The sequence below is a fragment of the Chelonia mydas genome, chromosome 9, assembly GCF_015237465.2.
Source record: "Chelonia mydas isolate rCheMyd1 chromosome 9, rCheMyd1.pri.v2, whole genome shotgun sequence".
Lineage (NCBI taxonomy): Eukaryota > Metazoa > Chordata > Testudines > Cheloniidae > Chelonia > Chelonia mydas.
In genome coordinates, this window is record NC_057855.1 from 60,905,230 (window position 1) to 61,037,413 (window position 132,184).

At 46.7% G+C, this 132,184-nt stretch overlaps 3 protein-coding genes across 8 annotated transcripts; 1 reads left to right on the forward strand and 2 right to left on the reverse strand.

The window, feature by feature from the left end:
- Window positions 1-1,867: 1,867 nt before the first annotated feature.
- GLOD5 (glyoxalase domain containing 5) lies at window positions 1,868-12,579 on the reverse strand. Its single transcript, XM_037909044.2, has 4 exons — window positions 10,385-12,579; window positions 5,643-5,807; window positions 4,238-4,393; window positions 1,868-2,321 (listed from the first exon to the last, which is right to left on the reverse strand). The coding sequence occupies exons 2-4, from the start codon at window positions 5,784-5,786 to the stop codon at window positions 2,172-2,174; spliced, it is 450 nt and encodes a 149-aa protein (XP_037764972.1). The 5' UTR covers window positions 5,787-5,807; window positions 10,385-12,579; the 3' UTR covers window positions 1,868-2,171.
- Window positions 12,580-12,690: 111 nt separating this feature from the next.
- LOC102938923 (exocyst complex component 1) lies at window positions 12,691-71,716 on the reverse strand. Of its 3 annotated transcripts, none has more exons than XM_027826367.3 (18): window positions 71,605-71,716; window positions 66,338-66,467; window positions 63,724-63,854; window positions 57,449-57,608; window positions 55,376-55,569; window positions 48,638-48,865; window positions 47,474-47,606; window positions 45,681-45,790; window positions 42,706-42,855; window positions 40,838-40,931; window positions 26,157-26,275; window positions 24,627-24,737; window positions 24,283-24,356; window positions 20,644-20,884; window positions 19,621-19,804; window positions 18,236-18,435; window positions 15,037-15,231; window positions 12,691-14,414 (listed from the first exon to the last, which is right to left on the reverse strand). In XM_027826367.3, exons 2-18 carry the CDS (start codon window positions 66,459-66,461, stop codon window positions 14,259-14,261), a joined length of 2,604 nt encoding a protein of 867 aa, XP_027682168.2. In that variant the 5' UTR covers window positions 66,462-66,467; window positions 71,605-71,716; the 3' UTR covers window positions 12,691-14,258. The 3 variants fall into 3 exon arrangements, with proteins under 3 accessions (XP_027682168.2, XP_043378373.1, XP_043378374.1); XM_043522438.1 differs by having other exon boundaries at window positions 24,627-24,740; XM_043522439.1 differs by lacking the exons at window positions 66,338-66,467; window positions 71,605-71,716 and having other exon boundaries at window positions 24,627-24,740; window positions 57,449-57,628; window positions 63,724-63,809.
- Window positions 71,717-115,765: 44,049 nt separating this feature from the next.
- LOC102931701 (BTB/POZ domain-containing protein KCTD12) lies at window positions 115,766-125,727 on the forward strand. Of its 4 annotated transcripts, none has more exons than XM_027826372.3 (2): window positions 115,766-116,283; window positions 120,761-125,727. In XM_027826372.3, exon 2 carries the CDS (start codon window positions 120,785-120,787, stop codon window positions 121,661-121,663), a length of 879 nt encoding a protein of 292 aa, XP_027682173.2. In that variant the 5' UTR covers window positions 115,766-116,283; window positions 120,761-120,784; the 3' UTR covers window positions 121,664-125,727. The 4 variants fall into 4 exon arrangements, with proteins under 4 accessions (XP_027682173.2, XP_007064011.2, XP_027682172.2 ...); XM_007063949.4 differs by having other exon boundaries at window positions 116,206-116,404; XM_027826371.3 differs by having other exon boundaries at window positions 116,212-116,872.
- Window positions 125,728-132,184: the final 6,457 nt, after the last annotated feature.

Genomic DNA, 132,184 nt, shown 5'->3' on the forward strand with positions numbered 1-132,184 from the left:
TGAAACCTGGTCTCCCAACCAGGGCTGTCTGGCATGCGATCTCTGTACTGCCATGTGCCACTGTAAATCTCCTCCGGGGAGGGAGTCTCTTGCCTTGTGGGGATTTGAGCAGCAGGAAGCAATAGTTTCCTGTCTCAGGGACACTTTCCGTGCAGTCTCTCCCATCTGGAGGGAACAGATCGGAGATCCACCAAAGCATTTGATATACACAACCAAACAGCATTCAGTAATGGGATAGAGTTGAAAGAGTAACCAAGAGGAAAAGCTCCATATCCCAGGTCCATCCAGCCCATATCCTGAGCCATGCAGACCAGTTAAATGGGCCAGATCCTGCTTTGGAGCTACACCAAATTACACCAACAGAGGATCTGGCCGTATATAATTTCCTCTGATGGGCTGATTCTGGTCTCCAGCTAGCTCAGCAGCTATTGTCACTTTCAGAGTCCACATTAAGCAATGCTGCCATCTAGTGGTTGATTCATACTTGATTTTCCTATACTCTGGCCCTTATTATTAGGGACCTACTAAATTCATGGCCATGAAAACCAAGTCATGGACCGTGAAATCTGATCTCCCACCGTGAAATCTGGTCTTTTCTGTGCTTTTACCCTATACTATACAGATTTCACAGGGGAGACCAGCATTTCTCAGATTGGGGTCCTGACCCAAAAGGGAATTGCAGGGGAGTCACAAGGTTATTTTTTTGGAGGGAGGGGGAGTCATGGTATTGCCACCCTTACTTCTGCACTGCCTTCAGAGCTGGGTGGCTGGAGACCAGCGCCTGTTGGCCGGGTGCCCAGCTCTGAAGGCGGCGCCCCGCCAGCAGCTACACAGAAGTAAGGGTGGCAATACCATACCGTGCCACCCTTACTTCTGTGCTGCTGCCTTCAGAGCTGGGTGGGCGGAGAGTGGCGGCTGCTGACTGAAGGCCCAGCTCTGCAGGCAGCAGCGCAGAAGTACAGGTGGCAATACCATGCCATGTGATCCTTACTTCTGCGCTGCTCCTGGCGTGGCTCTGCCTTCAGAGCTGGGCTCCCGGCCAGCAGCTGCCGCTCTCCAGCTGCCCAGCTCTGAAGGCAGCGCCGCCGCCAGCAGCAGCGCAGAAGAAAGGGTAAAAGTACTGCAACACCCCCTACAATAACCTTGTGATCCCCCCCCCCCCCCACAACTCCTTTTTGGGTCAGGACCCCTACAATTACAACACCGTGAAATTTCAGATTGAAATAGCTGAAATCATGAAATTTATGATTTTTAAAATCCTATGGCCGTGAAACTGACCAAAATGGACCGTGACTTTGGTGGGGCCCTACTTATTATTAATGATTTGGGGGGAGGGATAGCTCAGTGGTTTGAGCATTGGCCTGCTAAACCCAGGATTGTGAGTTCAATCCTTGAGGGGGCCATTTAGGGATCTGGGGCAAAAAGTGGGGATTGGTCCTGCTTTGAGCAGGGGGTTGGACTAGATCACCTCCTGAGGTCCTTTCCAACCCTGATATTCTATGATTCTATGATTATTGCTTTATAAGTTGCATTCCATTAGTGCCTCAAAGCACCATTCATGGATCAGGACCCCACTGCACTAGGTGCTGTACAAACACAGAACAAAAAGATGGTCCCTGTCCCAGAGAATTTACCATCTAGGAAAACTTCTGTTGGTGGGAGAGACAGGCTGCCAAGCCACCCAGAGCTCTTCTTCAGGGCTGAGAAAGGTACTCCCAGCTTCACAGCAAAATGAACAGTGGAACAGATTGTTTAGTAGTTAGCACATATTGCAAGGGACCTTTCAAGATAGAGTGGCCCGTTAACACCTCTGCAATCATAGGACAGAGAGTGTGTGTGGGGGGGGTGGGGGTGGGGTGGGGTTAATGGGTAGCAGATTGTTGTAATAAGCCATAAATCCAGTGTTCAGTCCCTGATTTTTTAGTGTCTAGCAGAGTTATGAATTTAAGCTCCCATGTGTTGTGCAGGTTTCCTTTGAGGATGAGGCCTGGCATGTCCCACTATATCAGGAGCCTGGCAGAATGGACATGGACACAAGCTGATGTGTTCTCAGTTTGCAAACCCCACACCCCATCCTACAATACATTGCAAATGAACAAAGCAAAATCACGGCCTCCTCTGCTTGCCTCTAGTGTTGAGGGGGTTGGGGAGTGATGGAAAAAGGAGTGTGACTAATGCTTCACTCCGTGGACAGCCAAGTCAGTGCGGTAGTTGGAAACCTCAATCAGGTTTTCATCGGGGTCTCGGAAGTAGATGGATGTGATTGGCCCCGTGGCACCGGTTCTGGGCACTGGGCCTTCTTCAATAGTCACACCACAGGCCTGGAAGGAGAGGGAAGGTATGTTTGGTTTTCAGCATTAACAATGGTTTTCTAAGGGGCTTGCTCCCAGCCCTCCCTCCTTCCCCCCCACCCGTGCCCCAGGCAGCTGGTGGAGCCATTGTCCAAGCACCTCTCTGGCCCTGGTTGTTCTGATTTAACCGTGCTGCCGTGCACTTCCCAAGGAGGGGCAGGTGGTGAAGAGGGCCTAGAAAGGCTCTAGCTATGGCCAAGCAGGGCGCTAGCTGCTCTTGAGCCCTGTGATCCCAGCCCGTGGCACTCGATGGCTGCGCCTCCTGGCAGACAAACTGATCAGCATTCAGCGCTAGAAAGGGGAACAGGACACAACCAATAGATTCAGGGTCACTGGTGAGCTAAGCCAGGCTTTGACTCCAGGTCTCTACTAAGGCTATTATTGCATTAACCCCTTATTCTGCCAAGTCCCTGGGTTTATCTGTCCATGGGCATGGGGTGTGGGCGTAGGAAGCAGAGAGTCACACAGGTAATGAAAAAACAACGAGGAGGACTTGTGGCACCTTAGAGACTAACACATTTATTTGGGCATACGCTTTCGTGGGCTAAAACCCACTCCTCATTGTTTTTGCTGATACAGACTAACACAGCTACCACTCTGAAACCTGTCACCACACAGGTAATGAAATAGACCTTCAAGAAGACACAGGTATAACTGCCCCTCCCATACTGCTTAGATTAGATCCCATACTGGATTAGAGTAGGGTCTTGGATTTCCCAGGTGGGTGGCTGGGTGACAGATCTCATGCTGGATAGTAAGAAAATCTGAAATCTCCCTGTCTCCAGTTCCATATGGTGACTTCCTTGAGAACATCTAAATTCATCTCACTCATGTGCTCAAGCTCATGTGCTCTCTGCTCTGAGTGACTTCCATGGACTTTGGACCCCTAATGAAGAGAATCCCCTTGAGTTCAGTGGCAAATGCTCTGCAGACCTGCGCAACCGGCTAGGCCGTCAGTTGCCCCTGACAGTGATCCATACAGGACAGCACTGCTGATGTGACTCCTTGTTCCTTATGACTTCCTTGTGCTGTCGAGCAGAGAAGATAAAGAGACACACAACTGAGCTAGGTTGGACTGCAAAGCATTGTGGGTGGATGGGGCTGGACATATGGTGTATGGACAGAAGGAAGGGGCCAATTACATAGACTAGTAGGTGATGGGTTTGGTGTTCTGAAGGCAAGCGATAAACAACACTGGCCAGTGATATTTTGGCAGGTACTGGGTTCTTCTTTCCCAGGCCTGGGGGTTCTCTATGGCTCTGCCACCTTACCTCATCCCTGATCTGAAATACGCACCACTGTTGTAGTCCTGCCCTTAGTCTCCCTTCACCATAGCTCCGCGGATGCCCTTCAATCCTGTCTCACAGCTCCCCCAGCTATTCCAGTCCGGGGTTCCCCAGGCACGTCTCTGCTGCTGACCTGCAGCTCCATCTGCTATTCCAGGCCTGGGGTTCCCACGCACAGTTCTGATGATGCCCCTCAATCCTGCCCCATAGACCCTGCCCTGCCCCCAAACCTCCTGCTACCCCAGAGCTGAACCTGTTATACAGAGATTTTCAAATGTAACATGTTTCAAGTGTTATACAGAGATTGCAAATTTGAGGTTTTGTGATATAGAGCAGTACAAAGCCAGGAGATTCATGCTCACACACTGAACTCCAGGCGTCTGGTTCTCCTCTTCCTTACAACCCCATTGATCTGAGTGGAATTACTCCTGATTTACACTGCTGTAAGCACAAGCTGAATTGGGCACCAGCTCTCCAAGATGACAGGGAAGTTCGCTAACCCTTACCCTACCACACCCCTGGGTTTATTCATTCACATCAGGCCCATGGCAGCATCCCATGAGACATGTCGCCACTTGGGTGAAACACAGTTTGCCCAACCTTCAGGTGTCCCACTAGCTGGTCTAGCGAGGTGTCTGTGATCAGGCAGACGTCTATGGAACCAGGAACTGGTCTGTGAGCCTTGGGTTCAAACTCCTTCCCAGCCTCGTGGAGGTTAAACTTTTGGTTCCCAAAACGTAGTGCTTTCCGGTTGCCCTGTCACCAAGGGAAGGAGAGGATTAATGTACTGCCACACAGAGACCCGCCTCTGTGAACACCAGGATTGCAAGAAAAACCCTGGGCTGGGGAGCGAGCCACTTGTTCACAGCACCAGGGATACTGCTCTGAGAGAACAGGAAAAGTCTCCTTTGACGGGTAGGAGGAGTGTTCCGTTTCTGTACTCAATGTCACCCCCTTGTGGAAAGCAAGTGGAACTTCTGTTCCATAGCACAACAAGGGACACAGGAGTGAGATCTTAGCACTGCTATAGCTTTACAGACATGGGAGGAGAGGGAGAATTTCAAAGGCCCAAATGACAGTTTGGTGCCTAACTGCTGCTACACATGTCTTTGGAAATGTCACCCAGGAACTAACCAGCCCTCCCAGTGGCTCTGTGAGGTCAAGCTGGTTTTTAAAAAAAGTGAATTTAAACAAACAAACAAAAACGGATTTCAGTTTTTTGGTCCAAATTTGAAACTTTGCTGAAATGTCTAACTTCAAAGCACTGCAAGCTGCTCTAGAACTGGGAAATGGGCAGGGGGGAATACACGGGAGAAATTGTGTAATGGTGGATTTTATTTATTCATTATTTTATTTACTGCATTGTCCTAATAGGCTACTCAGACAAAGTTTTAAAACTCTGTGGGAATTTGTTATGTAAAATACGGTAGTTAATTTACTTCAAGATGTACCAATGAGAACAGATACACAGAGTCGCTGATGTACAGAGCCCTCACCTCCAATCACTGTACCACGTGGGTTCAGTTGCCCAGCTACTGTCCGGTCTAACTGAGCTCGGAAGTTAGTCAGGGTTTTTTTTTTTCAGTTGTGTACATCGCACTATAACTATCTCTGTATGTAACAGTGAAATATAGAGAGATGGCTAAAGACAGGTAGTGTTAAAGAAGAACACTCCAAATGTCAGTGAGCAGAAGGGTAGGGGTATGTGGGCAGCTGGTAGATGCAATAAGAAAAGTTTGGGAACCTCTGCTCTAGGGGCAGGTTCTTCCATTATTTCCTGCTGTAGGGTCTTCTGTACCTGCCTCTGACTCAGCTGCTGCTGACTTATGTCAGAGACAGGACACTCAGTCAGATGGGCCATGGGCTGACAGTTCCTACAATCCTCACTCTACAGATGGGGAAAATAGAGATGCCTTGCTCACAGTGACGCAATAAGTTAGTGGCAGAAGCAGGACTAGAACACAGGACTTTTCATATCCCAGCTCCGTCCTGCCCCTCAGATTACCTTGAAAGTGACCACTTCCATACCCAGGACTTTGGAATAAAAGCCTACGGTGTCTTCAATGTTCTTCACAGTCAGCACCAGATGATCCAGTCGCTGGATAAGACATGGAAGGGGGCCCTCGCGCTTCTCCTGCCAGGACATCATCTGAGAGCCAGCAACCAGAGACTAAAACCGAGTAGAAATAAGGTTAGTGAGATGCAGGGACAAGCTACCAGGTCATTTCCTAGTTGGGCTGGCTGGGGACATGGGGCTAATTAAATGGAAGCAGAAGCCAAAGTTGGTTTTCTTTCGGCCTGTGTGTGACACATGAAAAATATGTTCTCCTCCTTCAGATGTTTCCTCAAGACCCACCTGTCTTGTGATGCCCGATCCAAAGCCTACTGAAATTAATGAGAGACTTTCCATTGATGTCTATGGACTTTGAGTCAGTCCCTAGAAGAATCAGCCAGTGAGTGAGGGCTAGGAACATGGGCAGATGGGATGGCTGACACTTACCCTATCAACATATGATACAGTCATAAGGCAATCCTGCCTGGAGCACGCTCCTGAGGCAGGCCGTGGCACTACAACTGTGTCTGCCTCAGTTTCCCCTCTCAGCTAACCCAGTAACTTCACTTCAGGCTCTCTTGACACTGTAATACCCTCCTTTGGGTTAGTTTGTTATAAAAGCCTTGTGCAATGCAGTACATAACACAAATCCAAACCATATAGTCCATTTCTCACCCCAGTGCAAGCAGTCATGAAAGTTCAAGACGTCTCTTCCCTTGCCCCACATACCACCCCTGTTACCTGTCAGCTCTGTGTTCTTGGGGAACCAGGGCACAGTACCCAGCCTGTCTGACTCACAAAGGACCCGCCCCCCATCCCCAGCCTCTGCTTGAACCAAAACCGATCAGAAGAAAGACTTACAAAAAGCAATGAAAAGGCAGTGGGAGACACTCCTAAACCCCTGGGACAAGGGTGACAGGATGAAGAAAGCTCCCTTAGCCTCATTTGCATCGAAGATGGGTCAGGGAGGCATCTCCATTAGCATACAGAATGGAGAACAGAGATTCCAAGGCAAGAACCACACGGAACTCTGGGACCAGAAAAGCAGGGAAGCACTGCATGATGGGGGATCTCTGCTCCAGATGTTAATGAACCCACGCCTGCACATACCCAGCTCAGTAGTTATCAGATCAATTCTAGTAATAAATCCTTTATTGGTATCCAAAATCCTGAAGCTGCCTAATTGCATTGTGAGCTCCCTCGAAAGAACACCGCCCATAGCCAGGAATGATCAGTTCCTATTGTCTAGCTCAGTGGTTTTCAAACTTTTTTTCTGGCGACCCAGTTGAAGAAAATTGTTGATGCCTGTGACCCAACGGAGCTGAGGATGAGGGGTTAGGGTGTGGAAGGGGGCTCAGGGCTGGAGCAGGGGGCTGGGGTGTGGGAGGGGGTCAGGGCTCTGGGCTGGGGGTGTGGGCTCTGGGGTGGGACCGGGGATGAGGGGGTTGGGGTGCAGGAAGAGTGTGGAGTTGGTGCTCAGGGCGGGGGCAGTGCACAGAGCCCCGTGGTCCCCCTGCCTATGAGCTGGACCTGCTGCTGGCTGCTTCTGGGTAGGGACTACTAGTTTTGCTCCTGGTTTTACTACTAGTTTTTACTGGCCAGCTGCCAGGGTCCCTGGGTGCAGAGCAAGGTGACCCAGTGCCTTGCATTCCATGACCCAGTACTGGGTCGCGGCCTGAACTTTGAAAACCACTGGTCTAGCCTGAGCAAAACAACTTTGGTATACTCCCTTGAGCCATCAGTTTACCCATAAACAAACATAGTGTTCTCCCTTGAACCATTATTGTTTCCCTACAAAAACCCCTACTCACACGCAAGTAAGGGTTCTGATGCCTAGATCCAAACTCTGCATCAGTTCCGTTGGGACTTCATCTTCTCCTGACTGATTGTGCTGGGAGCTCTGCCTGTCTCCAGCACTCTGGACTCTCAGATACCACCACCACCTGGGAACCCCGACCAGTTCAAGCTTCACGGAGTGGTAAGAACCCAACTCTGTCTCTCTCTGCTTTTTTTCTACTCTAGGTATAGCTTTCTAACCCAGGCTTGTGTGATCAGTTATAGTGTTCTAAACCTGACTTTTGTAATAAAATTTAAGCTAGATTTAATATTGTAACTGTTTTGTTTGTTTGGCTCTCTTTGGATGGTTATTACCTGGCAATAAATAACTTTTATGGTTCAGCTGGTTGCTTTCCCTCCCTCTCCCTCTCTCTTTTGTGTTTTTGGCTTCCCCATTTACTCTGCAGCAACACTCCTCTTACCTAAGCTAAAGATCCCTATAGTGCCCAAAACTCCTGTGGGGTTTGCTCATCCAGTGGGTTACTTCCGGAACAATTGTAACATGAAAGTGGGGATAGGGACGTGCGGAACCTGGGACATAGGAGGGTGGCAGCTTGGAAGTGCCACTTGACCCAAGCTGCTGAGTTCAGGGGCATATAAGGGGTCAGCTTGGAAGTGCTGATTCACCCAGTCTGCTCAGACGCGCTCTGTTCATGTGTGTGTGTGTTCATCTGATTCTGGGGCTGGAGGAACCCAGCCCTGGGGAACCTAGGTCCTGCAGGATAGCTCCATTGGGAGGGGACTTGCAGAAGGGAGAAGTAGAGCTCTATATGAACACACAAGTGACACAAGCAGTACATTGATAGAATTACGGCACCTCCCCTCCCGAAGAGTAACCCTAATAAATAAGTGTACCCCAAAGTAACGGGCAAATCTGGTAACACCTCTCATTGCCTTCAACCATGCCTGGACTCTCTATTAGTCTTCTTCTGTCCTTCTGCCACCTCAGCCTTTCCAAGTGGACTGAAACTCTGCTCTTCCTACTGGGAACCCCCGGTGATACCCTGTCCCGCATATGACCCCCTGTACACCATGTTCACCACTTTTGTAAGGTTATGATCTATTTTGTACAAAGTATGCCTTCTGAGGTATCATTTGCAAACTAATAATCTGCTGAATATTACCATCCCATTGAAATGTGTGTAAAATCACTGCATGTAAAATTATGAGATTTCGCTATATGATTGTTACTGAAATATGTTGTAGTTCTTGGTAACGCTCACTAACTATTTTCTCAGAGACAAAGGCGCACTAGCACACCAGAGACAGGCCATTTACAAATGGGTTCTGAGCTCAAAAAGGTTGTGAACCACTGCCCTACAGCACAGGGCTCCTTATTACACTTAGAGAAAAACAGATTAACAGCAGATTTAAGTTACTTGACTCAGTAAAGCAAAATGTTTGTTTCTCCGGTGACTGGGAATGCATCTGAGTCAACCTGCAGAAGGAAAATAGCACTTCTGGGGATTTGAGAGGTTTTCATTTCATTTTCTGATTGATTTTACAGGAGATATTGAGGTCTTGTCTAGTGTGGAAGACTCTATGTGACACTGAAGAACCAGGAAGAGTATGATATAATACTCTTATATATAATACATTGATAAAATATAAGCGAAACCTCTTTAATCAAAAGGGGAAATAGATTTAATTCAAAATGCTGAACTCTTTGTGTTTATATCTGTTTAACTTGAACACTCAATTAACAGTCAGGAAAAAAGTGCTCTTTGTTAAAGGTTCAACACTTGAATTAAGTTCTGACACAAGTCATAATCCTCTTCTCTGAGGCCCTCAACTAGTCCCCCAGCAAAACCAACATGCAGTAGACACGACACTTCTGATTTTTCTAAGGTTAAAAAAAACAACAATGGGGGAAAGTAAACCCTCCCAACCCTTTCCATTACACAGTGACAAAAACACCACCAATAACCCCATAACCTTTTATCTGGGGCCAGCCATGAAATAAATAAATCAAGGCACTGAGACACAATAGGGGATGATGTAATTGCCATATGAACTATATTGATCATTTATGCAGTATGTGACTCTTTATACACACTCACTGAACTCCCGTTTTATAAGTACACTGGCATGTCTCAAGGTTATCCTGCACCATAGTAAAAGCCCTGGTAGCCCATCTATGCTAGCCCTCCCACTGGTGCAGCTCCAGCAGTGAGTAAGGTTAAGAAAAATGCTAGTATAGATAGGTTTCAGAGTAGCAGCCCTGTATAGCATAGATAAGGTTTCCAAGTCCTGCCCAGCCTGGCTTGAGCTGACTGTAAAACCTGGCCCAGATTCCCAGAGGGCAAACCTGGGCAAGTCTCCTCTTTGTTCATGTCAAAGTCACAGTCTGGGATCTGGAGGCGATATCCCGAGGCCACTAGAGTTACAAAGGCAGAAAGAATTTCCCAAATAACATACTCAAGACTTCAGAATTATCCAGATCTGTGGCTCTCCTGCTGTTCGCACCAATTACAGTGAAAAGCTGTGTGACACTGCCATTAAAAATTCACTGGCACTTCCTTGAGCTGGCGTTTGAAAATGCTGAACCAAACACCCTTTAGATTGAATGCAGTCTCTGCAAAGTCCCATGCATGCCTGTGGACCTGCGTATGTAGCACTCAGAATCCTGATACATTGGCTTTGCTTTCTGGTGTTTGCAAGAGCTGATTTTCAGTAGAGCAAGCACTCAGGATGTTTGCTGTCTGAAGACACAGCTTGTCTCTGCAATCTTCCCCCCAGCCCTAGCCTCAGAACCATTTGCAGAGTCACTGTCTGCGCCTCTAGAGTTAATATTTAAGTGTCTGCTCTCAGTAAATGAACATGAGTGAAATGTTGGTAGGGAAAAAAAGGCAGAGTACCTGTACGCAGTGAAGACAGGCAAGCTCAGCAAAACAGCCTGAAAGAACACTGTCCCCTCCAGCTAACCACTTCCTGGTCCCCAGAGCTGAGCTGTGCTGGGAGCAGAGTTCCCAAGAAAAAGAGATAGAGCGAGTAGAAATAAAAGCCCGACTCCTGAAAGCTGCTCCCTCCCCTCCGTGAAGACCTTGGTTTCTGTTCGGACAAAGCAGCTGACCGGGTTGGGGTCAAAGATCTCAGGCATTTCCCCAGCTTTATGTGTAACACACACTTGCTTCTAAAATAAAGAATACAGGCTCCCTGTGAAATAACACAGGCTACAGGGTGCTCCCGGAAAACAGAAACTGGGGCACACAGCTGCAGTTCTTGGGCTTACCCCAGCTGGGCAGGATGTGCCTGCCTGGGAATCACCAGGTGCATCCCACTCCTTCCCTGCCTCCAGGGGGCGCTCTGTGCCTCTGAGACAGGCAAAGGCCATATTGCCCCATCAGGCTGTGTGCACACTCAGTGCCCCCCGGGGACACTAGAGCATCAATGAGGTGGGAAGGAATTGCCTCATCCCTGCAATTATGCACAGTCAAGCAGGTTCATGGTGGTACTTGCTGATGTCCTGTCCACTGTAGAGTTCCACACGTTGTTCCCAGTGGCAGTGCTAAAAGGGCTTCAACAAAGCCTGAGCGAGTACTACTGAGTTTAGAGTTTCTGGGTGTGGCATCCATGTCCCCTGGATTTCAGGATCCCTCTCCAAGCAGCCACACTGGCTACCGATTAACCTGAGTAGAACCTCTAGACTTTTCTCCACTTTGTTCAAGATTCTCCACTCTCGGGCTCTGCCTTATCTGTGTGATTTGATCCATGCTGCTCTCCCTGCCCTCTGAGCTCATGGTTCATCACGGCGTAACTCCAGCTCCATGCCAATGATGTCAGTGGAGCTACCCCTGCCTAAAACTGGAGCGACAAACTCATGTGCCACGCCTGAGGTGCTATTCTCAACTTCTCAGCCCGTCAGTTCTCTGGGCTTCTCTTCGCTCACCCGAAGCTGGCAGAATGCGCTCCCATTTGACCTTCATGCCACTGACTCTGTTAGCCTTTTAAAGGTCAGACTTAAAACCCTGCATTTCCACCCAGTTACTGCTGGCCTCACATCCTGCACTTGTCATCTTCTTTGATAGTTTGGTTCTTCAGCACCTGTTACATGTGAAAGATGTTTTGTAAAACCAACAGAGAACAATATTATGAGCTGCTACATCCCTGCAGAAGATTTAGGGCTTGCTCATTAATAATGCATCTGATGAAGTGAGCTGTAGCTCACGAAAGCTTATGCTCAAATAAATTGGTTAGTCTCTAAGGTGCCACAAGTCCTCCTTTTCTTTTTACCTCCTAGACGATACTCTTATGACTAGGAGAGAGAACTTTTAAACCGGAGGAAAATGGTGAACTGCCTAGACCTTGCCTTTTCCTTTGACTGTAGAGTGCCTAGCACACATGTATAATAACCAGATTCACAGGGACTGGGTGATGCCAGTGACTGGTGCATTATCCCTTCATCCTTACAGAGCAGAATTCCAAGGTACTTATCTATTCCAATGCTTTGGAAGTGCCTGTCTAAACAGCTAAGCACCTTCTGAAAAGCACAACATTCAGATGCACCACTATCCAGGATGAACTTCCTACCTCCCACAAAGACCCCTCCTTCTACCCACTCGTATCTCGACAACCTAAGTCATCAAAGACAGTCTGGGAAAACAGCTAGGCCTGGCAATGTGCCCTGGAGCTCAGGAAATCTGGACTCTGTTGGATCAGGGCTGAAATCTAGCTGAAGGTGGAGGATGATTATGTGTATAGTTGTGTTAGCATTTTAGAGCTGTGTGGATACTGGTTCCTCTCACAACACCACCTTCCAGTTTGTCCCAAGAGGAAGTCTCAGCTTAGCAGAAGCTCAGGCCTGGAATAGAAAGGAGAGTGCTGCATGCCTGGATGAGGTGTAGCTGTTGGGAGGAAACTAGCATAACCCCTGCCCACGATATGCCAGGCTTTACAGCTGTCCTTTTCCGTCTTTGGGCCTGCTCCCTCTGAAGTCAATGGCAGAGCCCGCATGTCCTTCAATGGGGGAAAGAGCAGGTCTTTTTCAATCACCAAATTCATACAAAATTTGGTAGGGTTTTTAAAAAAGATTTTACTTTGTATTGAGCCAAGAGCTTCAGATTCATCCCAGTCCCCGTGCCATGAGGCAAAGCTGCCTGAGTTGACATCCCATACAACACAAGGTGACCACGCTGGGATACAAGAACAGGTCAAAGCAATGAGGCCAACATTGAAAGCCTTTTATTGTCTTGTGATACTGTCAATGGGCAGACAAGCTAAATTAGGTAAGAGTGGAAAGATCCCTGGGAAATTGCTCCAGGTTGCATAAGAGTTTTTGCCCCATCCTAGAAAATGAAACATTTATAACAACGTCACATAAAATAACTCTTATTTTTAAACTCTTTGTACAGCAGAATTGATAGATTAAGCAACATCTGAGATGGCTAACACCATGCATACAGGTGCGACGGAAAGCCCTTTATGTTGCAGTGTGTCATTCATAAGCATGGATCCAATTGTTTCAATGCAGCCAAAGGAAGAAACAAGAACCACCCCTTATGGCATGTCCAGCTGCTATTGGGCAAGCCTGTGGAAATTATCTTGGTGAGCAGAGAGATGGTTCATTTCAGACATATCAAAGAGAGAACGGGCTGCTCTGCTTTTGGACTCTGAGGCCTATCCGGGTGTCTCTGACCCCAGTTCTGCTTAGATCCTGACTGGGAGGAGGTGAGGAAACTTGAAAATAAATACAAATACTATAACTGCTACCAAAATGGCTACAGATACATCCAAAAGAAAGGGACAGGAGAGAAGTGAACCACCGTTTGCCTGCTGCTGCGGAAACCGAAGAGCTGGCCGGAAGCAGGAGAAAGGGACATGACTAGCACAGGCTCTGCTGCAGCTTTGAAGTGCCTGTGGAAACTGCAGACAGGAGGAGAATAGCCCATTCATACCAGAATTGTGGGAGACGCTGAGCTATGGAAAGGAAACAAACTTTGTGCTTTGTATAGACAGACCTAAACCAAAACCTCAAACCCAAACAACCATAAACATTAGGGGTGTTGGAAATCCAAACCCATATCCAGATTTTACAAATGATCCTTAGTTTTACAATGGGCTGCTCCAATCCCCTAGATCTGGACTCCCTGGCATTTTGGGGCATTTGAAATCTAGATCCAAATTGTTAACTGTGGATCCATCTCTAGTTTTATTTAAAACCGGGTATGTTGAATGCGGAAGAGAGATTAACCGGAATTAGTCAAAGTGGCCAAAAATTACATTCCCACTTGGACCCTCCTATAAATTCATAAATTCAGAGTTGCAAATATATCATGCTTCTCTCCCCCATCTGATCAATGCTGTGTAACTCAGCATAAAGAAGCTGAAGTGCGTGCTCAGAAAGGGTCTAATGAGCATGGGTTGCTCTATGATCGCTCACTCTGACAGGACGTTACAGAGCAGTGCTGTAGGAGGTGACAGCACTCACCTTGAGAGTCACAGAAACCCAGCAGTTTGGGTTTATTATCAGCTGTGCATGGCTCCACTGGGGGAAAAGGAATCCCAAAGCTTCCCTCTCAGGGAAGGCCAATTTTTAGGCTGATGACTGAGAAAGTTCCCCTTTAATTCAGTAGATCCCCATATTGGGTTAAACCTAGGCTGAGAACTCTTGTGCCAAATGTCAGTCCAGAATAAATTTTCACATGGTCATTTTGGCTCCTTGGCTGCCGATGGAGCTTTCTTGGCACCAGCCGGAGCTGTTGTCACCACGCGCCTAGCCAGCAAGGATTGCTTTCACATGCTAGACTGAGTGATGGTGATGAAATAGTTCAGCAAGTCCTCCATGGTGAAGTCCATTGTGATTCCTGACCCTGGGTAGCAGCGCTGGATCAGGTGCTCGAACTCTTGGTACTGCTGTATGAACTCCTGTTCCATGGCTCGCCAGACTACCTGCAGGTAAAACACTTGGAGTCAATAACCCCTCTTACTGGGAGCATCCTATCCTGCTCCCCTCAGGGGCTTGCTGCAGTGCAACGTAACCATGCACACCCACAGAGGCACATGTTCTTCACCGCCTGCTGCACAAGTGCAACCACCAGCCCAAGAGGAAGGGACATGCACGGGGCTGACCTCGGAGCTTCTAGGCTCACGTCCTCAAAGGCACTTAGGAACCCAACTCCCACTGAAATCAATGAATGTTGGGTGCTTAAATACCTTTGAGGATCTGGGCTCTAGGCCCCAGAACTTGCCTAGTAAGAGTTCCCTCTAAGGGAGCAGAGATAAAGGAATTCCCACTAATTTTCAGACTACTAAGAGAAGCAGGGAGCAGAGACAGGTCACTAGGAAGAGGGAGGAGAGAAATAAGAGAGGGTGGTTTGAGGAAAGAGAGAGAGAGGAGATGAAACAATGGGCATGAAGAGGGAGACAATGCAGTGGGAGTGATGGTCAGAGAGATGAAGCTAGGAGGTCCCCTTCCCTCTGCCATTTATTGTTGCCTGGCAAGCTTGGTCCCCAAAACATATGAAGCTACCACTGCATTGCACCCTGTGAGCGATGCCCAGGCCATATTTACCGGCAGGAGGTTTTCCTCGGGGGAGAGATACTTGTAAATCTTCCTGTAGAGAGCATCCAGAGCTCTCTTCACCTCCTTGCCAGGGTACTTTTCTATCACCTTCCGCAGCTCCTGCTTGCTGTATGCCAGCTGGAAACTCACTTCCTCTTCTTTCACTCCCTGAGCCACGCGGGCTTTCACCCCCTCGAAGAAATGCTGGGGAAGCAAAGGAGACAAATCATGCACCAGCTGTTCCACGGTGTGATTCTACTGAGCTCTTTTTTGGCTGACTCCAGAAGCCTTTTCTCCTGCCTCTTGCTGGGTTTTGACTGAGCAGATCTGACCGTTTGTGCAGAGCCAGAGTCTTTATGTTCTGCAGAGGAGGATGCCTTTAGCTCTCCGCACTCCATGCTCTGCAAGGAGATTGTTGTAGACATCTGCATCCTGTAGCAGCAACACTGATGCTACCTGATATTTGAAAAGCAACCTGTGGTTCTTTTTGCTCCACATACCTCATCAACTAAAAAGGTTCTGGCATCCAAATATAGCTGGTGGTTTTATACAGGCTGCATAACGCAGAACAGAACACAGGTGTCTCTTCTGCTGATCCAGGATACTGGCTCCACAGTGCTGGCAGTAGGAAAAACTAGCTCCTGGAGTTTGTCTCTATCATGGGGTGCATACAACCCCCCCGCCCCCGTTCCCGTAGCAGCCACACAGGGGTTAATAGGCAGCTACGGTTACTTTCCCGGCTGTGATTAAGTGGCTGACCAACCATAGCTGAGTTAAAAGGCTTCTCCTAGCAAGACCAGCCTTCCGGGGAGGGATACTCGAGGAATGGAGCTCCCAGGAGAAGGCACTTAGGGAGAGATGTCCTAGGTGCCTGGAGAAGGAGGAGGCCCAGCCTATGGGTGGCTGCATGCTGTTAGAGAGCCTGAGGGGACTCGGCATCAGCCTGAAGAAAGTGGCCCAGGGAAACAGCAGCGAGTCTATGGGAGCAGACCCTGGCTGCTTAATGCAAGGTCCCTGGACTGGAGGTGGGGGGCCTGAGTTCCCCTACTGACACTCAGAGAAGGGGAAGCAAAAGCCCTGACACAAAGGGGGACAAGGGCTATTGAGTCCATGGTGGGGCTGAAGGCTTGGGAAAGGGTCATTAGGCTTCTGCTTCATTGGCCGTGTTCTCCCGCTGGAAGGGGTGCGACTATAAGCAAGCTGGGCAGAGAGCAGAGACATGAAAAGGGGCAAATCACCCCAGGACTGGAGTGACCACTGACAGGGGGCGCTAGAGTAGAAGAGGTTGGTACACCATGCCCGGTCCTGAGGGGTGCATCAGCCGCTGAGTGGCTCCCCTGCTGTCCCATTGCTCCTACATCCCCCAGACTTTCAGTGACACTTGGGGCTTGTTCACACAAACACTTACTTGGTGGGAAGCTGGGGTGTAAATCTAACCCACACTAGCCTGCAGCACACCAAGCGGCTGTACACGAGGGAGCTGTTAGTGCATGGCAGCAGGGTCCACATGGATGGTTTGTTGCCCAGCACCCCAGCTTGATGTGAACGAAGCATTTGCATGGACAAGCTCTTATACCTTCTAAGTGAAAAGGGGACTAATGTTCCTAACTCAGCTAGTCACTTTTGAAAATTTTTACCCCATGTCAGTCAACTAAGCAGCTCATAACTGAAAAGTCACATGGGGAGCAGTTGTGGGCAGCAAAGCCGCTGCTCAGGATTCCTCTCCCTGAGCAGAGCACTGCTAATGGACACCACAAATGTCGTCACTTTCCCTGGCCACCAACAATGAAATTCCACTCTGCCCTCATCAATGGAAGACAAAACAATTAGCACGGGCAGTGAGTTGATTGAAGCTCTGGCTGGTGTCATAGCTGAGCAGATCTTCCAGGGGCAGGAGGCATTTGACAGCAAAGACCAGAAGCAAATCAAAACCAACAGGCATTTCAATTAAGTCCAGCTGGGTCTAGCTTTTATTAGACGTTATAGGCCAATGAGCAGGTGGGTGAGCATTAATCAGAACAGCAAGGGGTTAGTGGAGTGGTAAGGAACTATGGGAGAGAACTGAATGTCTGCTTGAGTGGAGCCATGCTTTTAGCTCAGTTAACAAATCAATCACTTGGGAACCCTGAAATTATGTTAGGAGGCTCTGCGCTAGCAGCCATCCAGAAAGAACTGGCATCAGCCAGCCACAGACATGCAGCCAAAAGAGAAAGCAGTGATAGAAATTTGTCCCTTCAGTTCAAAGCCAATTCAGGTGAGCTGCACAAGCCGTTCTGCTCGCTCACGTACAATAGTGAGGCTGTTACCCACCGATGCTAGCTAGAGAGGGCAGCGGTGCACAGACATGGTGAGTGTTAGTCTCACCAGAGTAATTCTGGCTTTGATCTCACAAACAGGGCAACCCCTTCCTGTTCTGTCCTCCAACTGTCTCTTGGATGGGGTGTGTGAATCCAATAGAGGGTTTAGTTGCAGAGTGTGTATCCTTGGCATTTTGGGAAGGGCTGTATTAATTTCTAGAGGTCAGAAGCTCTCCTGATCTAGGTCAGAAATTGAATTATCCCCCACAGGGAAAAAGGATCTCATTCAGCCAATGTTTGAGAAGCACTTTTGACATATAAAGCACAAGATTTGTGCTAATGGATATTAGATAGCAAGGGCTGCCTAGTATTGTATGGGGACAAATGAGGTAAGAGCAAAGTAAGGACTTGTCTACACAGCAGCAAAAGCTGCGTTCTCAACTCAGCTAACTCAGATTAAGATCATGGTGAAGACAGGGCAACTTGGGTTCAAGCCTATAGGACAGCCTGGGACTGAACTCAGGCAGCTGACCTGAGTTGCTGTGTCTTTACTGCTATTTTAACCAGAGAGAGCTAGCTCTGGTTAAAATGCTTTTTTTTCTTTTTGCAGTGTCAAAAGGGTGCTTCAGATTAGCCTTGGGACTTCCTGGGTCATGCCTGCTGGAGGTAGAATGGTTCAGTGGTTAGGGCACTAGCCTAGCACATGGGAGCCCTGGGTTCCAGTTGCTGCTCTACCACCGTGGGCAAGTCACTTAGCCTTTCTGCATCTTGGTTCCCCATCTGTAAAAAGGACTTAACAGGCACGGTGTGAGGATAAATCCATTAAAGACTGTGAGGTGCTCAGATAGGATAGTAAGGAGTGACCTATACATACTATAGACAGAGGAGGTTGTGGCTCATAATGTACTTACGTTGAGTTTCTCCAGTGGCTGTCCCAGGTACTTAATGACATATCTCTCCAGGTGTTCATGGTACCTTTGCTTGGCTTCCTTTCTCTTGCTTTCCAAGCAGTGGATCTTCTTTTGGCACAGAAAGCAGTGGATGTGGTGGAAGTTTTCCATCATGACCATGTCCGTATTGACCTTCAGGTTTGCTGAGGCCAGACTATTGACTAAAAAGAAAGGGAGAAAGCACATAGGCCTAGAGGGATCTTTTGATAATCAAGATGGGGAGGAAGGAAGGGGAGACACAAGGTGAAAAGACAGGGTGAGTTAAGCCCACCATGCACAAACCCAGAAGGGTCTTCCAGAGAGTCTAGGCAAGTCCTATCAGTCCAATCCACAGACTGCTTCCATCTTCCTAGCCCTAGAGTCTTGCCTATAGCTCATGCTTTGGAGCTAATGGCTCTTAGCCTGTCCCATCTGAATGGCTTGCTGGTTCCAATACCGGAGGGAGAATAACATCGTAATGTAAATAACGATTTCATGTAATGTATTTTTATTTCCTATCTCAGTAGCTTTATAATAAACACAGATGGTGCCCTGACGGGCCTGGTACTGACTGCATTAGTGAGGCGGATCATCCAGGATAATATGCAAAGAAGGCTACGCCCTCTGCATCAGGGAAAGGTGCTAATGTAGCTTTCCAGCTTTCAAAGTCTGGGCATCTCTGAGTGACCTACAACTCAATCTTCTGGGGCATGTGTGTGTGTGTGTGTGTGTGTGGAGGGGGGGCGGGGATTTCACTTCCACAGCACCCTGAGCCCCTGCCAGGCTCGGAAGCAAGAGACCAGCTTTGAAACCCACATTAGGATCTCTTGCATGGCAATGCAGAGTGCAACCTGCAAACTACCAATCTCCCCCTCTTTCTCTTGGCAATGTACAGCAGTGCTTTTTGGGGGGAGACCTTCTTTCTGACAACTTATTCCAGTGACTCTGCACCTCCTGAGACTTGTTAATATTGCTCCTGTGATCTCTCTGCTTCGGTGTATCTACAGCCAGGAAATGCATTCTCAGCCCTCAGCTGTACTGGGTTTGCACTTGGTGCAGCTCAGAAAGGAAGAGTGACTCTAGGCCACCCCTCTGGGACCCCAAACAAGCCCTTGCGTGTGGGTGTGTTTTTCTGTGCATAGTGCATATACATGCGTGGCTGCACTTTTGTGTGTGGGTGTGTGTGAGGGATTTCAGTGTTCCAACATGGATCAAGATCCACATTTCATGCTGGCCTCTCTGTGCCACTAACAGAACCAGAATCCCGATCCAAACACCCTGGGCTTTAAAAGAGGGGGTTTGAAATACTGCTCCAGATCTTGTGATTCAGGTCTGAGCGTACTCCACTGCTGGCTCTCTCTACTCACTGCTGCTGAAGACACTGCCCACCAGTTTGGCGTGAGCTTTGTCCAGCTCGCCTCTCCGCTGAGCCCATCTAAACACATCCTCTGAGAAATTCACGAACTCCTCAAAGCGGCTGACGAAAGGCAGGATCCCGCCTTTAGCCCTGCTAGGCACCTTCGCTTCCTCGATTTCTTTGCACAGGACACACTGGGAGCAATAGAATAAAACAGAACACTCTCAGACTTGGCCAGTCCCTGGCTCTGGGGTGGGCATGCCAAAGAGCCTGTCAGCAAGCAAACCCCATTAGAGCCTGCATGCCAGCATCACAGCTTGCTGAACCCTGTACTCGTAACCGACAGGAATGAATCAAGAATGATAAAATGGTCAATTTCAGTGCTCTTATTCATAGGCTTGCAGATTTTAAGGCCAGAAGGGACCACTGGGATCGTCTAGTCTGACCTCCTGCGTAGCATACGCCAACAAACTTCACTAGTATGCCTTCCTCCAGCCCAGAATGACAGCCCTCGAATCCGCTTGCCCCAGAACTGGTACCACATGGGCACTGGCAGGGCAAGCTTCCCCTCCAATGCCCCAGCACTGTGCCACTGAAGGACCACTTCTAAAGGAGAGGGGAGTTCGGTCTGCAGCTCACTTTCAGCCATGGCTAAAAGCACCGAGACAGGAAAGTTCCTAGCGATGCATTTTCAGCCACTGCTTTTAGGAATGTGCTGTTTGAAATCCCTTGGCCTCCCAGCCCTGTGTGAAAGTACGGCCTATGCAGTGTGCCCATACAAGTGGGGACATCCTTGTGTACGCACTAGCAATGAATGATGCAGGGAGATTTTAATTCTCACAAGAACTGAGGGCCACATCCACACAGGCATTGGCTTCACTGGGGGGTAGGGAGGCTGACTTCAATGGAGCCATGCTGGTTTACTCCAGCTAAGCATCAGGCCCAGAAGCTCTAATTATTTGCACAAAGGGTAAATGCTAACTTGGGGCTCCAGCGCTCCGAGGCGCATCTCTGCTTATGGATGGAGACTCACAATGCACTTGTTGAAGTTGTTCTTGGCCAGGAGCAGGACGTTGCTGAGGACCATGTTGAGGAAGGAGGAGGAGGAGGCTGTGGAAGAGCCCTGCATCTCAAACATGTAGTCATTCAGGGTAACCAGGACCTGCAGGCAGCTAAACTGTTGGACCTTATTGCAGGTATCTATAAATCCTCTCAGCTCTGGCTCCAGGGACCTGAAGATCTCAGACAGCAGCTGGGTGGGCTGCTCTTCTAGTCTAGAATAAGTGTCACAAACAGATAGGGGGTTGGGACAGAGCTGCTCAGGAAGTGGGCCAGCCAGAGAGGTATGGACAGGCTGACAGAAAGACACAGAAAGGTGAAGCTCAAACACAGCCTCTTCGGCCTCACAAACCGGGAGCTAAGAGTGCAGACACCAGATAAACACAAAGGCCCAGATCTCACAGGTACTGAGGTGCCTAATTCCCCTTCATTCCAATGGGAGTTAGGAGCCTAAATACCTTTTAAGGATTTGGGCCAAAGACCATTGGCAAGTCATGTACTACAGTTCTACACCATGGTATTAGTGATTTGTGTAAAGTGATAGCCCTACTGTGACCAGAGACATAACAATAACACTGCGATGGTCAAGGTTTGGATGCCCCAGTTCCCAGTGAAATGAATAGCTCTAGGAACACTTTTGACCCCCCAGTCCAGTGTCCTATCCTGTCCCAAGATACAATACTATCCGAATTCTTGCAGTTACTTTGATAATATATTTGCTCCTATTTCTGTGCTTTGTTTCCCCGTGTGAGCAGACTAGAAGCAGTGATAAAGAACCCTTTCACAAAATCACTCTGCTGAGTAAACACTGGGTACTAACCAGCACTGTCCTGAGTCCTGTGACACTAGCAGGCTAAGCACCCATGTAACATTACAGGCAATTGGACCCAAATTTTGTCCTATTCCACTCTCATTTACGCGGATGTAAGCCATGGGCGTGACTCCTGATTTTCCCCAGTGTAAATGTGATTTGAATACAAGCCAACATTTTTTTGTCCCATCGACTTCATTCATTCATTGTCCAACTGACTTCATGTACTGGACTGACTGAGGGCCAAATCTTACCCAGCTCTCTTCTTGTGATATTAGTTAGCAACAGTCCCCTATTTATCTGTCCTAGGTAGTTATAAGTTCACTGATACCATAGCATCTGAGCACTTCACAATCATTAATGTAGCTATCCTGAATACACCCTGTGCAGTAGGGCAGTGCCACTATCCCAACTTTATAACCAGGAACCGAGGCCCAAAGAGGATGAGTGACTTGCCCAAGGTCACACAGCAAGTCTGTGGCAGAACATTGTCTTGCCCATGTCTCCTGAGTCCCAAGCCAGTGCCCTGCCATTAGAGCATCCTTCCTCTGTTGGCGGGCACTGGACAGTACATGCCTTTGAATGACACAGTAGGTATGTCCATACTGTAAGGTTAGCCAGGTCTGTGGGACCCTGGCTTATGGACTTGGTGTTTCCAAGTCTACGCTTAAGAGTCCACACTGCATAGTAACCCTACAATTGCTGGACCAGGGTCTCTCAGCTGTGCTGATGTGTCCATACTGCACTAGGCAGATCTTCTGACTCTGGTTAGAAAATGCAGTTTTGTCAAAACATGGGATTGTGTTGATGGGAGAAAGTTGATTTCCTTTGTTTTGATAACATAAAAGAGTTTGTTTCTACTTTAGTGTTTTGATTCATTTTGTTTTGACTCTTACATGAGATGAACTATTGATATTTACTGATATACAGCACACATCTGGTTATCTGAACGCCCTGGAGGACAGCCAGAACTTTTGGATAACTGGAAGTGCTGTTGAGCTGCAGCATCACTGATGTGGAAATATGTAGACCAAAGGGTGTAAAGCTGATGTTGGCTTAATACTGTACTTGGTTTTTTTACTCTATAATAAATTACAAACTTTACTGAGTTTATTAAAACACCAAAATTGTATTAAAACCATTGTGGTCATAATTTAATTCTGATTTAGTCATAACTGTTCTGCCAAGCTGCTGCTGTTGCTGAAACAGGATTAGATCTCAGGATTAGGTCTACACTGGGGGGAGGGGAGGGGGGAATCGATCTAAGATATGCAACTTCAGCTACGAGAATAGCGTAGCTGAAGTCGACGTATCTTAGATCGACTTAGAATCACTTACTTCGCGTCCTCGCGGCGCGAGATTGACGGCCGCCGCTCCCCCGTCGACTCCACTTCTGCCTCGTGCCATGGAGGAGTTCCGGAGTCAACGGCAGAGCGATTGGGGATTGATTTATTGCGTCTACACTAGGCGCGATAAATTGATCCCCGATAGATCGATCACTACCCGCCAATCCGGCGGGTAGTGTAGACGTGGCCTCAGTAACTGCAGGTAGCTGCTATACAAAGTTGTTGATCAGCACTAACAGGTGCTAAGAGGCTAATTGAGAAGGTATGAGTGTATGATTAACTATAGTGCTACATGGGGGACACACTGTGGATTCAGATAATTAGGATTTTTGGATAAAGGGCATTTGATAAGTGGGAGTGTACTGTATTATATTTAATGTTATGTGTATTTGTATGTAATAGAGAGACAAGGTGATATCTTTTATTGGTCTAACTTCTGTTGGTGAAAGAGACAAGCTTTTGAGCTACACCGAGCTCTTCTTTTATTACAATGTTTTGACATAATGGGAATGAAACATTTGATCATTCCAAATACAATTATTTTTGGAATTTGTGTGGTAAATTTCAACTTTCGTTCCGATTCAGAATGAAAGCAAATTTCAAAGTGTCAATTTCCCATGGAAGAGAAATTCCATTTTCTAACCAGCTCTGCTCCCAGGTCACTGCCACAGAGGGGACAAAAATGATAGATCTACTTTGCATGTCCAAATACTGCACTAAGATGCAGGCTGTCTGTCTGTTATTTGTATTACAGTAGTACTTAGGAGCTCTAATCTCAAAGACTCATAAGCTTTAAGGCCAGAAAGGACCACCGTGACCATCTCCAGTCTGACCTCCTGCATATTACAGGCCACAGAACCTCATTGACCAATTGCTGTAATAGTCACATAACCTCTGGCTGAGGTACTGAAGTCCTCAAATCTTGATTTAAAGACTTCAAGTTACAGAGAATCCACCATTTACTCTAGTTCACACCTGCAAGTGACCCATGCCCCATGCCGCAGAGCAAGGTGAAAAACCCTAGGGTCTCTGCCACTCTGACCTGGGGGAAAATTCCTTCCTGACCCCAAATATGGTGATTGGTTAGACCCTGAGCATGCGGGCAAGACCCACCAGCCAGACACTTGGGAATGAATTCTCAGAACCCTCCCCATCTAGTGTCCCATAAGCAGCCATTGGCAATATATGCTAATAGCAGTCGTGGATGGGCCATATGCTATTGTAGGCAATCTCATCATACCATCCCCTCCATAAATTTATCATGGACTAGGAGACCATTGTGCTAGGTGCTGCAAAAATGCGTGCTGTTGGGGTGTATCTCCTGAAATGCCTGATGAAGGGTGGAGAGGTATGAAATCACCACAGTCATGAGACAAAACCCCCTTGTCATGTTCAGCCAATTCCTCAGACACAAACTCCCAGGGACACAAATGACAGATCACACTTATCCACGTACTCGGTCTTAGTCTTGGGACAATGAGACTTCTCAGGAAACGCTGCATCCTTTCCTCCCTTGCTTGCGGCAGGTAGCTGAAAGAAAGAATGGTGGGGGGAGGGAGAGTACCATTCCTCGAGAGACTTCCATTCTCCCACTTGGAGGGCAGAAGATAAATTTTGTGTGTCAACTCAGCAGAAGCAATAGTGCCTCACACTACAACTCCATATACAAGCTTAGGGACACAGTCACAGAGATGCTAAGTTAGATAAGAAATTGCTCAAGCATCAGGTTAATTTCAGCTCCTTGCTCCCAAAGGGTTAACTCTCTGATGGTAGGATCAATGGCTCACTTAGCTGACTTACCCCTGGCTCCTCTTGGTCTGCAGCATCCTGGCTCAGCATAAAGAATTTCTCAATAAACCTCTGCTCTGCAATGCACAGGGGTTGCAGCTCCCTCAACACCTGCTCCAGCATCTGCTTAGAAACAATCAGACACATTACACACACCATTAAATACCGTCTCCCACCTACCATGCCTCAGTCTTTCCTCCTGTCCTCAGAGCTTCAAGGTCACTACTCCCAGGCAACAGCAGGAGCATTTAGAGTATTGCTGTGCTAATTGCCACACTGTTTTGGCATTCCCAGATCTACTGTACATGAAGCCTTTTAATCTGGAGCAAGTTTTACTGCGGCTGGATCTGTACACATGGCCACTGTGGTACCCTGTTTGATCTCAGCAGCATGGAATAAATAAAACACTGTGGCCTGCTTCAGGCCAAGGAGGGTGTTCAGGAAAAAACACAGGCAAAGGTTTGGAGGCCCAAAATGCAGCAAGTTCTCCATGAGTCTGTGTGCCTGAGGGCCTGCCCCCATTTTACATCTCCAGTCTGGAACTGTGCTTCTCCCGGAGAGCTGGGTGAATAATGGATTTTTTCAGTTTGCTGGTAACTCTGAAAAGTTATAAAAGATTGTTTTAGGTTGAACTGAAAAGAGGGTTTTTTCTGAATTTTTGGTAAATTGGAAAAAAAATGGGGTTGAGTTAAATGTTTTCAGTTTTAAACATTTTTTAATTACAAAAAATAAAATTAAAGGAAACTTGGAAACGAAAAGTTCTTTTGAGCCAAAAAATTGAAATGTTTCATTCTGAAAATGTCAAAATGAAACATTCTGACTTTTTTGGGGGGAGAGGGGGATTTTTTAGGTTTTCTTTCTGACAAACAATTGGGTGAAACTAGCATGAAATTGGCAAAGTGTTTTGGTGCCATCAAATCTGTGCTTTTTGGCTGAAAATTTTTGCCCAGCTCTATTCTCAAGTGACTATGTTAGGTGACCTGATCAGGTCACTAGAGCTCTGTTCATGGCCCTGTCCCTCTTTAAGATGCCACACCCACTGCATGTTCTGATAGTAACTAGGAGGTGCTCTTGATTAATCCTCCTCTGTGCTGCCCCCAGACATGTATGCCATCATGCAGGAGCTCAGCTCAGAGCCCCGACTCTATCCTTCCACACACCTATGTTGGGAAATCCCCGCCTGAAATCTACATCTGGGTGTCACAATCAGAAAGCTCTCTCACAAATACAGAGCTAGGGTCGGAGAAGAAGCAGGTTGCCTCATTCTCTTTGTTCAGTTAAAAAAAAAAAAACCCTAAACAACCAAAAAAACCCTAAATTTGATTGTGTCCCCTCGAAGTAGACTCCATGTAGTGCCTAGGAGACAAGTGCTTGAAGTATGTGCTTAGGCAATCTGCGCCTGTTACAGGTAGAGAACAACTCTGCTTCATTAATTCATGGACAGAAGGGAGGAGAGGAACCAGTATTGGATTTCTGCATATTCCATAGCCACCTTTCTAAAACACAAGTCCCATCTTCTTCTATTAACTCTCAGTTCCTTACTTCGACAACATTTCCTCTGTCCAGTTCATCCTCTTCCCCTTCTCTGTTGTCAGCGAGACAGAGCCGAGGGTGCTGTCTGCTCCCACAGGGCACCTGCTTGTCTAGAACTTCTTGAAAACCTGGAACAGACATAACTTCTGAAGGCTTTTGTATTTACTTGTATCTCTTTGCTTCTCTCCATCTCCAAGCTGTGACACAGTAGCCATGGATGATCAACATGTCAACCATAGAGATGACCACCTATAGCTATTCATCCACTCACTCAGCCAATCAGGCACACATGATGGGAGGGTCTGGGTATTAGTTGAATTGAATCAGAGTACTATACGCAGTGGAACAGCCATATTAAAAAAGTCAAGGGGGACCAGGAGTGAGAATGCATAAGTCTTACTGCAACTTTGAAAGGGATGTAAACAAGGGAGTAAAAAGTTGAAGAAGGGATCTCCCGCCTATTCTGCACAAGGCTTTCACCTATGGTCATAAGCTTAACTCTCAGCTCTCATAGACCTAATCTGTTCTCTGACGTTACGGTTAGGTGATTTAGCCCTTCCCTGTTAAACCTGCTGCTTCCATATGGCCCAGTTGGCTTTAAGGAAGCCAGCCCTTACTGCCTGATTGACACAAGACACAGATTCCAGTGGACGTCCTATTGTGGTCTCATTTCTCTTTCTCTCTCCTGTTATCACCCTTCTCCTCTATTGCTCTCCTTCCAGTGCCACTTATCCCCTTGCTACTCAGCAGTAGTACGGATGTAAGAAAATCGGGAATGAGAAATCATGGATGCTATGAATCCTCCAGTTGGTATAAATCAGTAAAACCGGTTGAAAATTTTCCATCAGAACTTTTTTTGATGGAGAATAGGGTTTTAGATCAAACAACAATTTTCATGGAAAGTTACTGCTTTCCTCAATTTTTTCTGATCGACGTAAAACCAAAAATTTTCCTCTGAAAACTGAACATCTTTTCAGGTTTTGGCCCTAAGTTTACATTGTTTTGGCCATTTTGGGACAAAAAGTTGAAATTTTCTGCTGAAAATTTCAACAAAAAACCCAAACAAAAACCAGTTTGTTTTTACTGAAACTTTCTGCGTGAATAAACATGAACACTTTCCAGCCAGCCCTAAAAAATCAACCCAACTCCACTGATGTCAATAGTGCTATGCTGATTTATACCAGCTGAGGAGCTAGTTTTAAAAATCTGGGACACCTAGGGTAACCATCTCAGAGTCCTACTCTTTCTGCATACAGGATGGACCGTGTTTACTTTTGGCCACCTTTCTTTGGAAAAGATTTAGCTGAGGTTCTAAACGTTCAGAGAAGGACAACAAAGGTGATTAGAGATCTGGGCAAGTCTTGCTTATCTAGCTCTCTGTCTCAAGAAATAACAAAGAAACCCCAAACCCTATTATTTCAGTTTTGCAAAAATCACCAGAAGAATTTTCTAACACGACACAAAAGCTTCTCAACCAATCTCTGCATAAAGAGTATGATAAAGGAATGACATTTTACTTCATTAAAAAAAAAAAAAAAAGCAAGACAGGAAATTCAAACCTGGAAAAAAGAATGGCTAGAAGACTGAACTATTCAGTGATAGCTAAGTGAAAACTGTGCAGTTCCTTCTTTTAACCTTATTCCATAACATGAGAACAAAGGGATGCTTGAAATCAAAGGGCAGTACATTTAGAATTCTTTATGTAGCATGCAGTCAGCCCAAAGAATTCACTGCCCCAAGAGCCAGTTGAGACAAATAGATGGTGAGACATAGGGTGTGACTGGGAGATTGCTTTATCACCGCATCACTTATGGATGTGGAGTGGTAGGTGTGGGTTGCAGACTGATGCTGGGGTTTAGTCTTCTATCCATTCTTTTTTCCAGGCTTGAATTTCCGGTCTTGAAAAATTCTTGTTGCAATCCAAGGGAAATCAACACCCTCCTACTGAGGGCAGGGAAGAGCAAGGAAAATAAAGGAATAGGGAAAGTATAACCTAGCACTTCAGGCTCTCAATCATTTCATTGGGCGACTGCAGCCCTGCATTGCTGCCCCTGTATGGTGCTGTATTACATAGTGCAAGCATCCAGGCTTGCTCAAAAATGGGGACTCCCAGCTGTAAGCAGGAACTGCTGGCTTCTCCTGTGAATCCACAACACTTGGAGGGATTCTCCCTTTTGCGGGAATACAATACTTTCAATAAGAGATTACCCAGATCCACATCTCTGTAGCGCAGTGCACAGGAAACTTGGGGACACCACCTCTGCAGAGTGCAATCTGCTGTTACCGAAGGAATCTCAAAGGAGATCTGACAAAATATGGATGCCTTTGTGGGTTAATCCCTGTTGGGGGTGGGGAGGGGGGGAGTTCTGTCACACCTCCCTGGCCACCTTCTCTTCCTCAGTGTCAGATCACACCACATGAAGCCACTGATCTATTAGCATTGCACAAATGGCGAGCTACACTGGGAATGAGCAGCGCTGTACAGACTATAGCAACTCTGTGTTGAGAGGATTTCAGTATTTTGAAATCTGGTTTTGATCCCATTTGGGATGAAAACCAAACATTTCAAAATCCTGCCTGAAAGGGAACAAGGCCCTAGCTTTGGGGCAGTCCTCCTGGAGGCTGCCCCAGAGCCTCAGACCTTGGATACCCTGGGATCCAATGCTACCGAGAAGCCACAAGTCTTGGAGTCAGGATTCCCAAGGTTTCCAGGCTTCTGGCTCCTCATTAACCCATGAGGTGGGCTGCCAAGGAGCCAGACAGGCAAGCTGGCAGGAAGCCAGGCAGGTTTCCAATGGAATGCAACTGGGTTTCGTCAGAACTTTGTCAAAATCGAACGCTCTCCGCTAAACAGATCAATTTCACCGTATTCCAGAAAAAAAAAAAGTTCCATCAGTATTCTTCTGACTAGCTCTAAGTGATGAGGTTGGTTGACTTCTCCTGTGGTATCCATTATTGTCAGCCACTATTTGAGGCAGTATGTTCCTGATTTTCTGAGCCAAGCACAGGTTAGTAATGTAGAGATGCAGACATTGGGAGTAGTTTCTGAGCTCTGTAAGCAATTATACGGGAGCATGAGCTTGCATGAGACACGGCCCCCCTAATTTTTTTTCTCCCTTTTTGCTCCTGTAGCGTTTCCAAGATATCCTGGGTAAACCTGTGTAGAGAGCAACAGAGGGTGGAGTACGAGATGCACCCTCTTCAGAAGCAGATGGCTACAACAGGCAAAGAATTGGAAGCCAAGTTAGCCTTTTTTTTTCTAAAAATTCCCACCATCATTAACATGAGCTGAGTTCCAGCAATGCCAAGAGCCCTGCAGTAGATACGCTGCCAGTTCTCACTGCCATTTTAAGCATTGCACCAGCGAGAGCAGATTTTTTAAAAAATGTCCCGTAGTGCAGACAGGACTTTAGCAATATATGCCTGGAGACAGGAGAGACTGAACCACACTGATGTGTACAGCAATTATTCCAACAACAACTGGAGCATTCTGCTGTGCACCCCACTCAGCAGTCACTTTCAGCCGATAGATTTGCCCATGTTCACAATGAAGGTCTCTGGTGGAGCTGGAACAGAACAGATTCCCAGGCCAGTGCCTTAGCAATGAGGTCATCTTGCCTCAAGATGAGCTACACACACGTGAATGATTCCCTGCGGCCTCATGCCAGGTACAAAGCCCTCAAAGACTCCTGCTGTAACCACAATTGGTTTCCCAGAGTCTCTGTTTCCTGTCATTATTTTAATTACTAGCTTTTTATTACATGTATACAGCCATTGAAAAAGAGATTGTCGAACCGCTAAAAGGAAGTCACCGATATAAATTACAAAACCAGGATTATACAGCCCTGCTGTTACTCATAACCGATACCATCCTTTATTATTTTTAATGAGTCTCTTTTCATAAAGGACTTCTTAAATAATAAAGCTAACTCCTCACCCAACAGGTCTCTCCATTTTTAATAGCTGCAGTGCTGCTGGCAAAGACAAGCTTTGCTTTCTATTATTACCCCACAGCATTAAAAGCACTTGCTTGGAAACGGTGGTCTCTTTGCCTTCTGGACTGGTTTTGCTAATCCTTTTATTTAAATAAGTGCATTTGCCTTTCTTCAGGAAACTGAATCTGACCACAGCATCTAGTAAACCTCGGCTCGCGCTGTTTGCTGTCCCCATTGCTAATTCTCATGGCTCTCTGCCAGAATGTTCATCGCTTCTTTGCAGGATTTCTTCTTTGGATGAGAAAATGGGCCAAGTTTCCTCAGAAAATGCTGTGGCTGCATATTGGAGTCACTAAGAGGCAAGTTCTCTCTCCCTTTTAACTACATACTTTAGACAATGTGACTCAGGTGAGCCAAAGCAGAATCCCAGCTCTCCTGGACTGGCTGGTTGCAGAATCGCAGCTGATAAATCTAGCTCCTTCTTGGTGAGGCACAGAACAGCTTTAGAAAGTTTGCACTGGATTATGCAAGCTGCAGCAAGGTAAATTGGATCTGACCAGAATATTACCTCTCCACCTTACAGGTGACATTGGTGGAACACTCTTGCATAAACAAAATGGAGAGAGCTGTGCGGTCTGGCTTCTTGACAAAGGGGTGGTTACTGGGTCCCTGAGGTAAGGGGCACATGGCTAAAAGTACACCAGGATTTGGGCTTCTATTGCCAGATCTGCCACAGGCAAATCACAACTGGAGCCAGATTTTTCAAAAGACCTAAAACCCAAAGGGTAAATTAGCAAAATGCTTTCAGCTGGGTTTGTATTGGATGGACTGAAAAAACATTAAGAAACTATAATCCATCTATTTGAACATACATTGCATTAAGGTGACTGCCAATCAACTTTGATGACACCTGGCCAGAGGTATTAGCTTGTCCTTTGTTTTTAACAGGTTTACCCCCTCTTGCTGCCCAAGCGCCCTGTTTACTATGTAATATGTAAATTGAGGTAAACACACATTTCTTTGGTTAGGACAGAGTTGTTTAACAACTTCTGCATAGCCAGGGCTAGGTGGGTTTGAACATGTGCTAACATCATACAGGGGGAATTCATAACTTTACATATAATGTTGCTATGTACATTTTACCAAGATATTATTGGCCAGGGAATTATTAGTTTTCAAATGCTACCTCACAAGGCATATTTTGTACAAAGATTACAGTTCTGTGCAAGGTGTGACTGTAGGGGTGCATTCAGTCACAATATCCATCTGTGAAACGGGGAGAAATCCAGGCCTATCGTGGGCTGGCTGGCCCTTTAAGAGAAGCCAGGCTTAGCCCTGCCTGTGAAGATCAGCTGCCCTCCCAGCTGATCCTAACTGATGTGGGATCAGGTGGCCTTGAATAATGATGGGACCCAGCTGAAAGAGGGTTTGCACAAAAGGCTGAGAGTGCTCACTAGGTAACAAATGGCTTCAGGAGGAAGTTTGCACCCTGATGCAGGGGGCAATGGGGTAAAAGCAATCCCTGGAGGGGGTCTGAAAGAAGGCCAACCCATGGGTAAATGGCCTTGGAGGTAGACTGGAATTGAGGCTCTAGGCTTAGGGAAGAGATAAAGAAGAGATGGGGCCTAGGGTTCCTCCTTGCTGGGAAAAAGGTACTAGGGGAAGTTATGGAGGGAGCTAGTCCTGTGGTGGGCCCTCAAACAGGGGCAAGGCTCTAGGGGAAGCAGTGCTGTGGGTCAGTGTTCCCAAAGAGGAAGTGGGAGTTGGCCAAAACCCAGAGAGACTGAAAACTTAAGCCCATGGTGGGCTGAGGACAAGCCTTTCAGGGTAGAAGGTTCCTAGAAGCGTGGGATTGAAGAAGAGCCTAGGAGGGGAGAAAGGCTCTTATGAGTGACTAGCTTTGTGCTGGACACTGTTGATTTGGGATGTTGATACCCTGCAAGAGGTGAGGCTATAAGTGACCTGACTAGAGGGCTGAGACCTGAGAAGAGGTAGACCCTGCAGGACTGGAGCAATGCTCTGCAGGAGGTGCTAGATGAGGACAGCCCAGCCATGAGGGCATATGCCAATGGTGAGTCCGTTCTTATATGATACCCGTTGTCTGCCTTGTCTGTTTAGGGCAAGAACCATCTCTTACTATGTGTATGCATAACCCTAGTGCAATGGGGCTCTGATTTCACTTGGGGGGCCTGTGGGTGCTACTGGAATACAAATAATGAAGGTTTCAAATGTGGCATAGGTCAATTTGGATGTACAGTAACTCCAGGCATTGGGATGACAATATTATACCAAAAAGAAAAGGAGTAATTGTGGCACCTTAGAGACTAACCAATTTATTTGAGCATAAGCTTTCGTGAGCTACAGCTCACTTCATCGGATGCATTCAGTGGAAAATACAGTCATCTGATGACATGAACTGTAGCTCATGAAAGCTTATGCTCAAATAAATTGGTTAGTCTTTAAGGTGCCACAAGTACTCCTTTTCTTTTTGCGAATACAGACTAACACGGCTGCTACTCTGAAACCTGATAGTGTACCAGTGGCTGGCTTGTACATAGCACATGTAATTGTAAAAGGGGGATTGCACTGGAAGCCACAGCGACTTCGCTGACTGCGTTGGGATAACAGCCACTGAGGGTTTTTCCCTTCACAATTAAAAACATTCTGCAGCAGCCCAGACGGCCCAGTGGGGAGGTAAGAGGCATATGGAATACACAGGTTCTATTTTGTGTATGGGTGTGTTATGTTTGCCCAACCCATTCCCAGAGCAGGTGTGTGGAGACTGGGTAAAGCTTTCGATCCACACCTCAGTGCAGCAGAAACGAACTAGTGCTATGCTATATTATTGTGGTTCCAGTCCAGAGAGACTCGTGCACCTCACCGATTGCTCTACTGATCCTCAGTACCATGCTCATACCAATCTTGTGTCAATAAATTTTATGGCTCACTCCCACCTACACATCAGTGTCTGTTTTGACCAAAAAGTGACTTCTAGATACCCAGCTCATGGCAATGCTAATCCCTAAGGCACACAAGATGACTTCTTGAGGAAACTACAATCCATCGGTGATCTTCCTGAAAACACCATCCTGGCCACTATGTAGAAGCCCTCTACACCAACATTCCACACAAAGATGGACTACAAGCCATCAGGAACACTATCCCTGATAATGTTACGGCAAACCTGGTGGCTGAACTTTGTGACTTTGTCCTCACCCATAACTATTTCACATTTGGGGACAATGTATACCTTCAAATCAGCAGCACTGCTATGGGTACCCGCATGGCCCCACAGTATGCCAACATTTTTATGGCTGACTTAGAACAACGCTTCCTCAGCTCTCGTCCCCTAACGCCCCTACTCTACTTGCGCTATATTGATGACATCTTCATCATCTGGACCCACGGAAAAGAAGCCCTTGAGGAATTCCACCATGATTTCAACAATTTCCATCCCAACATCAACCTCAGCCTGGTCCAGTCCACACAAGAGATACACTTCCTGGACACTACAGTGCTAATAAATGATGGTCACATAAGCACCACCCTATACTGGAAACCTACTGACCGCTATTCCTACCTACATGCCTCCAGCTTTCACTCAGACCACACCACACAATCCGTTGTCTACAGCCAAGTTCTACGATACAACCGCATTTGCTCCAACCCCTCAGACAGAGACAAACACCTACAACATCTCTATCAAGCATTCTTACAACTACAATACCCACCTGCGGCAGTGAAGAAACAGATTGACAGAGCCAGAAGAGTACCCAGAAGGCACCTACTACAGGACAGGCCCAACAAAAAAAATAACAGAACGCCACTAGCCGTCACCTTCAGCCCCCACCTAAAACCTCTCCAACGCATTATCAAGGATCTACAACCTATCCTGAAGGACGGCCCATCACTCTCACAAATCTTGGGAGACAGGCCAGTCCTTGCCTACAGACAGCCCCCCAACCTGAAGCAAATACTCACCAGCAACCACACACCACATAACAGAACCACTAACCCAGGAACCTATTCTTGCAACAAAGCCCGTTGCCAACTGTGCCCACATATCTATTCAGGGGACACCATCATAGGGCCTACTCACATCAGCCACACTATCAGAGGCTCGTTCACCTCCACATCTACCAATGTGATATATGCCATCATGTGCCAGCAATGCCCCTCTGCCATGTACATTGGTCAAACTAGACAGTCTCTATGTAAAAGAATAAATGGACACAAATCAGATGTCAAGAATTATAACATTCATAAACCAGTCGGAGAACACTTCAATCTCTCTGGTCACTCGATTTCTGATCTAAAAGTGACTATTCTTCAACAAAAAAAGTCGAAAACAGACTCCAACGAGAGACTGTTGAATTGGAATTAATTTGCAAATTGGATACAATTAACTTAGGCTTGAATAGAGACTGGGAGTGGTTGAGTCATTATACTAAGTAAAACTATTTCCCCTTGTTTATTTCCCCCCCTCCCCCCACTGTTCCTCAGACGTTCTTGTTAACTCCTGGAAATTTGCTGGAATTGGCCCACCTTGATTATCACTTCAAAAGGTTTTCTCTCCCCCCCGCCCCCACTCTACTGCTGGTAATAGCTCATCTTAAATGATCACTTTCCTTACAATGTGTATTTTTTCATGGTCTGTGTGTATATAAATCTCCTCATTGTATTTTCCACTTTATGCATCTGATGAAGTGAGCTGTAGCTCACGAAAGCTTATGCTCAAATAAATTGGTTAGTCTCTAAGGTGCCACAAGTACTCCTTTTCTTTTTGCAAATACAGACTAACACGGCTGCTACTCTGAAAAGAATATCACACCAGATCAAACCAACAGTATAGCTAATCCAACAGCCCATCTCTGATAGTAGTCAGTAGCAGATGCTTCAGAGGAAGGTGTGAAACCTTCATGATAGACACTTTCTCCACCCATGGGTACATTACTGTGTGAGTCCCTTTATACTCTTGTCATTGACTCCCCCTTAAGAGGGAAGAGGCTAGGAGGCCCCCTTGCTGCAGGCCTGAGTGGAGGGCTGTGGGAAGCTGCACCCAGAAACAAGAGGGTTGACTCTGGAGGGACGTTTCCTGAGCAGAGGTAGGACCCACAGGCAGAGTGGACTGGGGGAGTGGAACACGGAGGGGAGCTGTCTTGCAGAAGACCTGACATGGGTGAGCAGAGTCATGGGAAAGAAGCAGCTTGGGTGACCCTCAGGTGGATGTCCTGGAGAATGGAAGCCTGGAATAGGGGTGAAAGAACTGGGAACAGACTTCAAACTGACTCGTGGTGGGTGGTCTGGAAATGATGCCCCTGGAGGAGGGCATGGAAATCTGCTGTGATTTGTACATGTTGTATTTTGGGGGTTGGGGGAGAATGGTTTTATCATGAGGATTCTGCAGCTTACTGTACATAAATAAACTATGCCTAGAGGTGGGTCTTCGAATTGGACACTGAAAGACTATATTCCTTTCTATGGGTGAATGAAGGGGAAACTGAGGCAGGCACACTGGTCATGATACAGCTGGCTGTAGGAGGGCACCCCAGGAAGGGGCATCCCTGCTACAATCCCTATGAATTTTTATCCTTCCTAGTGTAACTATAGATATTGCATACAAGTAGCACTGCCTTTCTTGAACCCTGCTTACTTCTTGCCCTCCATAATGTCTTGAGGCAATGAGATCCACAGATAACTGCATATTGTCTGAAATGGACTTCCTGTTCTGATTTCTAAATGTGTAGCCTTTCAATTTGTATTGAATGTCACCTTGCTCTTGTATTATGAGAGAGGGCAAATAGGAGTGTCTGACTTTCTCTATACTATTCGTTATTTTATATACCTCTATCCTGTCTCTCATTAGATATCTGTCAGCAGTTGTGGGCAGGTGCTTCTGTTCACTGTCTGGCACGCTCACCCTGTGACCCAAGAACCCCTTAATACCAACTGACAAGGGGGTGCAGATGGGTTACAGGACTCTCCTGATTCTGGATTGTACATGCTGGCTCACCAAAGAGGGTCATATGAGGTCTCAGTTGAAAGCCGGTGTCTCACTAGTCATCAATATCATTGTGAAAAGTATGTACAGGTACAGGTAAGGAGTTATGTATCTGTTCCAGAAAATTATGTTCTTAAGCATGTAATCGAAAAGCAGGTCACCAGATACGTCTTAGACCGGTTCCTGCAGACAGGAGTCAAGAAACATTTCTCTCTCTGTCCGGAAAGTAAATTAAGCATTGTAAGTTAACACAATGGATGCCCATTAACATTTGACTTCGTATGTAAAGAAACAGATGTGAAATCAACAGGAAAGGAAGATACAGGAACAAACAAGCCATGGGGAGATGGGGCATTAACCTGTCCATAGGTAAAGATGACAAACTCTGGGTGTATTTCTAGAAGACAAAGAAGACAGCCTGGCCCCCTTCACTGAGGAAGAAAAAGGACAGCACCTCTGCATTCATGAAAGTGGGGTCTCAACCAGATTTGCTTGAAAAAAATGCTAACGAGAACACTGGGTAAGATAAAACTTCTTTAGCCAGGAGGTTAACCTGCTAGTTAAATTTAGTCTCTGGAAAGTGCGTTTATAATTTTGTTTTACATGTAAGTGCTCCTTTTCAATATTCTTACTTTCTGTTACTTTGATAAACTTGTTCTTGTTTTCACTATAAATACATTTAAGTGCTGGTTCTGCGTTGAATCTTACAAGCTGGTGGGTACTGTTCCTTTGCCAGCCTGATAAGTCTGTTTGTTCAGTGATTAAGGTGCTGGATGGTGCAGGGAACACTCTGAGTACTTCGGGTTGGTGTGTGCCCACCACCCCTAACCTGTACACAGAGAGCAAGGTCTGCAGGGGCCTGGAAGGCAGTGCTTGTACTTCCATAGGCTGGTGGTTTCAGGGAGCTGATCCATGGCAAACATGCCTTCATGCTAATGGCAGGTCGTGGTGAGGTGTCTCTCAATTCTTGGTCCTGTTGGGGAGCACCACCACCTCCCTCCCCCCATAACGTTCCATGTAAATAGACTTGGTTGAAATTTTTTTGACAGCTTTTTCATTGAAAAATGGCTTTTCCAGGGCAATGACATTTTTTTCACAGGAACATTTCACAGTGATTGAAATGTTTTCACTTTCCAACACTGTTCTGGAACAAAACACCTGAACAAATTTCATTTCACCACTCCTTCTTACTCCTTCATTCCCAAAAATGGGGGTGGGGGGGATTAAAACTGGAAGCCAGGGGGAAGGGAGAGAAGGACTTCTGCTTCCTTTTTTACTCCCCCTCGTTAAACATTAAAAATAAGAAATGGGGAATGTCCTCCTCCTCCTCCTCCTAACAAAATAAACCAATACAAACATTTTCCATCATAAAACAAAAAATTTAAAAAAAATCTTTTATGAAACATACTTTTTTTTTTCAAAGTGGCTCTACATGTACATTTACAATGCTACTCTTCATGATTCCATAGACCCCATTCTATAGAAAGATCCCCATCTGTATGGCCCCTTATGTCTGCATGGGGTCCCGCTACAGGATCTGGCCTGGGTGTATCTTAGCTATTTCGGCAGTGCCTTTCACCTGGGTATATTCAGCAACGCAGTGCTCTAATGTGCTCTAACAACACTGGACTATTTATAAACATTAATTCTAGTCAGATTGTTAAAGTCATCATTCTATAAGGGCTAACATGCTGTACTGATGTAACCCGAAAAATGAATTTAAACAGCTATATTGAGTTCAGCAAGTAACTCTATAATCTCAACTTCCCCTTCCAGTTTTGCTGATCACATGAAATAGCTCCAGTCCTTGTTAGATCATCTGGCAGAGTTTGTACACATCTTGTACGTTACATGGGAGAGGGGATGCTAAGAGACTATGGGGAACTGGGGTGAGATGCTGTGCAGCTCCTCGAGGAGGCACAGCACAGAACCTGCAGTCTGCGGAGAGAGGGGGCTAAAGTGGTTTTAAACCACCTTTGAGTTTTGCTAATCCTGGGTTCCTCCAGGGCTGCAGACTCCTGGAATAATTTAGACAGTCCTTGGGGGCTAATTTACAGCAACTCCCCTAGGGTGCCCTATGGGTCAAAGAGCTGCCCAGAATCTCCTGTGTGTTGCGTGATGCAGCTGCACCCTGGACACCCCCTCTAAGGTGGGACTGGAGAGAGTGTCCTAGGAAAGCAGCTTTATGGCAGTCTTCCACAGGGCCTGTGCCAGAATCCGCCCTCTGCTGGTTATGAGGCTCTGGTGCACCATGCACTGCTCTGGGATTGGAGCAGGGTGAGGATCTCCCGACTGGAGACAAGTTACTGGTGTGCAGTGGAATAAGGAGGACAGCTCTCCAGCAATGGGAGGAGAAGGAGAGCCACTGAGGAGCTTGTGAGCTAACAGAGAACAGTAAGCACAAGGAGAGAGGAGGCTCTGAGACACAGGCTGCATGGGTAAGCCACCTTGTCTGCATTCGCACACGCAAGTGCTTTTCATAATCACTTCGCCAAAGCCTTTGGGATCAAAACACGGGTTATTCAGCTGAGCATAAAATGGGAAGAATTCATTCAGCTTTGGGGAACCAATCTGATGCAGCCATGGCAGGTGAAATAACTGAAGCCATGTGTTGCTAGGAAATGCCTGGAAAGATTCCTGCAATTCAAGACAGACCTGGCAAGGTGCAGGCAGTTACGTTTTGTAGACTGAAGGTGCCATGGACACAGATTTGGAAAACAGGGTAGAGGGTTGCTGCCTGCAGCTGGGACTTGTGGCAGGGAATCAAGAGGGTGGGAATGATCTAACAAAGCCAAGAACAATGTAGTTCTGCCAAGTCTTCCCAAATGAGTCCAATGTCAAATGGATGCTGTTTAAAGGGAATGGAAATATGGAAAGGAGACTGTGACTGCAGCAGAAGGAAAGTGGGGGTTAGTTGGAAGTGATGCTTTGGGGAAGAAAACCAAAACCCCAACGTGACTCAGGAACCAAGGATGTATAGAGAGGAAAGCAGGAGCACACCTGCATTCAGAAGGGATGATGGGATATTTGCCCACCCAAGGGAGCCAGAGGTGGGGATCTCACACCACAGGAGACCAGCAAAGGTAAACGTGGGTAGGCTGATGTCCAGCAGGCTGATCCAGCGGGAGTTCCACTAGCAGAGCCGTTGTGTTGGTGGTTTTAGCCACTGTTCTATCCCTTTGTCTCTGGGTGATGACGGCCACACCAGAGCGTGACTACACTAATGATCCTATCCAAAGAATACAACACTGACTAATCAGGAGCAAAAGGACACAGGTGGAATATTTTACAGTAAACACTAACCCTCAAGAGATGGAGAAAATCAAGGAGGAAGTGCTGGTTCACACGTTCGGTAGCGTGCTCTTACATAAATAGACAGTCCTTATTGCCGTTTGGCCCCTACAGACTCCATCACAGACCACGGGACAGAGAGGAAATGATGACTGGGAAGACGAGCACCCACCCATGGCCTGTATCAGTGATGTTAATGGAGAGGACCCTAGGAACAGCTGAGGAGTTTAAAACTATTGCGGTGACCTGATCCTAGATCCAGTTTACCTCCTGGTGTAATTTAGAGCATTCCCAGCCCCGCTGGCTATGGTCTTTAGGGATTGCTGGGATGCAGGGCATCCCAGCAATCCCTAACTTTTCCCCTGGGGGAATTCCCTTTACACCAGGGGCTGCAGGCTGGAAAGGGGCCACACTGGCTCTTTGCCAGCTATAGAGGGGCTTTTTGGCCCATCATTGTGAGAACAGTGCAAAGGACCTGGAGTGGGGCTCGGGAACGAATTATTCCTCCACCCTCAGACCATGCTGTGGGAGAAATGTTTTTCCTAATGCCTCAATGCATGTTGTAAAATATATGTAGACCAACAGATCTGACAGCCATGGAAAGTGCCTTTCATTCCACTTTAGCTCCATCGCAGCAGATTACTACTTACTATCTATGCCCCTGACAGCAATGGGAAACAGCATGGCTTAGCAGTCACTGAAACCATCAGACCGATATGAAGCACTGTGCAAACAACTTCCTCCCATTGCAGGGAGCAATTTATGACACAACACTCTTGGTTTCACCCAACGCTCCTTTCCACTCCTCCCCACACATTGTGGACTTGGATTTTTTTCCCCCCTTTTCTGATGGGGAAAATCTAAATGAAACACTTTGTTTTGGAGTCATTTTGATATTGATCTCTGCATCTGCCTGAGCTCTCCCATGCCTTAGGGACGCTGTAGTTTTTCGACCAGCTGTGTATTAAAGTCAATGCACTGTTCACCTAAGTAAAGTTATGCATCCATTTGTGTTTGCAGGGTTGGCAAATGTTAGCACACTTCAGGGGAAAACCAGTATCGCAGAATGTTTCTGGGCTTCACCTGCACTACCACACAAACAGGCAGCGTTGCCTCTCCGGCTCTCTGAGGCCTGCAGAAATGCCTATGCCTCCCCACAGCAGAGATTTATCTGTGAATTCCTTGAGGGGAAGCCACGAAGACCCCAAAGCTCAGAAGTGACTGAGCAGTACTGAATAAAACCTGCAGCAAATGGTGATACAATGCCCGCCTGGTGTAAATCAGCATAACTCCTCTACAGGCAATGGAGCTTTGCCAGTTTGCACAAGCTGAGGACTTGGCCCACCGACGAGAGGGGAAAACCCACTCAAGGAACTGATAGTTTTGGGAAGGGAGTGGAGGTACAATTCCTCTGTGGATCCCACTTACAAATCAATCCCCGTCCCGCAAACTGAATCACTTACATTCCTTTGTTTTTCCCAGCAACAGCATTCTGGCCAGCTCGAAAAAAGCTCTGATTTCCCTCTTGTAGAGTCTGCTAAGATTCCAGGCATAGACCTGGAAGAGGAAGGAATGGGTGGAAATGCCAGTGGATCTCTCTCCTGACTCTGTGTAGCTCCCCATCTCAATCACTACCCAGCCATTCTCAGCAGCCTCTACGCTGTGCCTGATACAAAGCCTACTGAAGTCAGTGGAAACATTCCTGTGGACCTGGATGGGTTTTGGAGCAGGCCTTTGGGAGAGCTGTGGAACTGATCATAAAAAGCTGGGAAGGGAAGAACCCAGCTGCTCAGCACTGAAGCCCATTCTAAAGTCGTGCCGTTCGCTAGCTTCAGCGAGCAAGGTTGTTGAATCGCAAAGACTCTGGCACCCAGACTATGCCACAGCAAGCACACTGTGCCGTGGACAATAGCATCGGCTTGGACTTTGATTTCCATGAGGGTGAGCTACAATGTCCCCTCTAATTTTTGACAGGCCGTGTGCGCAAAAAATTTCTTCTGTGCAAATTGTTGGGCTTTTGGGCAAATTTTTGTGTGCACGGTGTTTTGCCGTGTGCGCGGGGTTTAGGATCTGTGTGTGCACGCGCACATGCGCACAGCTTAGAGGGAACAGTGGCTCTACCCCTAAACATGAAAGCACAGCTTCCAGCATCCTTCCCGGCTTTTGTTTTCGGCAAACAAGACAGTCCCATGGTAAGCAGCACACTTGTCACTGAAGGACTATCTGCCTTCCAATTGCACACTTGGCTTTCACAAGCTATGTAGCCTCAGAGACGGACAGTACTTCGATAGGAAACCTCGAAAGCAGTGATACTCAGACCTCAGTGAATCAGGAGCCAAGTCAACCATCAACATTGCCCAAAAGAGCCACTGTAGTGTGAATTCATTGTTTTCATTTAATATAAATAAAATAAACTCATTCCTATATATATGCTTCTCACAGCAAAATGACTGACCAAGCATTCTATAACTGGTTAGTAACACAGTAAAAGCATCCTGATTGGTTAATAATGAAATTACGCAGTGTTTTAATACCATGTGCTGCAAAAAGCCGCAGGAGACACATTGAAGAGCCACTTGGGGCTCCCAAGCCTCAGTCTGAGGATCACTGCTCTAAAGGGGAGCAGCAGGGAGCAGTGCTGGTGATTTAGCAGGTGCTACTGTTCTTTTAGTCGGAGGAATGCCCCAGCATGGTATGAGGGGGTGCTGTCTTTCTGATCAGATGTAGATACTGGCCTTCATTGAATACTGAGGGGCCCCTGTGTGTTTGATACTCTCAGGGATTAAACCTCATCGGGCATTCTTTTATCCCACTCTGATGGTTGCTATGCTGCAGGGCTGGAACTCCGATCTGGGTTCAGTCCCTGGCTCTAACATAGATGCCTATGCAAATTTGGGTAGTTCACTGTAAAATGGGGATAACGCTACCTTTGCCTGTCTTGTCTACTTATGCTACAAGCGTCTCTAAGCAGAGATTGTCTGTCTGTTACTATGAATGTGCCCATGGCCTGGCATCATGAGGCTCTGATCTCAGCTGGGGAAATTCAGATAACGATGACTATTCTTGAATAGTGTCCTCATTCAGAAAACAGGGCATAGCTTTAAGCCAAAGCCCAAAAGACTTTACATAAAATACTGTTGTGAATAAAAGTGTTATTTTCATGGTTATTTCTTCATTTAATCTCTATATGGTCACGTCTATATTAAAAGACCACAGCTTAGATTGCCAACCCAATTAAAAACATCCCACTTAAGTGGAATAATGTAGGATTATTTATTGTTACCCCACCATGGCTGATGTTGCACTGGATATTTCAGCTGCGAGGCCGTACCTTTGGGAGGTCATTGAACAGGATCGGGTTGGCATTCTTCAGCCAGGCCATAAGTGGAGTGTAAGGTAGCAGGTCATCATGGTAGGGCCCATGGGTGGGTGAAATTAGCTTGCTAGCCAGCTGCATTCGAGTAGGAACTTGACCATTCCCCTGAAACAACAGAAAGAGCAAAGCCTAGCTCAATAAAATCATTCATATGCAGCACTTGGCAAATTTAAACGAATCTCTTCCAGATTGCTTGCGAAGCTCCAGTTCTGAACAGGGGTGCTGGAACAATTTGTATAGTGGGGGTGCTGAGAGCCATTGAACCAAGCTGTAAACCCTGAATATAATGGAAACTGCTTTAAGAGAAGGGGTGCGGCCATGCCCCTACTTCCAGAACCTATGGTTCTGAAAACATTTGAGAAGCAATAAGTTACTTAGGAGAGCAATGTTAAAAACCACTATGGCCATGTATCTACACTTACTGCTTCACCAGTATAGCTATGGTATGACAGCAGGGTGGATGCAGCTTATTGGTGCAAAGCTGGGCTATTCCCAGGATAGCTTATTCCATCACCACCACCCCTCAAGGAAATAAACTATTCTGGTATAGCCAGTATAGCTGCATCTACACTAGAGGCTTTTGCTGGCATAGTTATGTTGGTGAGGGATCACACCTCTTCACGCCACTGACCGACGTAGCTATGCTGGTAGAAGTCTGTACTGCAGATGTGACCTATGTTGCATCCAGTTGTAGGGGAACAGGGCTGAACAAAGTGATAAGCTGGGAATGTCTGGTCAATCTGCAGTGGGAAACTAAACAGAGAAGCCCCATTTGTGATGCTGGATCTTAGCGGGAGAAACAGAAAAGTTTGTTCATCTTAAATTCAGCGTCTACTTATGAGGACCCACATTGCGCAATCAGATCTGCGCAGGTACAAGGATCTGGATAGTGGACCTGACTGCAGGCCCAGGATAGCATAGTGCAGGCTACTTTAAGGCATTCTCTCAGGCTGCTAGGGAGACAAGTTGGGGGAGGAGAAGTTGAAGGGCAATTACAATCTCTGGCCCTCACCATTTCCAAAGGGAAGTTTAAAAGGGAGGGGAGAAAACAGGGCGTTGGCAAAGCAAGACGTCATTCAATAAAATAACCCTTAGTATTGACTCCAAGCATAAATCCTTGCGTTATGTGTGTGATTAGTCACACTCAGAATCTAGAAAACTAGATGTGGGCCATTTCGCAGTGAGCCATAGTTAACACAGCTATTTCCAACAGCACAGTAGAGCAGTGGTTCTCAAACAGGGTTACGTGCACCCCTAGGAGTACACAGAGCTCTTCCAGGGGTACATCAACTCACCTAGATGTTTGCCTACAACAGGCTACATAAAAAGCACTAGCAAAGTCAGTACACACTAAAATTTCTTACAGACAGTGACTTGTTTATACTGCTTCTGTATATTATACACTGAAATGTAAGTACCATATTTATATTCTTATTAATTTATTTTATAATTATATAGTGAAAATGAGAAAGTGAGAACATTTTCAATAATAATATGCTGTGACACTTTTGTATTTTTGTGTCAGATTTTGTATGCAAGTGGTTTTTAAGTGAGGTGAAACTTGGGGTATGCAAGACAAATTAGACTCCTGAAAGGGATATGGTAGTCTGGAAAAGTTGAGAGCCGCTGCAGTAGAGTACTTAGAATCTACTTTCTGCAGACAATAATATCCAGTCATGGGCCTGATGGAGTCTCATCTCAATATGGTCACAGCTGCGTGAGACCAGAATCAGGACCCAGGTCTGTTTCTGACAAACAATATTCAATAATGACGTGGCAAGGACTACTTTAGTCTTTCAATAGGCATGAGAAGGAGGAAACGTGACATAGATTTCTGTGCTCTTAGGAATGGAATTTGAGTCCCACTCCAGAGAGAAAGCCCTGAACGGAATGTCTATGCTCTCCTAGAACTGACCCCTTCTCCTTTACAAACCTCTGCTTTGTCCAGTCCCAGCCGAGTAGATCCTCTCCCGAATCTAATGTAGATGTTTAAAGGTGACTTTTTGAAGGGATTTGGGTTTGTGCTCCCCCCTCTTCATATATAAAGAAAGCGAGAAAGGTGTTGTTTTCCTTTCCCTGCCCTGCCAAAATAGGAGATTTCTGCTTATTTTTTAATCTAGCAATAGCAGGAGTCTCACACTTCAAACGAAGGTGCAAGTAATTGGAGACTTAAAGACATCCTTTCTCCGAAGCATTCATTAGGCTCCGAAGTTAAATGGTTGTGGACAAAAACGAAGCTATAAACAAGCTGATTAATATTCCTTCCTTTCTCAATTGCCGCAACCAGGGGCATGCACAAGGAGGGGCAAGCAGAGGCACGTGCCCCTCCCCCCCCAATAATCGGCCTGGGGCACAAAACTTCTCTGGCCCCAGAGAGCTCCTCCCAGGGCTGGGGTGGTGGGGACCAGCGAACTCCTCGGGGGTGGGGATGGGGGTGGGCACAGAATGTGTCTCTCCAAAAGGGGTCAAATTTAAATTCCTGCGCATACCTCTGGCCGCATCTTTCAGTCTCTTCCCTCTTGTGATGTAATCATTTCATTAGTTTCCAGTAAACGTAGAGTCCTACAAGCTAATTGGGACCTAAGTTTCTAATGTCTATAGGAAATCGGGGAGGGACAATCACTTCTTTAAAAAAAGTGTTATTCAGGGTTAAGCCTTTTTTAAATTTGACTGTTGCAAGACAGTGGCATGGGAGGACAGTTCTCCAGATCAGCAAATATGTGCAACACTGCCCCCCTGTAAAAGACTCAATCCAAAGAAGGTTTGTTTAGGTGTGTCTAAAAAAGGGCTGGGGAAGGCACCGGTGTCTTTTAACTCCTTCTGTGCCCGTTTTTAGGGTAGCACTTTCTATACCTCCAACATTGCTTTGCCAAAATAGTAATTCCTTTCAGTGTTTAACACATACCACGGCAAGCTTGGGGTTAACCTACCTGCAGTTCAAAGATGCTTGTAATATGGCTGATGAAACTGTTTTCAAAGTTCTGCTTCAGTGTTTCAAACATGATCAACTGTTCTGCTATGGCCTGCAGCTTCCGGTAACCTTGAGTTAAGGAGGAGAAGGCTGACATAACGAGAGACTGCACACGCAGCACTGTGCCCAAAGACACATCAGTCATGAAAGTGACAAATATGACAGGTCTCAGAGACGTGCAGTTTTGAAGAAATACTCTCATCCAAACCCAAAAGGAGTGAAATATTCACTGCAGCACTAAAATAAGGACAGCGCCTGAGTTTAAAAAAATATGCATTCAAAGTACACTGCTAGCTGTCCGTCTTCATGTGCAAATATCCAGTTTCTGTACGATGTGCTCACTGCCCTTTCCCTGCACAAATGAAGCATATCACTGCACCCATGGGGTTTTGAAATCAGACCCACAGTGTATTATTCTAAAGGAGCAAATAATTCCCCAACACTCATATAAATACAACTGGGCTGCCTCTTGGTTCTGTGTTAAAAACAAGCTTCTGTTAGCTCTTTTCCTAAATATAAGACCAGATAAGCAGTCAGCATATAGATGGCTCCTGGCTGCACACTGTTCCAATGTATTTAGGGAAAAGGGAGCTAAAGCTTAACTTAAGCTTGCTCTAGCAATGCTTTCCCCTACCCCGTAACATATACAGACAGAGAGGGGGCTGGCTAATTCTATGACCTGGAGGAGTAGAACCCTTTCCTTCTGATTTCTTTCTTCATGAATATGCACTGATGGGGCTGCCCTGGCAATCCCAAACTTTTCCCTGGTTGTGAAAACAGCAAGTTCAGGATGACAGACAACACCAGAGTGTGCTTGTAAGGTCTGTCGGAGGTTGATCCTGAAGGTCTTAGAGTAACCTCCAGCATGTCTCCTAGAAGAGCATTACCCCTTACACGTAGCTCCCCCAGCTAACATCCAGCATTGGTACCATCCACTGTCAGAAGGCAGGATACTGGGTTAGGTGGACCATGGGTCTGACCCAGTATGGCCGTGCTTATGTTCTTAACATGTACCCCCACCACGCTAACCACATTCAGCTCTCCATGGGCATCAGCCCTATACCACTGAAGATCCCAAACTGGCAGGTCAAGGCCAGTCAGGAGTGGAATACCACTGACTGGCAGCCCAAGTAAATGACTGAGAACAGAGCTCACTAAAGATGTGGGGAGATGAAATTTGGTGCAGAGAGAAAAGTTTGAGGTTTTGATTCCAGTCTAACACGGGTTTGTGTTGAAGTAAGAAAGCAGGATACGCATCCCTCACATCAGAAAATAAAGTGAAGTAATGTCCCATGAGTGCGTGGCACTTCAGATGGGACTGGAGGAGAACAGACAAGTCAAGTGAAGCCTGGGAGTGATGGAAAGGTCAGGTCAAACACAGAAGGTTCCTGCGCTGTAGCCAGTTTTATGTCTGAGAATGCTGAGGTCCGAGGAGGTGAAGTAACTTGAACAATGAGTCTGGGATCTCATACTCATTCCTTCCAGGATTTTGCTCCAGTTGAGTGTTAGAATTCAGGGCTTCCTTCTGTTTTAGAGCTTTGCCTCAGCCAACCGGCAGGTGAAGGGTTTGGGGCAGTCCCTGGAAATCCAGAAGGCCATGGTTCAGAGGAGCACCTGATGGCCCAGTGACACAGTGAGCCTATGCAAATGTTGGACAATACAGTGCTGTGCTCTGTGGGCAGCTCACGTAACTGTAAGCCAATGGGGCTGATTAGGCACAAAAGGTGGCGGTTAGCTTCTACTCCTACTCACCAGGCTGTATCTGAACGTTCATGCAGCTGGAGAGAGCTTCCGCTGCTGCAATGCAGGCCTTCACTTTGCTGGGGCTAGAGAGGTCGCCCCGGCTCAGAACCCGGCGGTGCGTCTCACTAAGGTCCAGGTTACTCTAATCAAAAACCCAAGAGAACTGATTTAATGCATGCTGCCTCCCTATCCCTCCTCCCCTCACCAGCATCCAAGCTTGGTGTCCTATACCCTGTGTGCACATATGAAGGATGGGCACTCTCACTGTTTTAAGTGGCACAGTGCTACATTAAACTGCCAGGCTGCATTCTCAGTCAAATGCATCGTGCTGCCATTTCCCCTTCAAAAATAATAGTGCACCATAAAAACAGCAGAATTCCCAAATGGGATCATGGCAAGGGAGAGCCTAGGGACCCAAATCACAGAGCAGGGCTCCACAGTGCTAGGGGCTGTACAAACACATAACACACAGACAGTCCCTGCTCCCAGGAGATTACAAGTTAGAGAGGATTGTTGGAGTCCATGAAGCCAGGGGCAACTATTTTAGCATCAGATTGCTGCCTCAGCAGCAGTGCAAAAACAGCATGCCAGTGTTCTTGTTTCCCATATGAGTGACCTATTTATAACAGGAGAGACAGCACAATCCTGGAAGCTGATTGGCTGGTGAGGAGATAAGAAGAATTTCAGGCAAACATGGTCCAGAAAAATCAAACATTTCTTTCCCTCCCCCTACCACAAATATGACCCTTGTTGATAGTATCTGCATCCTGTGCTGCAATGCAATTAAAGAGTTAATGCTTTAGCTGTCGCTATGCCCAGGCGTAGTGCTGAGGATCTATGTCATTGCTGATAAAGCACTGGTCTTTGTTGTGAACTCATGGGCCTCTCTGTGCTCCTTTCGGCTGCATGGTCAGCTAGCAGCGTGACACATCCAGCTGTCTGTGTTCTGTGAGACCCTCTGCTTCCAGCCATGTCACTTCTGCTGTACCTGGGCCACCCCCGTCATTTTAAATCTGAGCAGTGTGTCCATCACCGTAGTATGTAGGCCTCAAAGAACTGCCCTGCTCCCTCACTTCTAAGCCAGACAGGTTGGGAGCCTTGTGGAAGGCAGGTCTGGATCAGGCTCCCTAAGCCCAGTGGGCCATGCATCAGTCCCTCTGTGACTTCACCTACCGTGAGGAAGAGAATCTCGCTCATCAGCTTCTCATGGTTGGAGTCTATCTGGTGCAGCAAGGAGTTCCCCTGCTGGATGTGATCCATCTGCTGCTTCACGCTCCCCAGCAGCTCATCGTAAACCTGCAAGGTCTCCTCCACTTTGGCAACCTCTGCCAGGGCCTCGTCGATGGAGCCCATCAGCAGTGTCACCTGCTTCTCGGAAGAGATGATGGCCTGGAGATTGGTCTGTGAACAAGAGAAGCAGAGTGCTCTGGTACAGCACAATGCCAGTGCAGTGATGGGTGCTGTGGTTGGCTTACACTCACATACACACAGACACTTTGATCACTAGTGAGGATCAAACACAGGGACGTCTGCAAGAAAGCCACCAGGCCTCTGCCACTTGGGCCAAAACAGAACTCCTTTGGTGGCAATTGCTACAGCTTGTTAAAATGACTGGGGTCCACCCCTAGAGGTAGACATTGTCACACACTCTCTCTCTCGCTCTCTCTGCCAGTGTATCCTATTTACACCCAGCTAAAATAAAATGCCTTTGGATTACTGCCATAGCAGCAGAGGTTTCTGGAGACCATGCCATGCCATGGGGTTCTGCTGTGTGCCCTGCAAGGTTCTGAGGGTCCGACATGTCCACAGCACCAGCTCAGAATATGAAGGCAAGTGGCATGGCAGCTTCTGAACCACTCATGCAAACACAAGACCCTTCCCTAGATACAGCCTTTGAGGGCCTTGAAGTGATATTATGCCAGGGAAATGTTGCCCGCTGGGTGTGGGTGAAGCACATTCCTTGTGTATTCATACAGGATGCCAAGCTCCACGGCATTTTGTAGTAGCCACCTTCCTTCCCACTCTGAGGAATTTTCCTGCTGCCTTCAGTGGGGCTGCCGGAGGGAATCCAAGATGGCAGTTCATGGGTGGGGCTATCTCAATTTGTGTGCTGTGAGATTTCATGGGACCTGTGCCATCCAGGGATATGAAGTATCACAAAGTAGGTCCACTCCCATAATAATTTCAATCTGACACATTGTCTAAGGGTTACGTGCTGTCCCAACAGCACAGCCTGGATAACCAGGTCTTGCACTGGAGAGATCCATTGGATTGAGAGAGGAAGTGAACAGACCTTCCTCCTCAGGCAGGGGAGAGGTTCTGCTTCTGTATATTCAGTTTAAGGCCATATCCATCACACACACATGTGCTCTCAGCCTCACCCACCCCAAGACACACAAAGGGAAGGCTCTATGCTGCTTTCTCTCCAGCCTGTCCATGCCTCTGCTCCTTAATGCAGCTCCCCGGGCCCTCTGATTCCAGGCAGCTGCTGCAGAGTGCCCCACAGCCCCTGAGCTGGCTGCCACCCCAGAGAGATGGGGGAGAACAGGAGGCCCTGCAAGAGCCCCAGCCACTACCAGCCCAAGGAGAAAAAAGGAAATAGCAACTCCAGCAGAGTAGCTGGAACCGCCACAGCTACCTCCTCGAGTAGACTCCACAAAGAGCAGAAGAAAGAAGGGTGCTGTAGGGCTGGTGATGGCACCTGGTTTTCCTACAGGGATGGTGATGGCACCTGGTTTTCCTACAGGGCCATGGGTGCTCTGCTACTGCCTGCTCCTTGTGGGGGGGACACACTGGGGGCAGCAGTGATGACCGGCTCATTGCTCTGCTGGAGCTCTTGCTACCCTCCACTTCCCAAGGGTGAGTGTGGACTCCAGGGCACTACGTGACCCTATAGCCAGCTTTACCCATGGCCATAGTTCTCTGCATTCCCACAAAAGTGTCTGACCCAGGCCATCATGAGGAGGCACGCAAATTCCGAGCCAATAGCCACCACACACACGGCTTCCTATTCTGATGGTGGAATTAATGAAGTTAAATCATGCATGACGTGTACATATATATAAGAAAATGGGAGGCACTATTAGCCTCAGGAGGCCTTAGACATTTGCTTTGACAGGCCATGGAGCTATAATTGCTTGTTAATCATCACTGACAAGATCTGTTAGAGATTAACTGGTTTTGAAATGGTAATTATCGTAGCCACTGGTTGAAGCACCATGTTGGGTATCAAATAAGATAATCAATAGATACAGGCCTGGGAGGATTGAGGCTTCTGGCCTGTTGTTTTTCTCTTTTAAATGATTTTGTCTTTATTAATATTAAAATTAGATGGTGAGTTTTTTATTAAATAAAAAGCAACATCAACAGAAGCATCTGTGCCCCCACAGTAAACACAGGCAGTGCTTTGCAATCATGAAGGCCACAAAGGAAAGGGGACAGAGGTTCTGTAAATCAACAACAGGCCTGGCTTCCTAGAGAAGCTAGAAGGGGCTGTGTGATGGGGTGTTCACCCCACACCAGAAAGGAAGGGGTTAAAAGCAGCCTAGGGAAGCAGTGCAGGGAGCAGCCAATCACAGAGAGGCTGCACAGAGCAGCCAATCAGGGCCCAGCAGGCTGATGTAAAAAGGAGCTGCTGGGCAGAGCAGGGTCAGTTGCTTTAGGGAGCGTAAGGAGAGAGGATTGTGTTCCTAACAGCCTGTAGGAAGGTAGCACCTTGGACAGAGCAGGTGCTGGCTGGCTGCTGGGACTTGTGGATTGGAGGTCCTGAGAAGAGTGCAAAGAAGGTGCTGGGGCCCCTGGGGAAGTGGCCCAGGGAATTGAAGCAGTTCTGATGGAGAAGTTAAAGAGAGGCAGCAGGAGGCTTCTATAGCCAGGGTCCCTGGGCTGGGCCTGGAGTAGTGGGTGGGCCCAGGTCCCCTCTTCTCACCACTGGGGGAGTGGCTTGACAATAGAACTAGGAGATACTCCTCTCCCACCCCCCTGCAAAGGGGAAGACATGGATGGTGAAATGGCTGGAGGGCTGAGTCATGAAGAGGACACTGCTGTTCCTGGACTGAGGTGAGTCTGTAGGAGGAGAAAGAGCTGAGAGCGGCACTACCAGGAGAGGGCGTGCTGGCTGAGAAAGCTAATCTGTGTGATGGTGGGTAGGAAGTGCCACTCTGGTGAGGGAATTCTGTTACAAGCTGCCCTAGACCCAAAGGAGGTTAGTCTACAGAGCCTCACTGAAGGAAGACCTTATTGCTGCTCCCCTGAAGGGATGTGTTGGCTGCCACTTCCTGCAGCTCCCATTGGCTGGGAATGGCAAACCGCAGCCACTGAGACCTGCTGGGGGCTGTGTATGTGGATGATCAACGTCAGCAAAATGTCTCATGGCCCGCAATCAGATTACCTTGATGGGCTGCAGGTTGCCCACCACTGCCATAGGGGCACCATGCATACCTGTCTGTCCCACACATGGTGCCATTTTAGGAGAGGCATTGCTTGAAGCTGGTGGGCTTGGCCTCAGCCAAAAACAAAAAGACCCACAATGGAGCAGGGAAGATTCAGTGGAGCCCTAAAGAAAACAAAGACCTGAAAACTGGGCAAAGAGCCTGCCACTCGTCCCTTGAACTCTAATAAAGCCATGTATAAAGAGAAGAGAGGGCAAGCTTTCCTACAAGCGCCTGATGGGAGTGATGACAGACACCACTGAGCTTCTGCTTGGTCAACCTCCACCCCCCTACCAACGCTCAGAAGGAACTGAGTAGCATTTGGGGCTTTGTGTGTGGCTCCATGCAGGTTCTTATCTCAAAGACCCACAAAAACTAAGGCAGGCAACTTTTCCTCCCGCTCTGAAAGTTCTTGGAAGCTGCCAGATTACAAACCAGTGTAATTTCCCCATTGCTGCTCAGCTGCCTTTGTGTCTCAGATTTCCAGCCTCACTGCAGTGGCTCCAGGATACGCTCCACAAGATTCCAACTGACATTTTGTTTTTTATTAAGTGCTACTAAATTATAGCCATAAACCTCCAGCAAGCCTGTCACTGCTGTCCCTTCTGATTTTCTTATTAGGGCTTTTCAGAGCCTTGGGACTTTGCCTTTAGCAAAGCGGCACCAATCAAACTGGCAGAAGAACTGCTAGAAGGGACAGCTCTCTGGAGAAATATTGCTCAGGTAATGATAATAACTCTACTGCATGAGATGTCTCCGAGTTTCAGAAACGCATATGGATTTAAGAATGCCCTGGAAATCGGTGAATGAACTAGGGTATCAAGGTACGAACTGGTGCTCCAGGCCTCACAAATACAATGGCCACTGTCTCACTTGCCACAAAATTTTAGCAACATTTTGTTAATGTTTGCAAAGTGCTTCAAGATCCCTAGATGAAAGGTGCTCTAGAAGAACAGTGTTTTTGTTGTTATGCTGTAGGCAGTATATGAGCATATGCATGACTCAGTTGTACACAATAATATTAATACTTTTTGATAAATGCCACATTTATATTTATCAAAATAATAAGTGTTAATAATTATCAATGAATGGTCCTTTTAAAATAATGCACTTTGCAGCACCTTTCATTTCCAAGAACTTAACCAATATTTATTATGTACCCTTGGAAGATAGGTATTGCTATCCCTAATTTACTGATGGGGAAATTGAGGCACAGAGCAGTATGTGACTTGCCCAGGAGCACACAGATGTTGTTTGCTGTTAGAAACAGATCTCAGGAGTTCTGCTTCTCAGATCTAAGGACTACATACCAAAGTACAAAGAAGGCACGCTGGTATGAAGCGACATAGAAACACAGGTTCGGAATAGAGAAAACATAAAGAAACACAAAGCAAAATGGATTTAGGATTTTGTGGATTCTGATAAATCTTACATTATTTCTTCTATTGTTTTGTTTTTTGGTTTTTTACTTATCTAACTATAAAATCCAGTGGAACCAGAAATGTTGCTGTATTGTAAGTGCTCTAAACCAGTGGTTCTCAAAGCCGGTCTGCCGCTTGTTCAGGGAAAGCCCCTGGCAGGCCAGACCGGTTTGTTTACCTGCCGCGTCCGTAGGTTCGGCCAATCGCGGCTCCCACTGCCCGCAGTTCGCTGCTCCAAGCCAGTGGGGGCTGCAGGAAGCGGCGCTGGCCAAGGGACGTGCTGGCCGCCCTTCCCGCAGCCCCCATTGGCCTAGAGCGGCGAGCCGCGATCAGCTGAACCTGCGGACGTGGCAGGTAGACAAACCGGTCCGGCCCACGAGGGGCTTTCCCTGAACAAGCGGCAGACCGGCTTTGAGAACCGCTGCTCTAAACAAGCATCTCATCACGTTCCCTCCAGTACTTAGAGACATAAGATGTCTTCCAGGGAAATGTAATAAAATACAGGAACATTATATAAATGAAATAAAACACAGCAGCTTTTTCTTTTCCACATGCAGTGTCTCCTGTTATTTGAGCCTCTCGCCTGTCAATCATTCCCTTGCTCTTTCACATGCTACCTCATCCTCTCGCCTCCCCCTCAATTCCATTCTTTCCTGGTCCTCTCCTCCCAGCCTTCCCGCTCTCCATGTTTCTCAGGCCTTGTCCTCACTGGGTACTTACCTCAGGGAAGTTCACACATGCTAGCGCCCCCAAGGTAAAAATGGCACTTTTTTGAGCAGTGAAAACGAGGCCTTAAGAGTCCCCACCTCCTTCCCTTTCTTGTCCCAAAGAACTCCATCTCTCCTATGCTCTGTTCTTCAGTTTTACCCCCCCCCCATTGCCCCTCTGACATTGTAACCCCTCTCATAGTTTCTTTCCTCCCCTCTCCCCTTGCTGGGCTGTTGCTGTTGAATGCCTATTTCCCCCTCTTCCTTTGCCTCATTTCCCCCCCACCCCCCAATAGGGGCTGCTGAGTGTGCAGAGTGGGTCCCTTGTTCTTCTTTCCTTCTTGTGCCATCTACCTGCAGCCATGCTAGCTCTTCGCTCTCCTCCTTCACAGCCCTGGGAGCCCAATGGACAGGGAGACTTTGATTTCAGGGACGGTGCTAGCACCGCGGGCGGCAGTCTGGTTGCCTCTCTTCCAGGTACTCCAAACATACCAAAGGACCTGTATGCATGAGCTATCTCTATGGGCCTGGGAAATACATTCATCACCATGATGTCTCATGAAAACCATGGGTAACAGAAGCTGGTGGGTGCTGATCCCTGCCATGTATTAACCCTTTATAACTTGCCCCAAGTCATTTGACTGTTGCCTGGAAATACACCCCATTCCCCTGGCAGCACTGCCATGCGCTGGGGAAGCAATGTCTTTGAACTCTTTAGAGGAAGGGGAGAGGTATTTACTGAAGCAACACCCTCTGACAGCTGATCTCTGTGTCTACACTGCAGAAAATGGTGTTCTTAATTCAGGTTAGTTACCTTGTGCTGGGGTAGCAGTGCAAACACAGCAACTCAGCTGTCAACTCAGGTCAGGAGCTTGACTTCAAGCCTATATGTCAACTCAGGGTGCTAACCCATTAAAAGCTGAGTTGCCCTATCTTCACTGCTACTTTAACCCAAGATAGCTAGTGCAGGTTAGCTGATCTGAGTTAAGAGCACACTTTGTTTTGCAGCGTAGACACACTCTGTTACTTTGAGGGCAGCTTCCAACGGGGCCTATTTACCTGTTCTCTCACCCAGTGAAAGAGAGCCCTAGTGCAGTGCAAAGCACTGTTCAATTAAAGGCAGTGGCAACATTCCCACTGACTTCCGTGGGGCAAGCTTTTGGCCCTAAATTGCTGTGTGTCCTAATAATTGGCTTTTTAGCTCAAATAAAAGAGCCAGAGCTCTCTATGGGCCTCATCCAATTTGCAGTTAAGTCAACGGGATTCTTTCCCTTGACTTAGGTGGAGTTGGCCCAGGGCCTAAGCAAATACCCAAGATGAATATCAGAAAGCCGCAGCTGTCTTGCCCCTCACCTCATCCAGCACCTGGAGCTCTTTGCTCAAATTCTCTGCAAAGACCATGGAATTATTCACTATCAGCTCATTCTCCTCCATCAGCTTCAGCATGTCAACCGTTTCCTTCGGTGTCATCTCTTGGTAGGCACTGTGCTCGGCCTGGTCCCCAGCCTCTGTGGTGGCATTTCCAACCTCTTGTAGACTCTGTTTCCCTGCATACATGGGGGAGATTCATGGATGACCACAGCATTCTAGTTAATTTGTTGTATCAACCTTTCCTTTCTGCGGAGACTAATCAGTTCCAGTCACTCACAAGTGACATGGGTACAACACTCTTAGCCTACTTCCCAGGTGATATTTATTTATACTGGAAGAAAATCATGGCATGTCCTACTACCATTCGTCTCTGGGGAGGCAAGGATCAGGGCTGGGCTAGCAGGACACTGTTGCAGGTCAGGCCTAAGACATGTGGGCAAACTGGAGTCTGGTTGTGCCCCTGCCTGCTCCCACCCGAAGCAAGGGAAAGCCCACATGGTGATGAGGTATCTGCAGGGCACCTGCGGGATCTCAGAGATGACCCCACCACTCCAATATCCTCAGATACACTGACAAACACATCCAAGAGACAGATGAACCCCCATGTATCTCAATAGACGCACTGATTGGTAGCGTTCCCCCAATAGGTAGATGGCCTCTTTTTAAGCTGATGCTGTTCCCCCACCTCCATACCTTGCCCAGCCCAGATACAGCCGTTAGAGGCAAGATAAACTGTCCATTTTTCACTCCAGCCCAGCACTTTCTCCATGTGGCAACAGTCATGGGAATAAATTAGCCTGCTCTATAAATACTCTCTTAAGCCTGAACTCCCTGGATGAGTGATTCCTTCTTTCTCTGTCTGTGACTGTCTCTCACATTTCATGCAGCAGGCTCTCAGTCCTCAGCTTCCCCTTCCCTCTTCCCTGCTGTCACTGGGAATAAAATGAGCTTTGTCCCAATCTGACCTTTCCACCAAACTAACAAAGTGACACCAAGGGGAAGAAGGAGATCCCGCTAACTATCCACACCTATACAATTGCAGTGGCTTAGCAGCCAAAGTATATCCAATAGAGGCACATTTATCTGACTTCTGACCAACCAACAACCCTCATTAACTAAAGGACAGCCATAAAGGACATGTGCGTCTCTGGCAGCCAGGTCTACTGTGCAAGGGTCAGAGGGGAGGAAAGGAGAAAGCACGTGCTCATACTGCTGTAATTGTAACTAAAGGTCCTGCTTAGCTTCACTCTTGCTGGCCAAGACTAGCTCTGTTACACGGACTGTTTCTGTGGTCTGAATCTGATTTCTCAGGGTAAGGCCTGTCAGCTTGTGAACCCAGGACTGCAGAGCTGGCAGATAGCAAACACCGTCCAATAGCAGCTGAAACCAACTTGCACTCCACTATCCAGAACCTGCTGCCAGCACAGACCTCAGGAAGTCCCAACTGAAGGGGTCTGACAGGCAGCAGCCTGATAGCTCCTGATTGGCTCCCCATCCTGTATAAACCCACAGGGCATTCCAGGAAGTATCCAGGCAGCAGTGTAACTCTCCTGTAGCTACCATTCCTATTCCTGCCCTTGAACTCCTGCCTTGGACCTTGGCTTGATTCAGACCTTGCCTGAAATGTGACTCGGAGGTTGATCCAGATCCTTGGCATCAACCCCGGCCTGGAACTTGACTACAAACTCCTCTGCTACTCTAAGCCTTGGGTCTGATGCTGCTTGTGACTGCCCTTTTCAGGATCCTGACATTCCCTCTGTTCTTTTCATTACACCATGCATGCCTTAGATTGCTTTGAGGTGAAGTCATTGGGTATGCCCTTCAAGGAAAGGCAGCCTTTTGACAATCAGGGAGAAAATGGTACCTGTTCTGGAGCACAGTTGAGGCAATCCATTAGAAAATCCCTTCCCCCAGCCCCCAATACTGACTCCAGTCAGGAGGGTCACAAAAAATGCCAAGGTCCCACAAAGCGTGACAGAAATAAGGGACTGAAGCTTACAGGGATCAAGGCAGAGAAAGCCACTCTGCACAAGTGTGACAAGAAGCCATAATTACCTTCCAGTATGCAGGAGGGGATGCTAACAAATGCAATGCTGCTGGAGAGGTATCGGCGGTTCAGCTTCCACAAGCATCTGATAAAGGCATTCTTCTCATCAGCGCTGACAGCTGTCCACTTGTAAACCTTATCAAACTGCAACTCAAACTCCAGACATTCCTAGACACCAATTACAAGACCTGCAATTAATTACATTGGTGGCTATAAGGCATTTACTCTACGCTATGTGATACAATTTAACAAATGTGCTGAATACTGTAAAAGAGAAGACATCCCATGTAGCTAATGCAGCAGGCTCCAGTGTCAAACTGATTGCTTAGCTAACGGAGCATGGGATGAGCAATTTTGGAGGGCTGTAGCTCTGAGATTAGGATTTTTAATGCTACCACAAGGTCACATTGCAAATGAAGAGTCTGACATGGAGTTAATCTGAACTGAGTTCACTGATACAGAGGGTAACTTGATTTTAACAGTTCAATAGCGATGAATCATGTCTGCATCCATGCCACCTTGGGCGCTGATTGTGTCTGCTCTCATAAGCCAAGCTGTGTTGGGCGTGGCTAGCAAACAGAGGGGTGTTTGCTGAGGAAGATTCAGATGCTGCTGTAGGCCTTGGTGATTCAGCTTGCAGGTAGGGGATGTTGTGCCAGTGGAGGTGCTGCCCATTGACGCTAAGGTTCTGATATCTTGTGGAGTGGTAGTGTAGCCTAATGAATAGTCCTGTAGCCTAGGACTTAAAGGAGCTGCGTTCTGTTCCTTGCTTGGGTATTGAGTGATCCTGGCAAGTCAGTTCAGCTCTTTGTGTCTCATTTTTCCCATCTGTAAAATGGGGATAACATAAAGTGCTTTAAGATCTACAGCTGAGAAGAGCTAGACATTATTATGAACCAGATTTTCATCCTCATCTTGCTACCTCCCCTACTGTTTGTTACCCACTACTAGCTGTGTCATGTCAAATATTCTATGAGCATCAGTGGAGCTGCAGAGGCATATCTGTTGGACTAAGTTAGCTAGAAGTATTATTACCTTCCTGGCAGAATCAGTCCTCTGGTATATTTCATGCTCCTTTAGAGACTCAGGCCAGCTCTTGGCATGTGTTCATACAGTTTCTGGCTGGTAGTCAGATGCAATTTTTCCTTGAGGTACCCTTTTGTTGGGAGAGTTCCCCCTTTTATAGTACTTCATTTCCCATCAAAGGGCACCAGATGGGATCCAACAGGCATAGCCACATGACTTTGTGAATAATTATAAGCAACGTGCAGACAGTGAGAGTGTGGCAGATACAGGGATATTTTTGGAGAGTTGTGATTTTAGAACTATGCTTGGGGCAAAGCCCACAGAGTAAACACAGAATATATCTGTCCACTGAGGAAATACCCTTATTTGTCCTAACTCAGGCCTGAAATCTGAACCCTCTATTTCCCCAGCAGTTCAGATCATTGGAGAGAAGTTCCAAAAATGGTTTGCCCCATCCCTGTGCTTAACTCTCTCTGCCATGATGCTGCAGCATGTACAATTCTGTGGAGCATCCTGGAACATTCCTGACATTCTCTGCTTCATGCTAAGGAAAGGACACTCTGTGGAAATATGCAAGCACACTCCAGCAACAGTGAAAGGGTGAGGAGCAAGCCAACATCTCCTTTATGGGCATTTAATTTGGCTTGAACTTCTGCCGTGGTACTGAAAGAGAAGCAAATAGTGCAATATGGTCTTTATTTGCTCCGGTTCTTGTATATACTGACCCCCTCCTCTAGTCCAAAGCAGGGGAAAGCTCTAAAGGCAGTTTTTAAAAAACAAACCCTGCGATTTACCCCAGCTTCACTGGTTAGCAAGCTGAAAAAGGGAAGCCCTGGGTACCAGAGAAAAAAATGTCAGTTCCCCCTTGTAATGGGGTGGCTTGCCCCTTAATGGCTGGAGGGCCTAGGGCTAGCCAAGCCTGATTACTGAAGGAAGGCTAGGAACCCCCAAACTAATGGAAGAGAGACACTGAACTGAGGTTGGAGCCTGGAAGCCCAGGATATATCTGAGGACATTAAAGTGAACCCCAGGTAGGGAAATGTTTTAATTTCCTGTTGAGTGTGTTTGAGGAGCCCTGAAGAAGGGGAAAGCAGAGGCCACAAGAGGGTGCTTAGGTGGTGCCCAGCCCTGTTACACCCCGTTTTAGCCCTTCAATGACAATTAGAAAGAAGAACAGAAGAACTGCAAATCCATCACAGACCAGGGGTGCCTCTGGCTCCTGTCCCCGACTGTGTCTGAAGCCCTCCTTGTGGTATAGATGCAACAGGACTGCTCTGTAATCAACATAAAGGGGATACTTCACTGAGGCTGTTGCACACTGACAAGCCCTATGGTTATTTCTAGCTCCCAGGCTAACACAGCCTGTTCTGCCTACTGTCACCATCAGGGGTCTCCTGAAGTCCAGGCGTGGACTTCTCTCACTTCATTATAGGGCCAAGGCTGACTGCTTCTGGGGCATAACAGAGTGAGGGGATACCAAGTGATCAGCTTGGAATATTCCACTCAGCCCTGCGTCTTCCTCAGCCAGCTCATTAGCACTGCGCTGTCCCAGCTTCCGGAAAGTTTGGAGGCAGCATTTATTATTATTGATCCTAATAATAATAATAGGCTCAGACTTTATGATGATTTATTCAGTCTTATGACACTTTACAGGGTGCTTTCTAAACACCTGAAAGTGATACATCACGCACCCACGCTGCTTTATAGGCTCACTAGCAGTCTCTGGAACAGCTTGTAGCAGTGCCATCTGCGGGGAATGTACGACTGGCCTGGTTTATAGCACGCCTTATAAGGCGTTATTAAAGGAGGGGGCTACCCAGGAATCGTTTCATAAATATTAATACAGTTTTTCTCAAGGGAGCTGTAACTTAAAGTGCAGCCGAATCTGCAATGTCAGGGCTCTGACAGCACCAGGGGAGGGCAGGTTCCTCATGAAACACAAGCTCAGAGTACAGGAGCAGGCTGTGAGGTGAACGGGCTGAATGGATGGAGCATAAGCAGTGAACAATCCTTGCATCCTGCCTGGTATTTGACCATTCACTTTCATTCTGTAGCAGAGGGAGGTTTCTGTGTGTTTCTAGTGGTTGATTCACAACAGGTGATGGAGGGATCATTTCTGGGGACTTGGGCTTTTCTCCAGGGAAGGGTGGAATTGCAGTATCCTTCCTAGGGGCATGAGGGGGTGGACTTGCAGTATTTCTTTTTCATAAGGTTGGCCCATCAGCAGACCCAATAACAAAACTTTGACTGGTATAGCTGAAGGCGCAGTACCCAGCCCATATAAGCAGGGAAGCTACCCATGCTGATTCTCACAAGCCTGTCTCTGCATCCCACAAGCTGTCCTAACAGGACAATTCAAGTGTCCTGAATGGACTTATGGTGGGGTCTCTACCCTGCACAGATGGTGAAAGGGTTAATGTAGGTGTGAGAGGCCAATTAATCCACCTGGTTGCATCTGGAGGGTGGGCCAAGCCTAGTTATAGACGAAACCCAGCTGGGGAGGAGCTGGTTGGTGCTATGAAGAGAGGAAGTGTGGTACACAAGGAGGCTGCAGGGAGAAAGGGAAGGAACTCTGCAGTTTGTCTGTGGGTACTGAAGGTGGAGAGACTGGCGTGGTCAGGGAAGGGGCTCTGGGGGAAAGTTGGTCCTGGGAATTTCTCCTGAGTGGTGAGGTCTGGTGAGAGGCTGGGAGAGATGTGGAGCAGGCTCTGGTGATGGGTTTGGACAGTAGGACAGGATCTGGACTTCAGGGAGAGAGCTCTGGGAGGTGTTCAGCTGAGGAGGGGAAATGTAAGAGACATGAAAGAACAAGCTCCAGGAGGGCAGAAGTTGGGTTAAGTTTGTTCTGTTGGTTTGGAATTTTATGGGGGGGATTTCAGGGGAGAGCCCTGTGAGTTCTGGCCCTGGGAGAAGGGTGAACCTAGCGAGGCTGTGAGGAGAAGGCCTGCAAAAAGTCTTTGATAGGAAGAAGTCCAGAAGGCAGCAGTGAGGAGTCTGATAGAGCTGACCTTGGTTTCTGCTTATGGGGTCCCTGGACTGGAACCCAGTGTAGTACAAGGGCCTGGGGAAGGTGATGGGTGTCCCGGGGAAGGTGATGGCCATCCCCTGAGAAGGAGAGGACAACTGAGAGCCCTGAGCAAAGGGGACTAGGGACAGTGGGCCTCGAGTTGAGGGCTGAAGTCCAGATGGATGGATACATACTCCTATTTGTTGGCCTTTAGTACCTCTGAAGGGGAGAGACTTTCAAGTGACCTGGCTGGAGGGCTAAATAATGAGGAGAGGCAGATCAGCAGGGCTGGAGCTGCTGTTGGCATGGGGTGTGAGGTGAGGAGAGCCTGCTACATCACCCGGCCAGGAGGAATTGCAGTCTGGTGGTGGTGTGACTTTGTACAGTGATGCCCTGTCAGTATGTCAGCGTGGTGGTGTTGCATTTGTAAGGATGAAAGTTTGTCTCTAGCCAAGGTGACATCATGATGCAGACATATCCCGGCATATCAGTGCAGCCTTCTCATGAGATTATTACACCCTGCATAATAAATTCAAATGATAGGCAATGTCTACATTTCTGGGATGCAACATGTGGTGCTCAGTTTGCTGCCCATTTGCCCCAACGCCTGCTGCTATTGGAGCAAAATGTTTTAAATTTCTATTTTGATTCTTTCTTCAAGATTGTCATCACAGAAAAGCGTGGTCTATTTTGCTACTGGTATGTAACTGCTATGCCTTTGTTTTCTGTGTACTGTCCCTCTTAAATCTCCAAACACGGGGCTGTCTGCCAAGATAGGCAGCCATTTTTTGTCCAGGTCAGCGCAGACTGTTACAAAGGAGACACTATGTGCTCCCTTGTGGAGCCTCTACTTTTGTTCGTTCTTGTTTTGTTGTTCTCTTAAGCCCTGATTGGGCCTGGAAAGACTCCCACTGATTTAATGGAGAGTAGAATCCGGGCTGTCATCTAAATTAAAGATCAGGCTGGTGGAAAGTATCTGTGTGCTGTCTATGCATGGAGGAAAGTAACAAAATGAAATGTCAGTTCAGCTTGCAACCTTTGATCAAAACCTCCCTGCAAAGTTGGAAGTATTATTTTCTAAGCAAGTCCTAATGAGCAGGCTATGTTTCTCACTCTTTTTGGCGCCTGCAGGCATGTCTTTGAGACAGAATGGAAAACTATTTAGATGACTTCCTTTCATTTACTTCTATGTTTGTACAAACATGGGCTCATTGCCAAGGCCCCTGGCACAGTCCCATTAATAAAAAACTAATTATAACAAATTTAACATGCTGCCAACAACAGGCGGCAGAAATGAAATACCTCTTTCCAAGAGGTCTCTGCCAACTGCCATAATGTCACCGTTGAAGCACAAACTGACAGCAACCCAGCACCCACACTCTCCAAGAAACATCCTTACAATAAATACCCTCTGGTTAAGTATTAAATAGCTTAGACAGATGCCTGTAAATAACCTGCATCAGTGTGGGCAAACAGATGGGTCTTGCAATGGGTTCTGCAAACAGTGGGTGATCTCTCAAGTGGAGTTGAGGACCCAGTCCATCTCCAAAGTCTGTATGAAGACCGCTAGAAAAAACGCTTGAAAGCTCTCATTTGCCAGGAGGGTGCAGGCTATGTATGACTACGATGAGTGACTGTTGCACTGACAGAACCTGATTCAACTCCCATGTAAATCAGTGGATGCTCCTGTTGGCTCTGGTGGGAGCTGGATCAGACTCTGCCAATGCAACAGTCACTCATTGCTCAACCCGCTCTGAGTTCCATTCAACCTGCTACTGCTACTCTCGTCCCTCTACTTCTTTGTGTCAAGGAAGGAGGAGCATTTCCCTGCTTGCTACCTGCCTCCCCCACCTCCTAAACAGTCCTACCTCTATCCCAAAAGAGACATGAGAAAAGTCCAAGGCACTCCGGTAGGGTTGGTACATTGCCCGGGAATGGGCAGACCCAGGGCAAAACCTGCCCAAGGAAAGGAAAAGGCTGGCATGTTTCCTGCAGTGATTGTCTTCTCACAAGATTTTATTGAGCTCAAAGTTTGTTCCACCTTGTTTCGTTGTGGATTAAAAGCAATTTGGGTCCATTCTCTCATCCCCATCCCCTGCCTACACACACATGCATTCTTCTTACTGAAAACTAAGACCACGGCTAAGTACCTCTGGCTTCATATCCTCTGCCCATCCATTCCTCTCTCTGTTCACCATCATGTATTCTCTCATGCCCTTTACCCTGATAGGAAGCAGGGGTTAACAGTACCTGTTTGACATTCTTCCCATCTACTAGCTTCAGATCCTTTAAGGGCCACCTGTCAGTCATCTTGTATTGATCACCTCGATCCGCCTTCTTTACCTTCTCTAGGAACAACTGCATTGGCCTACAAGCAGCCACTGGATGGGAGAAGGCAGAAAAAACTGACGTTACTGCTGGCCTGAGACACACATTCAAAGTGCACAAGTACGTGTCTGACTGGCTGATATGTAGGGTTACAAACACTGTATTGACACTGCTTTTCCGTGAATGCTACCATATGGGATTTGGTCTCTTAGAACTACTTGAATGAATTTTCTGATTCAGAACCTAGGTTTCCCCCATCCTAGGTGAGTGCCCTAACCACTGGGCTGTTCTATCAGTTAGGTTCTCGCAACAGCACCAACAGGAGATTAGGCCATGGAGACTCCCTGTACTGGCAGTTAGGGCACTCTTCTCAGATGTATGAAACCCACATTCAAGTCCCTGCTCCATATCGGGGACTCAAACTCGCTTCTCCCACATCAGTCCCTAGCCACTGGGCTATTGGCTATTCTGGGGGATATGTGAGAGTGGGGTCTCTCTCTTATGTTTTTTCACACCGAGTTTTCGAAAGGTATGGTGTTCCATGCCTGTTTTTCACAAAATGGAATTCTTGTTTTCTGACCAGCCTAAAATGGGATTGAGTCACCCAGGAGACCAAATCTTATGGAAACTCAATCTGTCTTAAGCTCCTAAATCAACTAGATGCTACTGAAACTCTCTGTAGAGTAACAGAGAGACAGAATTGTGGTGTTCTTCAATACTGCACCTGTTATAAATTCTTTGCTCCAGACCGATCTTTAAATCAGGTTACATGTTGTCATGATCTTTACCAAAAAGTTGGCATGTAATATAGCATTGGAAAACTAATAACTCACTGATCATTAATATTGAGTAATGTATGCACAGGATGTGTACAAAGAGTTATATATGTGCGAGAATTATGTATGTTTGGCAAGCCATGCATAAGCCCAGTCTGCCCTAGATATAGGAATGCGTATTTGCTTGTCTGATCCTCCTGGTCATCTGGCAGAGACAATGAAGGTATATTTACATAAAAGGTAAATAAAGCCAGCAACCTGATGAGTGGGTGGGAGAGAGGGTCTGAACCTCAAATGATAAGCAGCCAAATGTTTACAATGTTACTGTATTATAAATGGGTATTGGGTAAGGTCTTTTATGTAAGCCTGTGGCACACTGGTGATCAATATTACTGTGAAATATCTGTATTAACACTACATGAGGAATTATGGATACTCCCTGATATTATACTTTAAAGTCTGACCAAGCATGGGCAGAAACAGGTTTTTTCCCTTACAGGAAGGCCATGATCTACCCATCTCGAATGTAAACTAAGCATTATGGAATCCAAACAATGGAAGCCGAAACAGAAAGCCGTTTTGGTATCCATCACTGGGGCACTCAAGGGGCCAGTGCTCTTGAAATCTCAGAATGTTGGGTCCATCAGCCAAGAGGGTTGAAGTCTCTGGTAACTGAATATAGGTGAGAACATGCTTAGGCAAAGATTGTAACTTGTTGAAATTAAGTATTAAGAGTATTCTTACTTTTGTCTGTCACCATTTCTGTCTTTACTCCTTATACTTGGTATCACTTAAACCTGTGATGTTGTTTAATAAACTTGTCTGTCCTTTACTATAAACCAGTTCAGTGCAGTGACTGAAGTAAGAGTTTGTCAAACCCCAGTTAAATTAATAAGCTGCTGTTGTCTCTTTAAAGGAGCAATGAACATAACTTTTGAGAGCATTCCAGGAGAGGGCTTGGCCTCTTCAGGGAGATGTCTCTGGGGAACTCGGGAGTTGGAATTCACTGTTTGTTACCCGCTAGGCAAGATTTGGTCAGGCAGAATCCTGAAGAGTTGGCTGGCATGGCAGACAAGCTGGTGTGTCAGGGAGTTGTCACACAGCTTAGCTGTAGCAAAATTCTCATTTGCTGAGGCTGAGAGGGGTAACAGTAACTCACAATTCTGGGAACCTCAGCGGATTTTCATATTGGCAGATGGTTTGGGGGAAATTTGGGACTGGGAGGGTGTTGGGGTCAGCCTGCAAAGAGTAACTGGGCAGTGGAAGCCAGGGTGTGGCCTGCATGCTTGTATGTTGGCAGGCATAGTCAGGGCTGTGAGCCACAGTAGCCCAGCATTTAAAGCTTCCAGGGTTGCAAGGCAGGTGATGACCCCTGACTGGTCTGGGTTGAATCCCAAAGTGTCACAATGAGACATTAATGGGAATAATAGTTACTAATATAGGGAGTAGCCCTGTAAATTGTTAGCCTTTCTATAGGTTGTTGGGAGATCTTTATGCAGCCAAAGCGAACCCCTGCCTTCTTCATCTCCAGCTCTTAACATGCTATGATGTGAAATCTTGTGATAAACACAAGTTCCCACCCTAAGGTCCAGGTACCTTTTGATTTTAATATTAAAAGTATCATATAAAAAAAGACAAGTACCTTCTCCAAAGCCAGGAAATTACCCACCAGAGATTAAATCAACAGTTCCTCCAAAATACCTGACCACATCACAACAGCCTTTTGTGTGCCATTTTCTCTGTGCTACCAAGGCACTTACCAACTACACAGAGGATGGAGTTCTTCCTCTTCTTTCCTGTTTTCCAGACATGGACAATTTCCAGCAGTCTCTCATTCTGGGGGTTAAACACATCCTTCTCCAGTAAGATCCAGGGAGAGGCCATGGTGGGCTGTGCACGAGACAGTAAGCAACAATAATTGTGCTCTTTCCCCTTACATTTGTCTGTCATCAGAACCTGGGTGACGGTCTCTTTGGCCTTCCACTCCCAGGGTATGAAAATAAATAGAGAAGTGCCCTGTCTGTTTGATGCACTTTGATAAATACGCATTATTACACAGACACTGTGATTCTATGGCTCTGAGTCTTCAGTGCCTTGCACCTTATGTTCAAAGCGAGTGCAAAGTAAGTTGTCATAGATTTTTTTTAGAGCCAACAGGGACAATTATGATCATGTAGTCAGACCTCCTGCACAACACAGACCAAAATAGCTTCAACAGTGATTCCTGCATCAAGTCCATAACTCCTGATTGTCTTTTCAAGAGACGTCCAGATCGGAGTGTTAGGCTATGGCTACACTTAAATGACACAGCTGCAGCGGTGTAGCAGTTCAGTGTAGACATGCACTCCAGCGATGGGAGGGGTTCTGCCATCACTGTAGTTAATCCACCTCCCCGATATAGCACTGTCTACAGCAGGGGTTAGGTTGGCATAGCTACAAGTCTCAGGGGTTTATCACACGCCTGAGAGATGTAGCGATGCAGATGTATGTTTTCAGTGTAGTGCAACCCTTAGTATTTCATACTCACTGTGACCTGGTGTAAATAACTCCCAAAAATTCAAAGCACTGGAGAGTCAGGCCTAGTATTTGAGAAGAATCTTAAATATTTTCCAGTTCTCAATATATTTCAAATACAGAGCAAGGAGCAAAGATTCACTAGCACAACATTTTAATGACTATCTCACATTAGTACAGGAATTTCAATTCCCAGGAATATCAAACTGTTTCAACTGTGAGCATGTCTCCCCTCATGCTGGTATAAATCAGAATTAAATCCATCAAAGTCAATGGAGTTACTCCAGTTTAAAACTTGCATAACAGTGACGACAATCAAGCCCCAGTGTGTATATAGTCATATAGGACTAGAAAGTGTTCTTAAATACAGCCCTAAGCAAGGGATGATGCATAAATTGCACCTACCCAGGCATAGTTCCAAGAGGCTTGGGGACTCAGGGATACAAACTTTTTGATTTTGAAAATTCCCACCATGTGACTAAGCTCACCAATCAAAACTAGCAGTATTGGGGGAGGGAACCCTGGAAAATCAAAATGCAAAGACCCAGAACAACCACCAGGTTACTGTTTTTCCCCATGTAAAGTTTCCTTTCAAAAGATAGGGGCTGTTTATTTGTTTTGTTTGGTTTTTAAATTAAAGTGACTTGGTTAAAAATTATTTTCCAACCTTTAATAAAAGCCCAAATGTTGATTTTTTTTAAAAAAATATTTAGTCAGAAATATTTGGTCTATTTTGTAGAGAGCCTGGTTCATGATTGGGACTCTTAGATGCGACCTTGGTACAAAATATTAGTTTTTATGAATGGCGTAATAAAGAACATTTACCATTACGCACATCATTTAAACACTAACAGCTGTGGACATCACCAGCTAAGGTTAACTGTAGAATTCCCAAACCCAACCTTAAAAAACGCACTGTGAATCTGCACACATGCAGGCTCTGGACATGTTTTTAAGCAGTAAATAAATGCTTCGGAAAGGCGTTTGGCAGCATAATGAAAGAAGAAGGTGGAGGGTGAGCAGAGGTGGAGTACAGGGGGAGATGTAGACTGGCAGCATGCCTCTGGGTTGTCCTAGATATTGGAGGGCCTTGGGAGCAATGGGGCAATGTGAGGACGTGGTCATCTTGGTCATTACCAGGAAGTGACCTTGGGATCACCAGAGCTAAGACCATGAAATTCTACAGTTTGACCTAAAAAGTGAGTATCCAGGCTGGGCATTGATAAGGCACAGAGGGGCGCAGGGAACACATACTGGGCAGTGGGGGCTACTTGGACAGCTGAAGGGCCCTGCTTTCCTACTTACTGCAGCCTTTACAAGCTTCTGGGGGTCGCCCCCTGTGCTGTCCACCTGACTGTTTTACCTCAGTGAGCCTAACTAGGCTCCTGGGGACTGACTGGGCCTCCAAGGCCCTTAGGGGTGGGGGAATGAAGCCAACACTCCCACCGAGGCCTATCTACACTGGATCTGTCCAGAGCTACCCTACGCTGGCTTAGCAAAACACCTCTGAAAGAGCTGCATCCAGCTGGCATTATGTGGCAATTTTGAAGTCCCAGATCAGGTGCCCATGGTTAAATACTCCCCCATTCCCCCAGACACAGCAGTCTCCCCCACAGGCCGTATTCTCCCCTCTGCTAATGTTCTGCCCCATTAATGCTATCGCTCCCTGCAGTCTAGCACTCCCCAATGCCCTCCCAACCCTCCTCCCCTCAACCCCTCAGTTCGCGCCCCCCACCCATAACCCCTCCAGGCCCCTTGCATACAAGCTGGGCAGTGCTCCTTGCTCAGCAGCTCCCTCCTGCTGCTGGGCGGGTGGCTGCTTCTCCTTCCCTCCTCTGCTGGCTGCTCTCCTCCTCGGCACCCTCCACAGGCCCCGCTGGGTCGGTGTTTGGGTGAAGGGGATTGGCTGGCAGGATCAGGAGGGGACAGAGTCTCAGCCACCACCACAACTCCTCTCCTCCAGTTCCCTCCACCACTGGATTAGTGGGTTCCTCTCCCTCAAGCCTGGGGGCTATTGCAGGTCTTCCAGGACCATAGAGAACAGGCAGGGCACTTGCCAAGAGAGTGAAATGGGCTTCTCTAGTCTCCCTCCCAGCATTATATGGCTCCAATCCACTGGAGGAAGGGTTCAGAAGGACCCTCTCCCGTAGGGGGAATTTTACACAGTAAATGCCCTGTGCAGAGACTGAGAGGCCCCCAGCCTGTGTGAGACACTGGGACTCTGAAAAATGGCTGCCACTGAGTATGGATGGGCTGAAAATCATGAGACACCGGTAGGGGATTTTAACATGCATGCAATTTTTGATTGATTAGCAAATAAACACTTGTAACTGGGTCACTTTCCAAACTTGCTGAGAAATATCTTCTCTAACACTATTTTAAGTATCCCAATGTGCCAACAAATCAGCTGCTCCAGTCAGAAATTAGAAAGGGTAAAAACAAGGGAGTAGAAAATCAAGTAAAAGTAGAAGCTTTAACTATGGAATCCTGGGTATTCCTCCCTGTTTCTGTATTTCTCTTCTTTTGATCTTTGATATTCGGAAAATGGGAGGGGGGATGTTTAAATTCTCCTCCCAATTACATTGCTACATGCCCCGTTGACATCCTCAGTTGTACCAGTCTAGCTGAAAGAGAGAAATTTTAATTTTTCATCTGCTACTGTTGATTGTGCACCTGAACATACTTCTCAGCACACAAAGGTCTAAATGTGAAACATAATGTGTGATCAAGTCTCAAAATAAAAATACATAGCTCTTATATAGCTGTTTTCATCAGTAGATCTCAAAGTATTTTACAAAGGATGTCAGGATCATTATCCCTTGAACTTGAATGCCTGGTATTAACTGAGGATATTGAGCTGGTTGAAAATCACAATTCCTATAACGTGGGAGGTGGTTTGTCCTGGCAGATGTAGTCCAGACAGCTAGCCCAGCCTAGGGTGACTAGATGTCCCGATTTTATAGGGAGTAGGGACAGTCCTGATATTTGGGGCTTTTTCTTTTATAGGTGTCTATTACCCCCAGCCCTGTCCTGATTTTTAACACTGGCTATCTGATCACCCTAGCCCAGCCCACAGACGAAGATGGGTGCATGACTACAGAGGCATGGCAGCAGCACAGGCCGACACAGATTAACATCAAACTGATCCAGAAACAAACATTTTGATTCAGGTTGACAAACCAGAATGTTTCGATGTGGGTTGCCCCAACTTGAAAGGAAATGTTTTGTTTCAATTTCCCTGATGGAACATTGAAAAATTTCAGAAAAAAATTGAAATTTTCTCCTGGAAAATTGCACTTATGGGTAAACTGCATTTTCTATCGAAAATATATTTTGTTGGAAAATTCCCGAGCAGCTGTACTCTCTAACTGCAGGTTCCTGGTTCTGTATTTCTAATATAAATACTGTTTGACAATAAAAGGGAGGGGATGCCAGTTAGTGACTGTATCATCATTTCGGCAACAGCCGATTGTGACTTTGTAAACAGTCTATCTATTTCAATAATAAGCTGCAAGGAACCCAGGAAGCAAAGATTGTGTTTGATGCAAATGTGTTAGTAATTAAGAACCAGAAAAGAAACCGTGTAAAAACAAAACCATTTTGAAGGAACAGCATTGATTTTAAAATAATGATTTTGAAAGTTTCCCATGAGACATCAGCAATTTCTTAATATAAATAGGGATTGTGCAGCTAAATCAAATAAATTAAACCCTTCATGTACATCTTACTTAGACAGTGATTAACCTTTCAGCACAACTGTTTATTTACACAGACTGGAATCACTCCCATGATTATTTAAACTTTTTTTCTGGTGCTGGAGCAAGAAAGAGATTTATCTTTACAATCATTCTACTGCCATCACTTTGAATGCAAATCGTCTAGCTAGGTTTTCTTTGCCTCCCCATTCCTGACGGCTTTTCAATCCTCTCCATTTCAGGCCTTGCTAATGATATTCACCTACAAAGAGACAGCCTTGAGACCAGACCATGTACACCTGCTATTTTGAACTCGTTAATACATAGAATTATAGAATATCAGGGTTGGAAGGGACCTCAGGAGGTCATCTAGTCCAACCCCCTTGCTCAAAGCAGGACCAATCCCCAATTTTTGGGCCCAGATCCCTAAATGGGCCCCTCAAGGATTGAGTTCACAACCCTGGGTTTAGCAGGCCAATGCTCAAACCACTGAGCTATCCCTCACCCCTCTATAATATGATCTAAGCAACCCCTTAAGGGAAGTGATTGAAAGTCAAGCTAATAAAGGGACCATCATCTCCTCTCTAACTTAATACAGAAAGCACAATATCTTCTCTGAATGTAACCAAAGAGCAATCTGTAACCTACCTATTTTAACCCCTTGTGTTCTAGAAAGAATCTGTAATATTTAAGGTTTCAGAGTAGCAGTATCTCATTGAAACCCCCCAGAGATTTGCACAAAAATCCAGATCACCAATCCAGAAAGGGTACAAACAGCAAGATAAACATTAGCAAGAGGAAGATCATTGAGACTTTACCAGCCGTATCTTGTTGAAGACAAATTGTGGGATTTCAGTCGCAGGAAGCTTTAGAACAGGAAACGGTACGTTTGCGAAATGAAAGCTTTAAGAACAAAACAGGAAGTCTGAAGAACCTGATGATGGTGCTGAAAGCAGCAGACTTGAGGTTGGGGCAGGAAATAGCTCATGCGAACATCCAGAGCGGAGAGCGGCACAAGACAGGTGTGGCTTAGAATAAGCAAAGTGTCAAAGCAGCCATAGATAAAATCAGTTGTTGGCAGGAGGCAAAATGGTGTGAAATTGGCTTTTCTTTTCTTTGTTTGAAAAGGTTTGAAGTTCTGAATGGAAGAGAGGTATGGTGTAAACAGCTCCCAACAGGACATTGCTTTTCTCCTCACCACATAAAGATGGCCATCAATTTCTTCTCCTATAAAAGGGTGATTTCAGGGCTGTTGTACTATAGACTTTGGAATGAGACAGAGTAATGATGGGATTGTGATAGACCCTGGTTCAGCAAAGCACATGAGCAGATGCTTATCTGTAAGCATGTGTTTTTCCCACTGAAGTCAGTGGGTTGGCAGACGTTTTGGCGTAGAAGGGGGTGTCGGTTTTGTGAGTGTCATTCTCATGGCGGAAAGGTTTTTCAAAGAGGAAGGTTTTGCAGCATTTCCTAAGGTTGGTCAGAGTCTGGATCAGCCTGAAATCTTCTGGAAGATTGTTCAACAGCCAGATCCCCTCAACAGAGAATGCTTTGCTCCAGCTCTCACGTGTTTTGGGCTTTGCATTGTCCCAGAGAAGCGCAGCTGTCATAGAGGTTCAGAGATTGAAATTTGGTCTTTCATGTAGCTGGGGCTTGAGCCTTTAACTGCTTTGGAGATTAGGACCAAGGCCTTAAACTGGCATCGAGAGCTGACTGGGAGCCAGGCGAGGGACTTAAGCCTGATGTTCTTGTGGTGAACCGAGCCATGGAGAAGGCGGCCAGCCACGTTCTATGCCAGCTGGGGTCTATGCCTCATCTGCACATTCAGCTTCAGAGACCGCAAATTACAATAGTCCAGCCTGGAGGTGACCAAATGCATAGATCACTGTAGCCAGGTCCTTGTCCATGAGGAAGGGAGGAAGTTTCCGAGAGAGCTGGAGGTTAAAGAAGGCGTTTTTAGATACTGATGCAACCTGGTCATCCAGGCTTAATTCGGAGTCCAACAGGACTCTGGAGACTTCACACCAGATCCTGTCCCAAGCTGTGACTGCGGCAAGGCCTTGAACAATTTTGGTGTTGGCTACCTCCTAAAGACAAGCTGAGCACCCTCAATTCCCATTGACTGCAACCGTGGTTAAAGGTGCATGTAGATCTCTTCAGGAGCAGGCTCCTAGTGCCCAGCAGCAATAGGGTGCCTACATATGCTCCAGGACATTTACTGCCTGTAACGTTTTCATCTGTGAAAGGTCTGACAGGCTGTTGCAGTTGCAACATGGATGACCCACAGGAGGTCACAGGAAAACACCCTGATGCCTTTTGAGGATGGAAACTGAATTCCAGCCCAAGTGAGCCTTTCAGGTCTAATTCTGTGGACACTGCAGAAGCCTATCCATTAGAATATCATTTAAATATATTGGTGGCAACCCTACCCCTGCCCACAAGAGAGTTCACAGTCAACAGAAATCTAAACTGGCAGGAAGAAAATAAATGATCATTGGAAAGGGGTGACTTTTAGTTAACCATTTCATTTCCCAAATGCTCACAGAATCAGGTCCCTTGAGAAGCCACATGAGCTGAGACTATGTCTTCCCACCTGCATCCATGTTAGGCTATGATCAGAACTGAATAGTGGGCTGGTGATCATGACTGCAAGGCTTCAGGGCATTAACCCAGTGGTGTCGTATCTGTTGGGTAATATACAGCCTGTGATTGGAGAAAGCAGAATCCACATTATTGTTGTGCTTGGTGCTTTGGAAAAACAACGTGTTTAGTTCATGGCACGAAGGACATGACAAGCACAGAGGTGTGTAATTGGATGGGGCAACCCATAATAGCAAAAAATATGCTAGCACTGCACAGCAGGAATCCATCAACGTGCTGTAATTTACTGGTAGATTGCAAGGAAACTACAGGTGGGCCTTCCATTCATGATTTAATATTTTTTTCTGTAAATCAGGGCTTCTTAACATCCTCTGTCTCAGGGAGAGCATTCTGCTCTCCCTGCCTGCATGCTTACAACTCCATTAACAGGAATGAGTGTTCCATACAGTCACATAAAGGGGAGAATAGGCCCCCCTAGTATAAACACAGTTAGGTAGGATAACTCACTCTGAACACAAGCACTGACTCCAATGGGATGGTGATGCTTTTTTGAAGCTCTATAATTTGTCTGGTATTAAAAGGAAAATACATGTAGTCTGAGCAATTGAAGAAAGAAGCAGCCAGCACAGAGAGCAATGGTTAATTCAGGCATTCGCTGTAGGAGCTAAAAGCTAGCTTCTGTTTAGTGCTGAGCAGTCAAACATGAGCCCAAAGCGAGATCTGGCCCCCTCGGCTATTTATCTGGGCCTCATGACAGATGTAGACGCTGTAGAATCTAAGCTTTTATTTTATACAGGAGTAAGATTTGAGCCCTTATTGTTGTGAAGAAAATCAACCAAATATAACCAACACACATTTCCCCGCCTGAGTCTGCTGATAGAAGGAAACAGCTGTTAGAGAGTTATGAACTAACCCAATTTATCTCAACAACAGCACCCTTAGACAGCGAGGGTCTGCAGCAACGAATGCCCATGGCATGTTATATGGCTTTATTCCAGCATTTAAAAGTTCCATGGGGTTATTACTAATCTGGTACAGACGCGTTATTTGCAGATGACCTTGTGGCCACCACCAGTCCATAGCTGGGCAATGTCCCCTCCTAGTCTCAAGTCTGATCTTCAGGGCATGATGTGCGGTGACTTTATCTCTAAGGCAAACTGTAGGACCAAAAAGTGCCACCTGGTGGTGATGGGTGATGACTTCAGTCCTCTCAAGGCCAGTTCTCAGTAATGTATCCCTATTACTGATAACATCAATCCATTTTATGCCTAGTAGTCACCGCTGGCAATGCATATGAAATGCCTCCAGCCTCCTGATGTCTTGTTTGAGCAACATTCATATTTCAGATTCATATAAGAGGATCAGAAGCACACAAGTTAGAGAAAATCCATACTTTTGTATATCATTTCACCTTGTTTTGGCTCCAGACCCTATGCAGGTCCTTCATTGCTGAGGCTGCTAAAGCAATTCTCCTTAGGATGTCTGGCTAGCTGTGCCCATGTGATGACAGTTTACTGGCTAGATAGATGAAATCATCCACAGCTTCCATGGTTTGTCTGGCAGCACAGAGGTCTTGTATCACAACTTTTGTGGCAAAACTCTGGATTTTTGTTTATACCCCCAAGAAATCCTTAGCCCAAGGGCAGCTGCCACATGCTGGAAGCTCTCTAGTGCATCTTTAAGGTTGTTTGCATTTTGACTGATGAGGACAACAACATCCACATAACCCAGTTTGGTACAAGAGGTTGAACCAACAGTTATACTCGTATTTGCAGAGATACGTTCAAGGAACCAATCCACTGAGTGGGAGAACAGGGCTGGGGCCAGGACACATCCCTGCTTCACCCTGTATCTAGTTTAAAACATGTGAAACTTATGGGTCCCCCATCGCACTGGTACACCTGAGTCAGTATGTAGATCCTTGAATTAACCTCAGGAGAATGTTGGGACTGCCAATGCCTTGTAGGGCCTTCCACGGGGCAGCTCTATCGACAGAATCAAAGGCTGCCTTTAGGTCTACATATGCTGCTCTCAAAGGGCAACTGAATTTGCAATGGATCTCAGATGAAGGGCAAGTAGAGTGTCCGTTCTAGATTGCCCAGCAGTGAAAACTGATAGCTCTGGGTGACAGCGTTTCACAAGAAGAGGCTGAAGCCAGGCGAGTAGGACAAGTGTAAAAACTTTTCCAGGAACAGATAACAGAATTATTGGCCTGTAGCTGCTGCACTCAGTGCATGGGCCTTTCCCCTTATAAAGTAGGATGATGATCTCTTCCTTCCACTCCATTCATACCTTCCTAACAATCTAAGCCCTGACAAAAAGTGCTGTACTGCAGCACTTATGGGTTCTGTGGTGCACCTGAGAAGTTCAGGTGCTATGCTCTTGGGTCCAGCATTATGCCTGCTTCACAGTTTCTTTATGTCAGATTGAATCTCTTCCAACATAGGTACATCTACATGGGTTTTGGGGTCAGGGACTGCAGCTACTACAACTAACGTGTCCAGATTTGGGCATGGAGTCACTTCAGGATGGTTAAGTGCAGTCTCACACTATTCTTTCCATCTTTGCAGGACGACTTCTTGGGTTGAGCATGTTTTACCATCAGCCTGTTTATCAGCATAAACCCCATGCAAAGTCCAGTTTTGCATCAAAGTGATTGAATAGCTTTGAGTGAAGGTTGTAATTTATTAGATCTTATTCCATCTTCTGCCAAGTTCTCAAAATAAGTGTCACGATCCACTTTTGCTCTTGTCCGAAAAATACCTTGTAAATGTTTACATTCAGTGCCACCATGGCGCAGTCTAGTCTCAGGTTTCATCTGCAGAATGTGAAATGTCTCATCAGATAACCCCAGGCATTACTTGTAGCATTGCAGTTTAGGCATCTATAGATCCTCAGATAACTGTGCTTATGGCTGTCCAAGCTGATTCTATGTCGATTTTTTTTTATGCACTGTGACAGAAGACGTGTTAGCAAGTGCTGAATCTTCACAGATGCAGTATGCCTTATGTGTAACTACAGGCACACTCTTCCGTGCAAATCTGGGGGCACAATTGCCATTTTAGCAACGAGGAGACGACGGTTAGTATTTGTTGGGTCATCTGCACCTCTGCAGATCTGATGTGACCTTCCTAAACTCTGATTCCAGACCAATATACGATCCACTTCCTTCTTCATCCAGCCATCGTTGAATTTCCAGAGTTCCCAATGGATATCAAAGTGCCTGAACCTACTGCCACTGATGGTAATGTTATGAAAAGCACAAAAAGACAGAAATTTCAGAGTTGTCATTTATTGTTCCAGAGCAGAATAGCCCAAGAAGAGCCTTAAAGCCATTTCTGGGACAACTTGGTGCTGCGTTCATATCTCCTAGTATAATAAAGTTTGTCTTGTGGCAGAACAGATTGTGTCACTGCTAGCTGCTAATAGACTTTATTTTTATTAGTGTCCAGCTTCCTCGGTAGGAGTGTAGGCTACAATGACGGACAGCTGCCGATGGCAATGCATCAGCCTGGCATATCAGAAATAGGGTGCCATATTGTGAGTGATTTATTAAAGAATGCATGGGAGATGAGTGCCACCCTGCTTACATGGCTGGTTCCTCCCGATTATAGTAGAATTGTGTGCTCTACAGAATGTTGACCATTTTTCATAAGTCTCACCTCAATTGTCCCAGCAACTGCAACATTGTATCTTTTCAGACTAATGAAACCTGGTACCCACCCTCATTTAGGGTTAGTATATTCCCGATGGCAAATCTGGTGAATTTTCTCAAATCAATCGTGGATGCCATAGGCATTGTGGAGCCATTCAGGCCTGAAATGTGGACCATATTTTATCAGATGCCCCTTGATTCACTCTATGTCCTTTCGCAAATGGCCAAATAAACAAAGGGAAGACATAGACATGGTCTTAACGGTACCCTGAAATATTTATTTATTTATGTATGTCCATATTGACACTGTATACAGCAGGAGCTTTGCAAACTAAACATTCCAGCCAAGAGTCTCAGAAGCATCTACCCAGCTCAAGACTAGGAATCTGTAGTGCTGTTTCCCTCCCTCCCCCCTTCCCAAAAGGGATCATGCAGAGATCTTTTCGCTACAAGTCCCAGCAGAGAATTAAAACTGTGTAGTGTTTTTCTGCAGGCATCCATAGTCAACGGTTGGCGGCAAATCTTATTTTAGGCACTTGCAGAGTCCCCACCCTGCTAGTATCTCAGCATTTATCCTTACATCACCTCTGTGAGATAGGGACAATGCTATCCCCATTTTACAGGAGGGGAGTTCAGGCAAAGCAAAAGTGACTTGCCTGAAATCACACAGGAAGTCTCTTGCACAGGAAGGAATTGAAGTTTGGTCTCCTAATTTCCAGGCTGGCATCCTAACCATTGGGCAATCCTGCCTCTCTTCATAAGAGTATTATGCTGGGAAGAGAATGCATGGCTGTCATTCTGCTTCTTTTCCTCTTTTACTAAAAGTTCTCAGGAAGTTGCAGCAGGAGAGGGCCAGAGTTATTCTAGTTGCCTCCGCTTGCCCTCACCAGATGGGATTTTCAGGTCTGTTGGCCCTGAGCCAGCCTTTGTCCTTCTCATCCTTCATTTGCCTTGGCAGATCCTTCACCCAGACTGGAACCCCCAGGCCCTGTTGCTGGGCTTGGTAAAAGATGAATCCTTGCATTTTTCTAGGAAAGTCCCCTCAGGACCTATGACATCCCAGATCCAGTCACAGAGACTGCCAATGGTGCCGAAATGTGTGCTTGGCAAAGAGGGAGAGGGTTGGGATGTTCACAAATGACGACTGACATGAGACCATCAAATTTGGGCCCTGTGCTATGATTTGAAGCACTCAGGACACCCACTTGGGAGCATCAGTGGCAATCAAACCCCTACATTTCTGCTTCAGATGTACTTTGCTGTTTGTCCCTGAAGGGAAGTGATTCACAACTGCCAGAGTGAGCCAATAGGGGCCCTGGGGCCTTCTTCTCCTCCGCTTTGCACCATGTGGTAGTCTTCCTGGCTGTGCAAAGCTAGTGCAGATTGCTAACTGCTTGGAATTCCTTTCTCCCTCACCCCACCGATAGCTTTGCTCACCTACTCTGCACTCCCCATACAGCATGTGGTGGTAAAGAATCAGGTCCAGTTACCCCACAGTCAGACTTTGGACCCCCACCACTGCTGGCTGGAGCTATAACATGTGCAGTTTGTCCTTGCCCAGTGTGGAGTGGTAAATGGCTTAGTTGGATTTTCCTAGTGACTAAAGGAAGGAGTAACAGCAACAGGTTATGACAAGCAAGGCACACACAGGGAGAGGTACCTTGGCTTCCTCTTCCTTAGGATTTTGCCTGCTTACTTTCAGGAAGGGATCGCTGCTCTTGCAGAAGGGTAAAGTAGTGGCCCTGCTCTGTGCTGAAGGTCTTTTCTGCACTGTGTAACACATTTGGGAGGTTTCTCCTCAGGAAACCCCTCGGTCCACCATCATCGCCTCCCCGCCTTTGGGCTGGGCTGCATCCGCTTTCTTCTCGCCTCTGCTCTCAAGGTGCCTGCTGACTGCCTCATGTCTGTATCCTGGCAGCTAATCTCTCAGCTGGTCTAGGACTCAAGGGCCAGGTCCTCAGTTGCATTGAGTTTACCTTTCCACTCTCCTGATCATGAGCTGGGTGGAGACCCCCTGCATAATTTAGAGCATCCTAAAGGCTGCTGTGAATTATGCAAGCTGTAGAGGTGTCCCATAGGACCTGCTGCACAGCCTGAGGAATAGGGAGAACACTGTGCTCTCAGAACCCTGCTTGACCCTCCCCTGCCCCCTAGGTGGAGATGGGGGCACTCAGTGGCATAGAACTGACTATGCTGGCTCCATTGTAAGCAAAGATGCCCCTCTCTCAGGAGGAATTCCCATTTTCCTTTCAGCGCAGCTCTCCAGCAGCTCTGCGGTGTGGAGAGCAGTGCAAATGTGGCCCAGGCCGGAGTCTAGCCCCATGTGGTTATGTGATGACTTGTCAAAGGCTTTGCTGAGATCTAGTGTCTAGATTCCTTATGAGGATTTCCCTTGTCAATTGCCTCCTTGACCCCTTCATTCACAAAAGGAGATTAGGCTGGACTGGACTGGCATGATTTATTTTTGGTCCAGCTTTCCTAGCTCCCGCTTAACACCGCTGTCTCTTCATCCCACTCCATCAATCTATCCCTGAGAGGCTCCATCATATTACCTGGCACTGAACTTAGTTCAGATGGCTTACAGTGTCTGACTCACACCTTTTCCTCTTCATAAAGTCAGGGACACACAAACCTGACACTAGTGTCAGGGCCCAATCCTGTAAGCTGCTTAGCGCTCCCATCTCCCACTGATGTCTACGGGAGGTGAAAGAGTTCAGCAGGTGTTGAGAAAATGCTCCATCAGCTTCCTTGGAATTCTAGGCATGAATTATCCAGGCACAGTGACAGGGTTGTGAAGCCGCTTGCTACCACCTGCCCTTAGCTCAAAGGAATCTTGTCTGTGCTTGCTGTGGATCAGCTCCCTGAAACCACCAGCCTCTGGCAACACAAGCCCTGTCTTCCAGGCCTCCACAGGCCCAGCTCTCTCTGTATAGGTTAGCAATAGGCACACGCCAACCCACTGTCCTCTGAGCATCCCTCTGGAGTGTCCAGCCCCTGATCCACTGGACCCTCACAGAATTGGCAGATCCTCTGCTCCCAAAGGAACAGTGCATCCCAGCTTACCAGTTACACCTTACATCACAGTTCTGCTTAACACACAGCACTTCAATATAATAAAAAACAGAAGTTTATTTAACAAAGAGCAGAGATTTGAGAAGCAAGTAGAAAGAATGAGAACACATGGTTACATATAAAAACACAATGCACTTTCTGGAGCCTAAGCTTACCTAACAAGCCACTCCCTTGTCTCATAAAGGTTAGCTCACCCAAAGGTTCTCTCCGAGTATCAAACACCTAAACCGGCTGTGATCCTCCATTCATAAGACAAGCCATCTGGCAACTTGTCCTCTCAGTGCAGGATAACTGGGTGTACTTCTGCACCCCCAGATATAGTACCAATCATCCATTGTCTTCCCTTGTAAACAGGATAACTCCCCACTGCTTGGTTTTTCCAGTCTAGAATCTTCCCTGTAGATGCTGCGATTGCTTGATTAGCATTTTGCTCAGACTGTAAATATATGTTCATTGTGAAGTTCAACTGACAAATTGGAGGATTGGGCCAAAAGAAATCTGATGAGGTTCAACAAGGACAAGTGCAGAGTCCTGCACTTAGGATGGAAGAATCCCATGCACCGCTACAGACTAGGGACCAAGCAACTAGGCAGCAGTTCTGCAGAAAAGGACCAAGGGGTTACAGTGGACGAGAAGCTGGATATGAGTCAACAGTGTGCCCTTGTTGCCAAGAAGGCTAAAGGCATGTGGGGCTGTATAAGTAGGAGCATTGCCAGCAGATCGAGGGATGTGATCATTCCCCTCTATTCGACACTGGTGAGGCCTCATCTGGAGTACTGTGTCCAGTTTTGGGCCCCACACTACAAGAAGGATGTGGAAAAATTGGAAAGCGTCCAGCGGAGGGCAACAAAAATGATTAGGGGACTGGAACGCATGACTTATGAGGAGAGGCTGAGGGAACTGGGATTATTTAGTCTGCAGAAGAGAAGGATGAGGGGGGATTTGATAGCTGCTTTTTACTAGGTGAAAGGGGGTTCCAAAGAAGATGGATCTAGACTGTTCTCAGTGGTACCAAATGACAGAACGAGGAGTAATGGTCTCAAGTTGCAGTGTGGGAGGTTTAAGTTGGATATTAGGAAAAACTTTTTCACTGGGAGGGTGGTGAAGCACTGGAATGGATTACCTAGGGAGGTGGTGGAATCACCTAGGGAGGTGGTGGAATCTCCTTCCTTAGAGGTTTTTAAGGCCAGGCTTGACAAAGCCCTGGCTGGGATGATTTAATTGGGGATTGGTCCTGCTTTGAGCAGGGGGTTGGACTAGATGACCTCCTGAGGTCCCTTCCAACCCTGATATTCTATGATTCTATGGAATATTGCGTCCAGTTCTGAGCAATGCAATTCAGGAAAAAGGTGGACAAATTGGAGAAAGTCCAGAGGAGAGCAACAAAATTGATGAAGGGGCTAGAAAACATGACCTATGAGGAAATATTGAAAAAATTGGGTTTGTTCAGACTGGAGAAGAAAAAACTGAGGGGAATCATGCTATCAGTCTTCAAGTATGTAAAAGGTTGTTATAAAAAGGAGGGTGATAAATTGTTCTCCTTAATCACTGAGGATGGGACAAGAAGCAATGGGCTTAAGTTGCGGCAAAGGAGACTCAGGTTAGACATTAGGAAAAAATTCCTAACTGTCAGGGTAGTTCAGCACTGGAACAAATTACCTAGGGAGGTTGTGTTTAGGAACAGGTTACACAAAACACCTGTCAGGGATGGTCTAGGTAATATTTAGTCCTGCGTCAGTGCAGGGGACTGGACTAGATGACCTATCAAGGTCCCTTCAATCCTACATTTCTATAATTTTAAGTATACAATACTCAATCTATATATAGCCAGAAAGGTAGATAAGCATCTCCTACCTGAAAGAAACCTGTTTATCACCTTTTGATGACGGCCCCAACTCACAGACCGTAGGAATATAATTTTCAGTATAGATACATAACTTCTCACATAGTAACCATACACACATTTCACAGGGATTATGATGATCAGTAAAGCTTTCAGTAGAGACCTTACATGACACCCTTTGGTGAGCTAGTATGTAGCTACTAATCCCCGGGACACATTTATCTAGAGACACAATGTTAGTTTGGGTCCAGTGCACAACCAAATTGCTCCAGCTTTGGGGTGGTATAACATCACTGAAATCAATGGCATAAAACTGGAGTCAAGTGGTGAATCAGACCCACAGCTAGTACTGATCGGGCCAGATACTCAATTGAGGTAAGTTGCCACAGCTCCACTGAAGTTCACCCCCTTGCTGAAATCAGTGGAGTTACACCAGTTTACACCAGCTCAGGCTCTGACCTGTTGTCTTAGTTATGTTACCAGCAGTCACAAACACTTTGTTCCCATGGGAATACCTTTGAGAAAACTTCACTAAGCTTCTCTGCTAGTCTAATGTCCTCAGTTAATGGTTCTGTTTTCAATAATCCATCAGCAACATGACCTCTCTGTCCCCACCTGCCTCCCTTTGCTTTCTCCCCAACTGCTTGCTCAGCAGTTTAAGAATCAGGTAGGGAATATTTTGATTCCCACAAATCCAATAGGAGTAACTCAGCTGTTCATCATCCCAAGATAGATCCACTGAGTAGCATGAAGTAGTAGTGTGGGATCTTTCAGGTCAAAGCTGAGTGAATAATTTATTTGATGACTTCCCCTTTTTTTGTGTTTCACAGATTGGCCATAAACAGACCATAAAAATCTCCAACATATTCATCATTTGAGATACATTTTTATTTTCTTCAGCAGATTCTCGGCCTTTGGCTTAATCATGGAAATGTTTGCTGCAAGTATCCACAGCTTGCACTGTATTGGCTGGTTATATAAAACATATTCCCTGATTGGATGTGCAATTTAAGTGATCAACAATGAGGAAAACTGTGAATATTTCCTGAGCACCATCCATCCCATGCACTGTATGAGGCCAGTAGACTGGGGCTAAAAATAGTATGGGAACATGTAATCAAAGACCTCATTAAAATGCATACTCACAAGGGGCTGCATTAAGGTTGCACAGACAACCTGAAATCTGGCATCTCCTGGCTTTTCAGTGCATGACTTGCCAATTTAAGTAAATTCTTCTAATTTAGTTTTGTTGTATGGAATAAAACTAATGAATGAAAGATTCTGTTGCACTTTTTGTCAAAGGACGGCCTTGCTTCAGGCTCCTTGGCCACAGTAATGTAGAAAGGCAGTAGGGTCTGGCCTGGGAGCCAGGAGCAGGGCCGACTTTAGGCACCAGGTAGGGTGGCGCTGCTAAAGGGGCGGCACTCCAGCTGTTCTTGGGACGGCACTCCAGCAGCAGCCCTGGCGATTCGGCGGCAGCACCTCTCGTGGCGGCAATTCAGCGGCAACTCTTCTGGTTCGGGTCTCGCCAGCGGCAGCAATTCGGTGGCAGCTCCCTCTGATGTTCCTGTTCTCTCTGGCGGCTGCGTATTGGGCAGGTTTTTTTTTTTGTTTGTTTGTTTTTTTGCGCTGCTTGAGGTGGCAAAAAATGTAGAGCCGGCCCTGGCCAGGAGAGCTGTATTCTGTTCCCAGCTTTACCGTGGATTTTCTGCATGACCATGGGCAAATCTCTTCACCTGTTAACGCCTCTACTTCCTCTCCCCTCCCTTTGTCTGCCTTGTCTACTTAGATTGTAAACTCTTGAGGGCAGGGATTGTGTCTTATTATGTGCACATACAACATCTAACACACTAAAGATGGCTGATTTCAGCTGCTGCCTCTAGGTGCTACTGTAATTCAAATAAAAATAGTCACTCAGATCCTCAAAGATATTTAGATGCCTAACTCCCACTGATAACTCCTGGGAGCTAGGAGCCTACATACCTTTAAGGATCTGGGCCAATATCCGTACTGTGTGCCACTTGGCCACTGCCCTGTACCCCAGAAATGGCTGGTGGTGCGTTGAGTACCATTCATAGACAGACACATCTGTGTATGTCCATCCATCTCTTCCTGAGCTCTAGGATGGAAAGTGCTATTTAAATGTAAAATATCGCTATTAATAAAACAGTATGTCTTGGTTGTTTTCACCTCCCCTGCTCTCTCCTTACATTTTTGCTGGTTTGATGATTCTCTTACATGCCCTAGATAACTCATTTAACGTCCTCTTCCCTGCTCCTTCCTCTTTCCTGCTCTTTCATTTTTTATAAAGACTCCTTTTCGTTCTGCTAACATGCTCTTAATCTCTCTGGTAAATCAGGGAGACTCTTTGTCTTTAGCTCTATTTGCTTTCTTGAACAAAGACATAAATCTGCTCCCTGTGCTGAGACAAGACCAAGTTGAATATACTCCTGAATATTGCTGCAACCCACCATAATGCGAGGCTTGGAATAAGTTGTATCTAAAGATCTATGCATATGCCATCTCCATTTTCTAGGACAAGACTGAATAAAGGAAGTAAAAGGCCAGGATGTTCCCCGTCAGCTCCACATTCTCAGGCACTGGTGAGTAAATCATTGTGCCGATAGCTCTTGGGTAAAATCTTGACCAAAGCCCACTGATGCTGATCCACAGACACTGCAATCAACAGAAACACTCACATCGACTTCAGTGGGCAGTGGGCAATGGTTACCATTGATGCTGGTATATTTCTGAGCTTAACACCTGGTCCAAAGCCCATTGAATAGGAGTCTTTCCATTGACCCATTGATCAGGAGTTAACATCATAAATATACCCATATCAGTGGTATCCACCATAGCAGCACACTAAGGAAGTGTGGGACTGCAATCTACTGGAGTGGGAAATCAGGCAATGAACTACCTTCCCTTCAGGTCTTGCTGCCTGAGGGAGTGGGAGTCTGGCATGAAGATTTCTCCATCTATCTCCTCTGGGCTCACTGCTGGAGAGGTAGGTGGGGTTGGCCTGTGGTAGCAGAGCTTGAATGGGCAGCAGGCTCCCCAAAATGGCAGACCTCCAACAGCCACTAGCTGTGACTGTGGTCAAGGATGACCCTTCGGTTGCGCTGTGAACCTCTGTGGGGGTGCCATGCCTTGGTACTGTGATTCTTCATGTGGCATAATTCCACAGGAGAAGAGGTTAAAAAGAAGAGAGCTGTCCAGTTGAATTTAGGGCAGTTTTTACTTAGCTGGAAAGGAGGAATGGTAGTAGAGATATCACAGAGATTTATGAAACAAAGAATGGCTTAGAGGAGGCCGTTCAGGCTGTGATATATCGCATAAAGTCTCTATAAGTTATTTCTTTCTAGGCGTTTCAGTGGTGCTCATAACTGCTGTACGAGAACAAAAGGGCACTCCCTGAAATGAACAGGCAAAATATTTAGAAGGCAGAAAACAAAACTTAGTTTTAGGCAACATATAATTATCCTGTGGAACTCATTGCCTAAGTGTATTATTGGGTCAAATGGCTCAGTAACTTTCCAAAGTAGGTACAGGAATTTATAAGAATAATACAGCAGTAAAGGAATTATTTCCCAATCCTGCAAAGACTTATGCATGTGTTTAGCTCTATGCACTGTGTCCAGTCCTACTGAATTCAGTGGAACTACTCACAGTGTCTGAAGTTAAGAATGTGAGTCATTCTGTGTAGGATCAGGGCCTTAGACTGTAAGCTAACACAACTGGGGCTGGCTCCTAACGTACAGCATCCACTGTGCAGTACCTCTTCAGTGTAAACAGTGGTCCAGCCTTGCAAAATCTGAGCATTCTGGGAAAGAGTGGTGAAGAAGGGAGACTAAGCTAAATGGACCAGTGTTCTGTTCTGTGGTGGAAATTCTTACGCTATGTATTTTGTCCAAGTCTTTTCATAACATTTTACTTTATAGAATTGCTTGAGCTAAAAGATTTCACTATAGAATCTTCAGACAGGAAGGGCCCTAATAGGTCAGCCCCTGACCCCTTGCATCTGAGCACATAGTTTCTACATACTACGGGAGGGGGCAATATAAGCAGATGATAGATAGTAATTATTATTATTTGCAATGTAGTAGGATCTAGAGGCCCCAGCTGAGATCAGGGCCCCGCTGTGCTCGGCATTGCACGTGCACCTAGTGAAAGAGAGTCCCTGCTCCAAAGAGCTTGCAATCTAAATAGACAAGACAGATAGAAGGTTGGAGAAAGTCAATATTGTTATCCCAGTTTTACAGGTGGGGCACTGAAGCACAAAGTGGTTGCATTTTTAGTGCCACGTTTGACGTCTTTGGGATGCGTCCTTCATGTTCCTCCGGTATTTACACCTTATCTATTGTATTCCCTTCACTTCTGCAGAAACGCCTGGGGGTCTGCAATCGCTTGATGTGATCTGGAAGTTTCTTGAAGTGTTTTGTACAGTGACCAAACCCTCCAGGCCTGAACACCCCAAAACTTAGGGAAAGTTTAGATCCAAATGTGATGGCTGGATCTTATCTCTATGTTGGTTGGAACCTAAATCTGGGATCTAAGCACCCCGATCTCTGGGAAAAATTCAAATCTGTCTTATGCCCATTTCCTGTTTGGTACCTTCCAGAGCTCAGCCAGCCCACCCTACCGTCTCCAGTAAGCTCCTACTTCTTTCTGAGGCATCTGCTCTGAAGACGAAACCCTGTCTCCCGCCGGTGGCGCCTTAGTCTGGTATCTGGCTATCCCTGCATGGGGGCATTCCACAGATAGAACAAGAACGGACTATCATGGCTGAGGCCCACCCTCTGTGGGAGTAGAAATTTGTCCTGACTTTGCTCTGGTACCTTTCAGAAAACATTTGCTCTTCTGTGGGGCACCACTTATCTTCTCCCCAGATCCCCTCCACCACAACTCTTTCAATTCATTGAGCCACTGGGTACTGACAAGACAAAGTAAACAAGCTGATGGAAGAGACAATGTGTGCTCCTGTTTGTTGCTAAAGCTTCAGCGGGAGATGCCAGCAATAAGCATGTGGCCCAGTTATACTGGATCCCTGCTCACCTGCAGGTGTGTTGTGAAATATGAGGCTCAAACACCAAGGGCCTTTAATCACCCACAAGTGCAGGTCCATGGTATAAGGCTCGTTAGCTTCCAGACGGATGGCAGTGAAGCCCATCCCTTTTACCATCAGCTGAGGATCAGGCCCAGCGTGACTGTGATGACTTCCACCACATGGCACTCAGCTCACTCATCAGCCACTCAGAGCACTTCCTTTATCTCTCCCCGAGTGTAAGGGCTGGCTCAGGTCTGCGCCTTATTGTTGTGGCTGATATACATTTCAAAGCAGCGAGCACACAGCTGGAGGCTCACTTACCGGCTGCAGCTCAAAGCTTGAAAAGTCTCATGTTCGACTTGCCAGCAGAGCAAAAATGAGATTTAAAGTGAGTGATGGTGGGGAAAAAAATATCGCCTGCTGGGATGTCACTTCTCTGGCTCTTCATCACCCAGTGTTAATAGCTTAATTAAACGGTTCGCTATCAATGGTGTGAAAGGTAACAATCTGGGTTGGCTGCTGCAGTGGAGATGGATGTTAGAGGCGGTCAGCTTTGCTTCAGGCACCTAGTGCCCTATGGTACCTGTTACTGTAATACCTGAGGCATCTCACAATCATTACTGCATTCACCATCACAACACCCCAGGAGGCTGTTATCCCTGTTTTGCAAATCAGGAACCACATTACTTGCTTGAGGTCACATGGGGAGTCTGTTGCAAAGCAAGGACTTGGACTTGGATCTCTTGTGACCCAAGCTAGCAGCCTGCCCACGGAGCTGTGCTTCCCTGCTGCTCAGCACCTTAGCACTCATCTGACTGTGCCAGGTTCTTATTGCTTAAGGGCCAGTACTTTACAATGTGAGTTGATATAGATTTCAACCGGACAACTCATACAGTAAGGTACTAATTAACAGGAATAAGGGGGGCAGAATCTAGCCCCATATGGTTATTCTGCTTCAGAGATGCTAAGCACAACTACTGAGCCCTCTGCTTCCACTAGAGGGTGCTGGACAACTTTCTTTGGAAATCCCAGTAGGCTCCATCTGCAATGTCTTTAATAATCCTTGGTTCCAATCCCTTGCAAGCCCTCTCTGTCGTCCTTTCACTCCTGATTTATCTCCATCGCAGGGAGCTCTGCATCTCTGCCCTGGAATGCTGCTGACAGCAGAACAAATCTCACCCTTCATATTTTATGGCTCCACAAAAGCTTTATCAAACAACTGTGAATAATAAACCAGGTTATGGGGAGCTGGGGTCTGGGTTCGCAGCCACCCATGGGCTGTACATGCACTTTCCTCCTGGCTCAGTAGGTCTGCTGTAGCACAGTGTGTACCAAGAAATTTATTCCCTCCTTACGGATGCCAGTAGGCTGCTGTATAAAATGATGAGGGGTCCATGTTAAGTGGTTGAGGGTATTTTGGGGATGTGTAGGTTCCTGAGCAGTTTTTTCCTGCATTCTCAACATCTACCCATGTTTGTAGGACCCCTATAAAAACCCAAAGTGTGAGCCCCCTGTACTTGTTCTGCAGCAGAAGAAACACTTTCCCCGAGCTCGGTGAAAGCTGATGGACGATCAAGGGAGGCAAGTGAAAAGAGTCAGGTCAGTTTCAACTCCATTAGAAACACTGGGACAGATTCTGCCAGTGTTACTTGCACTCACTCGTACCTTACTCCCATGAGCAGTGGGCTGCAATTACAGAGCAGGGTGCATCTTGGTGTTAGGAAGCACGGCAGAATCTGGCCCATAGCATGGAGAAGGTGGGAACTGATGTTTGATGAAAGCAGAGACGATAGCATTGTTGGGGGAAAATGCCAGTTGCAGGTTTCCCAAAGACCGCCAGGCGACTAGTGACCAACAGCTATTACTGTCTGAGGGTTCTTGTAAGGTCTGTGTGAAATGGGTATGGGGATCTGTCCAGCTTCCAGCTGCAAGCTGTTCACATCGCATCAGCTCTTACCCAGTTTGTGCTACCTGGCAGCCTCCATCAGAGAGGCCTAGAGAAGGGCCTACCCTTCTCCCCTACAGGATGGCTATGGTTTTAGGCAGAGCTGAGCCGAAAATGATTCTTGTGTCCCATGAAAGTTTTTGAGATTTAATTTTTTTCCCAGTTTTGGATCAGAATGAAACCAAGCACTCACCTGGGATGTGTGGGACACACGGGTTCAAGTTCCTGTTCCGGCTAATTTAGAACAGGTCTCAAACATGGGTCCCCTATATCCCAGCTGGCTGCCCTAAGTACTGGAGTTAAGCTCTCTCGCTCTCTCTGACCAGAAATTACATTCTGGACCCAAGAGACCTGCACAGTGAAAATGTTGTCAAAACGGATACATTTCTGGGCAAATTTTCAGTTTTGATTAATCGGCATTTGGTTTAATAATTTTCCAGTGAAAAACCATTACATTAAAAACTTCCCAACTGCTGTAGAGTACAGCACTGTTTTATATCAGGGCTCGACTGCCTCACTTTAATTAAAAACATACCACTAAAAAACCCCTGGTAGTTGAGTGACTCCCGACTTCTTTAGTCCTATGATCTTCACTCTGATCTTCACTGGCTGATGAACCTTTCCATGCTGCCATTCAAAAACCCACCCAAAAGGCTCTCTACAGGCAGCCAAACCTATCGTGTTTGATAGGGCATTCCGAGTGCTGCCGACGTGTCCAGCTGACGGGCCTGTTATGCAGTTCTCCATCCACTGACAGTTGCCACGTTCCTTTCCTACTCTTCACTGAGATGTATTTGTCACTGAGATAACTGTGGAACTTGGCCTGCAAGCTCTGGCCATTTCTACATTGCCTCTCATGAAAAATGCTGCGACAGATTTTGCTGGCAGTTCTCCATTGACTCCAATAGGAGTTCCATGTGGGTAGCTGAGAACAAAATTTAGACCAACGTGTCTCATTTACCATCAGAGGAATTTTCTGCTCTTCATCCTGTTTCTTTCACGGTCAGAGAAATTCTAACCGCCTGAGAATTTCCTTCCTATCCTTTCCCATCACTATAAATCAGGTCCTATCAAACTTTACCCAGTTTAGAACCATAGTGACCACTTGCTGGAAGCCCAAGGGCCCTCCCTCCTAGCATGATATGAGCAGACTGCAGCTGCTGTCACATTTACAATGGCAATGCAACTCAGAGACTACAGATCCCAACATGCAAAGCTCCAAACTGACCTGGCCACTTTAGTCAAGATGTAGCATTGTTTGTTGGCACTGTAGTGTCTGTGGACTGCACTACAAAATGACTCAACTTCCTGGAGATCTTCATGCCTTGAACATTTTTGATAAGAATGCTGTGGCTTGGCTTGACTGGATTGCACATGCCATAATAAGGGGAGGGATAGCTCAGTGGTTTGAGCATTGGCCTGCTAAACCCAGGGTTGTGAGTTCAATCCTTGAGGGGGCCATTTCGGGATCTGGGGCAAAAATTGGGGATTGGTCCTGCTTTGAGCAGGGGGTTGGACTAAATGACCTCCTGAGGTCCCTTCCAACCCTGATATTCTATGATAGTATTACCATATTAAGGATGATGGCAGCAGTGGAGTGAATTTAGGGTTGCCACCTGTGAGGTACAAAAAACAGGACATCTAGGATGATCCAGAGCTCATAAAACTGGATAGATGGCAGTGTGCACTGGGCACCCTTACAGATTTCGAGAACAGCTATGTCAATAAAGGAATGATCCTGGCAAAACCTGGACAGGTGGCAACCTTAGCTGAATGGTGTAATCCCATGGACTGCATTGGAACTGCAGGTCATAGTGTGAACACCTCTGCATTCCTGATTATTCCCTTTCACAGGGATTCCATCGTATTCGTGCTGCCTATTAGAAATGATGTTGTTATTATTTACTTGTACGTGATAGCTCCTAGGTGCCCGTGTCATGGACCAGCGACCCAGTGCGCTAGGCGTGGTACAAACACAGTATCTACAGCATAGCAGCAGCACTAAAAGAGAAAACATGCCTTAAAACCGGTGCAACAGAAAAATTAGCTTTATTGCTCACCATTTACATGAACTATTTAGTATTTCAGCCATAAACTTTTTCTTCTGCTCGTTAAACTGGTATTAAAGTTGGACAGAAACTGGTTCACAGTTGCTGATATTAGGCCCAAGCACGGCCAGGGCGTAATAAATTGTAACTTTGCAGCAAGATGCTGCTCTGTCCTTGATTTTCAGCTTGTCGTAAGCACTGCTGTTGGTGCCACGCTTGCCAGGTCTTGATTGGCAGAGAAAAGTAACAGTGATGAGAAAAGAGGTAATAAAGGGACCAAGCATTTGGGGGAAGGATAGTCTGGTGGATGAAGTACTGGAGTGAGAGTCAGGCATTTTGGATTCAGTTCCTGTCTCTGTTACAGACTCACAGTATGACCTTGTCTCCTTGTACCTCACTTTCCTAGTTGTGAAATAGGAATAAGAATTATGACTTGTCTTTTTATCTTGTAAACTCTTCAGAGTAAGGATTAATTCTGTGAGTGCAGAGCCTAGTACCATGGGGCCTTGATGTAATCTGGAACCTCTGACTGCTACTGGAATATAAACAATGAGGAAAAATGAGGGTATGGCAGATAAATAAGAAAAGGACAGGAGTGTACATCCAGATGTCTTGTTCAAATGTGTCAAAGAGTGATTGCACTGGTCACCTTAAGTTTCCTCTGCAATTTTAGCTAAATACAGCACTCTTTTCCATTTTCTGGCATAACTGGGGTGTTGCGGGCTTTAACGACTGCTGTGTTCTGCCCCAGCAGCAGATGCATTTCCGTGGCGAGTGATGCAGGTCTATGTGTATCTTCCTAAACTCACAGGAGTGTTGTGAGTAAGGCTGGCTAGAAAATAAGAATTCTGCTTCACACAAAAATTCAAAGTTTCAGCATTTGGTTTCATTTTGCATCTGTCTGAAACAAAAAACTGTTGAAATTTTTCATGAAGTACAAAAGAGGGATAGAGCCCCACCCCAAAATAACCAAGAGTGGGCTGGGCACTCTCCTGGGATGTGGCAAAGCCAGATTCTTGAGAAACCATACCCACCATCCTGCTGGCTATTCTGGATGTAGCTTTCTCTCTGTGTCTCCCCAGAAATTCCATCCTAAACCCGAGAAACCTTCCTGAGGAAAGTTGCATCGAAATGGTTATATTCCCTTGAAAAGTTTCAGTTTTGATGAATTGATATTTTCCACAGAAAAACTCCCGACCAGCTCTGATAGTGAAGCTTAATTAATTACAGTTTGCAAAGCACTGTCAGAACCTCAGCTGGAAGGAGAAAAGTATTAATTATTAATAAAATGATCTGCGTTTCCTTATCTTACAGAAGCAGAGTGGCCTCTTCAGAGGCCGCATGCCCCAGTGGGTAGGACACCGGGCTGGGAGTCAGGACTCCTGGGTTCTCTACCGCTGACTCAGTGGGTGCCATTTTGCCTCTGTGTTGATACTGACCTGCTTTTGGAAAGGCGCTTTGATATCTTTGGATGGAAAATGCTAAATATTTTTATTATCAGTGGCAGATTTTCAGAGCAGTCAGTGCTAGGGTGTTGGTTGCCTAGCATTACCGTGGCACCATTTCTTGTAATAATCTAAACTAAACACATGGCAGGACTGACAGCTGAACATTTCAAATGGATAATATGAGGGCAAAGTCTGAGTCACGCATATCAGCAGTAGCATTACCACCACTTTACACTCTCTGTGGTAACACAGAGCCACAAGGAACTGGCCATTAGGAGCATGGGAAGAAATGTCTTCATACTCGTTTGGAAAGGATTGCTTTGTTTTCTCTAAATCATAATTAAAACATTATAACTTTGAAAACATTATAAAATGGCATTTTGAGAAACCGATTTGGGGATTGCTTGTTTTGGTTAATATTTGGATGGGGGAAAGCATGAAAACAACGACCTGGCAAGAAAAAATTGGTTCCTCTGTGCAATACTGCAAGATGGTTTGCTTTGTAGAAAACGAGAATCCTGGATTCACACCATAAGATTAAATGGAGGCTTAACTCCTAGCCCTAGTTAAGAGGCAGTGCGCAGTTGTGCCGTACAAAAAGAAGTCTCGGGAAGGGGTTGGGAGCCTCGCTTTCTTCCCTGCTTGCTTCCAGGATGGAAGGGCACATATGTGACTATAACCCTTATCTCTTAATGGAACACACCTCACAGGGTAGAAATAGAAGCATGAATAAAATGCCACAAAGACAGCCTAGAGCTTTTCCTGTATGCACACTGAACCCCAGCGGGTGGCTCTTAGCAGTTCCCCTGGGACACACAGTGCCTCACAGGATTGGGCTCACGTAGGTGAGCAGAGCAAAGCTGATTATATCTGAGATCACTTTTGGGAACAAGTCTTGTTGGAGGTTGGCCATGATCTTGATATCATTATCTCCTCGTACACACAGCACGAGCATAATTGTACTATGATGGATTGTGTTTTAAATGTAGGATTAAGTTTATCTTTTGTGTTGACCTTAATGATGTTCTATAAATAGGTTACTATTGTGGCAGGCCATGGGGGTGACAGGAATTTGTTACTGTGCTACAAGTGTGATTATATCTTCAGTGCTGAAACTGAACACAATAGACTGCCAGAGTGCACATTGTCTAGTAGATAAAATGTGGGAGTTGGGGATCCTGTTTCTGCCCTGACTCTAACTTGCTCTGTGACCTTGGGAGAGCCACATAAAAAGACAATGTTAAGTATATTAAAAATATGGATCCAGATTGTCAGCTGCTATAAATTGACTTCAGATGAAGTCATGCTGATTTACGCTGTCTGAGGATGTGTCTTCATATTTGTGACTAACAAGTGTCCTCATCTCTGCGAACTCCACAGTATTAAAAATATGAATCCTAATTTTACTATTGACCTTTCATGCTCCTTGTATTTCTCTCAGCTTGCATAAAGGAAATAGGCTAGCCATTTTCTAATCAATTTCACTTTCCAACCCTGGCTCACTGGGGCTGATCAAATATTTTAGATCAAAATTTATTTTTCAATGAAAAACTAGGTTTTTTGACCAAATGGACATTTTTGTGGAAAGTGCCTGCATTCCTTGAAGCTTTTTTTTAATCAGAGAAAAGAAACCCCCAAACCAAAATGCTTTTGTCTGAAAACAAAACAACAACAACAACAAAAGTTGAGGTTTTGGATGTTTTGGGCTGAACATTTTCAGTTTGGGGTGACAAAAAATAATTAAAAAATGTATTTCGGCTAACGGTTGCAAACCCCATTTTCTGCCCAAAGAATTGCAGGGTTTGGGGTAGGCAATATTTATTCAGTTTAAAATCTGTGTCCAGTAGATTTTTTTTTTAATTCCAAAGCTTGATTTCAGCACTTCAGGTTCAATGCTACAAGCTCTTTTCAATGTGGAGCCCCACTGGCTTCACCTTGCAGGATCAGGGCTTCAAGGCTGGGGTCAAACTTGACTTGGCAAATGTTCTTTTCATCTCTCCAGGTGGCTGTTCCGACTTCTGTGCAATGAGGATAATAATATTTACTTGCCTCATCGAAGGGCTGTGAGGATGAACGATTTAGAATCAGTAAAGTGCTTCGGGATCACCACCTGTAGGGGAGTGAAGTAAATTATTATAGTAAAAGAAGAAGAGGAGAAAATCTGAGTTTAAATGGCTGATGAGTCCTTTCCTCTTTACACTATATGAGGAAGCCACAGGGGAACAGCTGACTCCTGAACAGTCATTGTCACAACCCAGACCCATTCTCTGCAAGGACACCAGTCTGTTGTGATGGGATCCAGCTGCTGAATCCCATATGCTGTTAAGTCCTGAGGGTCCTGATGGAGACTGGTCACTGTTCCTAATGTTGGGTCTCTCAAGTGCACTTCCGGATGAGACACTGTGTTTGACTTCCTTCTTGGGCAGTGGGAGTTTGCAGTCCTGCCACCTAGATCCTGAAATCAATGCCTTAGCTTCCTGAGACACCCAGTTGCTTAGACACTTTCTTCCCAGAGACCACCTGGCTGTGGGAGCTCTGGGTTCCTAATTATACCTTTCCGGGACAACAGGACAGTAAAGCAAGGAAACAGAGGCAGAGCAAAGGGATTTCTTAACCACAAACCCATTACTTTTAAACAGCACAAGAGACATAGAGATGGATGGGAAACAACAAACAGTCCTAAATGCATCCCTGGTGCATTCCTGAATGCATCCTGGTCTGATCTCACCACACCGATGAGTCCCGGGTTTGGTCTGAGTCCTTCGGCCAGACAGCTCTTCTGGCCTTCTTGGCCTGGCCATCTTGCTGCTAGTGATGGGATGGCCCCTTGATTAGAGAGGCAGCCTACTTTTAAAAAAGTCTCTGTCACCTTTCTTGCCTGTGTGCTTTCACTGGGGAATTGCCAGGCGCCAACCCCTCCCTGGTGTTCTGAGTAGAAAGTTGTTTAAAACAATGGCCCCTAACGGCCGCAAATCTCTTGTTCCACTAGAGTATAAGCATTCAATGCTGATGGCCATCGATGGCTCTATCACAGCTTCCCGGACATAAGCTTTACACTAGGTGTAACATCCCAGCCTCCAGATGGATACTCTAATCCACTATAAAGGTCACAATCATAAATGGGGTTTTCAGAAAATGATGTGAAATTCCTAACTTGACACAGACATATCCCCAAAGAGTCATAGCTTGTGTATTTAATGTGTGAGGCCTACCTACATGCACACGGCTGCTCAGAATGGTTTCTGGGGGCTTCTAAGGCTATATCTACACTACACGGGCTACAGCTGCAGTGTTGCAGCTATGCTGCTATAGTGTAGATGCTTGCTACTGCAACTGAAGGAGTTTTTTTCATTTGTGCAGTAAATCCATGTCTTTCCCCCCCAGGGAGAATTCTTCCATCAGTCTAGTGGTGTATAAACTAGGGCTTAGGTTGGCTTAACTACATCTGAATTTTTCACACCCCTGAACGACATAGATTGACCCAAGTTTTAGGTACAGGCCAGACCTTAGACACAGAACTCAGTGGGCAGTAGCAGAGGGCTCACCAGGTTTTACCCTATTCCTATATCCTACAGTGGCTAACCCCTAGGATAGGGAGAATAGACTCCAGTTCAAATAATTGCATGTTTAGTTTCATTTTGGGTTTCACACCTACAAGTTATGGTGATTGGAGCCCTATCTGGTAGAAAGACAGATAGATAGCTCTAATCTTACCTGAAAACTCTTTGAGGCAAGAATTGTCTTTTTGTTGTATGCTTGTACCGTGCCTAGAACAGTGGAACTTGGACCTGTAGACACTATTGTAATCTAAATAATGAATCATAATCATCATCTATCAATCTAATACATACAGCTCATTATTCTGTCCTATCCCTAACTAATCTATCAGTTAGCTAGATAGATAAACAATCAGATTAGAGAACTAATTCGAGAGAGAGTAGATCACTAGAGTGAGGGTTAGAGAGCGAGTCCCATTCTGCCCTCATTTGAGGGTTGAGCTGGATATTCACCTATTCCCTCTACTGTTGCATGGTGGGGGGTAAAGCAACAATGGCAGCAGAATGGAAATTGGAATAAGCCCATCGTGAACTATTGCCTGGGAGACCCATAGTAATCACAACAGGGTTCTCTGCCTGTGATTTTTGGCGTAAGTGAGATTAATATGTGTATGGTGGAAATTGCAAATGTCTGACTGAAGTGCACACACTGCAGAAATCTTTCCTCATCAGAAGGGGAGGGCTTTAAACACAGCCATGAATATGCATCCCCAGTGAGGGGTCTTCCTGCACATGAGTGAGATCTGGCAGAACAATAGGAACCTGAAAGGACTTGGTCATATTTTTGGGTAGGTAAGATAACCTCCCCGGCTTCTCCCTCCTTCCCCCGAGTTATATACATTACATGGACTCGGCAATGATTGCTGAGATTCCTTAAAGCCAGGAGGTGGGTTGGAATTCACACAAAGGCTTCAGAGCCCAGGCGTATGTAAACAGTGCATTGTAATACACTGCAGCTGGCAAATAACAATGGAAGCTGCAGCAAACCATAGAACTTGATCCTGCTCCACTGAAGTCAATGAGCTTTGCTATTGACTTTAATGGGTGTGGTAGGATCGGGCCCACGGAGAAGACTCTGAAGGTACATTCCCTGGCTAGGAAGCTGCTGAGCACTCAGACCCAGTGATCAGAGTGTTTAGAGGGTAGAACTTTGTTCTCTCTGGTGCAGATGGACACAGTGCTTGGGTTAGAGTTGGGGCAAACAATTTATTAAGGCTGGAATTTTCAGAGGGAGCCCAGATTCTCCAAAGGGGTCAGCTCCTACCTTGGCACCTAAAGTCATAGAGGTCAAGGCCAGAAGGGGCCATTTTGCTCATCTCGTCCGACTTCCTGCATAGCACAGGCGAGAGAGCCCCACCCAATAATTCCCTATCCCTTCTGTTGCACCTGGAGCAGAGCTTTTAGCACACACTGTTTTTGTACCATTATAACTATGCCTGTTGTTGTTTACCAACATGGTTATACGGTACAAGCCCCAGTGTAGATGCAGTTAAACTGGTACAACGGTGCCTTATACTGGTATCGTTTATTACCCTTCAGCTCTACTGCTGTAAAGCAGTGTTGACTAGTGGCTAGAGCACTGAACTGGGATCAGGAGAGCAGGGTTCTATGCCACTCGCCTGCGGGTGACCATCAGCAAGTTGCTTCTCTGTGCCTCAGTTTCCCTAACTGTCAAATAGAGGTAATGATACTGACTCCCTTGGTAAGGTGCTTTTAGCTCTATGGATAAAAAGTGCTGTATGAGAGCTAGCTATTGTTGTTATACCTGTGTGATGGAGTCTATACCTCACACAGCCAAATGAAGAGTTAGTCGGAGCCTGAGAGCAATTAGTGCACCTGAATGCACCTGGAGGGTGGCCCAGCCCCAGCTGAGGATGAGGCACATCTGGGGAGGAGCTGGGTATCTGAATTAAGAATAAGTCCAGCTGTGAAGAACAGGGGGTGGTGACTAATAAAGGAAGGCGTTCAGGGCTGTAGAGGGGAGGCAGGAGGCTAGTATGCATTGGGGTCCTTTCTGGAGAAGAGAGCTCCAGCAATGGGCCAGCAGAGACACTGGGAACTCATAGGGATGGAGCAAACTCCTGAGGTGAACCTGCATGAAAGGTCAAGGCCCAGGGAAATAGGATCAGAGGTTGGGTTTCTGCAGTAAAGAGACATAGACACAGAGACAGAGCCTGGAAGAGGCAGACAAGAGCCTGACCTCTAGGGAGAAAGCTCTGGGAAGCATTGATTGGTATGAGAGCAGGAAAGAACTCTGCAAGGCCCGGGAAGGAGTGAAGAGCCTGCAGAGAGGTAAGCCCAGGAAAGGGGAAAAGGGCCTAGAGCCTGGCCAAGGTAGGAAGTGGTCAAGGGAGGCAATTAACAGTCTGAGGGAGCAGATCTTAACTGCTTGCTTCAGGGTCCCTGGGCTAGAACCCAGAGTAGGGGGAAGGTCTGGGTTCCCCTTGAAGCCATGAAGGAAAGTGGGGTGAAATCCCCTGAGATGAGCAGTGTAAGGATCATTGCACCTAGAGCTGGGCTGAAGACCTGCTGTAAGGTCTCTGGACTATTGTTCTGTGAGAGTCTCTGTTACCAGAGGGGATGGGTCATGAGACCACCACACAGTCACAGTGTCTGTCAGCAGGGGACTCCAGGGGAAGAGCACAAGCCATGCCCAGCCATGAGGGGTACAGGTCGGTGAGTCATTCCTCTATACCCAGTGCAATTGCATCTGCAGGACACCTTTAATTACACTGACACAGCTCTTATGTGCAGACAAACCCTTAGGCTCATAGAGTTTAAGGCTAGAAAAGACCATTGTGATCATCTTATCTACAAGTAGTCAGAACTCCTAGAGTTCAGCAGGTTGGGTTCACACTGGATACCGACGTCCCCTCTGGCTACTAGTCATAATGGGAGCTGCTCTGTACTATAAAGTTTTCAAAATGAGGCCCTTATAAGTTTTTAAAACCTGGCTGTGCTTGTGGATGTTGAGCACTGGAAATTGAAGCCCTGCATGAATTCAGCTCCTTGGTTTGTTTGTGAAGTAACAGAGAATAGACTTTGCTGTTTAGTAGAGCTGGTTGTAACAGATAAATGATTCTTTGTCATGGGGGGGATTAGGATTTTTCCCTCCAATTTTGGTTGAAACCCTGAACTCCTCTCCCTAACTGATGCATCAAGTCTTGCTATCGTGGCATGTGATTGGTCACCTAAGTCACATGGTATTTCTCCTTGATTGATTGCCTTTTACTTGAGGTATGAAGCTGCTTGGGAACTCCACCACTCTTCTCACTCCTCACTCTCTTGATATGTCGCATGAGATTCTCTACAGAGGTTCAAGTCAGAGACATTTAGGGTATGTCTACACTACCTGCCGGATCGGTGGGTAGTGATCGATCTATCGGGGGTTGATTTATCACATCTAGTATAGATGCGACAAAATCGATCCCCGATCGCTCTGCTGTAGACTCCGGTACTCCACCACTGTGAGAGGCGGAAGCGGGGTCAACGGGGGAGCGGCGGCAGTCAACTCCGTGCTGTGAGGATGTGAGGTAAGTCAATCTAAGATACGTCGACTTCAGCTACGCTATTCTCGTAGCTGAAGTTGCATATCTTAGATCGATTCCTCCCCACCCAGTGTAGACCAGGGCTAGGAACTGTACAGTCCCTTTGGAGGTGGGGGTAACACTCAAACCTTTAGTAAACACTCATATGATGGAGGGGCTGGCATGCATAGATGTCCTACCCCGAGTCCCCAAGGCTAGAGCATGGTGGAAAATTTACCAGTCAGCTTTGCAGAACAGTCAGCTTTAAATGGGCCATGCATTGGGCTTGACAATTCTAACCCACTTTGCATGGGAACCGTTACTCTGCAGTCTGGCTGTTTTGCCAAGCCAGATGGCCTTTCACAGATGGCCCAGTGCCAGGAGACAGAGTATACCTGGATTTCAGCTCATTGAGGTTCTCACTAAAACCAGGGTTATTCTCGACATGCGTTTATATTTAGTGCCTTTTATTTTTATATTGTCTTCCTGTTCCATGCCGTAACTATGGGCCTGGTGTTATATCTTCTACATACATCCTCTCCATATGAAGATATAAGCAATAGGGGTAACTTTATGACCCAGTCTGTTTCCAGCTCACTGTGGAGCATGTCCTGGGCAAAGTGTTTGTTTTTACAGAGCCAATTGTTTCCCAACATGAGATGAACACTGCAGTAAGGCAGGGGACAATGGCTACAACCTGAGAACTAAAATCTGTCCACAGTTGTACCCATGCGACCTACCCTGAAGTCTGGGGCTTTGCATAGGTGTTACTACGGGACAAACTTGGGCTTGAGTTTTCAGTAAGGTGCAGCCGTTCGCTGAAGGTGATCATAGTTGCTACAGGAAAGAGAATGAATCGTCAGTGGCATCTGATACCAGTCAGTTCTGTGTTCTTGGGGAACAGGGCACAGTATCCAGCCTGCCATGAACGACACCCCCCACACCCCCCCCGCAACCTCTGCTTGAACCAAAACCAATCAGAGAAAAGACTTGCAGAGAGCAGTGAAAGGCAGTGGGAGACACACCTAGACCCTTCCTGACAAGGGTAATAGGATTAAGGCAACTCCCCAAGCCTCATCTGCATCAAAGATGGGACAGGGAGGCATCTCCATTAGCATACAGAATGGAGAACAAAGATTCCAAGGCAAGAACCGCACTGAACTCTGGGACCAGAAAAGCAGGGAAACACTGCATCCTGGGGATCTCTGCTCCAGATGTTAATGAACCTACACCTGCACGCACCCAGCTCAGCAGTTATCAGACCAATTCTAGTAATGAATCCTTGTTTGATATCCAAAATACTGAAGCTGCCTCATTGCATTGTGAGCTCCCTCCAAGGAACACAGCCCAAAGCCGGGAATGATCAGCTCCCATGTCTAGCCTGAACAAAACAACTTTGGTATTCTCCCTTGTTTACACATAAAAAATCTAGTGTTCTCCTTTGAACCATTGTTGTTTCTCTACAAAAACCCCTATGTATGTTCAAGTAAGTGTTCTGATGCATGGATCCAAACTCTACATCAGTTCCACTGGGACTTCATCTTCTCCTCACTGATCGTGCTGGGCGCTCTGCCTGTCTCCAGCACTCAGGACCCTGAGCTACCACCATTACCTGGGAACCCCAACCAGTTCAAGCTTCATGGAGCGGTGAGATCCTCCCTCCCCCTTTTCTTTTCTACCTCAGGTACAACTTTCTAACCCTGACTTGTTTGATCAGGTATAGTTTTCTATATATACTTTCGTAACCTTTAATAATGTAACTGTTATGTTTGTTTAGGCTCTCCTTGTGTACTTATCATTATTATTCAATAAATAACTTTTATGGTTAAGCTGGTTGCTTCTCTGTCTCTCTCTCTTTGAACTTTACTATTTTATGTTTTTAGCTTCCCCATTTACTCTGCAGCAACACTCCTCTTACCTAAGCTAAAGATCCCTGTAGCGTCCAAAACTCCTATGGGGCTTGCTCATCAAGTGGGTTACTACCAGAACAATTGTAACGTGAAAGTGGGGATAGGGACGTGCTGAACTTGTGACATACGAGGGTGGCAGCTTGAATGTGCTGCTTGACCCAGTCCACTGAGTCCAGGGGCACATAAGGGTGGCAGCCTGGAAGTGCTCTTCGACCCAGCCTGCTCAGGCTTACTCTGTTCTGGTGCGGTACCTGTGGCACATAAGGGTGGCAGCTTGAAAGTGCTGCCTGGCCCAGCCTATTGAGCCCAGGGGCATATAAGGGGTCAGCTTGAAAGTGCTGATTGATCCGGTCCACTCAGACTTGCTCTGTGTGTGTGTGTATGTGTGTGTTCATCCGGTTCTGGGGTAGGAGGAACCCAGCCCTAGGGAACCTAGGTCCTGCAGGATAGCTCCATTGGGAGGGGACTTGCAGAAGGGAGAAGTAGAGCTCCATATGAAAACACAAGTAACACAAGCAGTACATTGATAGAATTACAGACCTCCTCCCGCCCCCCCAGAAGAGTAACCCTAATAAATGAGCATAGCCCAAAGTAACGGGCAAATCTGGTAACATATCCCACCGGCTTAAACTAGTGTTGCCTTGCCACTGTACTGTTTGTCACAAGATGTTCCCATTTTGACCAAGCCACAGCTGTCCCTTGAACACTGCACCAGACTGAGAACACTAAACACACCCTGAAATATCTCCAAGGGTGATACCACATGGCTGCACCCTCAGGTTGTGTTGTGATTGCATTTGGTGCCATGGTGCAGTGGCATTGTGTTCCCACATCATAAGGTTTCAGTGGGATGACACAGCATCAAGAGAACATCAGAGACAAGTCATACAATAATGTTGCCAGAGGGGAAGAATACTTAGAAAGTGGCCATCCGGTTCCTGACACCATCTGGTGATGTGAGATCAGCAGATGCACATGTTCTTGTTACTGTTAACCAGTATTGAAGCAAGATGGATATTGACGTTCGGTCTCTGACGCAAGGTTTCCAGAGTCAGCGGTGTCACTAATGATGTCTGTTTCAGTAAGCTGGAAGGGGTGCAAAACGAGCATAACTCTCAGGAATACTCTAGAGATGATACTGAAGCAAAATCTATAGCCTGGAGAACCCCCAAACTTTGGGCACATAGAAGAGAGGAATTTGAAATCTGGATCCCAGTTTGTGGCTATGGCCTGTTGCTATATTCCAGACACAGTTTGCTGGAGTTAGAATAGAGCTTTCAGAGTGACAAGCTGGGAAAAGATACACCAGGTGCAGCCTTCTCTGATTCTATGTCCGAAATCACCCAGGCCCTGGAGTGGATACTTGGGTAGCGGTAAGGATTGTATAGCGCTAACCTGTTTGAGCACTTGGCAGACTAACTGGCAGGCATGTTAAGAATGAGAAAGATTAAATATATAAGTAAATAATTGAACCGCACACCCATTGCTTCATGCCATTGGGTAGCCTCTAGATTTATACAACGTGTGCCAGGCCTGCAAGGTGGAGATTGGGATCTCACAGGCTTGGGTCAAATGCATGTGGCTGGTAACATCCTTCTGCTCCTGTAGCCTGGAAAATTACCGTCCTAGCCAAGCTGCCGGGGGTTAATTACATTTTTACAAAAGCTGAATGTTCCACGCTGCTCATTTGACCACAGTACATCCTTAAAAAGATGGAAGAAGAGCAGGCAGATGTTACTGGTCAAAAGATAGACTGAATACACACACTTTTCTCTTTTATTTAACTCCACATGCGCACTGTCTGTGTGTGTGACACTAACCAGCAACAGGTGGGGCTACAGGATACTACCTATCTGGTAGGTGCAAGGTCAAAGAGTGAGATTGAAAGCCTGGCTCCATTGAAGTCAGTTGGGGTTAGGGGGAAGGGCGTTGTCATTGACAGCAGTGGGATTTGACTCCCAAGTGCCTATAACCAAGCAATAAGCTCAGTATGGTTTCATCATCCAGAATCTGTAGGCTGTCTAACAGTAACTTTGAGAGGTGAGAACTCTCCCATCGCATAGGAATCTCAATGGGGTGTTAACTCTGAAACGTAATGATGGGACTTTAAATGTCAGCATTAACTACTTCATTGCTAATCATAGTGAGGATGGTGGGAGAAAAGCTGGTGAATGGGAGATGCTGGAAGGAAAGACATGCAAAGGCAAGAAAGGAGGACAGAAGCGGACACAAAAGAGGGAGAGAAACAGAGAAAGGAGGAGAGGGAGGAAGAGAAACAGAGGTTCTAAAGGGGAACAGATTTTCCCATTGAGTGATGCTGGATGCAATAAGATACTTAACAAATAATGCTAATAACTAAACATTTGGTTACAACGTAAAGACCAAATTCCATCTTCGATCTTTATCCAAATCTTGTCAGTGAGCAATTGCAGCTGTACTGTAGATTAAGGGGGATTAGAGTCCTACATTGACATCCAGCCCATGAATTTTAATTAAAAATGGAATTTTAACCTCTCCGTGAAATGCGTTTGACACTCTGGTCTAGACTGCGGTTGGACCATCAGTTACTTCCTTATATAAATATTCCACACAACACATTGCTACTTCTTATGTCTATTTAATAGATTGCTGTATGCGTAATGCCAATGTCCCCAGGGTCAGAAATCAGCAGCAGGGCTTGAACTTTCAACATCTGGATCTTAATTCTCGACTGCCTGAGTTAAAATATCTGGTTCTTTTAGCCACAGCGAAAAGGTGGGGCTACAGGATACTACCTATCTGGGTACATTGGGAGGTGCAAGGTCAAAGAATGAGATTGAAAGCCTGGCTCCACTGAAGGCAATTGTGGGGGAGGGTGTTGTCATTGACAGCAGTGGGATTCTTCACCCTCTGTGTGGCTGAGTGACCGCTAGAGGCAGACAGAGCATCACACCAAGTGGTGAGAGTTTACAGATAGAAAAAATTTGTCACTTCTATCTCTTTGACTGTCATTGCAACACAATATGTGACAATGTCATAATGATCACCCACTGATCAAGGAGGACTTAATACCACTTTGCATTAGGTTCCTGAACAAGCTGACTGGACCATATGGTTGGTTGGGACCCATGGTGACATCCCATAACATCTGCTATACAAGGAATGCCACTAGGTAGGAGAGGGTAAGGCACCAAAATATAAGTTAGAATTGTTAAAGAAGGCTGGGAAAGAATATTCCACTGAAAATTTAAACTTTTTGGCCAAAAAACATTTTCCACAGATTTTAGCAACCAAAAAAAATCAGCTGAAAAACTGAAAAACGTAATGAGAAATTAAGGAAAACTTGAGGAAATAGACCCTTTCTGTGGAAAAATTTTCATTTACTCAAAAAACCTTTTTTTTTTTTTTTTTTAAAGAGTGGAACTGTTTTAATGTTCCTTGAGGATCTCAAAGGGCCTTGTCTCTGCAGTGCTCAGATACGACGGTGATGGGATACTACAGAAAATCCTAATAGGGACACATGGGGCTATAGTGTGTTACCAGAATATACATATTTACTACGAAGTATCTCTTCTCCTGCAAGGCCGGTCAGCATTGTTATCCTCATTTTACAGATGGGGAGAAGGAGGCAGAGTGGCTAAGTGGCTTGTTGTGACGTTCCCCTGGTGTTATCTGGAGCAGTGATCTGCTAGATCACTCCAATTCTTGACTCAGGAAGCCAGCCTTACCCTCATAGACTCATAGAATCATAGAATAACAGAGTTGGAAGGGACCTCTGGAGGCCATCTAGTCCAACCCCCTGCCCAGAGCGGGACCAATCCCAACTAAATCATCCCAGCCAGGGCTTTGTCAAGCCTGACCTTAAAAACTTCTAAGGAAGGGGATTCCACCACCTCCCTAGGTAACGCATTCCAGTGTTTCACCACCCTCCTAGTGAAAAAGTTTTTCCTAATATCCAACCTAAACCTCCCTCACTGCAACTTGAGACCATTACTCCTTGTCCTGTCATCTGCTATCATTGAGAATATTCTAGATCCATCCTCTTTGGATCCACCTTTCAGGTAGTTAAAAGCAGCTATCAAATCCCCCCTCATTCTTCTCTTCCGTAGACTAAACAATCCCAGTTCCCTCAGCCTCTCCTCATAACTCATGTGTTCCAGTCCCCTAATCATTTTTGTTGCCCTTCGCTGGACTCTCTCCAATTTGTCCACATCCTTCTTGTAGTGTGGGGCCCAAAACTGGACACAGTACTCCAGATGAGGCCTCACCAATGTCGAATAGAGGGGAACGATCACATCCCTCGATCTGCTGACCCTGCTCTGCTGTGAGAACCCCCACTCCTGGGTTGTTCATGCACAGACTCTGGCATTCTAAGATGCTTGGATTGTGCAACCAAATGACACTAGCCAATAACTCCGGTCCTAGATGCAACCCTAGGAACATCCGTCTTGCAGTGTCCAGTTATGCCCGCTGGACACTGCAAGCTTATATGACTTTGTCAATTTAACAAAGAAATTGATATGTACCAGGCTTGTTATCCCAAGTGGAGTCTCTGACGTGCTTCAAACCAAATGCACTGCTTCAGATAGAATAAACAAACAAATTTATTAACCATAAAAGATAGATTTTAAGTGATTATAAGTCAAAGCACAAGAAGTCAGATTTGGTCAAATGAAATAAAAGCAAAATGCATTCTAAGCTGATCTTAATACGTTCAGTGCTCTTACAAACTTAGATGCTTCTCACCACAGGCTGGCTGGTTGCCCTTCAGCCAGGCCCTTCCCTTTGATCAGCGCTTCAGTCACTTGGTGGTGATGTCTGTAGATGGAGGTGGAAGAGAGAGGACAAGCATGGCAAACATCTCTCCCTTTTATCATGTTCTTTCTTCCCTCTTGGCTTTGCCCCCTCTCCCCCCTTCAGGGTCAGGTGCACATTACCTTATCATAGTCCCAAACTGGCCCAGGGAAGGGGGGTGACTCACTCGAGAGTCCAACAGATCCTTTGTTGCTGCCTAGGCCAGTGTCCTTTGTTCCTGTGAGGCTGGGCTCGGTTTGTCCCATACATGCCCTGATGAGGTGTGAACTGCCCCTTTGATCCTGGAGAGTTTTGCCTGGGCTTGTTTTAAGCCATGAGGACACATTTTCAGCCTCATAACTATATACATGAAATTACAACCTATAACATATTATAAGGATGAACATGGGGGGGCAGGGTATTCCCCGAGGTACAGAGTGTCACACTTGGCCCAAGGCAGAGTTGGAAATAGAATTCAGGAAGCTATGCTGATCCTTTGCAGCTGACCACATTCTCATGGAACAACAGAGTGGATTTGTTTTTAAACCACTGCCCCCAAAACACCCACAAATTAGGTCCATTCCATCCTTCTCGTGGGGCTCTTGTGACTCTCCCCCTGTTTGTGGCTGATGATGTCATCATAACTCACAGATGGAATTGTGTTCTTAGTACGTACAATTCTGGAAGTGGCTTATTTGGGCTAGTCTACAGTTGCTTAGTAAAATCTCCTGGGCCGCCTTTTCTGAGGCTCCAGATCCCCTTTTCCTTTCTCAAAGGTCACCATCATTTTCCTCCTCCCAGGAGATTATATTTTTGCTGTGTGGAGAAAGGCCAGTCCTGGGATGGAGGTTTTCACTGCGGCTCATTGACATATTTCCCCCAGTTCAAGACTTAGTAACGATGCTGACGACTAATATCGGGGTCAGAGCAGCATATTGTGCTCTCGTCTGCACCCAAAGCTAATGGAGTTTCTCTGTGTTTACACCGCTGTAGTTGGGAGCAGAGTTTGGCCTAAGAATTTTGAAGGGCAGAACTTTCAGTAAGATTAAGGCAGACAGGTTCTTGGGGACAGAATGAGGCTAATTCAGCTGACAACCAATGGGAGATGAAAGTGCTTTCTATTATTCATCTTTAGCCCTGGTCCGGGGAGATGGGGGCTGGGTTTTATCGCCCATGAGCTGACAGAGATGCAATAGCAGCCTGGCAACAGAGGTTGACATGCTTGGTGCAACAACAGTGAGGGTCAATTTTTGAATAACACTGGCTTGAGCCACAAGCGTAGAGCAGGCTGGGGCAGAGTAAAACTTCCCCCCGGGTCTGCTGATGCATCTCAGTCCTGACCTGCAGGGCTTCCACCTGCCTCCCTCCCTGCTCTGCTATTCCAGTCCTCAACCCCTACCCAACTCTGCCAGTGTACCTCAGACCTGGCCTACAACACCCCCTGCCCTTCCATTCTTGGTCTCCCATAGTGCTCTGCTGATGCACCTCAATCCCCACTTGCAACACCCCAGCTATTCCAGCCCTGGGCTCCCCACACAGCTCTGCTCAGGCACCTCACAGACATTAAGACCATAAGGGACCATCATGATCATCTAGTCTGATCTTCTGAACATCGCAGGCCGCAGAACCTCAACCACTCGCTCCTGTAAAAGGCCCATAACCTCTGGCTGAGTTACTGAAGTTCTCAAATCATGACTTAAAGACTTCAAATTACAAAGAAACCGCCTTTTACACTAGTTTAAACCTGCAAGTGAGCGGTGCCCCACACTGCACCCCCAGTATAGAATGTGGGTTTCACACAGCTGACAGGCTGCTCTCTGGGAAGGCCCCTGGCCACTGGAATGCACTTTCCCCTTAGGTTGCCAGACCCCTGATTTGTTAGCCTTCTAGCTTTTCCCCTCAGGCATTTAGGGAGGGAGTGGGATGAGGGTTGCATGGGGTTATCTACTGGCATGGGATAATTATATTGTGGGGCTGTGCCTGATGATACTTGTACGAGGGATTGTCAGTGGATTTAAATGGTCAAATGGGATTTTTTCCCCACTGACTCAGTCCCTTCCTCCATGCCAGCAGCAGTACAGCCCCCTCCCTAAGGAGGAAATGCCACTGTGCCAGCAGGGGATGCTCTTTTTCCTCAGACTGCACCCTTCCTTCCCCCACATTCATTCTGACCAGAAGGATCCCAGAGCACAGGAATCAGTTTGCCCATCTCTAAAATGCAGCCACTTCAGGAGAGGAATGCAGCAACACTGCACAGAAATGTTGTACGGGAAGTGAAGAATACCCTTGTCATGCTCACGACCTCAGGGAAGACTGTCACAAAGCAGGGCAGAGACCCCAAAATGCCTGTATGTTCTATCATTAGATTTTACCAACCCAGTAACAATGTGAACTCCTAAAGCACTGTAACTTCCTTACCATGGACTCCCAGACAGTCCCCTTGGGCACTCCAGTCTATTTTGCCATCCAGGCAAGCTGGACTTAGTGATAGTTGGTTGCTATATACCAAAGATCACAACATTTTCAAGTTGCTCCCAGTCCCAAAGGACCAGTCACGTACCCCAGATCAATTTGTACCTTAGATCTCACACCAAAGACAACACTTGTAGCCAATCCTATAGTAAACTAACTAAAGATTTATTAACTAGGAAAAAGAAATGAGAGCGTTATTACAAGGTTAAAGCAAGCACACATATATATACAAATGAGTTACAGTCTATGTATGGTTTTAAAAAGTGATAGAGTTGTAGTTATCTGCCAGCTCTGAATGTCTTTAGAGCTAAGCCAGGTTGACCCTGGGGATCACTGCTTCTGTTTCATAGCTCTGGCTCTGTGAGAGTCCAAACAGCAAAAGAGATGAGAAAATTTCTTGTCAGCTATTTCTATTTCCTTGCCCTTTTGCACGTAGCCTCTTAAATATTACCTTATAGCAGGGGATAAAGAAATGATAAGGAAGATTAATGCATGCAGCATCTTACAAGCATTTCATAAAGTCCAAATGCTAAATGTTGTTAAAAGTCCAATACCCATCTTAGCCACACTAACACACAGTTGACACAGACTGGTTTCCAGCAATGAGTTTGTCAGTGCTCGGCTGAGGCCTAAAGCCTTGGCAAGAGCTGGCACCTGGTCTGTCAGTGTCACAACCCTCTCTTACCAAACTCTCCCCAACGCTCACTCTCCATTATAGAGAAGGCTCTGTCTGCCTCTAGCAGTCACTCTCCATTTCTCCATTAAAGAGAAGCAGACATTCCTGGGTGTGCCTCGAATGGGCCCTGCCTGTGTGGAAGGACATATTGCCCACCCCCACCCGCCCAATGCCTGCTGGAAAATTCCCGTTAGCGCAAAGGGCAGCTGGAACAAGCCCTGAGTTTCTGGTCTGTGCATGCATGTTTTGTCCAGGACATTTCCTTTTCTGAGGACCTCCCCTGGCGCGAGCCCTGGGAGTGGAATCCATGTCAGCCAGGTACCTCTGATCCACACCTGTATATTGAAATACTTGTTGCTTTGTGGATGATGCAAGACCTCAAACTAGCCCTCTCCGCAGACTTGCCTGTCCTTCCCATCAGATCAAACCAGTAGTGATTGATGGCCAGGAGCACCCCTTGCCAGCTGGCAGTGACAGGAAACAGGCCTCTTTAATGGCATTCCTTTTACGTATGGGTGTAAACTTTATTTTTACACCCAGGGAGCCTTCTGGGACCACAGTTTGTATTTTATCATGGAGATGTTAATGCAAAAGCATAACTTCATCCTACCCCTGTTATCTGGCTCCCTATAAGTAGGGCCCTACCAAATTCACAGCCATGAAAAATACATCATGGACCATGAAATCTGGTCTCCCTCTGTGAAATCTGGTCTTTTGTGTGCTTTTACTCTACACTATACAGATTTCACAGGGGAGATCAGTGTTTCTCAAATTGGGGGTCCTGCCCAAAAGGAAATTGCAGGGGGGTCACAAGGTTATTTTAAGGGGAGGGGTCACGGTATTGCCACCCTTACTTCTGCGCTGCCTTCAGAACTCAGTGGCCAGAGAGCGGCGACTGTTGGCCAGGCGCCCAGCTCGGAAGGCAGCGCCCCATCAGCAGCAGTGCAGAAGTAAGGGTGGCAATACCATACCATGCCACCCTTACTTCTGCGCTGCTCCCTTCAGAGCTGGGTGGCTGGCGAGTGGTAGCAGCTGACTGAGGGCCCAGCTGTGCAGGCAGCAGCACAGAAGGGGGGCAATTGGGGGGAAGGGATAGCTCAGTGGTTTGAGCATTGGCCTGCTAAACCCAAGGTTGTGAGTTCAATCCTTGAGGGGGCCATTTTGCCATCTGGGGCAAAAATTGGGGATTGGTCCTGCTTTGAGCAGGGGGTTGGACTAGATGACCTGCTGAGGTCCCTTCCAACCCTGATATGCCATGATTCTATACCATACCATCCTTACTTCTATGCTACTGCTGGCGGTGGCTGTGCCTTCAGAGCTGGGCTCCCAGCCCGCAGCCGCCACTCTCCAGCTGCCCAGCTCTGAAGGCAGCGCCGCTGCCAGCAGCAGCGCAGAACTAAGGGTAGCAGTACCACAACCTCCCCTACAATAACCTTGTGACCCCCCCCCCACACACACACAACTCCTTTTTGGTTCAGAACCCCTACAGTTAGAACACCATGAAATTTCAGATTTAAATAGCTGAAATAATGAAATTTACTATTTTTTAAATCCTATGACTATGAAAATTGACCGTGAATGTGGTGGTATCCTACCTATAAGTCTCCTCAGATTGCGCTCAGGTTTGTATGGAGCCCCACTGCAGTCCTGACTCCTCGTACAAGTTTCCCCCATACATGGCTGCTGAGGTGGGAGTGACTGCAGGCCGTGTGATGCAGAGGGATTTGAACTGACAGCTCCGTGTCCTTGGCATATGTACAAATCCCTAACGAATAAGCCTTGCTCTATATGCTCAGTAGATCTCTAATGGTGTGTGATGGAGGGTGAGGGAGACTGAGCAGGTATTGATGCCAGACCAGAGGAGACATGAATCAGGAAGGAGGTCAATTTGAAGGGCTGAGTTACTGCTAGCTTAGACCCAGATCCTCAAAGGTGCTTAGACTCCTAACTTCCGTCTGGGTCTGGAGCTTGGCTGAGCTCAAAGCCATGAGCAAGGGGAGATGCATAAGCAGCATCACCCCAGGAGTAGATTTAGGAGAGATTGTGTTTCAGCAACAAGGCACATCCCCTCTATCCTTCCTCCTTGCTGGGCAAGGGGATTGTAATGTGATGCTGGCCACGGGAGCAGAGCCAAAGCTCTCCCCTCTCTTTGCTCCCCCTTGCCCAGCTCTCCAGGGGTACAGTAATGGTTATGAACCTGCACCCACTCCCAAAGTCCTGGTATCTGCCTCAGGGGTTATTGGGGGGAGGGTTCTCACCCCTTACTTCTGTGCCCAGCGTGTAGTCCAGGTCCCAATCTACAGCTGGTTGAAATTTTTGAATGAAAAGCTCTTTCAAGGCAAAATGGCTTTTTAAAAAATGGATTATTTTGCAAAAAAAATGGTCAGAAACGTGATTTTTGTGTGTGAGTGTGAAAAACGTTGTGGTCTTTTGGGGGATTTAAAAAAAAAAAGTCAATGGCCATTTCCAGAACATCTTGTATACTATTTTCAGTACAAACTTTGTTGTTGTTTTTTAAAATTCATGAATAATTTGCGGAAAACTATATGGGCCTGCTTCTCTGAAAACTCAGAGTTTTTTCTCCAAAAAGAATCATTTCTTATTTTTTGACCAGCTCTGTCATAATCTAATTTATAGAAGGAAAGCCTGGTTTATTGGCTCGCAAGATCCTGGATCCAACAAAATTGAAGACAGTGCAGAGAAAAGCCACAAAATCTATTCAAGAGCTGTAGATAGTACCTTATAGTGAGATGTTTAAGGCGTTTGATTTGGTTAGTTTATCAACAAGAAGATCAAGAGTGTACAAGTACCTTCATGGGGGGGAAATACTAGGTGGTAAAGGGCTCTTTAATTTAGCAGAGAAAGGCAGAAAAAGAACCAGTGGCTGGAAGTTAAAGCCAGACAAAGTCAAATTAGAAATAAGACATTTTTAACAGTAAGGGTGATTAACCACTGGAGCAAACTGCCAGGAGAAGAAGTAGATTCTCCATCACTTGGCATCTTCAAGTCAAGGCCAGAGGCCTTAATACAGGGGTAACTGGGTGAAATTCCATGATCTGTTATGCAGGAGGTCACATTAGATCACCCAATGGTCCCTTCTGGACTTAAAAATCTATGAATGTAGAAGCCAGGGACATTAACTTTATGTGACCTCAGACAAGTCACTTCCCATCTCTATGCCTCAGCTTCCCCTTCAGTAAAATGAGCTTAATGTAGTTCTCTTTAGAGTCATGGTCTTGAGGAAGCCAGCAGCTTCTCACCCCCCGCTTCCCGCTTTTGTCGTTTAGGCAGCTGTGTGCCAAGGCCTGTGTCCCATACAAACAGGATTTGGCCTTGGTCTGATAGCCAACTTATACTAATCAGTTTACATTAGGATCTGTGAAAAGAGAGAATTCCATTTCTTGACAGCGCTCTAATGCTCCAGCACTTTTGTCTTCAAAGTCCTAGGATTTACCACATGCCTTGCAGTGGCACCCTTGACCTAGATGTGAGGAGGATTGTTACTGATGGAGTCAGTTGATGTCGTACAGGCCTGTGCCATCTGTCAGGAGTAGCTTGGGGCTGGAGTGATTTGAGAAGGATCACTGGAGAGTTGGATGTGTTGGGAACATTCAGAAACTGAGTGACTTTACATGCCCCAGTTGTGAGGAGAAGTATCCAGTTATCTGAATGGGAATGAGTATGAAGCAGGAGATACTAGAGAGGCCAACACTTTGGAACAGTCAAAGAGACCATGGGTAAAATTTTCCAAAGCGCTTAAGTGTCTTTCATAGAGGCCAGAAGGAACCACTGTGATCATCAGATCTGATGTCCTGTAAAACACAGGCCAGAGAACTTCCCCAAAATAATTCCCAGAGCAGATCTTTTACAAAAATACCCAGTCTTGATTTAAAAATTGTCCGAGATGGAGACTCTACTATGTGCCTTGGTAAGTTGTTCCAATGGTTAATTACTCTCACTCTTAAAAATGTACACCCTATTTCCAGTCTGAATTTGTCTAGCTTCAACTTCCAGCCATTGGATTGTGTTAGACCATTCTTTGCTGGATTGAAGAGCTCATTATAAAATATTGTTCCCCAAGTAGGTATTTATAGACTGTAATCCAGTCACCCCTTACCCTTCTCTTCCTTAAATTAAACAGATTGAGCTCTTTGAGTCTATCCCGATAAGGAATGCTTTCTAATCCTCTAATCGTTCTTGTAGTTCTTCTCTGAACCAGTTTATCAACATTCTCTTCAAATGATGGGCATCCGCACTGGACACAGGATTCCAGCAGGGGTCACACCAGCACCAAGCCTAAATACTATTTTCAAAAGTGGCTTAAGCACTTAGAAGCCTACGGTGCTTTTGAAAATGTTGAGCTATATTCCAAAGAATCCATCCCAGGCTTTACATCAGGCTCCATCCATGCTGGGCGGAACTTTAGGAGTTTAGTTCATGCTATGTGAATACCCATGTTGCGCAGATGTGATCAGTAAAGCTGAGAAATTACTGTACTTGAACACTGAGTCTGCCGAGTCTCGGGGTATTAAGGAGAGTGATCACTTTAGATAAGCTGTGGCCAACAGGAGAGTGGGTTTTTGGGGGGGGTGGGGAGAAAACCTGGGTTTATGCTGGAAATGGCCCACCTTGATTATCATACACATTGTAAGGAGAGTGATCACTTTAGATAAGCTATTACCAGCAGGAGAGTGGGGTGGGGGGAGAGAAAACCTTTTGTAGTGGTAAACACCCATTTTTTCATGGTTTGTGTGTATAAAAACATCTTTTGTATTTTCCACAGTATGCATCCAATGAAGTGAGCTGTAGCTCACGAAAGCTTATGCTCAAATAAATTGGTTAGTCTCTAAGGTGCCACAAGTATTCCTTTTCTTTTTGTGAATACAGACTAATACGGCTGTTACTCTGAAACCTGGTATTAATTCAGGCAGCTCCCACTAATCTGGGGCTATAAATAACACTGCTGACTGACATCCCCATGGTCCTGGAAATCCATGAAAAGTGAAGAAACAAACTATGCTGATACGGACCAATGCAACCCCAATCTGCCAGCCAATTTTACTGTTAAAGCTGTCTCATTCTGTGGGTTCTCCCCACCTAGCAACATTGTGTTTGCTGTTCAGTGCCAGAGTCATTGCTTCTGAGCAGCCTTTAATTTGTGATGGCAAGGCTGACACTCTTAATATTGCTATGGTCTGATTTCTTAGAAACAGCCAGAGACCCCATTAATGGCATTGCTCATTCCCTGAACACATGCACACAGCACAGCTACTGGCACTGGAGTGTATCTTCCCAGGGGGAAATTGCATATGGTGGAGAAACTTACTGCACATCTGACCAAAATTACGGCCAGGAAATGGGCAAAACCAGAACTGCAGACCTGCCCAATTCAGAGTTTTGGTGCTTTAGAGAAAGTAGAAACTGGATCCCAAGCTGTTGCAAAATCTGATTGATGAAGAAGCCTTTGCCAAACCAAAAGCCTAACCCAGGCTCTCTGCTCTGTCTCCAGTTATTATTATGTGGCTGGGTTGATGTGATCTGTATTTACAGAAAATGAGAAACACAAATACGAGAGCTGTTTTGGCATTTTTCAAATTTTAAAAGATTTTTTTTAATCAGGAAATTTTTAATGACTTTCTCATGATTCCCCCCTGGCTTTTGACAAAAACCTTGAAAATTCAGCTAAAAAATAGCTTTATTCTTTGCAAGTCACCCGCTTCCCCCACATTATTTTACCAGGTCTAACAAATATGCCACTGTAATAACTACAGGCCTAATTCTTTCACACCAGGATTGGTATTAGATGCCTGTGGGAAATAGACTCTAACTGCAGCCCCAAAAATGTTCTCTTGTGGAATTCAATAAAGACAATAGACATCAGTTGCTGAGTTGAGGTGTTTATTTAATTGGCACAGGCTGAGGTGATTCGAACACGGATAGAGAGTGAAGAGACTTTGCTTCTGCCTCTGTGTCTCTGTCTAACCTTGGGCAAATCATTTCATCGCTGTGTCTTGGTTTCTCTACCAGTGTAATGGGGACAGTGATATCTACTGCACAAGGTAGCTTGAGTTTAGGGTGCTCAGCCATTCTCATGATTGGGCCAACATTTTCTGGGCCTCAGTTTCCTCATCTGGGCAAGGGGCAAAAGAATACCCACCTTTGTAAGGGGCTTTGAAATCTTCAGATGCTAGGCCCTGTATAGGTGCCGAACATCCTGCAGAGCAGCCCAGCTCTTAGCCTGGAATAATTTAAATGCAGCTAACTCCACAGCCTGGGGCTATGTGCAGCATAATAGGGTTGGGCGTTTTCAGCCAAGCTGGGAAGCTGATTGGTTGTGCGTCCCTGAGTGCTCTCAGAAACTGGGCCAGTGCATTCTATTCCCATGTCCCGCAGACTCGCCGTATGTGCGCAAAATATTTTAATGTAACATGACAAGTAAATGGAAATCTTCCACCTGGAGAGACTTACCGCCAGAAACACCTCTGCCTTTCTTCTCTTGCCAACAGCACGTCCCCTGGGACAGATGTGGGGTGCCTGAAAAACCTCATCTGCCCTGAATGGGGACTGTATTCCCCTGGGTTGCCTGGTGAGGGCTAGAGTGTAACCACTGTAGCTAGAGCTGTCCTATTGTGTATTGTCCTGCTACACGAAATTGCTCGGTAATAGAAAATCCTGCATCCTAAAGGGTCTGCTGGAATCCAGTGGCCCTGCATCGTCCAAGCGCCAAGAGTTTGTCCATCCCAGTTCCTGCGGGAAATAAAAGTAGCGAAGAGAGTGAATAACACTGCACGTGCTGCCCTTCCTCCCACTCTCTCTAGCTGTACAGGATGCAGCTCTTGCAATATGCTGGCAGGGAGTGAAGCGAGTGAGTGTGTCGTAAAAGGGGAGGAGAAGGGTTCGCTCAGCTTCCCAGCAATAAAAAGGTAAGCAGTGTGTGAGAGAGAGCAGGACAGGGAAGAAGAGAGGCTTGGAGCAGGGGAGGGCAGCCACAATACAGAGGCGCTAGGAGGGCATCCTGCACTGGCTACAGTGAAAGATTAAAAGGTAACTGATCTCCTAATCTCTCTGCCTTCCCTTTTGAGTGCATTGCTTCCCTAATGCTAAGTAGCTGCTGCAGTCAGAGAGGAAGGCGCTCGCTGGTTTCATTTCGAGGACAGCTTGCCAGTGGATGTTGATGTACAGCACCCCCAGGGGCTGGCGATTTGAAAGTGGCAGGTTGCCCTTTCCTCTGGCACGCCGATTTTGTGTGCGCGTGGGTGGCTTTCCTCTTGTCTCTCTCGCCTGGGAATGGATGGTCATTTTTTGGAGGGCAGACCAAGGCTGCTGTTTTAGGCTCGCTTGAGGGACCTGCTGGCAAGGAAGGATTGTCTGTCCCCGGAGGAATGAAAGCCACATAACGGGAGAAACACCAAAGAGCCCGAAGACATTGTCATTGCTTCTGCCCTTTGCCTCCTTTGCCAGCTTTGTCTGGGTCCTTGGCCACTGTCGCTTTGAACGGGAGCAGCTGGAAAGGTGGGGATCAAGTTCTATATTGTCATTTGTAATGCATGACCGTCTCTCTATCCCAAGCTTAATTTGTAATGAAAGAGGTGCCAGGCTCAAGCAATTAGGTGCCGGGGCTCATGCAATTTTTTTACTTTCATAACTGACGCAGCAAGCCCAGAGGTGCCGGGGCTATGAACTGCCAAGCCCAGAGGGGCCAGGGTTCTGAACTGCCGAGCCCAGAGCTGTCTGGGCTATGAACTGCCAGGCTCAGAGGTGCCGGGGCTATGAACTGCCAAGCCCAGAGCTGTCCGGGCTATGAACTGCCAGGCTCAGAGGTGCCGGGGCTATGAACTGCCAAGCCCAGAGGGGCCAGGGTTCTGAACTGCCGAGCCCAGAGCTGTCCGGGCTATGAACTGCCAGGCTCAGAGGTGCCGGGGCTCTGACCTGCCAAGCCCAGAGCTGTCCGGGCTATGAACTGCCATTAAGCCCAAAGGTGCTGGGGCTCAGCCCTGGCGAGCCCCGGCACAAACAAAGCACTTTATCTATCTAGGTATCTGTCCCACAAATAGAGGGAGAGTGTTGCTTTAGCACGGAATCGCTCCCCAATTAGCCTAATTGGTCATTTGTAAGCCGCCTGATCGCCTTAAAAATACTTATTAAATAATTGAAAGGCCTGGCAGCCAGCCGCTTTATAAAAAGACCCCGAGCTGGGACCGCACGTCCTCGCTAATCAGGGTCTTTCACACTCCACGGCACCGAAGTTACTTTGCATCAGTGTAAAGGGCAACGTTCCGCCAACGAGCAGAGCCCGGTTGCCAGAAGCAGCGTTGTCCCAACTTCTCCGGGGCATCACCTCCTCTGCTGCCCTTGGGGCAGGCGAGCGTGGGGCTCAGGACAGGGTCGCCTGGACGGGGCTGAGTTGCAGCCAGCCTCACCGGAGCAGGGATCTTAGCAGCAGTCTTTGAAGCGGGTGGTTATTACTCGTTATGTCTGTATTGCTGCTGGCCGGCCCCGGAGCAGCGGGCCTGATCCTGCTCAGGAGAAGATTTTGCTGTTGAGTTGAGTGGGAGCAGGATAGGGCCCAGGGCCGAGTGTTTGGAAGTGTTCTCATGGGGGAAGGGAAAGATGCCATAGATTCCAGCAGTGCACGCGTTCCTATCCGGAGATGTGTGCATTGCACAAACTGGTAAAGGCATTAACTAATGCTCTCCTCCCTCCCTCCCTGGCAAAAAGAGGGACTGGAGTGACCTGGCCGGGGCGAGAAGCCTGCCGGTGGAGTTTCTGATTAGGCTGGAAGGCAGCTGTTAAAGGGAATTCTCACTTGTGGCTAAAGGAGCTTTTTTTTTTTTTAACCCTTCCCCTGTTTTCCAGACATCTCGATCCTGGAATGGGGCTGCGATGCTCTGGATTTTGTACTTGGCTGGCAGCTTCTAACTGAAAAGCATTCTCTTAAGGCTTGCTCCTAAACCCCTTGAAGTCAGTGGGGGCCAAACCCTCATCTGGTGTCAATCAGTGCAGCGCCATTGAGTTCAGGGAGCTTGGGATCCAACTGTTACAGTGTGGTTGCAATCAGTGAAGTGACTCTAAAAAGGGCCACACTCTGCTTTCTATCACAGCCGTGTTAATGCGGAGGAGCTCCATTGCCTCTCTAGTGTACGGGATTTACACGGGGCTGAGAGCAGGATTCGGCCCCTAAAGTCTCTGTAACTTCCATAGCAAATGTGCTCACTTTACAGATCAGAAGCGTGTTATTTTGGCATGCCCTTGCTGCAAGCTCCAGCTGTGCGGTAGGAATCCGGCTGTGCTCCTTCTGCCGGTGCTGCCATCGCCTGTAATAAAGAGTCTGTAATTGGCACTCTGCTGGCAGGGTTTGTTTTTGTTGCTGAATGAAACGCGAGGCAGACGCCTGCTTACTCTCTCGTAACTCCATCGGCTGTGCGGGGCTAAGAGGAGTAACTTGGTGGTGTTAGTAAAGTCAGCCGCTGTCACTCAAAGTCACAAGGGGCGCAGATCTGGAAAGTAAAAGGCGGCCAGTTGTTTTTACCTGGTCCCCTTTCTCACCGTAGCTAGGTGTCATTGCAGAGGTCCCCTTACCCATTGGAGAGCAGGCTAGGGGCTGTGGCTCTGGGCTCTGCACTCTGAAGGAGCCAAAGGAACTTGAAACAATTTTTTGGCATAATTTTGTTAGAAAACAATTAGAGGTGGAGCATGCTGCCAATCTCAGAGTTTGATTTGGATTCCCAAAGGGAGGGGGTCCAGAGAGCTAAGGGTTTGCTTTGGATCATTTCAGAGAGGGGGGATCCAGCTGTCTATTGCGTTATGATCCTTTTGCAGCACTCTTGGGGACATTCAGACAGCAGAATCAGCCACTGGGGATTATACCCAACACAGGGTAATTCCATGGGTGCCATAAGGCCAGAGTGACAGCTCTATGTCACACCCCCTTGCAGCACCTGTAGTTGGGCGTGTGGGTAAGGGCAAGGCACTGCTAGAGTGCTGCTGATCTATGGCTATTCTTGACTGCCACAATGGCTCTTTCGGACTTATGAGCAGCCTGCCATTGGTTAGAGCATCCCTGAAGCTGCTCTTAATTTACCCCAGGGCCTGGGCAGAGCCTAAGGCCAGTCCCAGAATATAGAGAGGCACAAAGGTTGTGCTCCCCACAAGCTCAAGTAATGAGCATAGTTCAGGCATAGTTCAGCCAGAACTGATCATCAGATCTCTAAGGTCTGTTAGTAAAGTTCAGTCTAGACTTAGATTTCAAACACCCCCTCTCCCCCCCCCCCCACCACTGAACGTTCCAGGATATTTGGATGCTGGGTTTTGGTGCCAGGACCTTTTTAAAAAGTCATCCAGTTTGATATGGAAACCCACTTAAACCTTTACAGCTTTAGCATGTTCTGGGCTTTAGAATGTGTTTAGATTCCTAAGGCTAAATTCAGAGCTGGGGGGAGTCAGTGCTCCAGGAACTTCAGTGGAGTTGTACCATCTTCTACCCAGTCTGAATTTGGTCATCATGTCTCCATCACACCCTCTTTGTGCCCAGAGCAGAAGAAGGAGTCCAAAAGGACTGGCTATTTCTATGAGTCCAAGAAACATCAGCAGCAGTTACACTGCCTGGGATAAATATCTGCGAGGAACACCACCAGCCCTCCTGCGCTAGGGCGCAAATCAACCACTCACTGCCTGGAGTTGTGTGGAACCCTACCCCATGGGTATAGTATTGCCCCCTTATGGGTGTTTTACGGCTTCCTCTGAAGCAGCTGGTATTTTTCACCTCCCGGTGCTGAGCCAGATGGGCCATAGATCAGATGCAGTGTGTGGCAACTCCTATTGTTCCTGTTATTTAAACAATACAGAATTTAATTGACTAATGTCAGCAAAAATGCTAAACTTCCCACCCATGGAGTAAACTGCAGTAACCCTCCAGGTAACAGCTGGAGGAACTAGATGGACTTAAAAAGAAAAGGAGTACTTGTGGCACCTTAGAGACTAACCAATTTATTTGAGCATGAGCTTTCGTGAGCTACAGAATATGTCCTGAAGGTCAACAGGTTGGGCCCCCTAACCTGTCAGACCATGGAAGGGAAGCCAAGTCTAGAGACCAGGATACCCTCAGTAATGATGTCCCACCTATCGTGCCCTAGATGCTGTGATCCAGGGACTGTAGTAAATTGCCCCGCTGACCTCAGGGTCCCAGAGGCAAAGGGAAGAGAGGTGGAGTCTCAGGCATCCAGGACCTTAAGCATGTTCCTGATCCTGCAGTGCTTAATCATCTGAGGTACCCCATTGAAGTATCTCAGCTGGGTGAGGTCTGCAGGCCCAGCCCCATGCAGGCCTTGGTGTTGATAAGAGAACTGTGTTGCATTGCCTGGTGAGTTTAACATCACTGTGGACTGTTGCTTGCTTTTGCAGGTGGGAAGGAGGAGGTGGCTCACCATGGCCTTGGTGGACAATGCGAGCTGTTCCAAACCCAGCGATGAATTCCCTTTCCCAGAGATCATTGAGCTTAATGTGGGTGGGCAGGTCTACATCACACGCCACCTCACCTTGGTCAGTGTGCCTGGCTCGCTGCTCTGGGAAATGTTCACCCAGAAGAACATCCACTCCTTGGCCCGGGACAGCAAGGGCCGCTTCTTCGTGGACCGGGATGGTTTCCTCTTCCGCTACATCCTGGATTACATGAGGGACCAGCAGCTGGTGCTGCCTGATCACTTCCCGGAGAGGAACCGCCTGCAGCGGGAAGCCGAGTACTTCAAGCTACCAGAGCTGGTCAAGATGCTGTCTCCAAAGCTCAGCAAGCAGAACTCCATCGGGGATGACCCGTGCCAAAGTGACCCAGAGGAGCTGTCGCCCAATGCGGACATGGCCCGCAACCTTGCCTCTGCCAGCGCCGCCCTGACTAATGCCCCTGGGGGCTCCTTTGCCTCCAGCGGGGGCGGTGCTGGCCCAGACATCCGAAGGTCAGGCTTCATCACCATCGGCTACCGGGGCACCTACACCCTGGGCAGAGACAGTCAGACAGATGCCAAGTTCCGCAGGGTGGCGCGGATCATGGTGTGCGGCAAGACCTCGCTCGCCAAAGAAGTCTTTGGGGACACCTTGAACGAGAGCAGGGACCCTGACCGGCCCCCGGAGAGATACACCTCCAGGTACTACCTCAAATTCACCTTCCTAGAGCAAGCCTTTGACAAACTGGCCAACGCCGGCTTCCACATGGTGGCATGCAACTCCACGGGCACCTGCGCCTTTGCCCATGACCAGACAGACGACAAGATCTGGACCTCTTACACCGAATATGTTTTCTACCGTGAGTGACACTTACCAAAAAACAAACACCAAATGCCAACTCTCCCTCCCCACCTGCTGTGCTGGCTGTTTTCTGTAGAACTTAGACATCAGACCCTTGAACCTTGGTATTTTTCCTCCTTCCTTTACATTTGTTTTTCCAAGTCGAACCCTCTCTGACTTCCTCCTGTACTGATTACTGAATAACACCAACCCCCTTCTCTCCAACTTCCAACAGTAGCTCCTAACCCTCCCTGGATCCTGGACTTGGCTGTTCTTGTACGGGGTGGAGGGGGACAAATATCTTTGTGTTGGGGGCAAACTGCTCGGGGATTTTTGCTGCTGGATAAGCTCACCAGAGTTAACGAGTGAAGAGATGCTGAGCAGAGCTGCAGCCAGGTTGTAATCAGAACCGATTCCCAGCCTCACAATGTGTATACCCAGGGAACGTGCTGTGTATGCTATACCTGATTTGCTGGGTGACTCGTGCAAGGGGAATACCAGTTCCATGTTATGGCTGGTAGAGGGAGCAAAGGGGAAAGAGATCCTGATACTGTAGATATATTGCCAATAGCCTATGTAAGCAGCTTAGCATTTAGACTGCCAGTGCTTGGAAAGGTTAGAGAGACAGAGACATGCCACACATGTTTGCAGCTCTGGATTCAAAACATTTACGCTATCCTAACTGAGATGCTTCTTGATTCTTTGATATGGGCTAATAGAGAGAGACACACGCTCCTGTGTATATACCTGGGGTAGGACAGGGGTGGGGGGAAGACCTATCTAGTATTTTCACACAACAGGGTGTATAATAGACCTTTAGGACAGTTTGATATCAGTGTCAAATTTACTTTCATCGTTCTGTCACTTAGAGTAGGAAGAAGGTAATCAGACTCCAGGAGGACCGGCTTTGATTGCTACAGGGAATGACATTCTGGTTTGCCCACAGCTACGACTATATATTTATAGATTAAAGAGAATCTTAGCTAAAAAGGAGGGGGAAAAAAATCTTTGCCACTTCATTAGCAACCTCTCGCTAGGTCTCTTTCTAATTGTGGCGCTCCACTCTCTGTTCACGGGCCTGAGGCTGGCTGGCTGCTGCTTTACCATGCCTGGGCCACATGTAATAAAGGAACAAAAAAGACCTGCTTTTGTGTTAATGGGCTGAGGTGAAAGGCAAAAAAGCTGGTGCCCCTTTTTGACTGAAAGCACATGGAGCCGGAAATGATTCGTGTCTAGAGTGCAAGGATCTTAGAGTAAAAGAATCAGCCACGCAAAAGGCATTTGATGGGGGGAGGGGTCTGTTTTCTGGAGCATTTTTTTCTCTCCTTTGAATGCAGATATTGAAGATCTCTGCAATTAGAGAGTTCCCTTCCTACCTGGCCGCTTCCCTTGTGTTTTGCTCCAGCCCCATTCTCCTCCTCTTTGAACCTCCCTCTCTCTGCAACTGCACTTGTTAAATTATTACTAGGAATGAGTGTTACTGCTCATGAGAGAGATACCAATGGCTCTGGACTGAGGCATTCAGTCAATGGAAATTCTCCCATTGATTGCCAGCAAACAGGCTATGGATCCAACCTCATTGTGCAGGCAGGCACTGTGAAAGCTTCTGCCAGTGTGCTTTATGCCTGAAGCACCCCCTGTGATTGCAGTCCTCACACGGCTCTGCCAGAGCACCTCAGTCCTGAGGTTCAGTCCCTGCGATTCCAGACCTGGCTTTCCCCAGACAGCTCTACCACTGTCCCTCAATCCTGATCCACAGCCCCTGCTCCTTGGTAGTCCAGTCCTGGGCTCCCACACAGTTCTGCCAAGACACCAGACCTGCAGTCCACCCTGCTATTCAGGGCCACTGCTGCTAGTTCAATGTGTGTGGTGTATGGGTGAGATAATCACACTACATGGATACTGGTGTGGGTGCAGATGTGGGGGGACTCCTAGTACTTTCTTAAGGGGGGGGGGAGCGCTGAGAAATGTTCTAGAAAGAAGAAAAAAAAGCAAGAGTAGGGATTTGGGGTAAAAATAACAGCAAAATCTTCTCCATCCTGAAAACTCACTGAAGAAGGGGAGCTATGAGAATTGTTTTTAAAATGGTGAGTGCTTCATGAGTCCAGAATTGTGCTGAGGGGAACACAGTCATCTACTTTTAAGCTCTGTTGTTTTTTTTTTAAATCTCAGAATCAAAAGGGTTTGTGTGTGGTGCAGGGAAGGGAGGGATGAGGCCAAGTGCAGGGGTGGGGGACATTAATAGAGATATGTCCATGTTTGTTTGCTTTTGTAATATTTAAACATTCTTCTAGAGCACTGGTGACTGGAGTTGATCAGAAAACAGAATTTTCATGCCGTGGGAAATACCAACATGTGTGGTGTTTGTTTTTGTCCCCCCACTGGTATGAAAAGTCAAAATCTCCACATTTTTCATGGAAAGCATATTCCAAAATATTTCAGTCTGGAAGCATTGAAATGACCACATTAAAATGAAACATTTTAACAAGGGTGAAACATTATTCTATAATGAAATATTGGATATGTGTCATATAAAATTAATATTACAACATACAAGACCAAGTGAGAATGTCAAAACAAAATAAAAGACTCCATTTGGAATCATTTTGCAACTTTTATGTCAAAAATTTCCTCAGAATTGACAAGTTCCCATGAAACATTTTGATTTCAAGAAAGCAGCATTTTCCAATGGAGAAACTGCTCCACTAAAAATATTTTATTTCAAACAGTGGAATCTTACTAGTGCAAAAAACCATAAGGTGGAACTGGCTAATCTAACCCTTCTGTAGACTTCCCACAGAATTTCATGGGGATGAAGAGTGAGACTTTCAACAGGAGATGGGCACGTTTGAAAACCCATAAGGTTGATAAAAACGACTCTACAAGCCGATAGGATGTAACATAGAATGGGATCCTTTCTATAGGCTTTTTGAATGATACTACAGAAAGGAAGTAGCTCTATGTTAAATTCCAGAGCTGAACTCAGAGAATCCATTGCAACATTCTCATCCTTCATTAAATTCTTAGTGAGCAAATTCAGTCGGCCACGCTCAGCAAAGTGCAAAGACAAAACAGCAAAGTAAACGATGAAAGTAAGATGTGAAGATGCTTTCAGTATTCATCACCTAAGGAGAAAAGACACAGAGGCAAAAGGTAATTTAAAAAAACAACACAGAATGAATGTTTTATTGACAATTCCTCTTTAACAGGGTTTGTGCCTGCATTTCAGTGCAGTGTTTTAAATATTTAGTGGATGGCCTGGCAAACACTGCTGTTTCAGAGGAACCTGGAAAAACTCATCTAGACATGTTTGCTTATGTTTTTCATGAGCTTTCTGCTCCCCTGCCCAATAAGAGAGATCTTCTGGAGCCAAAGCAAAATGAATTCTGGTCTCCTGATAGTTCCAGCAGCCAGGAAGTGAAATACCAGGAGAAGGACATAGCTTCATAGGAAGGCAGTGTGTTAACAGAGCCTTGGAGACCTGGCTTCATAGAGTATACAGCCAGAAGGGACCATGTCTGCAATCATATAGACTGACTTGTTGCATAGCATAGGCCATGGGCTTTCTCTATATTAATTCCTGTTTGAACTAGAGCAGATATTTTAGAAAAACCTCCAATCTTGATTTTAAAACAGCCACCACTCGAGCTAGCTGGGAAACAGCAGGTCCACTTTGTGTAAAATTGTGAAGTTTTGACATTTGTTTTCATGCTGATGCACACCAAAACTGAGACCTTTTGAAATGTTTTGCCAAAAACGAGAGAGAAAGAGAGCTCTACCCACCAATAGCTTAGTGGTTAGGGTACTCGTCTTAGATGTGAAACATCCAAGTTCAAGTTCTTGGGTCTCCCATATCCCAGGTGAGAGCCCTAAGCACCAGGCTATTCTGGAGTGGGTCTTTCTCTCTTGTTTTGACCTGTAATTCCATCCTGAACCTGAGATATCTTCCTGACTAAATATTTGTTGACACTGATATGTTTCTGTGAAAGACTTCAGTGTCAATGGAAAAAAGTTTTCTGACCAGCTCTGTTCTCCCTTGGTATGGTGTCCCATTGGTTCATTACTCTTGCTATTAAAAATCTGTGCCTTTATTGGTTCAAACTGGATTCTATTCCCAGCTCTGCCATTGTTTTGCTGGATAGCCTTGGGAAAGTCACGTCACCACTCTGTGCCTCAGTTTCCCCATCGGTGTAAAATGGGGTCAATGATATTGACTTCCTTTATAAAGTATTTTGAGATCTACTGAGGAAAAGATCGAAGTAGTATTATTATCTCTTGTTATTTTGAACCCCATCTCCCTCAACGACACCCTGAGCCGTTAACACAGCATGTAAAGAACTCAGATACAAATACCCATGCTCACCCCTTGTTAGTACTATTGTCTCATTGGCTAATGGGAACATAATGAGCACAAGAAGCTTTAATAATTGCAAGGTGAGCCTTTCCCCATTAGAGCGTGACCTGTGCAAGGTGGACAGCAGCCTGGTGTTAAAGACTAATGCACACTTGATGCAGACAGACCCAGAATGATGCCTTCCTAGCCTACGAGTGGAGGGGAGAGTGTGGACATGGAGCTCAGATATTTTGCTGGGAAGGCTCCTGTCATGACAAGCAGGGGAGGTGTTTGGCACTTGAGGACTAAGGGCAGCTAGAGATCCAACTTCCGCAGGAGGGGCCAGTCATTTTAATTGGGTGACTACGAAAAAAAATAACAATCAAAGGGTTATTTTCCTAAGCCAGCACCTCCCTTCCCCCTCCCTCCCTCCCTCCCTTCACCTCTTCCCCCACATGGTACTGCTCTTCAGGGCAAGGGACAATCCAATCCCCTTCCCCTCACCTGTCTTGCGCCCCGGGGCGTCCTCCGTGGTGCTGGTCTCCAGGGAGAGCTCTGCTCATGGCAGCAGGATCCCCTTCCGAACTTGGTCATGAGATTTAAAACATAGAGACACACCTGGGAAGTGGGCGATGTCCTGAATTTTAGGGCAGCCAGAGGGGGCGCTGTGGTAGGAAGATCTCTGAGCACAGCAAGGCAGGGTTGGGTTGCAATCCCAGGCACACCCTACCTGGCCTCTCCTAACCTCCCCTGCCTCCCCCACCAGATCCTGACTCCTCCCTCAGCCCAGAAACCAGTGAGGGGAGACAGGTCAAGGCCAGGGGTGGGGAGGAGCAAGCAGGGAGATAGAGCTGGTGGCAGAGAGCTTGCAGGCAGGGAGTAGGAGGCTGGAGATGGGTTTGGGCTCCGAGAGGGGAGGTGGCAGTGGGTCAGGTACAGCTTGAGGGAGGTAGAGGTAGGAGCTGCAGGGGAGGAGGTGCTAGACATTCATACTTGTTCTCAGTCTTCTAATGCTTGCATGCCTCTCTGTCTGCTTGCTGGGTGTTATCATAGTAATTGCTGTAGCACCTCACATCCCAAAGGATATGTAGGGCTTTGCAATCCCGCTACATATTGGGCAGCACCTCTGGGTGGGAAGTGGTTCCCCTTCTCCCTTCCCACGGTGACAGACCGGATTGAAGCTTGCCCCAGGCCACAAGGATCTATCATGCTATCATCCTCCTCCTAGAGGCTCAGTAGCAGTTCCTCCCCTGCGGATCTTAGGTGTCTGCAGGAGATGAAAGTTCCTTCCTTGCACCTGGTATGTACATGTGGGGAGCTCCTCAGTGTGAGTTTTTGAGAGCCTGGTGCCATAGAAAATGCTATGTGACCAGGCCATAAAGCTGTTCTACAAACTCCTGGCATTTTGGCACTATAGAAAACCTTATGCGTTAAGGGCCTGATGCAAAGCCCATTGATATAAATGGAACGACTATGAGAACGTAAGAATGGCCATATGGGGTCAGACCAAAGGTCCATCTAGCCTAGTATCTTGTCTAGCCTAGTATCTTGACAGTGGCCAGGGCCTGATGCTTTGGAAGGAATGAACAGAACAGGGCAATTATCGAGTGATAAATCCCTGTCATCCAGTCTCAACTTCTGGCAATGACAGGTTTAGGGACACCCAGAGCATGGTGTGGTGTCCCTGAACGTCTTGGCTAATAGCCATTGATGGACCTATCTTCCATGAACTCTATTCACTGCAATGGGCTTTCAATCAAGTACCTATAGATGTATAAATATTTTAGTGCTAAAGACCTACGCATATAACTTTGAATGCTCTGCTCTCTCTTTTCAGCATATAAACCTCTATTGGCATGTATGTGGATGAAGGAGATTGACATTATTAATGCAGTGCATGAGATTTATCATTTCTTAAAAAAAAAAAAAGCTTGGTAATTCCTGACAAAATCTTTGTTGATTTAAAATTAAGGTTGCCGCATGACAAAATGGAGCCATTTACAAAGTCAACAACCCCCTCTAAGTATAGTAATGGACACATGTATGTACATTACCATAACTAGTTCTTTCCATGTGTTCCAGTGCTTAGGTTTTTATCAATTGCTTTTCTATAAGGGTTACATCATTCGCTACAGTTATAGTCATTATGCTGGAAATGCAGCTCCAGGGCAGTCATGTCTGACCTTCCCACCCTGAGGGACGAACGTATTATCTCAGAAATGTCAAGGGGCCACAATCAACACTTTCACTGTTTCCCTAGCTGCAGGCACAGCCAGTCGAGCTCCAACCCATGCCCTATCTGGGGCTCCCACAGCCAGCCAGGGAAACAGGCAATGGACCAGCCAGAGCAGCTTTGTCCTCGCTCTGCTGTGAGGCAGCAGGCACCCAGTGGGGGTGCCACTAAATAGCTACAGGAGGGAAGTCACAGCAGTTGCTCAGCATGAAAAGGGCTAATGAGATCCTTGGATGTATAAACAGGGGAGGAGGGAGGTTCAAAAGGATGTTGAAAAATTGGAGAGGGCTCAGAGAAGAGCCACAGAAATTATTCAAGGGTTGGAGAAAAAGTCTTGCAGGGAGAAACTAAACTTCAATCTGGTTAGCTTATCAAAATGAAGGTCAAGAGGGGCCTTGATTACAGTGTATAAGTTCCTTGGCGGGGGAAAAAATTGCAGAACTAAAGAGCACTTTAGTGGAGCCAGAAGAGAAAGGCAGAACAAGAACCAGTGGCTGGAACCTGACTCCAGCCAAATTCAAATGAGAAATAAGGCACAAATTTGTAACGGTGAGGGTGACTGACTGCCCATTGGGACAAACTACCCAGGGGAGTACTGGATTCTCCATCTCTTGATATCTTCAGATCAAGCCAGATGTGGTTTTGGAAGATGCTTTAGCCAAACATTAGTCACTAGGCTCAGGGCAGAAGTAACTGGGTGAAACGGAAAGGCCAGTGCTATACAGGTCAGCCTCAATGATCTAATGGTCCTGTCTGGCCTTAAACTCTATGGATCTGGGACTCTATGAACATGCCTTACTCCCAGGAGAGCTGCTCTCGGGGCTGCAGGGGAAGCGGGGGGGCCAGTTGGGGAAATGGTGCCCCATGTCCCTTCCCATCGTGACAGACCGGATTGAAACTTGCCAGTTTAAAAGCCCCCCGGGGGTGGGGGGCAGTTCAAGGACACAGTTTCAGTTCATCATCAAACACACTTTGTGTTCCTCACAGTCACCTTCAAGGGCCACAGTTTAGACCCTCACTGGCCACAGGTGGCCTCCTGGGCATCGGTTGGGCACCCCTGTGATAGCGGGTGTGTGTTTCTAGGTACTGCACATGCAGTCTGTAGGGCTGTAATGATTGTAAGAGTGAACTCAGCTGATTAGATAGCCGGAGAAGAAGAAATAGGCCTCTCAGAATCTCCTATCACCACCGAGTGCCTTGTCCAGAGACCGACAGGGGGGTACTGAATCTGGTATGTTGCTGGGATGGTCAATGGATGATGCATCTCCTGCCTTCCTGGTTGTGGAAGAACCAGCTGTGGTCCCAAGGGAGTTGGGTTTGGTGCAGGGTATCTTCTCAGTCCAACAAGGAGCATGTCTGGAGATAGCGGCAACCTCCCTTCCAGTGACCTGCTGCTTACACTGTAACTCAGGGTTTCCTTAGCCAGTGATAAAGCACAAGGATATGTGAGAGGAGAGGTGAGAGGGCTGGGGAATTTATTCATGTGTTTGTCCATTTAATAATAATCATCCCTAGATCTCAAAGTGCCGTACAGAGCAGTTCAGTATCATTATCCTCCTTTCACAGATGGAGAAGCTGAGGCACACAGAGGGAAAAGTGATTTGCCCAAGGTCACCCAGCAGCAAAGTCAGAAATAGAGTTCAGGTCTCCTGATGCCTAGTGCAAGGCTCTGGCTGTTAGGCCAAACTGTTTTCTTGGAACTACAAGCCAGGCTGGAGGCGGCAGCACCGCTGGGGCAGGGGTGGTGTCCAGCACATAATGACGATATAACAGGGTGCTTCCCCTGTGTGCTGTGAAGTGGGGTGAGAGTGGTTGGGTGGGCTCAGTGCATCATCTCTTGGGAAATTTTTACCCCTTGTCCGCCCGCCATTTGGTGCCATCTGCTCTCTTCCAAAAGCAAAGGTATTCACTCCTCAGCAGGCTTTCTAGGCTCCGCAGGGAGAAGCCGGGTGAATCCAGTGCTCCTGGTGGCCAGTGTCACAAGTGCAACCTGTCACTCCATCCATCTGGGCAAGGCTTCTGGAGAAAGCTACCCCCGAGACACAGGCTGCAGTGAAGAGTTTGCCAATCTAGCCAACTCGACTTTCACAACACTGCAAGAAATGTGCTTCTCCGTCCCATAATGTCTTCCTAATTGCCATGATCATACTTACAGTCCTGGCCCTTTAAAATTCAGCCTGACCTGCAGCCAGGCTGTGCACCCCAGCTGAGCTCCATATTCCCTGGAATTTGCCCGCCCATGCAGAGGAATTCTAAAGGGCTGGGACTGTGCACCTCCAAAGCACTTTCCAAATGTGAGGCAAGCACCTGGCTCACTATCATTATTTCTTGTTTATAGATGGGGAAACTGAGTCACAAAGAGGCACAGCAACTTGCCTGAGATCGTACATTGACTCTGTGGGAGAGACAGGATAAGAACTAGGGGTGTGATCCAGTCCTGTAGCACAGCTCACATTGATTTCAGCGTGGCCAGGATCCTGATCTGCAGCCTCCCTGCTATTCCAGTGCTTGGCCTCCCCTGTGCCAGCCTATGTTCACCCTGACTCATTTGTATGATATGAACACATTTTCCTTTGGGGTAAGAACGAGACCACCACAGGCATCATGCTCCTGGCCACGGACAGATTTACTCTCCCAGCCCAAGAGGGGACTCCGGCTGGTGTGCTACCCCCTGAGCCTCTCCAGAGTGGCAGGACTTTCTGGACAAGCCCAGAGCTAGATGACAATTTGTTGCCTGCACTAGTGATTTCCTTGCTCAGTACCAGCCTGCACTGGAGCATAGAAAACCTAAGTCAGTCCTGTGGTTCCTGAGCCTTCGCCTGCAATTGGATGATGCAGTTCGGCAAGAGGTAGAGGAATATGCAGCAATTACAGTGAGTAAACACAGCTCTTTGTAGAGCTCTACTGAGTGCCATAGTAACCCCAAATTCTAATCAGGGACATGAAAAGCCTCTTCTGCCTGCAGGATGAAGAGAGCTGGGAGAGCGTTTGTATAGAAACCCAGATCACCTGTTTGATAGGGGGCAACAAGAGGGAATTTAGAAACCCGCCCCCCTCTCTTCAACTTACAAGCCTCAACTAAGGCTGACTTAGCCAGACCAAGAGGATGATGGGAATAGTGCCGTGCCCCAGAAATGCGGGTTCTGATCAGTGTGACAACCAACATGAGTCTGAAGGTCTCAGCCTAAACTGTGTCGTGCTTTCGGCCACACCTCAAAACTATCGTACTCTGGCGCAATCAATAAAGGCAGATTTTCTGAAGCACCACAGGGGATTTAGGAGTGTGTCCTGCTGACTTTCTGTTGGATGGATGAGCTGAAATTCCTCTGGCATTTTGGAAAATCTTCCCCAGCCTGTCTCAAGTTCAGGTGAGGCCCAGGACTAGCCAAACCAGGATTCTGCAGCTCAGAGGCGAGGGACATTGGCAGAACATTTCAGGGGCATGTGAGCTGGGAAGAGGAGCTGCCCCAGTCTCTAGTCTGCAGCATCGCTGCCTTCAGCTAGGGCAGCTGGAGCCCCACTCACAGGACTGAAAAAAGCCACCAGATTCCTTTCCCCTCCAGGAAATATGATGCATTTTCCTCAGGGCTGCACAGCACAGGTATCTTCTGAGCAACCGGAATGGACAAGCAGAGATTAATAATAGTCAGAAATGCAGTATAAAGTGTGAGGGCCATTTTCAAAGGGAGCTCAAGGGTTTCCGAAGCGAACAGTAAGTCTGAATGCCTCCATTTTCCTGTGTCCAACTTGAGAGACGCCTTAAAGGAACTGGAACAGGTGCAAAGAAGGCTCCCAGGATGAGCAGGGGCTTGGAGGGCCTGTCTTACAAGAGAAGAGTGAAAGAGCTAGGCTTGTTTACCCAAGCCAAATGAAGGCTCAGAGGGCATGTGATTGTGCTCCATAAATACATCAGGGGGCAAACACCAAGTGGGGAGAAGAGCTATGGAGGCTAAAGGACAAAGTTGGCACAAAAACAAGTGGG

Excerpts from the sequence above, each read along its gene's own strand:
- LOC102938923 (XM_043522438.1), bottom strand. The coding sequence starts at position 66,461 with ATGGCCTCTCCCTGGATCTTACTGGAGAAGGATGTGTTTAACCCCCAG. Across the intron at positions 42,856-45,680 it reads CAAGCATCTTTGAACTGCAG|GGGAATGGTCAAGTTCCTAC; the intron begins GTAGGTTAACCC and ends CTGTTGTTTCAG. Across the intron at positions 24,357-24,626 it reads CAGACCAAGAGGAGCCAGGG|CTACCTGCCGCAAGCAAGGG; the intron begins GTAAGTCAGCTA and ends TCTTTCTTTCAG.
- LOC102931701 (XM_027826372.3), top strand. The coding sequence starts at position 120,785 with ATGGCCTTGGTGGACAATGCGAGCTGTTCCAAACCCAGCGATGAATTC.
- GLOD5 (XM_037909044.2), bottom strand. The coding sequence starts at position 5,786 with ATGATGTCCTGGCAGGAGAAGCGCGAGGGCCCCCTTCCATGTCTTATC. Across the intron at positions 4,394-5,642 it reads TGGAAGTGGTCACTTTCAAG|GGCAACCGGAAAGCACTACG; the intron begins GTAATCTGAGGG and ends CCTTGGTGACAG. Across the intron at positions 2,322-4,237 it reads AGCTAGTGGGACACCTGAAG|GCCTGTGGTGTGACTATTGA; the intron begins GTTGGGCAAACT and ends CTCTCCTTCCAG.